General features: G+C 41.0%; 6 protein-coding genes across 10 annotated transcripts; 2 read left to right on the top strand and 4 right to left on the bottom strand.

Annotated features, from left to right (window-relative positions):
* Positions 1-29,159: 29,159 nt before the first annotated feature.
* On the bottom strand, positions 29,160-32,542 carry ankrd39 (ankyrin repeat domain 39). 4 transcript variants are annotated; one of them, XM_088908762.1, is made up of 5 exons: positions 32,463-32,542; positions 31,680-31,829; positions 31,142-31,245; positions 30,544-30,747; positions 29,160-30,125 (listed from the first exon to the last, which is right to left on the bottom strand). In XM_088908762.1, exons 2-5 carry the CDS (start codon positions 31,777-31,779, stop codon positions 29,967-29,969), a joined length of 567 nt encoding a protein of 188 aa, XP_088764888.1. In that variant the 5' UTR covers positions 31,780-31,829; positions 32,463-32,542; the 3' UTR covers positions 29,160-29,966. The 4 variants fall into 4 exon arrangements, with proteins under 4 accessions (XP_088764888.1, XP_088764890.1, XP_088764889.1 ...); XM_088908764.1 differs by having other exon boundaries at positions 32,370-32,508; XM_088908763.1 differs by having other exon boundaries at positions 31,680-32,508.
* Positions 32,543-34,744: 2,202 nt separating this feature from the next.
* Positions 34,745-35,497, bottom strand: LOC148839068 (progonadoliberin-1-like). The gene is made up of 2 exons (XM_088935468.1): positions 35,357-35,497; positions 34,745-34,897 (listed from the first exon to the last, which is right to left on the bottom strand). Exons 1-2 carry the CDS (start codon positions 35,495-35,497, stop codon positions 34,745-34,747), a joined length of 294 nt encoding a protein of 97 aa, XP_088791594.1.
* Positions 35,498-38,657: 3,160 nt separating this feature from the next.
* On the bottom strand, positions 38,658-48,285 carry kctd9a (potassium channel tetramerization domain containing 9a). 2 transcript variants are annotated; one of them, XM_088909202.1, is made up of 12 exons: positions 48,131-48,285; positions 47,180-47,301; positions 46,823-46,866; positions 46,036-46,132; positions 44,894-44,952; positions 44,418-44,546; positions 43,808-43,875; positions 43,128-43,223; positions 42,475-42,624; positions 41,913-42,018; positions 41,630-41,763; positions 38,658-41,348 (listed from the first exon to the last, which is right to left on the bottom strand). In XM_088909202.1, exons 1-12 carry the CDS (start codon positions 48,176-48,178, stop codon positions 41,232-41,234), a joined length of 1,170 nt encoding a protein of 389 aa, XP_088765328.1. In that variant the 5' UTR covers positions 48,179-48,285; the 3' UTR covers positions 38,658-41,231. The 2 variants fall into 2 exon arrangements, with proteins under 2 accessions (XP_088765328.1, XP_088765327.1); XM_088909201.1 differs by lacking the exon at positions 47,180-47,301 and having other exon boundaries at positions 41,123-41,348; positions 48,131-48,235.
* Positions 48,286-51,856: 3,571 nt separating this feature from the next.
* actr1b (actin related protein 1B) lies at positions 51,857-63,706 on the bottom strand. Its single transcript, XM_088909200.1, has 11 exons — positions 63,507-63,706; positions 59,741-59,805; positions 58,705-58,780; positions 57,920-58,045; positions 57,226-57,350; positions 56,499-56,715; positions 56,018-56,110; positions 55,184-55,358; positions 54,567-54,628; positions 53,404-53,444; positions 51,857-52,409 (listed from the first exon to the last, which is right to left on the bottom strand). Exons 1-11 carry the CDS (start codon positions 63,552-63,554, stop codon positions 52,307-52,309), a joined length of 1,131 nt encoding a protein of 376 aa, XP_088765326.1. The 5' UTR covers positions 63,555-63,706; the 3' UTR covers positions 51,857-52,306.
* Positions 63,707-66,508: 2,802 nt separating this feature from the next.
* Positions 66,509-70,451, top strand: LOC148839065 (beta-microseminoprotein-like). Its single transcript, XM_088908810.1, has 4 exons — positions 66,509-66,697; positions 67,773-67,860; positions 69,942-70,062; positions 70,230-70,451. The coding sequence occupies exons 1-4, from the start codon at positions 66,695-66,697 to the stop codon at positions 70,357-70,359; spliced, it is 342 nt and encodes a 113-aa protein (XP_088764936.1). The 5' UTR covers positions 66,509-66,694; the 3' UTR covers positions 70,360-70,451.
* A 1,950-nt stretch (positions 70,452-72,401) lies between these two features.
* antxr1a (ANTXR cell adhesion molecule 1a) lies at positions 72,402-131,315 on the top strand. Its single transcript, XM_088909311.1, has 18 exons — positions 72,402-72,892; positions 83,050-83,121; positions 83,903-83,974; positions 85,719-85,800; positions 86,457-86,490; positions 87,577-87,656; positions 90,516-90,584; positions 91,382-91,462; positions 93,782-93,842; positions 95,612-95,710; positions 99,327-99,396; positions 99,808-99,886; positions 100,780-100,875; positions 103,751-103,792; positions 108,802-108,897; positions 109,260-109,427; positions 113,539-113,619; positions 125,706-131,315. The coding sequence occupies exons 1-18, from the start codon at positions 72,744-72,746 to the stop codon at positions 126,117-126,119; spliced, it is 1,845 nt and encodes a 614-aa protein (XP_088765437.1). The 5' UTR covers positions 72,402-72,743; the 3' UTR covers positions 126,120-131,315.
* The last annotated feature ends 12,864 nt before the right edge of the window (positions 131,316-144,179 follow it).

Here is a 144,179-nt window from a genome sequence, read left to right as displayed (position 1 = left end):
CTGGAAATCAGCACGTCTTAACACACTGCAGCTGTGGTATTGGTTTAAAAAAAAACGTAGACCATATTTTTAAATTGCACCTGCATGCTAACAGCTAAAGCAGGTAAAATACAAAAGTTAACAGAGAACCCTCATAACAAGGATATGTAATCTGTGGCCCCTCTTATCTATTTAGAGTTTTGCCACAGCTAACATCATAATTATTTAATTGACAATTAAAGGGATCAGAATACTGTTGCAATTAAGGTGCAGTTGTCATCAAAGAACTGCAGTGGATTGGATTGGAGAATCTGGAAGTTGAGTAGCTTACAGAACTGAAATGTTGAAAAGAAGCAACAGTGTACATATATTGGAACATCATGCTTAATTGAATCCCAGCAATGCTTCCATGGGGACTTCCAGCATCTGCCATTAGATGAGTTGACAAACTGAATGCCAGAATCGCCAGGCTGTACAGCTCCTGTGTGCAAAGCCCTGCTGTTTATCTCATGAGCCTTAGTGCAGCTCATTCCTTGGTTTTCATGACACAGACACACACAGCCACTGGACCTCGGCACAGTTTCTAACTGGAGGTTATTTACTGAAACTTCCCAATGAATGATTCCGGAGATCCACACTCTCTGGGTTCTGGGTTCTGGCTCTCTCTGCCCCTGTGGTCTGGGGAGAGGAAGAACACTTTCCAAAAATAGTCAAGTCAGCTTTGATTTACTGTATGCCTGGTCTAGACAGGATGTGACAACATAAAAAAAAAACACAGGCTGAGAGGGTGAGAGGGAGTCAAGCTGGGGAGCAGTTTTGAACAGGGAAAGGTGCCAAAGAACCGGAACAGACACACCGGCAGAGTACCGGACACTGCCCTGGACTGTCGATGATGTCAGCCCTCCTCGCCACTCTGAGATCACCTGGGTCATTAACGAGTTCAGAGGTGCCAGAGCTGAGCATTCTGGGTGCCCTGTTAGCACCTGACTGCTCTGACTGCAAGGTCTAGGGACTAAAGGGCAACGGGTTTGAAGAACAGCATTTATAAATAAATCCCAACTCGCACACAAACCCCTGTTCACATTGACACCTCCCAAAAACAGTTTTTGGTTTAATTTTGGTTGTCACTGAAAAAAATGAGCAAACTGGGAGTGAGTTTGACATCCCAACGAAAGGATTCGAAAACATTTCAGTCTTTTGAAGTGAAAACCGAACACTGGTGAAAATAATTCAGAACTAATAACACACTTTGGGAATTTGTACAATTGGGTGTGAGTCCTCTGGTTCTATTCATTGTGAGTAAACTTGCCACATTAAAATGAATTAAATGGCAATTTGTCTTAAGTTTAAAACAGTGAAACCTGTTACTGCGACAGATTCTTCTTACATTATTCAATTCTGGCTAACTGACTTCTTCTCAGAAGAAAAAACATGATCAACTGGTACATGACCAATGTCAAAGTTCTAAAGTGACCCACACCTTTCTTACTGGAGACTGCATGTCACTTCCCCAGGCTTTCAAATATAATAGTGTGTTGTATGTCAAAGTACTGTAATCAATCAAAATAAAGTGATCAATAATCGGTAACACTTACATGAGGCTACTGTTATAACTCCATCATAAATGCTATACAATATAATAGAGGAATATGTATAAAGAAGAGGTACATCTGCAGCAAGTCTTTGTGAGCAAGTTCTGCAGTTCTGCTCTCATCTTTTGGCTGTCGTTATGAACCATTCCAAGTAATCGCCTGCCTGGATTATTATTTGCACAAATGGCTGTAAATAATTCCTGTTGTGTTATGTTAATAGATATCATTCCTGTCGTGTCGTGTGTTATTAGCCTTATACAAATACTACCCAATATTTTGCCTTTCTGACAACCTTGCACCTGTTTTCAGTGGTGGTATTTGTGATTGCTTAAAAGACTTTAATTGCAGCAAACTGGCCCTGCAGATAGCATAGGCATTCTAATGGTACATGTGCAGCAGTTACAGCCTGGCTCTCTCCTGGCAGAGTGGGTGGGGTTCAGTCTTCTGCACTTGGGAAGAGGTGGGAGAAGCAAATTCTATTTTGTGGGAAATTCAGTTACAATAAATACTGCCTCTGTTTTGTGATGAGGTACTGTACTTGTTTATCCATTATTCCAGTATTTTGTTTTTGGTCTATATGTATTTTTGTTGTGTTTATGTCTTGCTGTTAGCATACTTGGCATCACCCCTGCTTGTTGTTCTGTTTTGGGTTCAACGAAATAATGTCAAATAAAGATTGCCACAGAGAAATGTTAGTTTAAACCAAGCAGGTCATTACTGTCATTTCCATAACAATACGCAACACCCATCAAAACTCAACAGTTTTAGGCATAAGGAAACAGATCACTTTGAAATTCAATAAATACTAGCCTGCTTCACTGCTAACACAACCCAGGGATGTCTGTGTGTGTTCACTATTGATGGGAGAAAGACATTTGGTTTCACAAGAGCACAGTTTACACTAATACAAAAAGACAAAAATAATGTATATATTTTAAAGCGCCAACTCTTGAATTGATATGAGGCAATAGGGTTTTTGAGTGGGTATCAGAGTGTCAGAGTCAGTATGTGCCAGTCGGACAGCATGCCCATATACAATATTTCCTGTACAGTAAAGTGATGTTTTAGGAGCTGAACGGGTAGAGACAACGTTGAAGGTCTCCAGCCCCTAAGGAGTCCTTATTTTGGATACATACAACACCCTGAAGGACATAATTGCAATTAAATCCCAAGTCAAAGAGCCAGTGTTCTTGGAACTGTTTAAGGCTACAAGCATCTTAGGAATTTTTAAGCCATTGAGTACTTTCAGCCTTAATTCAGAATGTATTTAAATGAATTACAGGGGATTATAATTTCTTTCAATCCATTTATGAAAGGAAAATATTTGTAATGCTTTTTTCATGGAGAACAATAACAGTAATCAACAACAATAAAATCATTTTCAGCCTAAAATAGAACACTACCTACCAATTACACTGATGAGGTGCATTTTAGGCCTATGGTGGTGGGATAGCTGGGCCCTATCTTAGCTCAGATGACAACATTTCCTAAACAGTACCTTGTGTGAAAATAGTCCATGCAGGCCTGGTGGGCAGGTCAGGTAATACCAGGTCCAGTGAGAGTGGCACATGACCTCAGTCACTCTCTTTAGGCCCAAAGATTTGCACCTCCTAGCAGGTCTGCCCTGCTAATTACAGTCTGACTCTGTGGCACAGCTGGTTACCCTGCATTTAGCCTAGGCAAAGTAGGCATTAATGGAGACAGGTAATCGCAACTGTGCCACACAGTGTCTGGGCCTCTTAGTCTGTCTTCCCCTGCAAAACTAACCCCTTCCACGCCAGCCTTAATACACTTTCACCTTAGAGGGTGTCTCCTTGAAGCTGGCACGTGTAATTCATGCATCATGCCATCCAGCTCCTAAGACCCTAATCTAGTACATAACCTGCAAATCCTCAACTGCACTTTTACTGCTCACTATTTTACATGACTCATTGTACAGCTCACCACAAAAATGCATTCTTTTCAACTGTATTACAGCCGAGCTGGTCTGTGTTCATACATTGGTGTAGATGAACTCATGTCCGCTTATTTGCCAAGCATTTCATTTTGAGGTCGAGGCTGGCCGTGTGGAATCCACTCTCAAACAAAACGCAGCCTTTCAGGTCTCGAATCAGCAGTATCAATGGCCATTTCCTTGTTACTGCAGGCATTAGGAAGGGGTTTCCCCAAATCCCAAACCAAACACAGTCACCTGTTCTTCTCAGAGGAGATTGTGATGCCGTTTGGGGGCGTGTTGGTGTAAGTGATCAGAGCTGTTTATGAGAATGGAACACAGCGCAGATTCAAACGTCAGGAAAATGTACATAATGGCCTACGCAAGCTGCAAAAGGTTCAATGTTAGATGCATACAGATGCATGCAGCCGTTAAACAAAGTTAGCAGGTTTATCCGTCCCTGATTTTTTTAACCGCATTATTCAATACAGTATCACAGGGGGAGAAGGAGCCTATCCCAAAAAGCAACAGGCACAAGACAGGATACACTCTGGACGGGATGCCAGTCCATCACAGGACACACATACTGTATACACAGTCATGCACACGCTCAGACCAGGGCCAGTTTTTCCATATGCAAAATAATCCACCAGTATGTTTTTGGACTGCAGGAGGAAACTGGAGCGCCCATGGGGAGAACATGCAAACTCCACGCAGAAGGAATCCCAGGGCCAGCATAGTCAGCAATGCTAACCACTGCCCTACTGTGCTGCCCTAACCAATCTATATCATTCAGAACACTTCACTCTATAATGCTTGCTTTGATCAGTTGGTGTCAGAGCGTGTAGGTTCTGGCTTTTTCAATGTGCGCAACTTCAACGTCACTTCAAGCCCTTTTTTATTTTTGCCCTTTTGATTTCTTACAGTCAGGGGAGGGCCAATTGTAGACATGACTCATTCTGAAGTGGCCGTGTTCCATATCCCATTTTCGTCTGCATTCAATAATTTTGTGTGCTTCCAGTTTCCAGCAGATGGATGTTTGGTAATGGCTGGAGAGTGGACTTTCGTATTGAAATCCATAAACTAGAAATTAAGTTTGGCACTGCATGTAAACTGGACTGCTTTAAAGGAACATTAGCTGTATACAACCCGTACTACCCATTAATTGTAATTTTCATACCTATTACAAATACCTTGATTTGCTGTTGTTTGATTTGCTCGGTTGCTCAGCAGCAATTCAAGGCAAGAGACAAAACACCTTCTAACAAAATTGTTTTTGGTTGGAGGGGGCTGTAAAGAAACTTGATTTTACTCCAGATGTCTAATGACTTTGTAATGCCCATTTAAAGAGAAACAGTTGTACAGAAGTAGCATTGCTACCTTGTGGGCTGACCTCATCAGAGTTCAGCAAGGCCTGGTCAACACTTCCAAGGAAACTCAGGTTGCTGCTGCACGTTGTGCTGGTGGACCAGTAGGTGACACTATTCCCTTAGATGTAATGCACCCTTTGGGCTTTCAACTGCGGAGTAAACTAGTTGCTTATGTAGGCTTTGCCACCTAGGTGCTCAGAACTCTGTCTGAGAGGTAACTCTGACCTGCCTGTGGCACAATTACACCTCCGTCATTTCTAAACGTCTCCTTAGTCTGTGAACAAACTCTCACTGTGGAAAGAAGCCTATCTTCAGTCTAATGTCATCAAGACTATCCAAGCCAATGGAAAAAAACACAAGGTTTTAAAAATAGTGGTGAGACACAAATCCAGGATTGCACATCCATTTGAAAAGGAGGCCAGAGAGTTATACTTAACACTAGTAACTAGATCAGGTCAGACCTCAAAACTTTGTTAGTACCATTCAAGATTCTGTATTGTTTCTTTATATTAGCACTGAGTGCAAGACTCTTAAGACTAATTATGCCATATGAGAGACATCTATCTTGTTTTGTTTTTTCTGTTTTTGCTATTTTCAGCAAGCAGTGAAGATTGTAACAGAGATACAGAACTGGTCAATTTCTCTTGTTCAGGGAGATGGGAAAACAGGACACTGGTGTTAAAAACAGCAGAGTACAATAGTGATCTATCATGTTTCCTTGCTCTTCTCTGCTAGCTTGGGTAACTCTGACTGTTTTAATTATACCAGGTCTGCTTGATGAAAGATTATCTTAACTTACAACTGGCAGCCCACTGAAGCTAAGCAGATGTGAGCCTGGCCAGTACCTGGATATGAGACCTCCTGGGAAAAACTAAGGTTGTTGCTGGAAGAGGTGTTACAGGGACCAGTAAGGAGCGCTCACCCTGCGGTCTGTGTGGGTTTTAGCCTCCAGTATAGTGGTGGGGACACTATACTGTGAAAAGGTGCCATCCTTCAGATGAGATGTAAAACCGAGGTCCTGACTCTTCATGGTTATTAGAAATTCCAGGGGGTTTCTCGAAAAGAGTAGGGGTGTTACCCCTGGCCAAATTTCACCTTGACCTTTACTACAGTAAGCATGGCCTCCTGATACTCCCCATCTCTGAAATGGTTTCATCACTCTGTTCTCCTCCCCACTGATAGCTGATGTGTGGTGAGGGTACTGGCGCACTATGGTTACTGTCGCATCATCCAGGTGGGGTAATCGCAAATGGGATAATCGGATAATGGGGGCTACACATTGGTGGTGGCGGAGGGGAGTCCTCATTACCTGTGAAGCGCTTTGTGAGGAGTGTCCAAAAATGCGCTATATAAGTGTAAGGAATTATTATTATATTAATCCTTATCAAACACAATTGCAAAAAGGCAAAAATCTATTCACTTTGATGTGCTTTTACAATCTTACAGCTGGCTGAATTGTTCCACATTCATTCCAGCTGTTTGTATTCCACTTCAAATTAAAATGTCTACTGAAAACCCTCTTTGATGACAATTTTTGTGGTTGTTTGTACTTCTTTCTGAACAGAAAGCATGCAAACGAAAAGAAAATTCTATTGCATGGTTAAATGTGTCTGTGTCTTTCATTGATCTAAAAGTGCTTTGGATATTGTTGTAAGCAGGATGTTTTTTTTAAAAAGTAAAGAAAGGAAAAACCACACATCAGCATAAGGGCATGCACACGGCCAAGGTGGGGGAGAAGCTTTTCTGAATAAGAACAATGGGTAGCCCAGGTTGGTTTGCATGGCAATTTTCATACTGACCTCTCACACTCCACTACAGAAGTCCCCTGACGTTAAACCGCCTAGCTCTCTGTTTGCTGTCCCCCCAACACTGCTGAGCAATTACAAACATCCTTTAACAAGCACAACACAAAGCTCCCCCTATCCCATCACTCAGCACTGCGTCCATCAATGACACCCCTAACACAGGCTACTCTCCACCCCGAGCCCTCTCCCCACACACCGCTGTGCCTGTACAATCTTTTCATCCTTCTGTCTTGCTCTGCGCGGGAGACAGCTGGAAGACAACTCGAGGCCCTTTGTCTCAACTCCAGCTCCTGTGTGCCCTCACCAAGCCCACAGCTGAATAAGAGAAAAGAGACAGAAAATTATTTCGCTGAATAGAATTGAGTGTGTAGGTGCTTGTTGACAGAGATTGCGTGTGTTTATATGTGTGTACATCTCTCTGTCTGGATATTTCACTCTACAACTAAATACTGTTAAATGTTGTGTTAATTGTATTTGCTTTGGCAATCCTGTAATTCATCAGTCATATAAACCTTCTTTGAATGTGAATTGGAATACTGGCTCCATGTATATATAGTATATAGTATATAGTATATAGTATATAGTATATACATGTCCACATATGTAATAATTCCCATCTATGAATTGGCTTCATTACTCTATTCTCCTCCCCACTGAGAGCTGATGTGTGGTGAGTGTACTGGTACAATTTGGTTGCCATTGTATCATCCAGGTGGGGGCTACACATTGGTGGTGGTGGTGGAGAGTCTCCATTACCTGTAATGTAATAAGTTCATTTCATGCTGAAAAGGTAGAAAGAAAGAACAGGAATTTCTACTTCTTCTCTTAATGTATACTAATTTGTCAAAGTTACTTCCACTAGTTTTACTGAATACTCGTTAATTGGAGTACAGTTGGATGTCCAAGTGTATTAACTAATTTATGAGAACATAGTGCCATTTTAAGTCTTCAATTGCGTAGGCAACCTTAGATCTCCAACTATAGGTCCAGAGACAAGTAGTTTGGATAGTACTATACAGTACATTAAAACCTAGCAGCCTAACCACAGAAAAACGATGACAACACTTTTCATGAGCAAGTGTGATTGTCCCACATTATAGGACAGTATCCTTAGAATGGCTTCCAACAGTACAGGTTTCTTCTTTAACCAGAGTATCATTGTTTTAGTTATAGATCAGTTTGCAGAAAATATAAAAAAAATTGGAGCTCAGTTTTAAACTCTTTGACTGTGACTAACTCTTTGATCAAACTTTGGTTTTATCAAAACTTGAGGCCTTTGGTTTTCAGCCAGACATGACCAGAGCTCAGAAACACTAGTTACTCACACAGCTGTGACCAAATTTGCTGCAGGTAGCAAATCCAAAACTTCTAGACACAAATAGAGAGATTATACTCCAGGCTGCCGAGAAACAGAATCAGCCACCTTCTTTCTCAGCTTAAAGTGTTTCTTGGCTGGCAGACGAGTACTTGCGTATGACTTCGTGATGTTGCTTTTATTCTGGTACAGAGCTGTATTTTGTGCAGTGGCAGAACTTTTATCAGCAGTTCCTTCAGCTCTAATTATGTTGCTCAAATATTGCATCAAGCAATTGGCTTACTATTAAAGACATTGTGCATTGGACACCTCAACAATGTTAACACCTACTGGCAGTGCTTTGACATTTTTATTGCAGAATAATGCCCTTAAAAATGTGCAAATGTATAATGCTATATTAATCATTAAAGCTATATTAATAATTAATATTAACCCTTAAATGGTTTGCCTACATAGGAAGTCACTATTTGTTACTTAAAATAGATACACAATGAACTCAAGCCTCAGTGAGCAAGGAAATGATCAACCTAGAAACCATTCTTTTTTCTTCAAAACTGATGTGTCTGTATCATGCCTTGGCTGACATCAACTTATTGTAGAACAGCTTATTATAGCTTTACATTTCTTTCTTTTTTTCCTAAACGTCCACAATGCCTTCTGCAAGGAAGGCCCGTCCTTTCTCAATCTTGAATGTACTATTAAGCTTAGTTGACAAGTAGCTTACAAACAGTAACCTGTTTATAACCTCAGTAATGTTGAAGAGAGGTCTTCACTGCACAAATCTAAAGGGTAAGGTTCTGATACTAAATGAAATCAGGTTTTTGTTTCCATAAGAACAATTTATAAAGCATTTAAAGTTTAAAAAGTTTAGAAAATGAATTTTGTGTTTTTTCTCTTATTTCATCAAATCATGAATGTGTTTGTCTGCCAGCAAGCTCTAAAATGAGGAATGTGCATACTGCTTTCATCTTAGAAGATGAAAACTAGCACTTAAGTGTGGAACTTCATTCCTGAACAGCTACATGTTCCCACAGTCTGGTGAGATAAAACACACCAGTATTAGACATGTAGTGAGTTAATTCGGGCACAATGCTTTCTGTAAATTCCCAGGTCTGGAATTGTCCTAAAATGGCTCACGGTGCTGTCATCCCAGGACTGCCCAGCTAAATAAAACACACAATAAATAACAGACAAGTTTAATTCCCCCCCCTTCCCAGCATGCCATTCTTCATATGGTAACTGTGCCCCCACAAACAAATCCCCTTCCCAGCATGCCATTCTTCATCTGGTAGCTATTGATGTGTGAAGCTCAAAAGGACAAAAAGACAATATAAGTAGAATTAAAAGTTGAAGAGAGACTGCAGTCAAATGAAAGCCATCATACAGATCTACTTGGGAGGGTCTGTGCTGGGTATTACAGAACAATATGGTTCTGTGACTAGGGAACTGCAAGCAGTCAAAAAAGAACATCTTGTTTGCACATGTGCTCTTCTACTGTGGTTTTCTTCAGTCATGTCAGAAATATTTGAGCTGTTGAGTCGCTATATTTTATTTTCAAAGGCCAATAGTTACATTACATACATAGGTGTGTGAAGGGAAATGGGATTGAATAGAAATCTGAAATGAATAGAAATGCAAAGTCTGTCTGACAGAGCTCAGTGTCTGAACTGGAAGAGAGAGGGTGTGATACTGGTTTAAACTGGGACAGAGGGAGAGTGGTTTGGCATGGGCAGCAATGCTGGAACAGAGGGCGTGGGGGCCGAGTGGAATAGTGGTTTTAGCTAAGGAACTGGAAGGGAAGGTCGTTTATGCACGTATTGAGGAACGTTATGGAGCCCTCTGGGAATTTCCCAACCATGCCAAATCAAGCCAAATCCATATACATATTACAGGCTGAGAATCAGGTGCAGTCATACAGCAAACCACGAGAGAAATTATTGTCACATGCAATTGTACTGATGGCCCACAAGCACCCAGCTCATTTCCAAACAAAAACAAAACTCAGACATCTAGAAGAAGAGGGTGTATGAAAACAAATGAAAAGCCAATTCCTGATGGTAATAGGTTTATGAAAGTAAAAGGAATAAAAAGATTATTTTGAGTGTGCCCCTTTGTGCAGGGCTCTGATTGCTTATATTTAACAAGAAAATATGACTGAGGCTCATTTTTTTCTTTTTATTTTCAGCGCTTACTCACAAACCCGCGCATCATCTCCATGTGCTTTTCTATAGATTACATTTCCATAATCTATGACGCTTCATTTATCTTTTGCAGAATAAGCGACATTGTTTCTGTGCATCACACATTGATCAGAGTATTTATGAACCCCTCCCTTTCAAACTCTCCAGTATTTCAACACTTTTATGGATGACTGCATTTACGAGAGTGAAAGCAGTCCGTGTTTAGAGCGATCCAAAGAGAGAAGCATGGAACAAGCAGGCAGTTAAAGGAAAAGTTCCATCTGTTATCAGAGTTAAGCTGTGTTTCTCCTTTAGGTAGAAAGTATTTCTTAATAGAGCAGGGACTGTGTGTCTGGTAAACTACACTATAGCAGCTTCCAGAGGCTGATGCACTGGGATCTTCAGTGGTTTGTCTTGATGGGATTACAGCATCACCAAGTTAACATATAGCCAAATGACAGAGGTCACATGGACCCCTTCAATAAGCTTTCGGTGAATTAATGACAGCTCTGCATGGTGCTAATCACTCTGCTAGACCAATCAGCCAATACTTTTGCATCTCCCTCCACTGTGCATGGCTTTTAGTACTGCACACATTTGCTAGAGCATCTCATTGCTTTGGGGTTTGGCATTTACTGAGCGTAGGAACGCAAACCACTGGAAATGGAAAAAAAAGAGCAAAACTGTCAAAACAGGAAAATTGTGGATTTGTCTCATTTTATTGATGAGTTTAAAAATGCCACAGGTGCAATTACTTGAAAATATGGGGGACCTAGTCAAGAAACATGGTGGCTGTCATTTTAATCAAATTGACAGAACCACCGATGCGTTTAAGCACCCCAACACTACACTGCAATAGAGCAGAGTCTTAGTCCTTTCCACACTATTGCACATGGGAAGAGAGTTGATCAGAACATTGTTTTTTAAAAAGATGACGTAGTTTGCATGTTTTTTTTTTTAGTTTAGTGCTTACAAAATGGCTCACGGTGCTGTCATCTCAGGACTGCCCAGCTAAATAAAACACACAATAAATAACAGACAAGTTTAATTCCCCACCCTTCCCAGCATGCCATTCTTCATATGGTAACTGTGCCCCCACAAACAAATCCCCTTCCCAGCATGCCATTCTTCATCTGGTAGCTATTGATGTGTGAAGCTCATCTCCACAAATCCACTTTTTGTACACACACCATAATCCACATTTTCTTTCAAGCTCAGCAGAATTTCTTTGTGAATGTGCACTTTTAGTTTCAACGATTGATGAAATGGAAAAATTACCCTTTCATTTAAGACTCCAGAAGGAGATTTTTGAGAGATATTGGATGAGGTGGATTCTTTATATAACCCAAAGATAATGATTTGATGTTTTTGGATGTTTCATTTTTCTTCACCCTCCTTTCTCTTCCGCACTATACCCTCTGTAAAAATGCAAAAGAATGATAAATAACAGACTTTATACTCAATTACATTTGTAATACTTGAGGTTTTGAGATGACTGGCAACTTTTTTTTTTGTTTCTGATTACCTTTGATTACCTTCCTCGGGTGTTATTGTTTTTTAAACAAAAAACATAACTAACCAAATGTGCACTTTTAGAAACTAGAGGAAATGCAATGAGCTCCCTAATAAAGAGCTGAAGAATGAAGAGCTCTCCCGGCTGTCAATGTGACATCCTAGGAGTCTGTAGGCTCACAGACAGTAAAATGCATGCCCCTGTGACATCACTTAGTGGCTCTGTGGCTAAGGATCTGTGCCTGTGGCTGGAAGGTTGCCGGTTCAAATCCCGCAACCGGCAGAGGAATCCTACTCTGTTGAGCTCCTGAGCAAGGCCCTTAACCCCCACTGCTCCAGGGGTGCTGTTCAATGGCAGACCCTGCACTCTGACCCCAGGCCCTCTCCCTGTCTGTGTGTCTCATGGAGAGCGAGCTGGGGTATGTGAAAAGATAATTCCTATTGCAAACTGTAAAGGGTTAATAAAGTGATGTTACTTGTAGCTACACAGCAGGTGAGGATGTACAGTATAATGAAAAGAACTGGTGATTCTAAATCAAACAAGGTGGAGAGACAGAGGATGCAATTAACAATTAAAAGGGTAAATAATTAGAAATGTTCTTGGATTTTTAAGTGCTGTCCATGACATACACATCTTCCAACACAGCTGTCTGCTTCCCTATGTTTTCTCAAATTAATCCTCATTACGCAAGTGTGAAATGCTTGAGACTTTCAGAAAGCTGTTTCTGTGTAATGCCATATGTATGAAATGCTACATGTTATACCATATTTCTCTTTTCTTCCTCATTGACAGTCAGTACAGGACAGGAGTGAGCCTGCCCAGTACCTGGATGGGAGACTCCTGGGAAAGCTAAGGTTGCTGTTGGAAGAGGTGTTAGTGGGACCAGTACTCCCCTAATACTATTGTTCGATTTGTCCAGTTCCTCCCCAAGGAAATAATCCTTCTTGGGACCAGGTGACCGCACTCACCCTGCGGTCTGTGTGGGTCCTAATGCCCCAGTATAGTGATGGGGACACTATACTGTAAAAAAGGCGCCATCCTTCAGATGAGACCTTAAACCGAGGTTGTGACAAAAAGAAAACTGTTGAAAAGAGTAGTGTCATGGCCAAATTTCCCATTGGCCTTTACCAATCATGGCCTCCTAATAATCCCCATCTATGAATTGGCTTCATCACTCTGTTCTCCTCCCCACTGATAGCTGACGTGTGATGAGCGTACTGGCGCACTATGGCGGCCGTCATGTGATCCACGTGGGTGCTGCATATTGGTGGCCTGTAAAACACAAAAGTGCAATTCTTACTCTTACTCTTACTCTAGTAGTAGTGGAAGCAGAAGTAGAAGTAATAATCACGGCAGTGTCTTGCCAATGGGACCCGATCTTGTGGAATAGGTCACGGAATGTCTTCAGAGATTTCCATCTCTACAGGCTCCATCCGCTTACTTCACCATCACCCCACCCTCCCTCACCCTGCTAGTGTTTGCAGGCGAGTAATTGAGACAAGCTGGGGCTGTCTGGTTCATGAAGGAAGGAGGCACTCAGTCCCTGGCAAAGCCCCGGCAGCTTGGCAAATCTCAGATGGCCTTGTAAATCTGTTCCGACCACAACAAAGCCTGTAGCCACTTTTCTATACAGACTCTGAGACAACTACCCCACTCTGGCCTAACAACCTGGAGAAATCTCACCCCTGCTCAGAGGTACCAGAGCACCAGCCTCACACCACCTGCACCTGCACGATTCTGTTGTGAATCAGCGTCAATATGTCAACTTCTCGTGTGTATCAGTTGTGGAGAACAAGAAAACAATCAAATCTAAACATCTCTATATGAAAGGAGTTTAACAAGCTCAAGATCTGGAAGTATTTTTTAATACAACCTCAAACCATCACCCTGATGTAGCACTTCAAGGATTCAAGAAGACACAAGGACAGCCGTGCCGGAAAAACTGGGGGTTTCGTTTCCTCAGCTGCTTTGCTGCATCCCACTGTGTGTGCTGATTGCTTCATGTCTTGGCAAAATAAATCTCTGGTGCACTGCATTGGCAGTCTGTGCAGCTCTTCCTGTTTACTATTTTCAAATATTGTATTCAGAATATCCATCCAGGTGAGACTGAATGGAGATTGTGATTCATTATTTCACTCCATGATCTCTTGCTATTTCGGCCTATAAATAATCCATTTCTTGTCTTAGATCCTGGATGTGCTCTGGTTAATAACTGGATCTGGCCCAGAACAGGCTACGTGGAATATAATCATGTAACAACAGATGTCCAAACTGGAAAAACAATAAGCACTATGGGGGATTGTCTCAGTGTTTTCAGTTTACCATCGATTCTGCATGTTCCCTCATTACCAGGAGCCCTGCAGTGAGCCCAGAATGGCTCTGCTGTTCCTCAAGCCAATTACTGTGTGGAGCTTAACCTCCTCTGACAGCCAAATAAACCCATCACAAACCCCTCAGATACAGCAGGAAGGGCACAGTGTGGTGATTCAGAACTGGAAAGCAAGTCTTGAGTCTTGCCCTTTTCAAGGGAAAGGATGCTTAGCTCCATACTCAAGGGAGGGGTGGGGGGGATGGGGGGAAGCAAGGCATTGTGGGGTTTGTAGTTTGAAGTAAACAGATATGAGTGAATGCTCTTTCAAACTTCACATAACTTACCTAGATAATGAAGTAACACTGGTATACAGTGCATCTGAAGTCCACAGTGTTTAAGGTGATGTCACTTCAAACAATTTTAATTATTGTGTTGAAGTAAATTCCACTGGGACAAAACAATTCATCCACTGAGTGGTTGCAACCTGCATTATTCTGCTTGGAGTTTAGCCAAACCCACATCCACAACATGTGAGGGTACAAGGCAGGGTTTATGAGGATTGTGGAGACTCTGGCTTGGGCCTTAAATGATCAATTTATTAAAACTTGGACCATGCACATTTTGATCTAATTAGTAATAGTAATTGGCTGAGTAAACGTGTAGTGGCCTACTGCAGTTCATGAGGGTGTTGGTTTTTAAAACTTGTTTTTGAAACTACATAATTGAACAGATGGGCAGCTTGAGTCATCAATGTTCCAGTTGTTCAAAAACTGATGATTAAATCGTGACCTCCAAACCCTGCTGGATTGTGGCCCTCCAGGTTGGCCCCAGTTGTCCAACTCCGCTCCAGCTACTCAGCCCTGATTGCAGATCAAAACAAATCTGAGCTACTTGCTGTACATACAGCATGATTATAAAAATAGCTGTGAAACCCTGGACTTAGACACTAAAGAGAGATGTTTGGTTTACCTCACAGAAATACCCCTATGGAAAAAATGTCTAGCACAAAGTCAGTGCTTTTTGTAATTATTTCTGAGGAAGACTATTAAATTATTAGATTAAATGTCAGTCATGTACATATCTGCATCTGCATCTGCAAACCAGCTAAAATACCAACAACTGTCTAACAATATGAAGGTCCTGAAATTTCAAATATCCTGCTAATCACTCAGGTGGTCCAGAAATATAAAAAAGGACTTGTTACCTAAAGGTGCCTAGATAAAGCCTGGCTCTGCTATTAATTCACTGTGTGTTAGATTGCCCTCATTGTTAAACCTTGTTGTTTAGATCATACTGTGACAGCAGCAGCTGTAAATTCATATTGTCCACTACCTTAGTCTAAGTCTCTTTGCATAAAAGCACCTTCCAAATGACTAATTGCTAATCTATCCATTAATGTCAAACACTCAGCAAATGAAAAAAGTTGGAGAGTACTGGTCTGCAGGGTTTATGGTTTTGTAAAAACTGCATTGCTTGAAATATATTAGTGGAAATATTTTAAGAAATTGGACTCAAAAGATAAAAATGGGGACAATATCTGGAACTGTTTGAGAGATTATGAAGTATATTCAAATGTATATACCTTAATATAGCTAATACACTAGAATGACAAATAAGCAAACCTAGTTTCACCTTCCTATTAAGCTTTATGATACTCCTGCATGCTTACTCACAGATTAGGTAACTGTGTTATAGGCTATATATCAAAGTTAAAAAAGCTATACAGCATTGCGACTGACTGTTTGATTCCCAAAGCCTAAGGTACATTGAGAAATAAGTGCGGCAGATGACAACAAAATTGTATTTTATAGCTGTCCTCTAGGGATTAAATCATTAAAAACAATTCTATTAAAGAGAATTGTTTGTATTGCAGCGAGAAATCAAATCTTGGTATGAGTGATAGAATAGAGGGAAATGGACAAGCAGGGAACACATGTGACCAGAACGGAGAACAAAGTAGCAATAGGTATAAGCTTCTAATTCCAGCTTTATTCTAGTTCTAATTTTAACAGCTTGTGCAGAGCAGCATAGAACGGCTATAGTATTCAATTGGTTTCCTAGCAGAAGTTAAAGATGGGGAGAAAATGTAAATTAATTGACCTGTCCATTAGTTTAAAATATATTCAAATGATTCAAAAAAGGAAAAATAACTATTCGATTTAAATGGCACGACACAAAGTGAGTTAAACAATGTAGGTTTTAGAAACCGATCAATATTCACGTGTGTATAACACTAAAATGGAGTATCTGTCTCTATCAAGGGACTCATATATTATTATCTCTTGTTATTTGCTTGAAAGTTTGTCTTGAAATAGAATTATCCTAATAACTGTTTATTAGGGTGCTGCTAGTTTGTGACATCAGGGGATGAGAAGGAGGGGCCCCAAAAACATATCTGCACCAGGGCCCACGATCGTCAAGTTCTGCCACTGGTGTGTTCATCTCACTTGGTCGTTCTTTTGTTGATTTTTACACGGCTGGAACGTAAGTTAAATACTGTGGGAAGTCAAGGCTGCTCTGATTGGATGGGACTGTCCTAGGAGGAGCTATAGAGCTTAAGCATGTCAACAGATGAACGTCTTTAAAGGGGGGGCATGCCTGTCCAGCCTCATTCTCCACCTGCAGTATGAGATTTTTTGTTGAAAAATGCAATTAAGCATTTGGCAGAAGCAATTAATGAAACCACATTTGATAGATAAATAATGAAAACATTATCAGTGATACCCAGCTACAAATAACTATATTTTTTATTTTGTCTACAAATGTTGTTTAATTGATATTATGTGCATTCTATTTTTTTGCCATTAGTCCAACTTATTGATGTTAAATAAAAAGGGATGTGGTGGTGCATTGGTCAGTGTTGCTGCCTTGCAGTCCTTGGGCCCTGGGTTCAATTCTGGACCTGGGGTGCTATCTTTGTGGAGTTCCTTCATTCTCCCTGTATTCATGTGGGTTTCCTCTGGATGCTCTGGTTTCCTTCACAGTCCAAAGACATACTGGTAGTTAACTGGCTTCTGGAAAATTTGGCCCTGGTGTGAGTGTGTGCACTGGTGTCCCTCCCAGGGGTACCCTGCCTTGTGCCCATTGCTTGCTGGGATAGGCTCCGGCTCCCCTGTGACCCCGAATTAGAAGAAGCGGTACAAAAATGGATGGGGGAAAAAAGGGACATGTGAGATTTTGACATGTACTGTGTAAAATTCATACTGTACATCCTACATGCTGTCGCCTTTAAAACTGCAAAGATTCCCTCCCCCTAGCAGACTGCAAGGGTCATTTTCCTTTTCCATTCAGGCCAATGAAGCTTGACATTGCTTCAGTCATCAGCAGACATCATGCCAGCTTGGAACCACACAGCACGTTATTGAATTAAAGCCTCCACTGTCCAGTCTCCCCGGTGCTGCATCCCCTGATTAGATTACCTCTCTCAGTGGTCCAGTGTGGCCCATTAGATAATGTGGGGCGGTGCGCTTCTCGCTGGCTGTGCTGATTCCCTTTGAAGTGTGCTCCCATCTGCCACCCACTTACCTGATTACTTCAGCCTCAAAGGGGCCCAGGTCCTGATGTGCGAGTTAACTAGAGAGGGGGGTCTGGTTGCTGTGAAATTCTTGAAAGCAAAAGGTTTCTGATTGGTGCTGCCAGGCTGGATTTAAAACTCTGATTCCTTTTCGTCTAAGCCTGCACGACCACAAGCCGCCTACTGAGTGACAGTCTTCTATCAGGACAGTGCAGAGCTGTGACGCATTAAAACACACAGCTATCCCACAGCTCTTCTTCTGGGTCAGGAGCTTCTGAGTCAGGCCCTACACCACAAGCACGCACAAGGCCGCGCTACTGGAAACAGTCTGGTTTGTGTCTGCTCCATTTTGTGCTTGGAGTTGTGTTTGCGCAAATGTAATCTTTTTAAAGCATTTACCAAGTTGTATTTACTGTTGTTTGATTTTTGTATATCCAGGAGATCAAAATGACAGAAGCACGAGTGTTCTTACAGACTGTCACTCTGCAGTATATTAAACAGATGTACCGTACCAAGCCTGCCCTTATCCTGCCAATGGAAGTCAGCATTCTGTTGAAGTAGCAGCTACAGCCTGTCCTCAGTCTTCCAAACCTAGTGCTCCCAAAAACCACCATCTATTTTTGAAGAAAACAAAACATCCCGCTCTGGTGTAGCCAGGCTTCATTATTGAGGAAGTGGGTTTCTGGGACGAGGAACTTTCGTTCTGTCCAAATAAACCTCAGAAGCAGCAGTCAAATTCCTGGTGTGGTGGTGTGACTTTCAGAGGACTGCAGTCTCTTTTTCTTTCCCCTAGGAAGGACCACACCATGTATACATACTGTATATGCTAAATCAGGAAGCTGACTGATTTTACTCTTGGGCTGTTGTACATTCTGCAGAATTAGTACTATAGTACTTAACCCAGTTCACTACACCATTTAGAAAGGCGTTACTTGGGTAGAATTTTTATATCACAAAAAAGATCACCTTTTCCTGGAGATGTGTTTTACGTTTTGAGTTCGTTTCAGGTGAGTTTGCAACCCTTTATGTCTAATTCTGTGCCAAACAAATATGCGTTATTTTCAAGCCCGAACCAGCAGGAATTCTAAAGAGTTTGCATTCTAATGCGTCTGTCAAATACCAATTGGATTGCCATGAATGGATCATTTTTTTAAAGCCAGGAAAACAGGCTGGCAACAACAAATTAATTTAACATCTGCTTTGATTTCCAGGGCACTAAAAGTCTGGTACTCTGACCACATCAAGCCATTAGAGTACAGCAGTGTTTCTGTATGGGCAACTCAAATATAGAAAGTTAAATATAAGTCTTGTCTGCCTCAGCTGAATCTCAGTGGAAACAGTTATTCTGCTGACACACCTCGGGCCTGGTTTTTCCACATGTGCAACCATAAAAATGGTGGGGAATGCCGTGGAGCTCAAAGATGAAACTCCTAACATTGAATAACTTAAATTTGATACTGTACATTTTTTATTTTTGCTGACATTCTCAAATACAGGACTAAATGGTTTTCCTACTTATGGAATATTTGCATTTTCTGCAGGATGGTGATACAGCTATTTGTCCAAGGCTGTCCTTTATGGTTCCTTTTATACACCATCAGCTCTGTTACACATTGCACACTGTAGAGGCTAACGTTCTTGTAGCGCATATTAATAGACAACCAGACTGAAAGGACTGCTGTCAACAGACAATTCTACGTTTCTGTTCCTTCCAACTACTCCTGCTGGAATTCTACAGTGTTTTTTCAACCTGGCCAGGACAAACATGGTGGTTGAAGTCATCCCTAAACCTGGACTAAAACTAATAATAATAGATCACAGGGAACACTTTCCTCCCCAAATAACCATAGCTTGTAACTGAACAACTACAAAATGCGTGAAAGAAAACCTTGTTTTTACTGAAAAGGAGCATAACTGTTATTTACAGGGGGTTTACACCGTATAATGTACACAAAATGAAAAACGAAACAACTGACAGACCTAACAGCAGGTTGGTATTAAAGGAGCATGACTGAATTAAAAGGGATGGCAAAAGTGACCCTACAAGAGAAAATAAGTAGTTAGAGAAAGGCAATAAAAGGGAACATTTTGGAACTGCACTATTTGCTCTCTAAGCTGAGGCAATTGATGAAAGATATTAGTCTCGCTCCCTTATTATTACTGCATGTTTCTTACTGATTCAAAGGCGTCTTCGAAGACCATGTCCAGCGCTGTCTGGAGCTAGTTTGCAAAGAATGCACAGAATTTCAGCAGGATTAAAACGCCTCCAGCTGGAAGAGCACTTTAATTTGCTGATCTGCCACAACTGCTTTCGATGACTGACACCCCTACGTCTGTGAGCGCTCCTTCCAATACACTGGCTCACCCTGGCCCAGCTCTAATGACAGCATTTCAACACCTCCCAGAGAAGCTCACAGACAGCTTCCATTTTCATAACGCCTGCTGCTTCGGAGACCGCCGTGCTCGGCCCATAAATCTCCCTGATGCTCTCCTGGTAAACAGGTTTCCTCTCCAGATCTGTCTTGTGAAACTCTACACGGCCTGTCCAGGCAATGCTGTCTCAAGCTCAGTAACGTGAGCCAAGGCGCCTGCACTGTAAAGTCAGTGGCTCAGGGTGATTTATGACCCAATATCTGAAGGCTCAGTCCCAGTGATAAGAGACACCTGTCTCTCTCTGAACAGCCACAAGCTGCACTCTGTCTATGTTATTAACACTTTCTCATTCTTTTTTATTTTGCACTGACAAAGCACTTAATGTCTTTGATCAGGGAATTAGTTGGCTTTCCCGATGATTATTATCCAGATGCCACGTTATCACGGGACACTGCACAATACTTACGTTTTGATGCAACAAAAGTGCTTAATTCATGTCCTTCCAAATTATACTTCTAAACCTCACAAGTTTAATTTCTACAATGCACTGGCGTCCCATCTAGGACGTATCCTGCCTGGTGCCCTTGGCTTGCCAGGATAGACTCCAGCACTCCTGCGACCCTGTACTGGATAAAGCAGTTACAAGATGGATGGAGGGACAAATTCAATATTGATTGAAACTACAGCTTCCAGTCAGTAGTTTGGCATATTTTACTCGGCTTTAACCTAAAAGCATGTTCAGCTAAATGTCACATTCTAAAAATAAGAAGCACCGAGCTAAAATCTGGTGGAAGCCTGGACTTACCAATGTTCACCTTCAGTGGAAAGCTGACATCCAGCAGTCTGTGCCACTAACGTGGGTGATGAACCCAGGGCAGGAGGTTCACCTTGACCCCCAGAACCATCTTCCCTGAACATCCCAGGACAGTTTTTCAAAATGAACAGGAAAAACCTGGGCCCTACTAGCTAGGCTAAAAAGCTTACTTTCAGTGCCGACTGGAAAGCACCCTAAACCAGGAACACAAATACACTTTTTATTCACACATAGGGTGCGATCTGCACTCCAGAAGACAAAGAAAAGCAAAATGAGTTTTTGACAATAGAGCTGTATCACACAGCTTATCCAAAGATTTAATTATAATCTGTATTTGTAAAAAACATCAATATTTTTTTTGTTTGGCAAAACTTTCTTCTGTGTAGCATTGGAAACCACAAAAATATAATTGCTCTGTTTTTCTGTTCTCAGTTTTTATGGGTGACAGTAAATGGGTGAAAGCCATTCTTAAAACTGGGAGTGTTTTTTATTTTGTTCTGATCTGAAAAGCATCTACATATTATGGGATGGAGGTTAGAGTGATACATTTGGCTTGATTTAACTGCATGACATTCAGCTGGGTCACTGATGCTAAATGAGTCGTTCATTTTTTCTCCTCTTTCAATTCTTACTTGTACCGTGCTTTATTCTAGGAGTGGCAAGGAATGTGGCTCAGTATTTGCCGAGTCAGGGTTTCAGTATGTGCCTAAAAACCATTCAGGTCATAATAAAAGAAAATGACAGGTGGGTGCAGTTCACTGTCCAGTGCTTAATGTTTTACTGATGGACTTTTTTGGCATCAATTAGATTTTCTTGTGCCCTTCTTGGCCATTAGTTTTCACAAGCGATTTTTTAATGAAATGAACTTATAGGTGCTTCATAACTGGGTGATACAGAGATACGGCGGTCAGTGCTGTTGTGTCATAGTTCACAGGCCCTGGGGTCAATTCCAAACTATGGTGCCTTCTGTGTGGAGTTTGTATGTTTTGGGACGAGCTTGTTATCTTCATTAGCATCTCTGAATTATGTCCCGGTGCATGCGTACACTATGTTCTGGCGATAAAGAGGTGTCCAGTCCACGGTTTATACCTTCAGCCCTGTGCTTCCAGGACAGACTCCAGCCCTTCCCGGGAATAATCAGCTTTGCGCTATTGGATGGATGCTTCATAACTGATGCTCATTAAAGACATTCCTCCAAAATAGAAGTAGGGAGCTCAAAAGAGTCGGGGCATTCCAAAGTTTCAGGATTTTTACAATAATTTTAACAACTGACTCACTGAACCTGATGGAGGAGAGGGGCTGACTTGGCAATTTCAGTAGGTTAAAGACAAAGTAGGGAAGAAATCGAGGGTTACCACTTTAGTCATTCTGGAGGACGTTAAATGCATGCGGAAAAGGAAATGTGTGCAGAGAGCTTTACCCCCTCTTACTCGGACTGGCAGGCGCTTGGGGGAGGAAGTGAGGCCGGACGAACTCCTTGAACCCCATGCCCAAGAGGCACGCTTCACAAGGGCTTCTGCGGTCTCACCAACATAAACATTAACTTCAGAACAGTACACATCCGCATCAAATACACGCAGGGCTCCAATTATGGATCATTTCTACTCTAAGACAGGCAAAAAAAAAACATGGACCATCTTTCAAAAGGAATTAAGAAAAGCCACTAAAACAGATAAGGGTTTTAAAAGTTTTTTTTTTAACAGTTGACTTCAGATTGACTATAGCTACAGATGAAACTGTAGCTGACTTAAACCTGACTAAAGAATAGAAAAATTGGGGACTTTCTCACTCCACGCCTTGGGGGACTCCCTTTCAGCGGTGTAGAATTTTGATTTGTACCTAATCTTATATTTCTAACTCTAGCCTTCCAGGCATGGAACATCCATCATTTCGAACCGCTTCATCCAATTCAGGGTTGTGGAGGAGCCGGAGACTATCCCAGTAAGCAATGGGCACAAGGAAGGACACACCCTGGACAGGACGCCAGTCCATCAGTCCAGCCACATACATGCAACACACAGCATTCAAGTGATTGCATTTCTGGTTGCATGCAAAACCTGGATCATGTGTCTGCATCTGTAGGAGCTGCAGGGGGGCTGACTGGTTGGAGTTAAGAAATTCCTGTCCTGCAGCTGTCAAACCAGTGGGCGTGGCGCTCAATGGGCAACAAGGCAGACCAGCAGGCACCTGGAAGCAGATGGGGAGCACCCTCAATCAGCCATGTTTATCATTGGAGGAACTGTCTGGTCTGTGAGGGGGCTGCAGAGAAACAAACACAACAGCACTTGTGGATAAACACATCCCTCCACCAGCACCGCAATCGGCTTTCTTAAACAGGCTCAGGTTCCTGCGGTTTGCTTTGTAAGGGGGGGAGGAGGGTGAATGATCTATGTCATCAGCTGGGTATTATTCCCTTGGCTCTGCTGGTGGTGGCACGTTTTGGCACTCGCTCCGCAGTATGTGACGTGCTTTTTCAGGCAGGACGGACACTCGAGTGAGCCCCAGATCCAACTACTCCATATGCCCTCAGCAGATATTCTTCATTATGGTTTGAGAGAGAAATTCCACCTCAACTCATTCAGAAGACTACAGATGTTCACAAATTTCACGTGTTCTTCAGCACAGATCAGGGTATTGCTTTCTTGATTTTAAAGGGTATGCATAAAAACATTTTCATGACACCTAGTCTTTTACTATTGAAAACGTTAAGATGATGGTTCAGAGGTTTTTAAGGGGAAGACTTCCCAGTGAATCCACTAGAGGAATTGCAATGTCACCTGAAAAGCTCTGAGCAACTAATGTGTGGCATATGCTTCAGAGCTCTACCAAACACATAAAAATACTACTAATAAATCCTATCCTAAATCTGGACATTCTACTCAAAGCACTGTACAGGTAATGGGGGCTCCCCTCCACCACCACCAGTGTGTAGCCCCCACCTGGATGATGCGACAGCAGCCAAAGTGCGCCAGTATACTCCCCACACACCAGCCTTCAGTGGGGAGGAGAACAGAGTGATGAATTCATAGATGGGAATTATCAGGAGGTCATGATTGGTAAACTTTGGCCAAGACACCCTTATTCTTTTCAAGAAACACCCCAAGATTTTTAAAGCCCACACAGAGTCAGGGCCTCGGTGTTACGACTCATCCGAAGGACGGTGCCTCTTTTATAGCATGTTGTCCAAAATGCATTTTCCCAATATATTGCACTAGAGTTAACTGAGCACATCACAGCTTGTTTTAAGTAGTCTATTCTTCATTGGCATGGACATCTAATCTATGTATGATCTATACGTAGTCAATGGGCTCCTATCATCAAGAGTTAAAAGGTGGGTGACTACAGTACCTGCTGTGTTAACGCACTGAAGGCTGCAAACCTCCCCCTTGCCCTCTGTGGAGTCAGGCTGCAATGAGCTCCAGATGTGGCCTGGCCCCCCTCCAGTGCTGTACTGGATGTGGTTTAGTGCTGCAATGGAAACACCACCCACCAGATGGGCCCAATGAAAGTTCCCCAGACTCCTGTGTGTGGTTTCTGTCATAATCAGAGAGAGAGAGGAGGAAGGAGGGGAGGGGAGGGCAGAAAGAGAGCACGAGGCAGGGATGGAGAGAGAGGAGACAGAGAGACGGGGAGAACATGCAGAGAAAAGGCAGATTTGAGAAGAAACAGAGACAGAGGCTGGGGCTGCAGTCAAAAAAAGGGTGGAGAACAGGATAAAGGGCAGAGAAAAAGAGGTATGAGGGCGCAAGAAAGAGAGGGAGGAGGGCGATGAGACCCAGACATTGGGAAGAAAGACAGAGAGAGCAAACAAAAGAAGGAAGGAGAGGTGAAAGAGCAAGAAAAAGATCTTGAATGGGTGTGCCATGTCTTTCAACAGGGGTAAAGGGTGAGGGAGCTCTGACAGATTGCTGACTAAACAGAGGATGTTCAACATCAGTCAAACACACAATGCACTTGGGACTGAAGGCATTGCATCAGCTCCCAGCTTTCCGGTGCTTCCACCCTTCAGACCTCTGGCTTGCCAACAACAGCGCTGTCAGTCACACTGTGGGAATGACAGACACGGATCTGTCTGACAGCAGTAACTGCTCAGAGCAGAGCTCAGCATCCACAAGTGTGAATATGACATCCAGGTGCTGCTGTGATCTTGTATTCCACAGCAGGGAACAAATCTGCACAAAACAGCCATCTGTTTCTGTCATTTTGGTTTGTTTGCAAATCATAGCAAATGGCTTTATTACTTCAAGCCTGTTGAATGTCCTGCAAATGATGAAGGTGGAAACAAATACTGGCGTAGAAAAGCATAAAATTTAATGTAATTGCTATTGGGGATTCTGTGGTCAATCTTTGGGGTCAACATATGGTTCCTGGCACAGCTGGATGGCACAGCTCAGTGCCTCTTGTTATCTTCAGCAGCTGGGTGCTCCCGGGTCTGGGTGTAAAAAGCCAGAGCAGAAGATGTCAGGTAGAGGTGGACACTGAGGGTTTTGAGGGTGGAATTCCGAGCAGTGCAGAGAAACTAGAATAACAGAGATGGACAGAGGTGGAAATTGTTCTCCACTTCAGAGAGCAGGAAGGCTGCAGCCACCTGAGACGACTGAGGGATTGAAAAGGGTTGGGCAGCGGTACTGTACACACTTCACACGGGGTGCTGCTAACACAGTCTGCAGAGAGCCCCACTGACACAGCCTGACAGCTCTGAGCGCTGGGGCTCATCTGAGGGCCTGCTGACAGCACAGGCTAACAAAGAAACATCTTCCAGCAGGCTGCCACTGACCTGGCTTTCTAACTGGTCTCAGGAGGCATCGTCTGGTATGAGACAGACAGTACAATCCTTCGTACATGGCTGGGTCTCCCAGCAAGATTTGCTGGTATAATAAACTGTGATGCTCTTTTTAATGAAGGCCATTTTTTTATTTTATGAAAAGATCATGTTTTTCTCTCCTATAGGCAGATCCTCGAGAAAGTATCGCTCGGGAAAATTTTCAGCGCTCTTTTAATTTTTAGGCACATTTTTTAAAATAAAAATCCACTTTCACTCAGTCTTCTGGAAGCCTTTGGCTCTCTGCTGTTATTTCCAGGCACCACTTTTCTGGTGATTTTAGAGATGTCATAAAACAGTTGACAGGCTGCAATGTTTCTCTCAAGTATGTTATGTAATGGAAACTGTGCCTACTTAAGCACATACAGCAACGTATTGTTGCTTTGTTTTGTTTCCATGTCACAGTTTGCTTACCATCAATTTGGAGAACAACACTTCCCCCAGATTAAACCTAAAGTTCCATCTGGAGTTGTGACAGGAGGGCAGCTATATGTGAACTACAATAACCTTCTGAAGACAAGACCTTCAGCTTCATACTGGCGATGTACAAGAGGGCAGGAAGGGGGTTAAAAAGTTCCTTTATGGAGTAATAATTGCAAAGCACTTTGCATTTATTATATAAATGCTGTAGGAATTTAAGCCATACAATAGTACTTTATAGTTCCCTGCACATAAACTCGGCCATAGTTACCCCCTGTGGATTAAAGTAATGGAACATCCATAAAGAAACAGATAAGTACGCATTATTGTTAAGTCACTTAAGTATACAGAATTCAAACATTCTGATCTTAATTGGTTGCTTATTGACCATTCTAATTGTAGCATCCTACTAAGACAAGAAATCTGAATTACAATTAGTCAGAAAGATCTCTGCTTCAGCACTTGCCAGGAATCAAACTTAGCTGTTACTCTGTGTGCACCCAGTCCATCATGCCAGCTTGACGAGCTGGACATTTGAACAGGGGGCAGGCTAGACCCAGTATAACCATGAGGTATTAAAGATCATCTGTGCTTCTCAAATAATAATAATCCTTTCAATTTTAAAGTGCTTTTCTGGACACTCCACTCAAAGCGCTGTACAGGTAATGGGGGCTCCCCTCCACCACCACCAGTGTGTAGCCCTGGATGATGCAATGGCAGCCAAAGTGCACCAGTAAGCTCCCCACACACCAGCTATCAGTGGGGAAGAGAGCACAGTAATGAAGTCATAGATGGGATTATTAGGAGGCCATGATTGGTAAAGGTCAGTGGGAAATTTGGCCAGGACACTGGGGTTAACAACCCTAATTTCTTTTGAGAAATGCCCTCAATTTGTAATGACCACAGAGAGTTAGGACCTTGTAGTGTCCCAATCGCTACACTGGGACATTAGGACCCACACAGACCACAGGGTGAGTGCCGAATGCCAAGTCAATAGACCTGATCAGCTTCAAGGACACTAATGCACACTCAGACTCAGGATTTGTGGTTCCAAGCTCCAGCGCATCTTGCTGATGTGAGAAAAAGTAAACAAAAAGTCCGTCCAAGAAGTGACTGAGTGCACCGAAACCACAGGGCTATTGTCCCGTGAGAGTGACCGCAACACTTCATCTCTGCCGGACACAATCTCCCTCTGCAAATTTACCACAGCCCAAGATGTTCCTACTAACAAAGCACGTGGTGGCCCTATATGTACCACTGTAGATCCCCCTCAGCCATCTGAATCAATATCGGCCCTGTTCCTCTCACGTCTCAGTGCCTGGGGTCATCATTGTGGGTAAGTGAATTACATTGGTCGCATGAACACAGCTGCCCTGAGGGACAGTAGTTAATCATAACACAACCACGCAGTTTTATGTAAGCAGCCTGGCATGAGGCCCAGCTAGTGCCACAGGCCGAAGGAACAAGGAGAGTGAACACTCTAAACAATGCCCTGCTGAAAACAAGCCAGTACAGACTGGGTATAGGACACTTAAACCACTTTCCTGGTCTGCCCTGGCCACCGAAGTCCTGGAATCTGATAACAAGCAAAAACCACTTCATGGAGATTCAAAAACCTTTGACTAGTGTAGCAAGCAGCAAGATTGCACATTTTCTCACATGGCCTTCAGCTATTCAAATGAAAACAGAGAAAATGACTAGTAGCTACAGTGTGTTTGCAGTAAACACCAGTTCTTTCTGACTCTTTTGCAAATGCAGCATGAAATCGTACTCAAGATGTTTTCCAATAGGCAACATCCTACATGTATTGTTGCATTTTGCTTCCTGTCAAGTATACCAAGTAATGACTGCTGAGAGGTAGAATCCTTCAAGTTTGGCTTGAAGATCACACTGCCTTTTTTCCACACTTCAGCGTGAAGATGGCACTGCTGACTGTAACCCTCCTCTGAGGACCAGCAGGACAGCCAGCCAGAATTCTGCATTTCCTTTACTTTAGTAAATACAAAACTTGCACCACTGCCATCAGATGCATCTACTCACAAAGGCAGCCTGTGCCAGGCAGTGTCAGTCACATGAAAAACTGCGCTCCTCTGCAGAAGTGAGCTCACAAGACAGCAAGAGCACAAGAAGGAAGCAACAGGATTACAGCAAAGGGTGTAAGTACAGTTACAAGTTACAAGTGAAATTGCCTGCTTAAATGCACAAAACAAATCAGGGGGAAAAATGCAGTGGAATTAACTCTGTTAAAAACCAACTGAGCAGCAAAGGATTTCTCAGAAGAGCATGCTGGCAGGAACAACAGTTATTCAAAGCAGAACTGAACAACCCGTAAATTATGCTGTCCCGCTGCACTGTTATTGTATCCATAAAAACAACCTGCTAAATTGTTATGTTGTTCTCTGAACCGAAGCTACAAACTGAGCTTCATGCAGTATGGAGAAATCTGCCCCTCTCTGCTGGGACAGTAACTGCATTCAGCACAGCCCTGCTGCCCCCTTGTGGTTTCCCAGCGTCATGACCTGTGTAAAGGCTCTGCACCTGTCCACCCGTGTGACTATGCAATAAGAAAGGAACAGTAAGGATTTGGACCATAGTGTCTCTGGGAACCCTCTGAGAAACGTCAGGCACTGGTCCACCTGTGAAAACTACTACAAAGCCCTTTTAGATGTTGGCACTGCAGTGAGAAAAAAAAATTGACATTTCCACAAAGATAAAAATCATTGTTCTCCTCTTGCTCTATATTTTTAGCTTAAAATAAAAGCAAAAAACAATCATACAGTTTCTCACTCATTAACAGTAGCAACTATTGGTGTATTAAAACTGCTTTTGCTTTCAGAATTCATGGATTTCTTTCTTCATTTAATATTGAAATCAGTTTTACCATGAGCCTTCCCAGTGTCTCACAGTGTGTCCCTCTCCCTGGTAAATCTGTGAGCCAAGCAGGCGACTGTTCAACTACAGCCCTGTACAAGACACAAAGCCGCACTAACAGGTATGGGATGTGTTTTTTTCTGTCAGTGATTAGTGCTGTGTTGCAGCTGAATACTTAAGTACTGTGTGTGTCTCTGAGACAGGTTGTTTGCTTTAAGGGCAAGGACACTGAAGTATTTTAATCCACATTCGGAAAGTGCACTCTTATGTAGCACGTGATACCTTAAAAAACTCGGTATTTACTTATGGTTGGTGTGTAACATTATAAAGGGAACAGACAAGGACGTGACTGTGACTTTTTTATTGCTGATTGATTCAAACAGGTAAACAAAAATACACAGAGGCTTGGTTCTACCCTGCTGATCTTTCAAAACTTCAAGGCAGGAAGTCGAAACCTTCAAAAAACAGATGACCCAAAAACTAGATAGTACCATACATTTATACGTAACAGTGATATGATTATTATACTGAAAAACAATACCTGCACAGCTTATCAAACTCCACTTCTGAGAGAATGAGCAAAGCTGAGCCCTTTTCCAATCCTGGATTGAGTAGTCCAAAAAAATGAATCAACCAGAGTGAACGCTGCACTTACAGTCCTGTTTGGATCTTGATTTTTTGTTAAACCCAGACCCCGTGAACGCAAATTTGAATCTGGAACATTGCTCTAGTCAAGCCTGTGATGAAGTTGTGCCTGGGTGCAGCTGGTCGTCTCTCGTCTCATACTCATACTTCATTTATCTGACTCTGATTCCAAGGGCTAAATCCCACAAGGAAGGGGGCCACAGTCTATGCAGGGTCAAAAGATATACAGCATGTCGTAGCTCGGCCTAGGGTTCTTCAACTCATAAGAACTTAAGAAAACATGGTGAGAACACGCCGTTCAGCCAAGAAAACCTTAGACTGTCCCTGTACGTGAAGTACAAGTGTATCAACTACAGCCTCAAGTCTCTACATTACAGCTCTGGTCAACATAACTGGGCTGTTTGATTCTCTGTCCGTGCCAGTACTGTGTACAGCAGCTCCCAGCACACCCCTGTAAGAACCTGACTGTGATGTGTGCAGTTCTCAGCCCCTGCAGAAGCCGGTGGGTGTCAGTGAACGCTCTCAGGGGGTCTCAAGAGCTGCTTCAGACTGCTCCCCTCTTGGGCCAGGTGGTAGGCTGTACGGGACCTCTTATCTGCCAGGGTCTTGAGCGAGGGACAGCGCTGGAGCAGCAGTTCACACACCTCCTCACGGCCCTGCTCCGCGGCCTGCACACAACACAGGGTCAGGCCAGCATCAAGCACAGGGTCACAACCATCCCCAACGCACTCATGTATTCGGCCAGTATCGGGCCTAATCTCTGTCTGGGCCAGGGCAAAACATTGGCAAAGCCATCCAAAATGCAGGCATGGCCAGATGCCCAGTCACTGTCATTAGCCTCAGTACAATCAAGGAGAACAAAAATGAAGCTCTAACAAACCACACCTTGTTTAATTCACCCTCATTTCGTTAAGAAAATAGGGAGAAGGTAGATCCTTAACTGTTTTGTTAAAAATCAACAGATCTTTTAAAGATGATCTGCTGCAAAAATATCCATACAAAGCAATTAAGTTTTGATCTCTGGGATGTGCCCATTTAGCCTGTACTTTAAACGGCAGTGTCACATGATGCAGAGCTGTTTCCTACCTTGTGCAAGGGGGAGGAGCCTTCGTCGTCACAGAGCAGAGGGTCCGCCCCCCGGGCCAGCAGCAGGCTGACCACGCCCACGTGGCCGCAGTAGGCGGCGCGGTGCAGAGGGGTGGCCCCGCCCCTGGTCTGAGGACTGGCGCACGCTCCACGCTCCAGCAGGAGGGCGCACACGGACAAGCACCCGCTGCGACTGGCATAGTGCTGTAAACACAATGTACCCTTCGTTACCAAATAGCCAATGCATCCTGCCCTCAACTAATACGACTAGGCAAAATCAAACTACACATAACTCGAGTAACATTTCTCAATACTGCATTGCCTGTAGGCATGAGATCACTTGCACAGTACCGTCAAGGTGCATTTACTGTCTATATACTGTATAAGTCAACTGGGACTGCTACTATAAATTTAGGAAATTAGGGCAAAACGAAAACAGGAACAATACCAAGGCTTCTGAGCTCCACAAACTTTTCTTTAACTCTACAAATGTTTTTTTTTAAACAATGAAATCATTGATCTTAAAGGTTATATTGAAGTACTGTTCATGGACCGATGGTGCCAGGGTGTTACAAGAAGTGTGCTGTTAGTCCCTCACCAGCGCAGTGTAACCAGCCTGGTCCCTCACATTGGGATCTGTCCCCTTGTGCAGCAAGGCTCGGACCCTCTCCGAGTCCCCCGAAAGAGCTGCCCACCAGATACCTGAATGGACACACACATCCAGCATTACCACAACACCAAAGAGAAAATACTGCGATGGAAGTCACACTTTCCATAGTGTAGAGAGGCCTGTTTCAGGCATTGCGAGTCTACATTCTATTAAAGGAACAGAAAAGTAAATGTTTACAAGATATTATTTTAGTAACACACCTGTACAAATACCGTATGGTATAAAGCGGTTTGGCAAATGACCTGACATGACCTGTACAAATATACTCAAAAACATGTTGAAGTAGGTAGCTGCCTTCAGCATGCGTAGACTGCAAAGGAACAGGTGAAGGTTTATTCCACGCTGAAAGGAAAAAGAAAAGAGACATAGTGTTTCGGCTGTGGAGCCTTTTTCAGGTGTTGCAGCCAAAACATTCTGTCTCTTTTTTTTTCGACCTCTTTCAAAGTCCATGAAAGTCCAAACTGACCTCTTTCAAAATCCATCTCGTCCAGAGTCTGGTGGGCACTGGGAGATGCCAGGCTGGTGTGTGCGCAGCTGGCACAGTGTGCCTCGCCCACTGATGCCATGCTTGTGCGACCAGATGGACAGAGATGCCTGCTTCTTCAGTGAAGGAGACCTAGCAACAAGCCAGGAAGCAAAATGTATTCGTTTCATATTCCTGAAAGAAAGCCCTGCTATATCTCCAGGCTATATCTACAAAGAACTGATGCAGGAATCCGTGTATAGAAAAGACTTTAACCCACCCAGTGGATTTAAAATTCATCACAAAGTGATGGCTTTAGATGACGGCAATGATGGTGGATATTTCAATGTTAGCGATTTATTCGAAGTTAGTCTGTACTGACAATACCGTGGAGCTAAAACAGTATTATATTTTGTCTACATCACTTGTCAATAGAGAATCTGTATATTTATTTAAATCTCAACGACCGAAACTACGACACGAGCCATCTTTTATTTTTAACGAATCCTAATTCAAAAATATAATTTTGCGTCGTGCTCCACACTGTCACTGACAAATCTATTTAGTTAATATCATGTGGTAACTCCATCCACAGCCAAGAATACGCTACACTTTGAATACCACCATTACAGCAAGGATAGTGACTGAACTATTCTAAGACCTTAGAAAAGAGAGGAAAAAAAACGAGCTTACATCATTTTCGCAAACTATTTTGTTACTTAATGTGATGCATATCAACACTGATTAAGATAAAAGCGAACATTCCTTTACATTAATCGTACATACTCTAATCCAGACCAACTCTGCTCGTACTGTACTGCGGAAGACAGTCGCGCACTCCTTCCTTTGCGTAGAGGTCACGTGGTATGTCAACACCCCATAGCGCGCGCCCTCTCCGGTTCCAGCTGATGCAAGTTGCTCGACCAATCAGAGGCGCGGAGCGGCTTCTGTGACCTTGCAGATGCGTCGGTATCCTGCTGTTGAAGTGTTGGAAAGGATGCGGTAATTCCCTTCTTTACAGTAATAATTATATCTGAAAACGAGACGCCCTTATCTATTAAGACGCTTTATGGAATATTAAAATCCCGCGTGTTAAATTGTCAGTAACTTGTCATGTGACTAAAATCTTAATAATTATTATAATAATTATTATTATTATTAAAATGGTGTTACATAACACTTTTAAAACTTGGTAAATTCACTTAAATCCGGCGACAGACTAATAATTAAACACCACTTCCTTCCTTTTTCTTCAGTGTGCCTCAAACTCCCTCGATTACAAAGCAGTCAGTTAACAAACTACAAAACAATGACATATTAATGAATCTATGCACAGGAAATAGCCACGAGAAAATTTTGTTTTTAAATGAGTTTCATAGCATTTTAGATAATGGTACTTTAAGGTTCTCTTTCGTTCTGCAGTTTTCCAGATAAAATACCTACAGTAGGTGTCTGTTGACCATTAACATTTTCTAAATAAAATATATTTTGTTTTCTTCCCTCTTTTTAACGTAGAGCAATAAAACCATATGTAATGATCTATGCAATAGTGGTAACTATTACATATTTCGTAAATATATGCATTTTTGTTAAACGTTGTTCTGAATTTAAGCTATCGATCAGGGCTAAAAGTTTCGTAACGGTCACATTTTTATTCCTAGTATAAACAATTTGGGATATTAGCCAAAGGAATGATTAGGAAGATGAGAGTAATTTTACGCTAAAAAAAATTGAATGAAAAAAAAACACAATTTCGACTGCGTTAACAGCCGAAACATCGATTTTTCTTTTTTTTTAAGTGCAGTGATATACACTCTCCTTACTCTGCCTATCTGACTAATGAAGCGCACGCTTCCTAGTGTCTGTGTGCAGCTGGGGGCCAGTTGTTAAAGGAGCAGTAAGTAAGCACGAAGCACAGCTGATATCAATGCCATGTTTTATTGGAGGTGCACAGCTTCAATGCCTATATATTTTTACGTCCTCTTTCTTCTTCAGCCAGGCTCGCCTACAATAAAAGAGAAAACAGAACGTTCTGTGAGTGGACAAAATAATATATTTGCAAATAGATTTTAAAAAATTACCTCTTTTCTCAAATTCCAATTTCAAATCAGAAACAGAAACATTTGATAACTTATGGGAGGTCACATACAGTAAGAAGGCAGGTGCGACTTTTCCTGTTTGTAATTTCATTCTGCAACGACATGTCCAGGATGTTCTAATGAATGCTTCACAAGCTTGGCGAGTCTGTAGTGCTTAAGACAATTGTGAACACAAGGCCTCCCCTGGGTGGGAAACTGATGCAAGAATACAGCAGTGTCTACACGGGGTAGTCAAGATGTGTAACTCCAGAGCAAAGAGCCCTATTATTCCACACAACCACAGCGTGAGCACTCTCTTTTAAAGCAGGGACTGTAACTGGAGAGCCTGTATCTTCTGGTGTGTAGTGATAACCAGGCTCCAAGGGGGGTTTATAGGTAACTCTCCTCTAAATTAAACTTTTTGACTAGTCAGCTGAATAAAAAAGACCTTAAGAAAAATACTATCCATGTGTAACTAAGAAAATAATGAGGTTAATTGTTTAATTGACTACCGCCAACCAGGAGACTCGTGGGCCACCAGGAGCCGAGTTAAACTCTATGCTCTCAAGCCCCTTTATCAATAGAAACAACAGGTCCCCTCACAGACCACTTTTGTGTAAATAAGTTTCATCTATAAGCACGTTTGTCTTTTGACACGGTTCCTGTAACAGAGCCTCCTTGTTTAGAGATATAACTGCTGTTTAAGCCCTCATCCTAAAATAATCCTACTTATTTCACTTTAAACAACTCAGTTCCAAAGGATTCCCAATATGTATATCTCAAAAAGGGTAGGGGTGTTAACCCTGGTGTCCTGGTCAAATTTCTGCTGGCCTTTACCAATCATGGCCTTCTAATAATCCCTTTATTATTATTAATTTAACGTTCCTCAGAAGCAGTAAAAATCAAATGACTGATGTCCATTTTTATTTATTTGACACCATTTCTCCATTTGACTGGACCACTTTGGAAAGGAAGACCGTTGACCGAGGTCTACCACTGTGACAGTTCTGAGACGATGAACAGCATGCGGTTCAACTGCTCTCCTACCAGCAACTCTCTCAGGCTGGAGAGCCTGCTCTGTGGAGAGACATCAGCACAGCCAGGCTGGTGGATCGCATCCAGTTTCCTCACCTCCTCCGCAATCTGCACACAAATATGAAAGAAGAGCTTGAGATAATTAAGAAAATGTTTTTACATGTCATAAGGTTTTTTTACCGCACTTTGCCAGAAGGCAGCTATGTCACCCTGTAACTCACCGCTGGCAGCCTACTGAAGCTCAGCAGGTGTGAGCCTGGTCAGTACCTGGATTGCAGACCTCCTAGGAAAGGCTAAGGTTGCTGTTGGAAGAGGTGTTAGTGGGGCCAGTAGGGGGTGCTCACTCCGTGGTCTGTGTGTGTCCTAAAGCCCCACTATAGTGACAGGAACACTATACTGTAAAAGGGCACCACCCTTTGGATGAGATGTAAAACCGAGGTCCTGACTCTCTGTGTTTATTAAAAATCCCAGGGCAAAACGACAAAGGCCTCTGCAATTCAGTAATTCGCGTGACAGAGTGTGATCTCACATGAGGACGGTGATTCAGGATCAGAGAGGAGCGCTTACGTCTTGCAGCGTGTCCTGCAGGCTCTCCACCTCCCGCTTTCCACCAGGTCTCAAGCCGTATGACCAGTGCTGACTGCACGCCTGCGTCACCAATGTCATGGCCACGACTAGCCAGAAGAGGGAGCTCTTTTGCGCTTTCATTCTGAAACGGCAAACAGCTCTGTGTGTCGCTTTTACGAGAAAGACTTCCTAACAGACATCGAATATACATTACTCGGACGACCCTGAGACAAACTCGGAGGATGCCTTCACCAGTGTAATTATTTGATAATTTAGGAAGTAAACATTTCTTACTACTTTACTTCTGGTACTAGACTTGTCAGTTTGGAACCGTTTTAAAGTGAGGCATATACTCAAGAAAATGTCAGATATTGTCAAAAAAGTTTCTGATTCCTTTTTTAAAAATAAAACACTCCCTTTTAATTCTCTCTTACCAGTCACTAGCAATTTTACTTAAACGTAGGGATGGATATCTGTGTTAATCACAGCAATGGCAGTCCTTACAGGTAAACTTCATGATACTTTTACAGTTCTAGATGGCATTTCTGGAGACATCTGCCACACACTAGAAGATAACGGTACACGCTACAATCAAAAGTGTACAACTCCACCTCTCAATGCTTGTTGTGTGCCAGGTTTTCTAAAACTCTTTCAAGCAAACTGTATCTACGTATCATATTAGGGTATTAATTGTTGCAAAGAGGTGACCAGCAAGTCAGGGCCTAATACCCACCCAATAATTAAACAGTAAACGAGAGTTTAGAAGGCTTGAACAACAGCTATGAACCTGAACTTCCTTAAATGTAGTATAATATAAAACATGATTTCATCTTACCTTGCTGGGATAGGTATGGTGTTCTGTGCTCTCGTAGGTGCTGTGTGCTTGCAGCTTCTCCAGCTTTTATACCCTGTATGTATGGTTGCCCCTCCATGCGGGAGTCCAGTGCTCACTGCGGGGGTCCAGTCCAGGGATTATGTGCTAACCTGGACACCTGCACAGCATTCACGCTCACAAAGCACTCAGCCGAAGCAATTAGGTGCCCCACAGAGCTTTTTAAGAGCTTACCACTAAATCCTCTCCGATTAAGTGTTAAAAGCTCTGAAGAATTAAACATTACTAAACAACACACACGGCAATGCAAACAGCAGCTCCAGACCAAAGCCAATCCACCATTTCATGACAATTAGCAGCCTTCACTACCTTCGCTTGGCTTCAATGCTAGAGAAATAGGTGCAGAAATGGCCATCTTCCAGAGGAAACTTCTAAGCAAAGCGTCCTTCACTGCAGCTACGTCTCTATCATTCCAAGACCAAACATGTTTGAACTTTTCAGGATTTTAAAAAGGGGGAAATAAAGCCCTTTGAATTTAATTACTTCCTTTTATAGTCCCAGATGGGAAACTTGTTTTACCTGCTGGCAGGTGAAAGACACAACACAATTCATTTAACACAACACAAACCCATTAGCACATAAGAGACGAATATTTGTACAATGACAAAAATAGATATAAAGTAACATACACAATCAATTGTCCAGATTAAGCAGGTTAAAATAGCTGTAGGAATAAAAAAATACCTTAGTGCTACTGCATTTGAATCTAGCTAGTCAAAATCCATGCCCTCATGGAAGGAGCTCCAATTCACTGTGCAAAGGGTGGTCATGACAGTAATTATATTGACCTTCCACGCTATTCATTTGAGATCTGACAGCTGTAGCTGTTGTTCATCAAAAATTTTACTGGCTGCCTTCACTATCCTGCTCAGTCTGTTTTAATTGTGTGTATTAAGGTTACCAAACAGGTGACTGCATGAATGTCAAGACAGGTTCAATGAAGGTTCTGCAGAATTAAGTCATTGCTGTAGTACACACATTAATAAGAGTGGAGTTTTCTCAGGAACAACAGTTGCTGTTGGCTCTTCTTACATATCTGCGCTTTTCCCCAAGGTTAGCTTGTGATCTAGGGCCAAGATACCTATAACTGGACAATTTCAATGTCTTGCTCCTGAGCGACTTTTCAGCTGGTTTGGCAAGTAGTGGTCATGTCCTTGATTTTTGACACATTAAGCTGAAGAAAGGAGTTGGTACACCCTTCAACAAAATAATCCACCACAGGCCCTGATCAGTGTCTACACCTTGGAAGAGACTGACAATGTATAAATACCATTTACATTTTTAAGAGAATAATTCACATTGCCATTGAACTAACTTAAAACACTGTTAATGCCAGCTTTCCGTACTGTTTCATGTAGATAAATGAACAGAGCAATACAAAATAAATCTCAAAAAACAAGATTACATTACAGCTTAAGACCCAGTTTTCAATAAGTAAAACCCAATACATTTTACATTACCATTAACGTATACAGTAGAAGCATTCAGTTCACAAAGCTTTTCTGAGGACAGCAATACCCTTTTTTAAATAAACGTATACATTATTTAAATGGACATAGCTTGTCATCACATTTACTTACAGAGCTCCAGATGAATCGTTTTGTGATAAAAAACCGGTGATGACATTCATTTATCTATTTGAAAGGCACTTAAGGAGATTAGCCAGAAAATAAGGGAAACTATACAAGCATAGAAGAGCTACCCTAATCCAATCCAGCAGAGACTTGGAAGCAAATCTGCGACAAGTCATCTTTCACTTCACAATGAGTTACCTTGTAAACCCTGGTTGGCCCAGGATGCTATAAACAGCAATAATATGTGATACCATAACCGGAACTTGAAAAAGTTAAATCTTGTATATAATCTTTCCAAATCTCCCATCTTAATACACAGTACTTTTATTACATTAGTACCAGATTTGGACTGAAGACAATGCTGGTGTGTATTAAAATAGAGGTGCTCGATGTCTTCATGGAGATATGGGCAGTTTTGAGGACAAATATTTGTCGTCAGTTCACAAAACATCAGTGCACCTGCTGCAAAGAAATGTCATATTCCTGAAAACTGTGTAAATCTGCCCCAGTATTTGGGCAATTTCATCTGCCAGTATTTGTATCTCTGTGAGTAAATGCGTTAGAAATCTTAAATCCAACTGTCTAAGATAACTGAAGAAATATAACAATCAAAGGAGTATAATATTATTAATAATTTTCACTACACTTATAAGTAATTCCAACCCTTAGGTCTGTGAAGTATTCAGAGGTGCAGATAATACAATAAAACACATTTTATTGTATGCCAAGTGTTTGTATGATAAAGTTGTGATCTATTGTATAAACATAATTAAAACAAAAGTAAAGCATTATTATCTAGAGTGAAATAAAGACACATAACAACATCTTATTTCCATATATATAACTTTATGAAACAGTCCATTTCAGAATAATACAATTCTGTGGCTGAGTGCAAAAGTGACAGAACTGGGCGAGACATCGTGGAGGTATCTAGTCACCCAGACTTCATAAAAGCAATTTCCATCCACCCTGTAATACTTAAATATATAGTCCGATATATTAAAATAAATAACCTTCACCCTTTACTCGCAGGGCTTTGATATACTGACAATACAGACCTTTGCTCTAAAAATAATGCTCTAAATTCTATTATGATTGCCTTCATTACAAACCCAGGAACCTTGGGAAATGACTGACTCTGCCCTAAAAAGTATATAGTCAGCTACTGAGTCTGAAACATGACCTTGTTTTGCAAGAAAAAGAAAATTCCCAGTCTCTTTAATTAAACTATTTTAATCAATGAGAGGGTTTTGAATATGCGCTGTTTTTAAAGAAGAAGAGAAATGGGCAGCAAAGGAAATTTTGAACCCGCTCTGACTGAGATGTTTTCATTCTATTTGAGTGAACAAAGGAAATAACTGTTTTGGATATTTTATGTTAGAAATGACTACTATTGCATACTTGTAAAATATACATTACCCTCAAAAATATGAACTCAATTTTCCTTTAACAATTAAGATCATGGATTGGGTAACATTGTACTGGGCTACTTTTAAATCTGAAATTCTAAAAACTGCAGAATGAGTTTTTGCTAGTCTCTGTCAGAGCATCTGCTGTACAGGACATCACTGGGCACCGGGTGCGAAACAGAGCAGCAGTGAATGACAGCACCAGGAGACTGTTCAAGAACTGCCTGCACTATTTGGGAAGCACTTGATCTGAACACAACACAAAGACGGATATGCACCATAATAAATAAGGAGCTCCCAGCTTTTTAAAATGAGTTAATGTTACAGGATAACATTATGAGAAAATAATGGTTTAGATTTACCTTCAATTATAAATAAAAGATGAAAATCACATCTTCGTGACAACTTTGGAAAAAAAAGTCTAACCAAGAAACTAATTTTTCTACTGTTCCAGGGAGTACTGTTTTCACAATTATCCACCTTGAATTTGGTTAAGAACATACTTATTATATTAACAGTCAGAATATTTGGTTCCCTTTTTTTTTGTACCACTTTTGTCTCCAGGTTTTACTAGTTATCACACCTGTATCTCCAGTACTCCCAATGCATGTCATTTGCCATTCTCACCCTCAGTTTTGAATTCCATGTCACCTTTTTTTTCTGCTGGGTATAATTCAGTTGCATAAACAAAAAGGATGAACTGGACATAGAGACGCAAACACTGCTTCCATCCTTTTGAACCAACTTCCATGTTTCTTCCCTAACAGTTGCTCACTTTTGACTGGGAGCAGTGACATTCAGATGATCAGGAACTAATACAGACCATGGAAAAACAATCATAACTCGACACCACGCAGTCTATAATAAGACCATGCAAAAAAGACCACCCTGAAATGAACACCTGAAACTCCAAACCTATGTAATTCATATGAAGTACCTCTTTATTACGCACAACGTAACAAGAGAATAGAGCACTGAGGTCCAACAAAAGGTAAATGAAACTCCCGCGCTAGGCACTGAAGTTACCATTTCCTCAGTGTGGCCTATGTCCCAAGGTCCCCTGAATGCTCTACATAGCCTACACCTCTTTAACACATGAAACACAACTTCATTTCATACCTGCAAACTATCCAATCTCAAAGACTGCAGAGAAAACAGCTTTCAAAACTTTTGGTGCTTATGCATTAGAAACCCCTGCATTTCTAATTAAACCGGCAATCCTTAATTTATTAAATAAGATTATTTCTTGTTTGTCTTCAGTCTATAGAAGGTATCAAAAAGTGGCTGTTGCATTTCATCGATGAACTCTTAAAGAGTTTTATGGTGGCTTAAAAGAAAGACCTGGCACATTAATGTACATTTAAGTGCAATTAACAGCTGTGTCCTAAGATGCATCTATGCCTACAAGAAATTATAAACGAGCTGTCTACATAATTACACTGCCACATCATGCTTGCTTTTAATATGGTGTTTTAACTGTAGTCTATAATGTAATATTTAGAGCTGTGGGACCGACAGCTAACTTCTGTCCAGATGTTCTTGTGCAGGAATATTAGAATATGCACCAAACTAGTATCTATCATCATAGATCTATCAACTAAAGACTACAAACAGCCTGAAAAGACTTCTGCATTTAATACCCCAAGCATCTACAGCACTATATATAGGGCACTGTGGTTTTTAAATAAGAATAACAGCACCACCTATCAAAGCTCTTAAACACTGATGTGAAAGAGTGAAGAGTGCACTAGATCTGATTACATGTCCTAGGGTGAGGACGTAAAGCTAATACATTGGCTGAACTGCCAAAGCTGCATATAAAGTTGAGTGAGTACATGTCTAGGGTGTACGTTGGAAGGGACATTAGGACTGACTGCCTTATTGATAGGAGAGGCATGTGAGAAGGGGGGCCAAGATTGGTTGTCTAGCATTGAGGCATGTCAGAAGAGACTCTCCCTTCGGCCAGCTTGCCCTTATGGAATATGCAAGTGCAAGAGAGGTTATCTGACACTCTGCGACATATGCAATGGAGTTAACATCTCCTCAAAGATAGCACCCTTCACATTGGACCCTCTCAAGTTGGCTTCTTGAAGGTCACAGCCAGACAGGTCACAGTTCTGGAGGAGGAAAAGCACACAAAAAGATGAAGATGAACACTCTGGGAAATACACTTTTAATTGCAACAATTAAAGAAACCAGTGTGGTGTGATAATAAAATCTTGGCTACTTGATTCAGGTCCAATGCCAGTAGTCACTACAACAGCTTTATCTACATCTATGCTAAAAAGGATGACACAGCTCATAAAGAATGAACAAAGGTAGTTTACTTCTGGTGCAAGCTGATCTCTTGCATGTATCAAGCAGTGCACTGAAGGATTTGCCACCCTCTCTCCCTCACCTCCAGATCCGTGCCTGCCAGCGTGGCACCGCGCAGGTTGCAGTTCTTGAGCTTGGCATTCTTCAGCGTGGCGACTCGCAGGTTGATACCCGTCATCTGACTGCCCTCCATGTCCACCCCTTTCAGATTGGCGCCTGACAGCACAAATGGACAGCTGAGCAGTGCTGGGTTCTATGGGTATTGCTAGCCTACTGAATATACTAACTTTTTATGCCACTGAATCCCACTTTTGAAAATCGGATTCATTAAGGCAGGTGAGATCGATAATTCATAAAGCACTCACCTTCCAGATTAGCCTTCAAGCCTGAGGGGTCTTCAAAATTGCAGCCCTTGAGAGACGCCCCTTCAGCATTGGAGCACAGCATCTTCACACCTTGAAGGTTTGCGCCCTGAAGAGACAGATGAACAGGTGAAGTGCATAAGAGCATTGATAAAGGAAAAAATCACAAAGCTACTGCAGGACAATGTCTATAAAACAAGGTTACCTTACTCTTTTTTTCAACAGCAGGAGCACCACCAGATTGCTGGCAGCACAACTAGAGTAGCAGAGAACTTTATTCACTGAGCCAGGGGGCAATAAAAGTTTCTGCCTATTGTCTGCTGCTTTGATTGAAGAGCTCTTGAAAGGACTTGCAGGTAGTAAACACACAGAAAGCCCAGAGGTCAGCACATTTTAGATGCAGAGAGGAGCAGGGCAGGGGATCCACCTCAACACAAAGAGTATGAGAGAAGGAGGCTGCAAAGATGGTGTGAAAAAGGGAAAGCGCCCGTGTCAACAGTGACACAAGCAACTGATATGGAAACAGTCTGTGTAACCTGCGAGGGAGAAATGCCCCTGCACTCACATCCAGGTTAGCTCCAGACAGGTCCGCTCTCTCCAGGTTGGCACAGCACAAGTTGGCGTGAGTGAGGTTGCAGCGACTCAGGTTAGCCATCTTGAAATTGATGTAACGCAAGTCAAGACGGGAAAAGTCAGCGCCACTGAAGTTTAAACCCTGGAAGGCACAACAAGAGGCACAGTTAAAGGAGGTTTGACACCAGTGAATCCATCACCTCAATGTCTGTGCAGATCCTGTTTCTGTTTGATATTTCTCATTTATGATCATGTCAGGTATTCAAAGCAAATATATTTACATGTCAACTCAATGTAAGCATTTGATTTGCAAAGGATATCTGTTGCACTGCATAGGTGTAATTTTGCTTTGTGCAATTTTACACATCAAATCAGATTAATCAAAATATGAATAAATGTGTGCATCTCTCTCACACAAATAATTCTGTCCCTTCATCCATACTGTATTCAGTATAATGCAAATTATGTGTCTTAATTCCTGATAATTCACAACTAATGAACTTGTAACTAAACAATTTCTTAACAGCTAGTCATAGGTTACTATCAGTGGCACCCAGACATTACAAAATTACAGCCATCCACAGAACTGAGGCAAGTAAAAATGCACTGAATCCAGAATAAGAACACCCTGATCTGGCTCTTTACCTGGCAGCGCAGCTCTGACTTGGTGGGTGTGGCCAGCAGGAAGCGTACAAACTCCTTGCGCGAGATGGGAGAGTGATCTTCTGGTGGCTGGGAATTCTGGGAAAAGCAAAAGTCAGTCAGATTCACAAGGTATCAAAAACAGTATTACAAAATCCAGTCCTTGAGGGCAAAAATCCATTAGGGCTTGTCATATTGAAAGATTATGACATTTAAACAGTTTAATTGATTAAATATTAAGCTACAAATAAGTATAATTACTGTACGTAAACAGGAGCCTAGGTATAATGAACCCCTGAAGACCCATGGTTGGACACCACTGCAGTTAAACAATCATGCAGGAAAAGGAACCCTGTGATAAGTGCACTGCACCTGCAGATTATAACAGAGCTGTAGGTTATTACTTCCCTCTCACTTTACACTGAAATGAGGAAAAACCATATCTTCATGGCATGTCTCTCAGGCTGGTATAGAGAAGGATGGGATGAATAATAATCTCTACTAAACTGCACACGTCAAACACTGGAAAATAACCAGAATTTGTTCTACATAACTTCTAATAGCAGATGGATAAACTGACACCTAGCCAACAGCTAAGAGTTAAAGGCAGAACATGTCAAGATAAAAAAACAAAGTTGTTCCACTCAGTCTCGGCAGCAGACTAAATGAACCGGTTCTCCTACCTTTATGACTACCTCCAGCTGCTCAGCAAGCTGTTCAATTCCAAAGAACCGGGCCTCTTCCAGCACACCTAAAGGGAAATCGCAGTCAGAACCAGGCTACAGCTATACTCTCCACAATACAGAGGAATCTCAACTGAATGTGCCAGAAAATAATGTGTCAAAATATCAAGTGTCATATCTGAGAATCCCACAAGCTTTTTGTATACCTTTTGAGAAAGGGGGTGTATTTCTCATGATAATATGTGCAATTTTTGGGGAGTAAATATGAAGCATAAAAGGCACCCTCTGTTTTTTTCTTTCTTCCTCACTGTCTGAGAAATTTGTATTGCAAAATTTAAACAAGCGGTTTAAGCAGATCTTTCTATACCAGTGCGTTACACCTGAGCTGTGTCATTATCCCTCTCGCGTGCTGCAGCAGGGGTGCTCAAATCCAGCCCTGTGGCTTTTAAATGCAAATCAGGATTTGTTCCAGACGTTCAGTGTTTGCTGTCCTTGAGTCCTGGAGGGTATTGGCTTTACTAAAAAAAAAGGTGTCCCTCCGCCCTGGACCACAGCGTCCGGGAGACTGTGAGATAAGTGGTCAGCTGTGCCAACACCATGCCCTGCTCACCCAGCAGGTTGATGCCCTCATTGACGATGAGCTGGCCGTGCCGCAGGTAATTGAGGATGGGCTCAAAATACTCCGGGCTGCGGTCTATCAGGTATGCCCCCCTCTCGTCCTGTTTATTACCCCACACGTCTGGGGAAAAGAGACAGAAATCATGGAATATGAAAGAGAAAACGTTTGAAGCAGGAACACATTTATTTTTACAAGAAAAAATATAGCTATTTAGCAGATCAGCTAGTTCAACGGTAAATTCAAAGCCTTATTGAGATTTATGCACAAGTATCAATTTTTTCTGAGTCATTCTGCTTTTTGGTGGACATCTGCCAATTCATGCTTAATTCAGTCACAAACATAAATGACCAAAAGCATTTGTTTAAAAGTTCAAAGTGGATTACCACTTTGCACAAAAGGAAAAATATGGAACCCCCACTCCAGCTAGTGCAATTATCAACCTTGGCGTGACTGACCCAGAGACTCACCTTTGTCTTTGAACATGTGTGCCAGCATGCTCTCAGGCTCCTTGCTAACCAGGGTGCTCCTGAGAAACAGAGAAAGCCATTTCAAACTTGTCTTTCAAATCCCAGGTCAAATCACCCTGCATCAGTACCGCAAAGACTCAGCACTGCACTCAACCACTTCAGAATCGCATCGTTCTACAAAAAGCAGGTTGAGATTTGTCCCAGATTCAAATACCATGAGTTCAAACTACTTCTTAAACCACACTTTAAACAGAACTGGAAACAGTGGCAGAACTAACAGGGCAGGGTACCAATATCCAACAGGATTGTGCAGCATGTCATTAAATCTGTATGTTTCGTTGTGTGCACTTACTGTATGCTTTTCTTGAGAAGGAAAGGTTGTCTTCTCCAAGGAGCAGCAGCATGTGTTTCACGCTATATGTAACTGTTTGAGGTTACTTGGCACGAATGCATGACATTTGGTATGATGGGGATGGTGGCTATATAGACAAGGTGATCTACAGTATGTTTCGTACAAACAAAAGTGATCACTGTGGGCAATGAAACAATGATCGTTTCAACAGAGCAATGAAGACACGAGAACAAGTGAGGGAATAACTGCTGAATTTCTTTTTGTTGCTCCCAGTTGCTACTGTGTAATTTAATTTGAAAATATATTCAGTCTCAAAGAAGGATTTTTTCCCTTCGTTTTTTTTGTGGTCAAATGTAATGCATGTTTCCTGCCTGGGCCAGGAGTATCCCTGTTGTGTGCAAGCCTGCAGGGGTGAGACCTGGGTTTTTGACCTCTGCCCAGAGTTGAAAATGGCAATGCGAACATACTGCCTTTTCATCTTAGCCAAAGGGCCTAACACAAGTGGGGATTACACAATAAACAGCTTGCACAGCTTATACCCACACAGATTACTGATTGAGAGATTTCCTAATTGCTGTTGTCAATTATGTATCTCATAGTTATATCTGTAAAAATAATATTTCTGAAAAGACTCCTTAAAGGTCTGCAGAAACATCAAGTACTGCAAAAACAAAACTCGATTTACTCCACATTCATATTTTTCCTTTATTTTCAATTTCTTTTTTTTTCCCCATTTCAGAAGTGTGGAAAGATCAGTCACAGCCTGCAACGTACTTAAAAGGCACATTACCGTGTAGTTGTGAAACACCGTCCCCCAATGTTTAGCGTTAACCAGTCGGTGTGGGCACCTGAGAGCTCATCTGAACTTCTCTCTTCATTCTGGGGGTCTGGCAAAGCATGAAATTAGACCACTGCACAATACACGAACAACAAGAAAAACACAGATTTAAAATATACCGCTGCTGAAGAGAGAAGTCTGGTGCCAGACTAAGTGACAAACCCACTCGGCTTCATTACCACATCACAGCCTGATCTCATGAAATCTCAAACAAGGACGAAAGTGGTCAGTGGCGTTCTTCCATCCTAGTACTGAAAACCAGATTGCTGCTACAGTATAAGCAGTGCTCGTGGACCTGTAGGGGGCGCTTTTTCCTGTGGACCAGAATGTTCATTATTCTAATGTCCCAGCATGGTGACCAGGGGCACTGCGTGGCACGGGACCATCTTTCAAACGAGAAGTTAAGCCAAGCTCCTGGATACCTAGCTATTAAAAGATCCCTCAGCTCCATTCAGTAGCGCAGGAGTGTAAACTCAAGCATCCTGCCTAAAGGGTATATTCAGTCTGGCCTACCAAAAGTTTCCCTTTAATTCAATAGGTAAAGCAAATTTATTCTTCTCCACCTAGAACAGCAGTTTTCAGGTATTTCCACAGACAGCAGCGCAGTGAAGCTTCTGACCTATAACAGCTATAGCACCCAGTTGAGTCCTACAATTCCTTAGTAGATGATGACACTTAATGAACCTATATCTCTTTTGGGGTGAAAGGCACACTATAAACTGCAGGACTTATAACTCACCTACAAAAGAGTCTCCTTCAGAAACATACAACACATCATCGTCCCTGCAGGATGAACAAAAATAACTCAATCACACTGCAATATAACAACAGCGCTGCCTAACAGAGGTCACAGCATACAACTAGCAAATAACAAGCATGTGTCATTATCGCCAAATGGACTTAGCACCCCCGTCTTATCTGAATATCTGTATTATATGAAAACCCAAATGGAGCATTAAAACCCACATGAAGTCAAAATACGGAATACCGTTTAAGCATTCAGGTCTACAACATTGGAAAAGTTCATTTAAAAAGTCACCATACATATGGGCCTTGAATGAATTCTTCAGATTTTTTATATCCACCTCCTCCTTACCTGATGAGAGCAATGTCATCAATGAGCCCCCCTTTCCCATTGTAGAGACAGGAAGCTTTGATTCCCAGCTTGTTGCTCGCCACAGACAGCAAGTCTGCCAAAGTTCCATACACTGCTACTACCTGAGACACATGCAGGGAAAGACCTTTTATCTCTCTAAGGAAACTATGACTTCAACTGTATTAGGGATGTCAATATTATTTACAGAAGAACCCACCCATTTTAATCTTTAGATTATATTGAGCAGGCTAAAAAATGAATCTCTATTCATACTTCACGTATGTAGTATGACTTTGACTGCAGTGTCTCTTCCAATAATGAAAAGTGACAGGTCTAGGTGTACTTTATCATCTGCCACGCTATTTCATTGATAATACTGATACTTCTTTCAACAAAACAGTAGAAACACACAACACATATACTGTACATAAAAAACCTTTTGAATGATATTTCAATTATTCTTCATTGCACCAAACTGTCATATACAACAATTGCAATATATAAGCAAACACAGTATATATAATATATAAGGCAAATATATAAGATTGAGGAGGAAAAAAAATGGAGCAAAGTAAAGGCAAATCTCAAGAGAAAATCTTCACTCTGTTAAGGCCCTAAAACTTGGACAAAAATTCACGTTTCACCAGCAATGTTCAAAAGTATTGAATATGAATTCCACTCAAATAACTAAGCTAAACCATTGCTTGAACGGTTACGAGCAGATAACTACAATCTTTTACCCAGTTAAGATTGTTTTAGCTCATCAAAACTGTCGATTTTGCAAAAGTTAAGGGACTGAGTAGCACGACACGTTGGTAAGTACAAACAATAACTGTTACAAAGCTATGCTAATTAATGCTCGGTACCAGTGAGGTGACTTTTCATTTCATGATTGAATAAATTAGATCTTATAAGCAAGCTATTACAGCTATAATAGTTCATATTTCTTACCTTGCCGTTTTTGGAAGTTCCATTTACAAAGAGAGTTACTCTCCTCATTCTTTGTATGTAGCTTAAGATATTAGTTACAAAACTATAATAAATATTTACACAAAACACAACTTTATAAAAAAACTGCTTATGAAAGAAGTGGAAATTTTCACAGAAGACAGACTACCATGCTTGAAGCTCATCACTCCGCCATCGCCCAATCACGAAACGGAGATACACCTGGTGAACAGTCGCGACCAACCAAATACAAGAAAATGTAAACCAGGAACACAATGAAACCAATAAGAATAACCACAGAAAGCAGCAAGTTCGGTTGCCCTGAAGTTTATGACTCATGTATTTTAAAGTTAAAATCATTCTGTCAACGTCACGGAAACTGCACTTCTCTGAATGAGATTAAAATTAGTTACCATAATTACCAGCCTGCCTCAAAAAAGCCAAGTTCATTCACGCTTAAGTTCTAGTTGAAAAGTATTAAAACATTTTCCAGTTTAATATTAAATGCGTGCACGTACCGTATTACATCGGAGGTGATATTTATGCGTTGAGCCTCATAAATTGTCCTACTTAATGCTCAATAATTATGTTCAAATCTGAAAATCTCTGATGTTATGTAGAAAAGAAACCGACGTATATTTTCTCCACATTTTCTTGGATGCTGAGGACAGCACCGTTAAGCGGTCCAGTTTGCACAACTTAAAGCATATCTAACTTCTCATCACACCAAAAATTATTATAATAGAAATTATCAGCCTGAGGGGTGAAACGATTAATTCCGCGGCATAAAATAAAAGATAATCAAAAAAGACGGAATCAGCAACCATTAATTTATTATTTAGATTTACAAAATTAAAAGCAACACTTCCAATATATCTTACATTTCAGTTTTCGGTTTCTGGGCATGTGTTTATTTTACAATACTATCCGCTGTATACAAGGCTGATGAATTCACCTGCTTTAAAACATCAAAGCAAATTAGCTTCCCCAATACAGACGCAGAGGCTTTTGGGCCGAGAAGGCAGGAGGGGACGTGGCTGGGATCGCGGAGGACGGACTCGGACATAAACGCTGCACCAAGCAAAACACTTCAAAGATTAAGCCAATTCCGTTCGTCATCCAGAGCTGCAAGTTCTCCGTGTTTCTGTTCTGCTTGGGATCCATCACCTCACTGCATAGATTGCTGTGTTTGTTTGGATGTGGTCATTGCTTAAGGTTTTAATCAACCTCTCCAATTTTACAGTAATTGACAGCCATATTTCCAAACGCTTTCAATAGAACTGCAAGTTTTCTACTGCAAATTAAACAAACAAACAAACATGGTGCATGGAATGCAAGTACAGACAATATAATTACAGTTTAAGTAACTAAGGATCATTTAAGAGTCTTGACAGCTGAGTCATGATTTAATTTTACTTTCCTAACCATTATTTCCTCTCATTAACTGATGGACAATTTAATTCAAAAGAGGGGGAAATTATTATTGTCGTGACTTTAAGGAGACAGGAGAAACAACTCAAATATTTAAGGCAGCTTAAAATGAATTTGTTCAGAACCTCAGTGTCAGAACTCATCATTTATGTGTAATGGAGGGCATTGTCTCTAGAGACAGACTTTCCCCCTAAATCTAAAGGATCACTGGGCTTGGACTCTGTTACTCAAGATCAGAAGCATAAGTCCATTTGGTTGTTAAGCTATACAGTGTGCCTCCTGGACAAAAGGTTTACAGCACACCTACAATTCCACTATCTGTACTCCACTTTGACGTTTATGAAGATATGAAGATTGTGCACAAATATTTGAAGGAAAACAGTGTTGATGGTGAATATTTACAAGTGTAATAGGTGACCACCCACAGAGACTGTTTTGGAGCTGACTGAAGGTCTTCAAAGTCCAAGGTAACCTGCAGATTTAAACTGACAGCTGAAAATATTTTTGCAAGCCAAGTTCATCTGTTTTGGAATGGCCATTCACATCTTACCATGATAAACACCCCACACTTCTTCAGACACTGAATTTATCATTTAAATCTTTGCATTAAATGGTAGAGTAGTAACAGGCTGCAGATGTGCAATCTGCCTTCCCTAAGGCGTATTAAAAATACTGCAAATATCTCCCACAATATAAAACATGTAAGATTTTCAGACCTTTTCCATTTATTGTGACTATTTAGCCTCTTTGAAAATGCTGTTGGACATTTTTTAATGCTGCTTGAAAGATAGTCAAGAATTTCTGAAACCCATTCACATGATCTTGCTCCTGGACTTCATTATCTGGAAGGAGGCAGTCAATGAATAATTCAATTTAACTCCTAAATTCCAATACCATTTCAATCCACATATTTGATTCCCTACTTTAACCTACATATTCTTTAATTATTTGAGTTTAACCAGACAATCTGAAGGACAGAATTGTGATTTCTGAGTTCTCTCTACCCCACAAAAGTAATTTACGGTTAGGGATTGGATATAGCTCAAAACAGAACATGCCTTGCTAAGTTGCCATTATCTGTGCCCTAATAATGAAACACCTAAAGCATTAATCACAGCAACAGATGCACGCACAGGCAGTTGAGAATTAACTCACAATGAAAAGGACCACTCATTCTCAGCATCCTATAGAAAGTGTACAAGTTTCAGAAAGGCATAAAAACAACAACAGCTAGGTGAACTTGTCTTCAGGTGTTCAAGGGGATTCAAGGGGAATGTTTATATTTTAATATTATGGTAATATCACGTCTAATAAAGGAGACATGTTTTTCAATTGATTTTATACCTGTAAGAGGTAATAATGATCATACTGATTGTTGATCGTTCCCACATCCAATAATGAGAATTGGAGAGAAGCAGATTGCATTCTCCGACACATCTACTAATGGCTGGAAATGAATATTCATGGATAATTAAACTGACATACAAATCTCAAATTATAGCCTGGCCACAAATTCAAGTTTTAAATTGTTTACACAGACACAAAGATACAAACGGAGAACTTCAAACAGTATCATGGTCAAAGGGGTAATAAGCTATAATAAGTTATTAATAAGATCGTTTTGCAATTATAGCAGAGCATTGCACAACTACTGATGAACACGTAAGCCACACACTATTTCCATAGCTCACTTTTTCCTCTAACCGTATAAAATGGGAAAACCAAATCAAAGCGTGTAAAACGTGGAATGTAAGCAAGGAAAAAAGTCAAAACTAAACCACATCTTGAAAAGCCAACTAAAAAAAAGCAAAAGCTGCACTATACACCACAAACTACATCTGCATGCTTTATGAGGTAACAAAATCCCATGAGAATCTGTGACGGTTTTCAGAGATGCTGACAGCACTGAACCTGGGTTCTAGAGGAAATCCTTCAGTGGATGTTGCTTTGAATTGCTGCTTATGTAGCAGGGCAGTATTGGGGCTCCAATGCTATCTACTGAAAAACATGTGTTTAATGTTTTGTGCTTGGACTCTACAGTACTCTACTGTATTAAAACTGTATGGGAGGTTCCTACCCAGCTGCATGACCCCATTACCATTACCACACATAGACTGGTCCTGATTAGTGTAGCTGTACAGTGCTCTTCTGTGTATTATTTATCAACATAGTCACACTGACGAACAACTATTAAAAATGAAGATTTTTTTTTTTAAATGGGCTAGCAACCCATTTCTTTCAACATTCACCAACGCTGCAGAACTGTAAAGACTGGAACATGGAAAAGAAAACGAGAACGTGATCAAAGTAGAACTGAATTTATCCAGTTAACAAGAACATTAACTTCCATTAATGGCAAAAACAACTCATTAGAAAGAGCAATGATATCACATGGGCTTAGATTAACATCTTTATAAATACTTCATGCTTTCGTTTAGGAATGCAGCCATCAGTTTCGCCCAAATGTACAAATATAAGAGTCCACTACAGAGGGAGCTGTGTCTGAAAGCCTGCTGTGTTTGACAGATCTGGGGTGGGTGGATGGGAAATTGACCAAGACTGTCTGCCCGAACCTTCTGCCAGTCCTGGCTGATATGCCCCACGAGTGTGTGTGTAGAGGGGCATCAGCTGGCATGCCGGGCTCAAGGATCCTGGCTTCTCCCTGTAAAATGTGGGAAAGGGGCCTTGGGAAGGTGGAGGGGCTGGATTTGAACCAGAACGATTGGGGCTGGGGGGGCCTGTCTTTTATTAGAAGGTCTTCCTATGGATGGCGCGAGCTCCATCCTCTTCATATTCCTTCTTGGAGACCCACATCTTCTTGAAGGTGTCTAGAGAAGCCAGGATTGAGCCCCTGCACAGAATGAGAGAGAATATGGGCGTGTGACAGGCTGCAGGAAGTGCTTAGAAGTGGCTGGGGTTGTGGCAGAATAATCATAACAGATAATCATACTGCATGCACCTGGACTGAGTTTGATATTGTCACCAACGTGAGCAACACTGCACTCACTGCAGAAAGGTTTTATTTTTAAGTCCAAATGTCAGAGATGTCTATCCTAAGACTGCCCTTACTACAGCACAGTTCCCCCATATTATCACCATGCCGGTGAACTGGAGATACAAAACAACCAAGCGCCACCTACTAACCCACCAAAATCCTTTGCTGATTGCCTGCTCCCTGGCTAGCACTGCTAGGCTTCAGAGTTGAGGCTGGGGTGATGACTGTTTATGTGTTATTGACACACTGTTGTCCATAAACACAGTAGTAACACACTCAGTGTAATGAAAAAAAAAAGAAACAGAAAAATGTGAAAGAAAAAGGAACATATAGCCACTGTATATAGTAACCTATGAAGATGATTAATACCAGCATGCTATTTTGTATAGGACAACTTTACAAATTTGAGATGTTAAATTGTACATATTACACTGTGAAACAATTATTTAATAATTAAAAATTGTCAGCTGTGTTTTCCATGGTGGACTGCGGGCATTGTTAAGTTCAACAGTCTTCAGCTGATGGAACTTGTAGATTTTGCATCTCTGTCTTGTTTGATGCCATTGTTCTGACACACAAAGCAATGCTGCTTGTGCATTGGTCCGGGACGCCTCTGCGATCGACAGGACTCAGCTGTTAACCACATGCAGCTTAAGTGATGCCAGGAAGCAGAAAAAAGTTCCGAGCTCTGCTAAACCATCAATTGTGAGGAGAACTCCTCCTGCACAATCCTGACTATTAATGGTCAAAATATTGCCACAGCCTTATACCAGTTTTCTCACCAGATTTCTACTCTATCTCTTAGTCTAAAACTGGAAATCACAAAAAGGATTTTGCAGTGAGTTCTTACCCAATCCACGTGGAGTACAATCTCTCCTGGGGTGCAGAGATCTACAGAGGAGAGACAAGGGAGAAACACATCAGTTTTTTTTATTGAATGACTGGAAAAGACCCACTCAGATCACATTCACCCTGTTCAGAAGAAAGACATTTCTGTGCATTTGGTAGTATTTCTACCTGCGTCAGGGATGCCTTCTTATAGATCATATAAAATAGTAATAATCACTGCAAATGTTCTTGGGAAATAAATCAGTGCTACACTGTAATACTGCATCACTGCTGAAAAAAGACATGGATGTTATATCATTTATAGGTTTTTCATGCACTTCACAGAGCACATACTGTATCTTTGACAATCTGTCTTAGAAGTAACTATAGCCTTCCTCCACCAACTGCAGGGGTGACATTCTTGCTTCTGTCCACAAGCAGTGCGATTGGCGAACACATTTGGCCATGTCCCTCGGACCACACCTACACCATCTACCTCATCGTGATTTTTTATTTATCGCACATCTGCAGTCATTGTTTACATTCAAACTGTTTACGTGTACATTGTCTACTGTTTGTTTGTATATTGTCTTGATGCACTGTCTGCACTTTGTGTTTTTACACTTTTTTAACAATCGAGAGAATTCTGTCAGTAAGAATTCCATTTTACCAGTACATGTACCAGTTACATATGGCAATAAAGTTCAAGGGTTGACAAAACTGCGGTTGGTAAATACTGAGAACAGTGGCGGAAGAGAGGATTAGGGTCCCACAGTCCATGTTACACTCATTACTGACGCAGACTGCTCCCCGTACATATTACAGAAATCATATGTGCACAATAATGTGAAAAACACGCACTGAGCACGGAGACGTGTGGTGTCCAAGGGAGATGCGCGAGAGAGACAAGTTGACAAGAGTCACGAGTCTGTGGAGAATATTTGCACTTATCAAATATTTAACCGTGTAGGAGCAAGGGTTTGCCTGCGGCTGGGAAGACGGGTACACGGCATGGCAATCATGAATGAGTGGGTTCTGTGGTTGGCAAGAGAAGGCTACACTCATTAAAAACACAGTGTGTAAAATCCCTTCGCACTCAATCAATGAAGGACTGTGCTGTAAGGATTTTTTTGAGAGCACTGACTCTGATGAAAACATCTCCACACTTTAGGAAAAGAAATGTACCTTTATTTTAACATCTTTGGGTGCCAACTTCTTCACTTCACTTAACAACCGGTCCCCAAAACCTGGCAAAGACACAGAGAGAGCAAACATGTAAGAAGTGCATTTCTGCAGTAGCAAGGCAAACTTCTCCCACTTACTCAGAACAACACGTTTGAGGTTCCATCACAGAAGAGGGAACTAACAAGGGCAAGGGATGATTATAGTTAAAGATGGAACAAAAAACATTCTTAAGCAATAAGGTAAGCGATTGTTCGATTTTTTTGTTAAATTAGAGTCTCGAATAGTTTTTTTCTGGTTCCCCTCATATCACCTATGGTTTTCCCTTGTATCAGAAAAGTTATTTTACATCAAAATGGCAGAAAACGGCCCCCCCACACCCATCATCACTGAGATCACAAACTTGTTTGCAGCGAATAAAGACTCTGTAACATCTGTGTTGATCCAAATAAAAGTGGGCTGGAATTTGAGAGATAAAAAGGGATTCTCCTGTCTGGTGAAAAGGGAACAGACAGACTGAGCAAGAAAGACGTACTGAGAGAGAGAAGTGGTGAAGGATAAAGTCTCACAAAGTGGTAGAGAACAGGAGGAGACCGAGAGAGAGGAAAGAGGGCGGTCACCTTTAAACAGCGTGGATCCTCCTGACAGTACAATGTTTGAGAAGAGCGTGCGTCGTAGGTCCATGTCTGACTTCTGGATGGCGAAGGCCAGCACCTCATGAATGCCCTCACTCTCGTCTCCAATCAAGTCCGGCCGGAACAGCAGCTCAGGGGCCCGGAACCGGGCCGGCCCGATCTGAAGGACGCAGAGTAAAGGTCAAAGCAAAAAAGAGCAGGATAAAAACAGACCAAGCTTATCACTCAACAGCAATCTGTTTACTTTAAAAAAACCTTCAAACACTCATGTGGAAACAAGAACAGGGAAATACCGGGACAGTACTAAAGGTATTCTTTTGTGATATAAATATTCAGCACAGTTGAAGCTATTCTTTAAATGTAAATTTCTATGGACTACAGAAGTACTTAAAATTCCAATGCAGTAACATAGAATGGGGGCTAGAGGGGAATATTGAACTATAACCTTTAGATTTGGTGTTTTTCTTACTTGAACCTGTGCTGAGAACAGTATGCAGTGCAGTCGAACCTTTCTTATGGCTGCTTTGCTATGTAAAGACCTTACTAAAACAGAAGTTGTTGATTGAGATGGGTAAGCCATTTACAGGAGCCCAAAAACGAGACTTGTACAGGACAAAACATTTTTTCCTTCTCTGAAATAATATACGGATTAACACAGCCTTAGTAAAACCCTTGTCACACATGAAAAGATCACCACACTACAACTGCGTAACACACACAGTACAACCCATCAGGCAGATGCTGAGTAACTACAGTGGTGGCCAGTTCAGCAGACAGGCCCCACTTGGAAGAAAAAAAGTTGTGAAAGGGGATTCTTACATCCAGAGTGCTGCCATCAGGTAGTGTGTATTGGGCTTTCTCCGTCTCCAGGGTCTCATCCTTCTGAGGGTTCAAGGACAGGTAGCATGCTCTCTGTAGGGAGACGAGGAACACAAGGTTCATACACAACCTCTCTGTTATACGGTTTTAATCCCTATAATGATTACAAGGGAACACAGTGCATGATTCTCTGCTGAAACTGCCCAGTTTTACAGCAATTATTATTGCCTAAAAAGTCAAATGCTTGTCTTAGAAATTGTTTATAAGAGGGCACAAGGGATTTGATAAAAAATGAATAACCTATTAGGTTTATACCTCAAAAAACTCAAAAATGAAATTGGAAACAGCGTTCTTGTTTTCCTCTGATCAGTCTAAAAACACTCCAGATGAGGATGCTGTGCAATGCCATCCTCACTACATGAAGAGAGAGCTCCCAGCCCCGAACCCCAGACAGTGATGCCCGCCCTGGAGCCTGCCTTACCTCCTTGATGGTGCGCACCACCTCGAACTCGGCGGACGTGTGGAAGTCGTAGCCTTCCTTGCGCAGCAGCAGGCGGAGGTAGCGAGACACGTCCCGCCCGGCGATGTCGACCCGCATGATGGAGTGCGGCATGGCGAATCCCTCGTAGATGGGCACGGCGTGGGTCACCCCGTCTCCCGCGTCCAGGACCACGCCGGTCGTCCTCCCTGTGGCGTACCTGTCCGGCCAAGAACAGGTTCAGCCCCAACCACATCCACTCTACCCAGAATGGGCGGGTCTGAACCCACCGGCAATCTTTTGTTTTAGATTATTTATTGGTTTCCTTTCCGTGTAAAACACTCCGTTCCTCCAGATCTGGATTGGGGAACAACCGATCTGATCAGCCAACAGCCTCCACTTAATCATTAATCTACATACAAAACTCAGCGATACAAAACAAAATCAGTGATAAGCAAGTATCCCTGCTTTAATTTCAGATGATCAAAACCATCATTCAGCATGGCTGTAACCCTACATTGTCTCAAGTATTCACAACTCAGTTGTGGACATGAATCAAAAGAAAATTGATCTAACTAATCCCACGATACATTAGCAGTATGAAGTCAGTGTGAATGTAGAGTTTTCAGTTCAGTTTTCGTGACGGTGGCAGTATAAAGGAAAATGCTGTGCTCCAGTGAAGGAGTGTGCGAGCAGTGATGCAAGAGTCTACAGTGACGAAGGAGCTCACAGGCTAAGGACAGCTTGCATGGAGATGAAGAGGGCAGGCACGTTGAAGGTCTCGAAGAACACTTCGGCCGCTCGCTCGCGGTTCTTGCTGGGGTTCAGTGGTGCCTCAGTCAGCAGCACAGGATGCTGGGGAGGCAAAAAAGTGGGGAAATGCAGGAAAATCACTAGTGGAAGTAGGACGAATGCCTGTGATGACCACAAAATGTCAAATTAAAAAATGTGTACATTCCTGCTCATAATATACTAACACATACATACAAGTATACTAAAACATATCTGTACACATGCTGACAATAACAAAATAATAAAATGTGGTTAATTCCATTATTTGTAACTGGAAAATCTCCCCCCGATTAAACATTTTCATATAAAATGCATCAGTAACACAACAATGGTGTTCTGGGAAGAATTACTGTATTCAAAATTCTCAACGGCACTGACTAAGTCAACAATGTGAACTTCTTTGGAAAAAACAGGGTAACACAAACCAGACGACACAAGTGGAAACTACGCAGAAGTGCTTTTAAAATTGAGGGTTGCGGGAGGGTGGAACATTCTGCCCAGCCATGTCTCTGAAGCCGACACCCTGGTTTCCTTCAAGGAAGGGCTGGATGAGATCCTGGAATCAGTTAGCTGCACAGAATGGGATAGATGAGCCAAAAAGTTTGCATTGTTTCTAATGTTCTTCTACCTACCTCTTCAGAGAAAGTCTGCAGTTGGTCTTTGGAGTAGACATACTGCCAAATGCGCTCCATGTCATTCCAGTCTTTCACGATCCCGTGCTCCATGGGATACCGCACTGACAGAAGTCCCCGGTGCTCCTGCATAGTACAGGCAAAGAGAGAGCACGAGAGAGAATGGATTTCTCTTCTCAGCAGGTCACAGAGATGATCAGATCGATAATTCGGATATAATTCATTTGCTTCTGCAGGAAACACATATGATTAAGAGGAACAGGGTTTCTGTACACTGCCAGTTCATCTTGAAAGAACAGCACTGCAGAGTGGAGTTCAAACATTAATTAATAAAAGGACCATGACAATTTTAAAAACTACCTTTTATAAAACAGATCTAACAAGGAGTCAGATCTCTGTCCATCTATAACAATGTTAAGCCCCCTCATGTTGATGATATAGCACAATATTAAGATGTGCATTATTTACCAGTTTAGAAAAGCAGTCCACTTATATAGTATGTGATAAATATTTTTTAAAACACCCTGAAAAGACTGTGTTTTGAATTCCAATTTAAGGATAATTTGAAAGGTTCACTATTGGTCAGGTGTGAATAACAAATGTGTGCTGTCTTTTTGTAATACAATCATCCTTGAAAAAGGCCAGTTTCAACAAAATGTTGTCTTTTGTTGTTAATTTTGTGCCGACGAGTAAAAGTCCGTGTGTGACTACTTTTGTGGTTTACTCGAGATTGCTAAGCCATCCTGATTAAAATGATGATATCGGGGCACAGAAAATAGAGTTACCTCTGCTTTAGGGCCAATGAAGAGATCCCCTTCCAGGGCACCTGCCATCACCCGCACGTGCTTGGGACGTCCCACACTGGAATTGAGACACAGGTCATGTGTAAGCCAAACCCTGGCACGTCAAAGCAGCACGGATACTTACAGGCAATATTCCCTCCAGTTCCTCCAGTTAATCTAACACACATACAAGGAGGCTTCCTACTTTTTTAAGGTCCCTAATATTCCAACTGTGTTGATTTATTTTTTTATGAAAGCGCATAATGTGAACTTAATATGCTTCCTGTGCCATAATTTGTCCACCTCCTTCCACCTTGTAAAATCTGAAAAAGAGTAACCTGCTCCACAATGAGAGTGTTATTTTCATCTCTAAAAATAGAAAAACCGTGAAACAGCAGACAAAAGGAAAGAATGCGCGTCAAACTCGAACCAAAAGGACTTGTTTTTAGTCACTTGCCGTTCTTCATCTGTGTTATTTTGGACGGAAACACCTCTATACAACATCCTAAAGCACAGCCCTATACGGCAACAAGCAGAGTTTAATTCCACAGTGAAAAGTAAAATGAAGAAAATCATTTCGGCTGTGGAGCCTTCTCCAGATCTTTACTGTTTAAACGTGGTAGATAATGGAACTGGGGAAGGGACGATAAAGCATGTCATAAACAGATGTAAAGTTTTTTTATTTCAAATGGGAGAATGGAAGATCAAAGCGAAGGTATTTATGTTACAGAAAACCAAAACTAAGCTGTATGGAAGATAGGAATTCTGTTAGTGGAACCTAATTATACGGCTGCTTTTTTATCATTTTATATTTTTGAGTTTTAGTAACAGAATAAACAGTCATGGAAACAATCATGTTGCTGGATACCTATTACATATTTGTGTCTATTCATGCACTGTAAAATACTGCTTATGAAGAGATATACACAGTCATCACTGTGCTTGAGTTACCTGGAGAACTTCAAAACAAAGGAAAGTTTGTGGAATACAATGGCTAAAGAAATATCTATTTTTACATCAAAACCAAAAAATGACTTACTAGTTGGGAAAACAGTATTTGGGAATCTGATCTCCAGCAAAGCCAGCTTTAACAGCACCTGATCCCTAAAAAAAGAGAAAAAAAGATAAGAGTGTAAATAATGATCACTTCTGAAGAAGAATCAAGTTTCACTGACAAACACAAACCTCTGGATGTATACAAACTAACAGAGTCTGCTTTTGGAAATAAATCATTCCTGAAAGTTAAACATGTAACATGAACATTTGAATAAATTTTTCTCTCCTCTTGTTTAGAATCAAGTCTGGATTATACAAACCTTTGTTTTCAATGAAGAAGATGTACACCTTAGTTATACTATGAAACTATGATGCTATAAAACAGAATAAACTGCAGACAGAAATCTTAATAAAAATGTCACCCACAACTCCAGTCCGTCACTGATGCCACCAAAAACAGCAAAGCCTAAAATTCTGAGGATATTTACCAATCTGCCTCGGTGCAAAGCTCTCTTAACAACTATGAAGACGACAAGAGTGAAAATGGTTGCTTTTGAACATATAAAGAAAGTAAGTGAGAAAGATTACAAATGAGAAGAGGCTGTTCAGCCCATCTAACCTGTTTGGCAGTTATTAACGAATTGATTCAAGGATCCCACCCAGCCATGACCTTAAAGAAGCCAGGGTTTCAGCTTCAACAACATGGCTAGGTACCTGTTCCAGACGCCCACAACCCTTTGGGTAAAGAAGAGCCTCCTGCTCTTGGTTTTAAATGCACATTCTGAAGACGTCCACTGTATTGACTTTGTCGATGCCTTTGAGGATTCTGAATACTTGTGTCAGGTCCCCGTGCAATCTTCTCAGTTCAATAATAAAAATCATCAGTTCCTTCAGACTGTCAGTGTAGGCCATTGCCTTAAGCCTGGGAATGCATCTGGTATTTTGTATTTGTATAATGTATTTTGGTATTCTCCTACCGCCACAGGTATAGACTGATCTCTCTTTCAGACATCATTGTTTCCCTTCATAGACACACAGCATGTCAAAGCCTCTGTAGCTATTTCACTGAAGTAACTGAAGTAGACCAAACTTCAACTAATTCATCTATACTGTATGGGTCATTAAGGAACACAAAGATCTGCCATGGGTCCAATAACTCTTCCAAAACATTATACATAAAACAAGCACAATCTTAGTGCTCTCCATCTTAAGACACTGTTATCACAGTTATTTCACTTACTTCCTCCTGAACTGGCTTTGCTAAAACTGTTTAAGGAACTGGAAAAACGGCATTTTCATTTTAATAAGGTAAACATCAGAGCAATTTTAACTCAACTCAGTGGCTGCTGATCAGAAAACATTCAGTATACTTTTAATCCAAATCTTTCTAAGCGCACATTTGAAGAAGAAAAAACACAACTTCCAAAAATACCCAGATTGTCTGCGATTCTAACATCAAGTCAGCTGATCTTAAAAATGATGCTTACGATAGGAATATTGTATTGTTGTGGTGCTGCTGGTGTCACTATTTTTGGAAGAATGATAATGATATTCAAACGATAATTTTCAACATAGAAATGGTAAAACAAATGGTGAACGGATATGCTTTTGAACTCTAAAATTTCAAAAATAAATACCGCCGATTGTTATGGGTATTTGACATTCTAGCATTTCAAAAGAGCTTGAACAAAGAAGCCCGTATCAGGATCTTTAACACAACAAACAGGCTTTATTAGCTTGTTTTTTTCATATTCTGTTATTTTTTTGGGTTTTACCTCAGGCAATCACATTGTGACTAATGGACGTTTGCGATACTAAGATCAATTAGTAATAGCCCTTGCTGCAGTTCAACACATCTTAATAAAGAGACCTATTTAAGTCACTAACTCTCTGCTCCTGTCCCACAAACTGAACAAGTGCTTTCAGTCCAAGCAAAGCATTACTGATCAAAACACTGCCCATTCCAGACGCAACTGCAAATCAGGAAGAGACTAGATATACCTGAGATTCAGTTTTGAAAAAATTTAAGAAACAAAAACATTAAATTAAAATAAAAGTGCCTCCAATTTTGATAACTGTCCAATTGGACCTCAATTACAATAAGGTGACTGCAGTTTCTACTAGCTTCGCAATGTGTTCAAAGAGAGCAATGAAGGTTTTCCTTTGTCCTAAAATTTAGAGCAACTGGGAAAGAACATCCAACACAAGAGCCTTCAGACAGCAGAGGAGCATGTCCCTGAGGAACTGGTTTCATAATTACTGTTAGATCCAGAATGTTTTTAAGAGGATTTCTGTATATAAGGGCATCCCACTGTGAAAACCTACCGGAAAGGCACATCAGCACCGTTGAAATATTTGGAAAGCCTTGAGGACAAAACAATCCTATGTTGTGTGTTCCACTTTCAAAAACACTGATGTATGACTCACATGACAGAGAGTTTACTGAATGGATTTTCACTCCAAATCAAGGAACACAGACAGAAAAAATATTCTTATTCATGGTATCAGATATGAAAGCATTATTTCTTTTTTTTTCAGGATCATAATAAGACTGTCAAACGTTGGCTGAAACGGGATGAAGACAATCACAGGTGCCATTATTCCAAAAGATGATCGCGATAATGCTCTGTAATGAAAATAACATCCAATAATTCTGGACCCAGACTGACTGCCTGCGGATTCATCACAGACTCATGCTTACAGAGTCCTCTAGCAAGATAGCTATGCAGTAGCACAGGATGCTTTTGTGTGGCTCACCTGCACATTAAAGAACTTTGATAATTCATTCCAATCTGACACTTTTTTAGTCAGTTTGTACGTTTGAAAGTCTGAAATGTGGAATGCCTGATTCATTAATCCAAGAGTGCATGTGCGCTTGTTACACAGCATACAATGAGTTTAGTCCAGGTTTTACAATGGAAATACGTGTACTGTTCTGCCTTTTAAAATGACAATCGTACCGTTGCAATCCAAGAATTTACTGTAAACCACTTAAACAGAATGACTGAGATTAAGTGCGCACTATTTTGCCCTCCGGTAGAATAATATTATAATATTCTTACAACCGTTTTTACCCCTACTGCCTTGTACATGACAGAAATGATTATTTTTAATTTTAAACGTGTGCTATTGCAGTGCAGAACAGAGTGAACAGCAGGATCTGACGCCGGGTTGTCTTCTGTGCAGCACCAGAGACACACAACATCCGCGCACATGACCAGATTTCCATTCCGGGTGGAGACGTCGAAGCGAAGGAAAACATAAGTTCACAAAAACACAGGGCGCTAGAAGTGGCACCGGCAATGTCTGCAATCGGCTACTGTAATGTCTCCATCACTGCTGGTTTCTGATTCATGAAGCCTTGCAAACGTTATGATAGGCGGAGTCGTGGTACCTCCACAGTGACTTGGCTCCAGTACATCACGATAGCAAAATGGCAATACATACTGTACATACAGCGCTGTTGATTTTTAATTCCTTTCGCATAACAGCGGCGCAAGTAAAAAAGGGAATCAGTGCGGCAGTGCTAAGCTTATATGATGTGAAAAAAATAATGACAATAGCTGAAGCTCTCTGATGACACACCAAGATCTCTAATCGCTAAGCGTTATATTAAAACTGGCTGTGTCGATCTGTATCCCCAGCGATTTTAATGAAGGGGGGTTTAAAGCGCAGCAGTATTCCTAAAGTTTACGAATGAAGCAATTTTAAAACACAAACAGTTGCAGCTGAGCCATAAAAACAATAAACCCATCGCTGTCTAGCGAATGTTTAGGGTGTGGGTAGTTCCACGTAAAACCTGTACTTACATTATCAATCACCACAGGCTGGTTAGCTATTATGTCATAAGACTCCATGACGAGCTGTTTTACTGTTAATCGCTGTAATGTATCTGTTCTCTTTTTCTCAAAATTAAATACATATAAAAAAGCCCTGTCACTTTCCTCTCACACAGCAGTTCGCTGAGCCTCAACCTAACCGGCTACACCTCGGGTAGAAAGGAGAGGGCGGAACAACGCGCTTTGACAGACAAGGCCATTGGCCAATCGATGAGGAAGCAATGCACAACACCGGACCGGCACAAGGGCAAACCGGATGTGTCGCAGAGCCAATCGGAGAGCGAAGAAGGCGGGCAAGAACTGTTCGAGGTTGGTTGCAGGGAAGGCTATGATGTCATCCCCTGATGACTACCCGTTGAACGCACCGAAACAGCGCCCATACAGTATGTCAGAGTAAGCTGATGGGTGTTGGTACGGACAACGCGGCGCATCCTGAAATAGAAGAACCAATGCCCTCAGGGTACCAGAATGTATTAATAGAATTAACCAGAAAATACAAACAAGTATATTTTATTATTTTGTTTTGGTGAACAAATCTCTTGCAAAATAATTTTTTTCTAATTATTTGGTGGCCACACTCTTTTGGGTCCTAGGACAGTAGTGCAGTGTATGTAGGGTTACATGCTACCGGTCACGGCTGGGAGTGGGACAGTGATGGGTCATTTAATACTGCTGCCTCACAGCATTTGGGTCCTAGGTTTATTTCTGGACTGATGTACCTTCCCTGTGGAGTTTGCATCCTTCAGGATGTACTATGCTTCTAAGATGATCACAAATGCTCCCGGGTGTAAGTAAGTGGCTTTCTAATAATGGGTGGATGGTCTAGACTTGCAGTTTCCAATCCTGCTCCAGAGGGAACACTGTCATCTTCTTACCCACAGCATTACAGGCAAATTTCAGTTTTCTAAATGGGGTGTGTTTCCACTCTTCCCTACAAGCCAGATTTATGACGTGTACATGCTATTGCTATCTCATGCACAGTTTCTCCCATCTCCGTCATGGAGGCCTAACTCCTTTAGAGTTGCCGTAGGCCTCTTGGTGGCCTCCCTTACTATGGCTCTTCTTGCCCGGACACTCAGTTTTGGAGGACGGCCAGTTCTGGGCAGATTCACAGTTGTTCCATATTTTCTCACCTTTTTAATGATGCACTTGACTGTGCTTCAAGGTATATTCAAGGCCTTGGAAATGTTCTTATCTCCTTGCCCCAGCTGGTATTTTTCAAGAACCTTGTCTCGGATCTGCTTGGAATGTTCCTTGGTCTTCATAGTGCAGTGTTTCCTTGGAAAAAGTGGGGCAGTTCCCAGACACAGGTGAATTTATTCTGAAATCATATGAACCACCTCAACTGCACACAGGTGGGCTCCAGTCAAGTAATTGTGTGACATGGAGAAGAGAGAATTACTTCAGAGGTAATTTAGGTGTGTCAAAGCAAGGGGTGAATACTTATGCATTTAATTGTTTTCTGTTTTTTATGTTGAATTAATTAAGTAAAATGTCAAGACTTTTAATGTTAATGTTTTTACTTTGACATTATAGAGTACTTTGTGTTGATGAGTGGCAAAAATTCTCAGTTAAATACATCATGGTTCCATGCTGTAACACAATAAAATATGAAAAAGTCCAAGAGGGGTGTAGACTTTCTATAGGCACTGTGTATCTTCCTTTTCTGTACATTGTTTTGTTCTCCTTGTGCTATGTGTTTTAATTATCCCTATACAGTGTTTGCGTCTCCATATTCAGCATTTTATTGTGCTTTTCTGTGTTGCATTTTTATTAGTGCTAAATTGAATACTTAAGAAAATTATGTGGCTGGAAGCTTTGGTAGAAAAATCAACAGAAGACACTAGCCCTTCCAGGAGTCTTATACTGTATCTGTAAATGTTCACCAAATTGAAGACTTTTTTTGAGTGCTCCTCATTCTCAGAGTGGAGATTCATTTTAAGAAAGCCTGCTAGTGTAAAAAAATTATAATGTCTCTGTTTTTGAGGTTGGTGAAGTAGCCACATTGTTTTATTATTCAGATATCAGTGTTGAAAGTTGCAGCTGCACAATGTTGTCTCAGTCTTGCCAAAACTCTTGGTTTTTAATGGTTTAATGGTACCTGATCTTAGGTACAAATCAATTGTCATTGTACGATTGCAATATTTAGGAAGTGGTGCTGCACAGAGGAAGTTCCATGAACTGTTTCACATCAGTGTGGTGCAAATCAATGTTCTTTTTGCTAAGGAACCTCCCTGCAGTTTACCAAAGAGCACAAGCAAGGAGAAAAGTTAATATATAACACTACTGTTTGCACTGTTATCAAAACTGTAAGACTAGATGTCAACACAAATTACACTAACAGTTCAAAGGAAAGTTTTTTTTGTTTTTTAAAGGGTATGAACTTAGTCATCTGGTTTTGACTGAGTAGTGGTTTATTAGCTGAACTTTTCTTTGGGTGAATTAACAGTTGATTGGGTTACAATGACTCTCCTCAAGGTGCGTTTTTTTGCTGTTTCACCCCAATATTGAAAATCCAAATGTAAAGACAGAGCAAAAATGTGAAAAAAACTGAAAACCTGCTGAAAGATAAACCACTTCATTGTTTTCCAAATGCAAGTACTAATTTTCACAGTGCCGTGGATGGAGTTGGAAATACCTGTTTCTCATCTTCTCAGACAGTCAAGAGGTTCCTCTCAATATGGTCCAAGGCAAACAAGTCCAAAGGGAGTCTGTAGGAAAATCCAGGGAATGCAAATGTGGAGCCAGGTGGTCCATCCATGACAGGCATGACAAAGTTAAAAGCCGGAGCGGGATCCGGCGAAGGATCGGGGGAATAAAAGGGTGTAACGGAGCCAGGCGCTCCCAGCCCGTTGTGAAGCCTACAGTATGCCTTCGAGCCTCTCCTGCTCCCCTCCCCCCCACACAAAACAAACAATCAGGCTTCAGGATAACATGATCCCAGTGCTCACCAGATAAAGGTAAACATCCATAAGGATAGAGAGAGGTTCTTAACTGGAAACACATTCCCTAAAAAACAGTATTCCCCTCTCTTAAAACTTAAAACTAATATTTACTTTTGGGGTTAAGAGCCCTGTGGTCTTTGTGATAGCCAGTATAAATTCAGTTGTCATTTCAACAGACCAGACATACAGCTCAGACCCGAAGGAATTGAAACAATGGTAAGACTCTGCTTTACATTCTTTTATTCATAAAAAATAGGTCCAAAAAATATTTTGAAGTGGAAGTTATATTAGTCTTTAAAACCAGCAGGATGCCTGTACTGTAACATTGTCTCGATGGTGTTTAATTATTGTAATTAAACATTAATTTTTAAGGTTTAAAAATTACACAGATTTTAGATTTTTAGATTCTGTAGCCTTTTTTTAACTGTGTTAAGTAAGGCCATTTGAATTTCAGTTCTGTTTTTAGGCTATGTACTGTACATGTAAAAACCTTTTCTCAGAATTTTGCTTACCAGACACAAAACTCTAGGCACTTTTCTGTTTTCCAACAATTTCACTCTGCTATTATTATGTTATTATTGCCAGGAGATGTAAACAATTTACAGAAGCTTTATAGCTCTCAGTCATACTTAATTAAAATTATCCCTTTCAGGTAGTAACCTCTGTAATTTTATGGTGAAGATTACATACTGCACATAATTTATATAAATACCTCTTTGTATATATTGATATTTAATTGTAAACAGATAAAGAAGTCAAATACTTGTTCAATACAAATTGTTGTGTTTTCAAAGCTTATTTGTGTATTTTATGTGGCTTAATAATTACAGATGCTATACAATACTTTTTCATCTTACTGAAAACTACAGGTGCTGAGAAGTGTTTTCAAATTATACACTGAGAACACATCCTGTCTTATCAATATGTTTAGAGTGAATGAAAACGTGAGCACTGGAACGACAGGACAAAGAGAGAAAGCAGAGTTTTGTACCCGCCTGCATGCCAGTACATGATGGCGCCTGTGTTTTTGTGGCGTGGGCTGTGTGTGCGCCACTGTGTTTGTTCTATTCTTCTCCCTCAATCAGGTGTGTCTTCTGGTTGCAGAAGTCCCTGATCTGATTGCTGTCTCTTTGTGCATTAGTACTTGATCTGCCTGTTCGCTGTGTTGTATTATAAACTACGCCTGGTATTTGTGCTGTGTATCTTCATGCTTTCTCTCTCTGAGTGCTGAGTGGTTCTGGAGAAGTTCCAGATATGTGCCTTCTGTATCTGATGCTGCTCCTTTCTGCAGAAGTCCTTGGCTGTTGCCCTGCTACTTTGCGCTGTGCTTCACCTCAGCCAGCCTGGCTGCTACCACAGGGAACTGACAGTGAAACCAGGTATGAGACTCCCTTCCAGCCCTAGATATTGCAGAGTATTTACCCTATACTTAAAACCTTCCAGCTGCCTATATTTTAAAAAAAAAGTTCATTTTCACTCAGTGTACTCCTAGGTTAGTATGGCCTGTTATGAATGATTTATAAATATTCTAATTGTTTTTCCAGATATCAGCTGGAACATATTGTGCCAAGCAAGCAGCATTCAGATTCATGTTATGTCAAATTTCAGCTTCAGGATATCCACTGGATTGAAGCTAGCATAAATTCAGAGGGTTGAAGTGATGTGTACACACCCAGAGACTGTGGAGAAAATCTCCTGTGTGTTCATCAATTGCATTGTGTAATGTAAGCAAAAGGCAGGTCTCTGAAACATCAGGTGGGTAGCTGCGTCAACATGCATAGGCTGCAAAGGAACAAGTAATAGGTGTATTCCATGCTGAAAAAAAGAAGAAAGAAAACACAACGTTTCGGCTGTGGAGCCTTCTTCAGGTGTGAGAAAGACAAGGCAATAAGCAAAGGTAATGTAGCGGGAGATATTACCTTTGAATCTCTGAAACATGTTCTCTGGCCAGTCTTGGGGCTCTTCATTGTACCCAGCAAATCAGAAAATAGCAAAGCCAGCTGGAGGTCAGAAACAGACTGCGAAATACCCAGTCTTACAGACACCAAGCTACACATGGTATTTTGGGGTGTGGGGGTGATGAGGTAGTGTTGAACAGCTAAGCTGTGAGTCTCCCACCCAAATCCAATAATAGTATATTAACTTTGTGCCACCCGCTCTGACTTCAGTCTGGATTCAAACCAGCAACTTCCTTGCTGTTGGAGTTTCCCTGTATTCAAGGCATTAGAGTTTAAACCAAGCATGTTTTCTTGTTTTTCCTCGTCTTGGGAGGTGAATGGAAACTTATGCAGTAAGGAATTTTCAGAGGCTGTGGGTGAAAAGACAACACAATTTGCTTAATCGATGACTTTTGGTGCAATACCGGGTTTATTTCTGGCAAAGATAAAAAACATCCTGAAAAGCATGTTGCATGTACAGTACAGGGGTTTTAAAATGAGCTTCCTTATATACAAGGTCAAGATGGAGAGACGAGGACGCTGAATAGAAGTAGGTGACCCTACTTATAGAAAGCATTCATCCCATTCCTGCTGCAGGGCAAAAGAAAGAATTAAGACAGAAAGGGCAGAAGTCAGTCATTTTGAATGGAGAGTTGGAAGGATTGGCTGGGTATATACACAAGAAGTATTACCAAGCAAATTCGAGTTAATGTATGCAAACCTAAAGTATTACATGCAAGTAGAAAAGAACATGTTTTTTTGTAGAACACAAAATAAGTGGCACTGAACTGGCAGATTTTATAAAAGCATTTAGTTGTTTTTGTGGTACTTGTCCTCCACCAAACATTTTATGAAGCTGTTAAAAGGCCAACAGAATTCTGAGATACATTGTGAAAAGTGTAGAATTCAAGTCAAGGGAAATAACGTTTACATGTACAAAGCATTAGCAAAAAATCTTTTAGACCAAGGCACAATTGTCGTGCATTTTATTCCAATGAAGGACAATGAGGTGAGTCCTGAACATAAAAGATTGCCTTACACAGATAGGTTAAAGGGGCTGAAATGCATATTCGAAAACACAAGTGGAAACGAAGGGTAAATGCATTTAAAAACAGCAGCTGGATGCACCTGTTTGAGTGTTGTGGGAGTCTGCAAAACGCCACTCAGCCACATTGTTGGAGCTAATGCACCCAGCTTTCTTCAAGAAACAGCAGGATGAGATCCTTGAATGAATTGCCTGCTAGTAACCTAATGAATATGAGAGGCTAAATGACCTGCACACCTTTTTACTATTTCTTATCTGAACAAAAAGACATTGCAGGTCTAGCAGCTCAAGGTAAACTGGGAATATTCTCAGTGAACTATGATGTAGTGAATTTGTTTTTTCTTTTCCAGTGTTTGGTATGTTTAGTTGAAGTCAGAACAAAGAAAGTTCACTGATATACAGGGGTAACAGAGAAAGACATGTGGGCTCCTCCTGTATCTCCCTAAAAGGGAACACCGCACCTTGTGTATCTGTCTAGGCATGAATCCCAAGCTGCTGACTCATTGTGAGGACCCCGTGGATAAGACTCTCCACGAGATGGGCTCAAGCTGGAGGAACTCCAAGTGCCAAGACTGCACGTGTGGCAGATGTTGTGATGCGTAAGTGCAGTAGGCATGTGCCTATCCAACAAATAACTACTTGCCTCTAGCATGCAAAATGTACGTCGTACTCTGTTCATGGTCTCAGGTTCCTCATTATCATATAACCTCACGCGATTGGTTGAAACAAAATGCACTTTGACTCCAGGCTGCCATATTGATTGCAGGTACGCCACACCGGTCAGGTTCCCTGATGACTGCATGAAGGAGTTTGACTGGGAGAACTGTGAATACAAGGTGTTTAAGAAGAACGACCACACCCAGCCTTGCCCTTTCTTCGGCGCAGTGGGGAAGTGAGGCTCCTTTGAGAATTTGGTTTAATGACTACACAACATAAACCAGGGCAATAAAAGATTACCCCAAATAAAATAGTTTTTGCTCATTTTCAACTTGAATTTTTCAGTCTTGTATGTTTTTAGTGCACATATTCTAAAATAAGATCCACATAGTTCAGGGTTCTTAAAGAGAGTGTTTTGTGAATTGAGAAACTACCACATGCTGAAATCCTTAATGTTTTTTAAAGATGCGCATTAGTTGTAACTAATTGTTGTATCCAGCATAAGTGACTACATCTAAATCTGAGATGTATACATTTACATCTACTTTTAAAACTGTGTGTCTACAAAGTATGAAGACGATGTTTACAGGTACTGGCAACTGGTTGAGTAATTTCAACTGCCACTACAAGACCATCACCACAGGGTGGCAGCATGACATTACAAACTATGCTTTTCTTTCTTTTATTATTTGCACCACAATGGCACAGTGGGTAGAGGTGTGGCTTCACAGCTCCAAGGTCCTGGGTTTGATTGTATCTCTGTGTGTATGGAATTTGCCTGCTCACCCCATATTCACCTGGCTTTTCTCCAGAAACTCCAATTTCCTCCCACGGTCCAAAGACCTGCTGTACGTGATGGCAGCTGTGTCTAAATTGTCTCTCGTGTGTGTGCTGTCATGGATTTAGCAGTTGTATGAAAGGATTCTGTGTTGGTTCAATGGCAGCCCGTCTCTCTAGTAAGTTCATTATTCAGTGAATTATTCTGATCTGTTGGAAACTATGCCTTAAGCTTTCAGACACAATGTAACTGCTCTCTATTAGCCAGATGTAAAGAGTGTGTTAGGTGTTGTGAATGCTTGCACTGTTGGTTGGCTTTGTTTATCGATCAGTTCCTGAAAACCACCACAGGTAGAGTTGCATGAGATAATTTATCCTGACAATGAAAAAGAAAAGAGATACATTTAGGGTAAAGGATGGTCTTGTTTACATCTCTCTTTAACAATGCACAAAATTGTGGTAATGCACAATTACCTCAGAAATATTTAACCTTTATACAAATAATGATATTAGACCACTACAGAGTCCAAGTGAAGAATTGCAACCATTAGTCACTGAGAAAGCTCTGGTTCTATACTACTGATTTAATTATCTATCTGATTGTTCTGATTAGAAAGGTGGATACAGACTGCCAGTCTTTCAATTACCTCACTCCAGTTTGGACTGATAACAACTAGAAAAGTCAAACCAAAACCAAAATCAAAATTTTAAAAGGTACTCTGACAGCTTTAGTTCAGCAGGCCTTGTCCATGGCAGGTGAAAGGAGGAGGAGACCGTTTGCAGGAAACTGATTTGCCATGCTGGAAGGTGAAAACTCGCCCGTCTACTCTGTCTCTCAGGGGTCAACAGCCTTAGGGTCTCACTGATAATGAAGAAAGCATTATTCAATATCCGAGTCCCAGCAGTCCAGACAAACAGGCAGACATGAAGGAACTGAAAGGATTGCAATGAACTGTTTGAATTTTCATTTAGAGTTCAACCTCAAGATACTCAGTTTAATTACTCTATACAGTATATTTTACACCTTTTTATTTTACAGTATACATTTACAGTATACTTTTACATTTTACAGTATGTTTCATACCTGAAGAAGGCTCCATGGCTGAAACATTGTGTTTAATTTCTTCTTTTTTTCAGCATGGAATAAACATATTACTTGTTCCTTTGCAGCCTACGCATGCTGACGTAGCTACCCACCTGAACTACTGCAGTCTATTTTAGTCTACTGTAAAATACCTACACAGGGCACAAGTGGAAGCTATACTTTTGAGATTTGACTGGATTTTTAGCCCTGCAGAGATTTATCACCACAAGGTGGCGGTGCAGTGACACAAAAAAACACAGCTTGTCAGCTTTTTATTATCGAGGGGGCACTCTGCCTTTCCTCAGATCTCTTCTTGAAAGAGAGCGAAAAAGTTCAGGAATCTGTTTCAAGCTCGTAGACACAATGACATCGCTCGCCGTGGCGTCGACTGGGTGAAAGCTAGCCCTGCCGTCTCACCGCATTGCAATCTCTCCCCAAAAAGAGAAAGCAAGCGTGTCTGTTCCTTTGTGTGAGCCTGTGAGCGATGGTACTTTGATCTGGGGGTTCCTAGCTATTCCAGACAGCCTGCGCACACAGCATCTCTGCTGTTCCCTTTGGACCACTGCTGAAAATCCCAGGACGTCTAAGGATAGCATTTCTTTTGTGACTCTGGATGGCCCGGACTGGGGGCTGAGAAGACAGTGAAGCAAGGAGAAGAGCATTTACAAAGAAGAAGAGGAGGAGAAGAAGTCTTGAAGTCTTGTCATTTACTGGAGATTCTGCTTTTTCTACTGTTTTTTTTTGTGTGCCTCAATTGGAATAATGTCTATTTGGAGAAGAAAGGAGTTTCCCTTTGTTGTGAAGAGCCTTGTGCTGATGGTCTGTGCTCTGGGCTACGCAGGGCAGAGCGAGAATGGGGAGGCTGGACAATCCTGTTATGGGGGCTTCGATCTTTACTTCGTCCTGGACAAGTGAGTGTCCCCCCTCACCTCCACTCCACTGTTCCAATTCCACATCCACACTAGCTGTGAACAGGCTGTAGGTGCATTTTCAGAGTAGATCACTACACCACTGGCACAAGTCAATTAAAGAGTGAGATGGTTGGCTTTATTAATTTTCAGAGCCACTCTCAACATATATTCAAGAGATGAACGTGTTCTGAAACCCACACGACAACATCTGTCTTCATCAATGCTAATAAATTGAAAGCCATTATGGCCATTGTTTATTGGTTAATTGCTTTACGTATGAGGTCACTGCATGCATAACTCATAATACACCAATAATACAGCTTGGTATGTTTTTCTGTAGTAACTTGAGTGCTATTTTGACATCCTAAAAGATGGGCTGGATTATTATTAATTAGGCTGTTGGTGAAATATTGAACTCACAGTTGCTAGGGGATTTTTGTTTCACAGGAGGTTTGAATGAGTTTAGTTCTTTCTGTGCACAGAATATTAGTTATCTTTTACCCTGAAGATTTCAGACTTGAGTTTGCTCATCAGCAGATGATTGAGATGAAGTGTCATCTCTGGCTATTTTCTGCACTCTGCATTGCACTGAGTTATCTAAGACTAGCAGGGGATGTGTGCTGCAATCTGGAGTGGCTTATTGAAAAATGTTTGGTGCAGGTTGGAGAGTTGTCTATTCTGAAAGGGGGATAGGCTTGTTGACTGTGTCTAATGTTCTTTATTTGTTTTGTGATCTGAAGCAGAGATCACCTGGGATGACCTCTGTCAAGCGGCACTTAACTGCTCAGCAATCGATTCGATCCTTCAGATGAAGAAGGAGATTTGGCTGGGCAGAGAAATCATCCACTTTGCCTTCAGTCGTACTCACTGTGGGTCCCACGAGTAAGGGGAAACTAGTCTTAGAAATGGGAACTGGAGGGATGCAAAGGAAGAGAAATGAAATCTGATCTTATTGAAAAGAAAAGCTACAGGGGAATCAAGTTAATTTAGTGAATAAAAGATTGCAGTTTGTATTAGAAACTCTTTTTAATCACCAAGACAGTAGATTGCTTCTGGGCATTCTCTAAAGACAGAAGACATGGAGCTACTGTGTTGCAATGACTATTTACTGGGCTGATGTATTTATGCAAAGCAACTTACATGAGCACTCATTGATATAGCTGGGTATTTTACTGGAGCAATTCAGGAGAAGTACTGTACCTTGCTCAGGGGTTAAGCAGCAGTTTTACAGATGGGATTCCAACCCAGAACCTTCTAGTTGCAAGTCCAGAGCCCTAACAGCTGTTTCACAATGCTGCCTTTGTTGTATTTTGAACAACATAGAAAAACTAACAGAAAATCTAACATTAAATGCACTGTTATTTATGCGGTGAACACGAAGCATTTACAGAGCCAGGCAACCCACCACCAGGGACATGATGTTGTTTATTTTCAATTGCTTTAAAAGGCTAAATCAAGAAGCAGAACTGAGCGAACAGACACAATGGCTCCAACAGCTACTTGTACACCAGATGTGCAATTGCTTATCTGATATCTGTACACTGTACTTCCCTTTTCAGAAGTTATAAAATGGTGCAAAAAATCTACATTTTTCAGCAGTTTGTTTTTTTAAAATAATGTCATTTACAGTTTGGACCAACTCCCAGAGACTTGCAAACTTTTGTTAAGACATCAAATTCACTGTTTATGCATTAGAGAACGGAGCTCCGAGCATGTGTTGGTGTTGAAGGGAGACAAAGGACCTGTATGAAAGTTGCGTGATAAGTGAAGCTCAACCAGTTCAGGCAAATCACAAGGTGCACTGATGAATTGTTCTGCAACACCAGATGGAATCTTCTGCATGGAGTGCGTGGCTGGAAGTTGCTAAACAGTGCACTCTTGCTGAAGTATGATTTGGCTTAGGTACAGGAATGTGATGCAATTGAAAAATAACACCAAAAATACTATCAACAACTGAATTAATTTTCTGGGAATGTGCAGTGTTGAATTTCGGCTTGATATTGTGGCAGCTTAACGAACGCAAGCTCATACCCACACCCCCCCCCCCCTCTGTTTTTGAAGTATGTTATGCAGAGATTGAAATGGTTTTTCCAGTCACCGAGCCTCTTCGCGAGCGTTCCAAACAGACATTTCTGCGGCAGCTCATCATGCAACAAAGTGGAAATTAAACCAGAGATTCGAGATCCAGATGCAAAGGATGAGAAAAAAAAATACCCTTCGAACTGGCAGATAAAAAAAACACAGCTTTTGTTATGTCAGTGGTCATTCCTTGCTTAACCCCTGAAAGGAAAGGATTCCTGTGTTCCACCTGGTTCTCTCCTCCTTTGGTTTCGTGCCGGATCTCATACTTGCGTGTGCTCTTTGTGCTTGGATTGTGCTGCCGCTGTTCTTAAAAACCACAACTGTGGCTCCAGTTTTGCAGGAGGCTTTTCAAAGGTGAAGCAAGGGAGGCGCTCTTGTGCAACATGGGTTTCAATGAGCAGTGGTGCTGGATCAGGGAAGGATGACTCTTGATTAGTGCCCTGCTCTGGCTGTGTGTCACTATGCAGGAGCATGTCATAGTGACACACAGCCAGAGCAGGTCTTTTTCTTGCAGTTGCTCCCTGAGACTGCTCCATGGAGAAGGCACAGTGCAGGCATGTGCAGCTTTGTCATGATCGGTGCCTGTCAGCGCTGATGTGCCTCTCTTAAAAGGAGATAAAGTGTGGGAGGCTGGAGGTGATTCTTCACTGGTTCTTTATGAGCACTTGGTCGAGCCAATTGCTTTCCACACTGTGTGTCTTTTACTTTAATTACAGAAAAAAATTGTTTTTGGTGGAATAGTAAGTGAGTAGTGCAGCTTGTTCTGGCAAAAAAGCAGGGAATTGTCACTTGGAGCGGCGGTTTTTATATTTTTTGGCTGGAGGTGTCCCTTTTCAAAACATGACTCGCATTAGGGGCCCCTAATTTAAACAGAAGACAATTTTTTTATTATGAATGCACATAATGCTACTATTAATTGTAAAATATTAAAAGCAGGACACAGTTCAGCAAGGTGTGAAACCGAAGATTTTACACACTGCTGGACTGTGTTTTCCTTTGTTTTGGGGTACCCCTGGATACTTTGAAGACTCCCAGTAGACCTCAGTCTCTTCATTGAAAACCACTGATCTCAAGCACAGGAGTATGTGCAAGGCATTAAAAAAGAGGACTTCATTTAAAGCCTTATTTATTTTCACAATTAAAAAAAACAAAGAGTAATGATCTTGTCCCTCTTGAGTTGTCTCAGTTACAGCAACATTCCTAAAAATGGGATGTCCCTTCTTTTTAAACACTAAATCAAAGATAAAATAGCAGAACTTAGCATGCATTCTTCAGGGCAAACATTTAACCAGGAACCCAAATCAATCACAGAGAAACCCACTCCCTGTTTCTATGCAGAAATCCCATCAGACTGTTAACATCTTATGTGACACTTCTCCTTCGCCAATCACGTAGCATTAAAAGCTTTTACCAAAAGAAGAAAAAACCTGTCAAAGAAAGGAAGATAGCTGAAGACCATCATCATGACAGTATTCTAAACAATGTAATGCTGATTAGCAACTGAGCTGTGTTTTTACAAAATATCGCACACAAAAACCACAGCACAGTCACTGGAAGATAACAATTTGGGCCCACTGCAGTGAAACAGTTATCACATGTGAGGACAAAATACAAACCTCCAGTACAGACCAAGAGAAGAAAGGGAAATAAATCGCAAGCGTTCATTGTCATTTCCGGTGTTTTGTTTCTGTTGTTTCTCTTTTTTCCAATGTGAAACTCCATTTCTCTTTCCCCCCACACATTGTCTCTTAGATCTGTTTCCTTAAGCTTTTAAAAAGGGCTGAGAACTTTTTGCTCACAGATTCAACTGCAAACATCAAAACTGTTGTCAAGACTGCCATCTGAAGAAAAGCAAACTTTGAGCAAGCCTACAGATGTGTCCTACACCTATAATTTGGAAGGTCATAAGAAAAGTTACAAGCTAGTGGAGGTCATTTGGCCCATCTAGCCTTTGTGTTAGTTAGTAATTAATTGATCCAAGGATTTGATCTAGCTAATGCTTGAAAGAAGGTATTGGCTTTAACAACAAGGCTGGTAGCTTGCTCCATACTCCTACAACACTTTGAGTAAAGAAGTATCTCCTGTTCTTGGTTTTAAATGCACTTCCATGAAGCTTTTGAGCTATTATGTAAAACAGTAGTTTTAAATGGTATCCTGTTGTAGTTATTATATTTTCTCTCCTGCATGGAGGGGAGGCACGTAGTTGCCCTACCTGACTGCTGCAGTATTTCAGTGCACTGGTTGTTGTCTAAATAGTAGCTCAATGTATCTGCAAGGCATTTTCAAATATGGGGTGATAGTGAAGTTAGAAGGTCTAACTATATTATGAAGGCTGTGCACTATGAAGAAATCATTTGCAGTGTTATTAACAGTATGCACCAGAGGGCAGTACCACTGTCCAGCACAGGCTGCATGTGACATGGACACAAATTGTAGTCACACTGAGTCACTATAGCGCCCTCTGGTGTCCACCACCTGGTGATCCCATTTGTATGTGTACTGTACCACATGAATGTTGTGAATGCGAATGTTACACAGCACCTTTCCGTGGCACAAGTGCTTGTACTGTAACCCAACCAACTTTAATGCGCTCCCTGTATATTGCATGGCCAGACTGGTAAAGGATTTTTTTTTCTCAAGCTCATCTCTTTGGTTCTGGCACATGTGTTTTTGGAAATATCTAGATTTAATAATACCATACCTGCAAAAGCAATTACCATTAAAATGTTGGCTAGGGGTCTCTCCTAAAGCCTGTTGGTAAGATTAGTGAGGTAGCAAGGAGAATGAGCCTCACAGAGCAGTGTAGGATGTATATGAAGCACTGTATTCGGCTGCAGCTTTCCAGGGATGATGTGAAAGAATATGTAACACCATAAAAGTGAAGCAATGATTTATTTTGGAAAGGGGTCCTTCCTGAATTAGATGCATAGTAATATAGATATATAAGGAGCCTTTTGGGGCACACATGACAGTTGTTTGGGAGCTGTTCTGTGTCAGTACTTGTACCTAATATAAACTAACAGTCAACTGAAACACAGGAGCAATTTACTCCCTTTATTGTCCCACTGCAGGTAAAAGACATAATACAATACACTACATTTAACACAACATGAACCCATTAACAAATAAGAAACATACATGCATAAGATGAGAGCACGTTAGAGGTCATTTCACAATTTAGAAAGACGAAGAAGTTGGGTCATCAATGTGTGAGAGTTATAAAATATGTGCATGATGAGAAAATATAGCACTCAGTTGTCCTGATTAAGCAGGTTAATCACTGCGGGAATAAAAGAAAACTTAGTTCTGTTGCTTTTGAATATAGGTGGTCTAAATCAAGTGCAATGGGGTGGTCATGGCTGTCATGGCTATATTGACCTTGAGCACTACTTGTTTGGTATAGATGTCTGCCAGCTGTAGCTGTTGTGCACCCATGACATTGCTGGTTTTATCGCATGGAGTCAGGTTGCCAAACCAGGCTACTACAGTAAACAGGAGCCTGCAGAAGTCACAGCTCCCTCGTTCTTCTCCTCATCCAGCACAAGCAGTATGCTGCCTTGTCCTCCTCTCTCTCTTGCCCCTCGGTCATTTGTCCACTCTTTAATTTCCCCTCTCTTTCCTGGGTTCCTTGTTTGATTCTCCTTCCTCTCCTACTCATCCCGGATTTCTTTTCCCTGCAACTGTTTTTCTTTGCCTCTCTGCTCCTCTCTCTCCCCTTCTTCGTCCAGCCTTTTTCCCCATGAGGGCCCTGAGCTGCTGGATTTGTTAACACAATGCGTGTTAACAATTAGGATTGTTTTGTGAAGTCACATCAAATTCCAAACATCTCTGCTAAGTATGTGAAAACAAAATTGAAACAGAGGAGCAAAAATTTTAAAAAAACATATCCTTAGCCAAAAAATCATCTCTCTCCTTGCCAATCCACATCCATCTGTACACTGTGAATGAACTACAGATAGAGAGTAGTATAAAGAGAGTGGTAATGTCATCCCTTTTGTGAAGTGACTCATTTAAGATGGTTGACTGATGCTGTAGAGTAAAAGTTTTCTTTCTAATAAATTTGTATCCATTACATGCAAACTATTTTACAAATCTTGTGAATGTATCAGAGTTAGGTTCCTGTCAAATGCTGGCTGTACATATAGAAGCAGCTGTTGCTACACACTGCCTGTTGTAGCTTAGCACTTTGTACTGGGATTTTGTACTGGGATCTAAGCAGCTCAAGGAAAGAAAAGCAAGAAAAATCATTTCAGTTTGATGCAATATAGCCATCCCTAACAATAAAAGTTCTCCGGGGCTCAACAGCTGGGGGAAAAGGTTCTCTCTAGAACACCCATCACCCTTTAGTCCTGATCTCTCACGTACAGTAGGGTGTGCTCAGGTGAGCTGGACCTGGTGAGTTATGACGAAGACCCAGAGGCAATTTGGTTGTCAATACAATCACAAGTATAGACTGATTCTATTCTTTAATTCACAGTGATAGTGAATAGTAAGTTAGGGCATAATAACACACACGTACTAAAGATATTTTCTATTAACTCATATTGAAAACTAAAGGGAAGTCTGTAAATAGTAACATACTGTAAAGTCACAAGGAAAAGAAAAAAAACATTCTGCTCTGCACACACAGAAAAGACCAATACTACTATACTGTACAATAACAACAGAAAACAACATCCTGTCAACTAGGATTGTGGACCAATGATTATATTCCACTTGGACAGCATATTATAAAAACATGTGTATAAACAGCACATTCACGGAGGCACGTCAATATTATTAGTCACACAGAAGATCACGGAAGGCAAACAACAAAACAGAGTAAAGAAATGATTAGCAATAAGGATTATTAAATCAGTGTTGCAAGGTCAGGCTGCACAGGCTGCGAAGGATTAAGTTTTGTCTGCGTGTTGCATTTTCAGCGAACGTCCTTGCTTTAAATGTTCTTTCCTTGTCAGCGGAAATCTCCCTGCATCGTAGACCTCCAGCTGAGAATCTCTGAGATTCCTCTCCACCACAGAGAAACAGCAGAGTAGATTTATCACAATGTTTAACGTCACTCTCTGGGGTTTACTGATGATTTAGCTGGCCTTTATTCTATTTTACTGTGCTTTTACTGCAATATAACACAGTATGCCTTTAGACTTGTAGAGCCAGTAGCTTTACTGTATGAAATCCCTATGGGCAGTTAAAGGTGTCTGAGAGATCTGCTGTTCACTCACTGGGATTCGATCACTGGTGATGGTGGACTCTGTCTGGGTCAGACTGGGTCAGAGGTCCACGGTGTCTAGGTTTTAAGGAGATGATGTAATTTCTGCAACTTGTTCAATGAGCTGATCCCTGTTACACATCCAGTATGTCAGAATTTCACTCTTTGACTTCTTGTGGACAGCAAAACCACAGATCGGAGTTTGTTAAACTTTGGATAGTTGGCAGCAAGCTGCTGTTCCAGTCTTTATTCGTTGGGATTTTTTAAAAGATATTGTTCTGTTAAAGACCCTTGAGATCACAGTGACAAAAGTACTCATGATTTGTTATTTAAGAGATGGCTAGGGTTAAACTACAGCAGCAAGAACTGTTCAATGAACAGATTCATTTCCATCAGCCCTTCGGTTTTACACAGACAAATCTTCAGCTATGTGTTTTAAAATAAACGTGCAAGTAAAATTATATTTTCCCACAGAAGAAAAGCATGCCTGGTGAAATAGGAATAAAAACAAAAAAAAACATTCCTGACAGATCGTAGAGGGAGCTGTGGAAATTGACACTTTCAGTGAAATTCTAATACAAAATCCATTGAGACAGCTGAGTCTTTGCAGCCCCACACAGCTCCACATGCGATAAGTCTTGTAAAAAAAAACAAATTCACTGCACGAGAAACCATACGGAGGGAGGTAATTTCTGCAGTGCCCTGACAGAAATGTTCTGACTGTTTCTTCGGAAGAACAGATCAGAAACCCTTATTGTGATCCACGTCTGTGCAGATTGTTCCAGACGTCTGCAAATGCAGTTTTATGAATTCAAGAAGTCACAGCTCAGTACAGTGTAGATTTGAAATAGGTTTATTAGGAGAGGTCTTCCAGAGAGCTGAGCAGAGAGACCCTATGGCTCTCTCATTCCTCAGCTCTAAAGCCCAGGTATGTCTAGGTGCTTTTTATACCCCAGAGACCATCACAAACAGCCTCTTATGTTACCATAAGTGTTGTGTTAGGAAACAATCGGTATGAAAATATATTGAAACACTAACAAGAATGTGAAAGGACATACTTGATATGAACATATGCATACATTTTAACGGAAGGGAAATTCTGACATCCAGCAGCTCAGAAATGTCACTCTACAGGGGCCTAGTCAGTGAAATTAAGATCCAATGTTGCAGCAGCTGGTTTGTCTTTTAAACTTGAAGGAAGTCTGACAAAATTTCACACTGTTCAATTTCAAAGTGACTCAAAACATATAAGATCAGAAATAGCTTCACATGCTGCTGACACTGATTTTTCAGACATGACTCATACCCGTTTAGCTCAGCTAGAGGAGCCTGGTTTTAGCTCTGGGGTTGAGCCAAAAAAACCGGAACAAAACATACTGTGGGAAACAAAGAAATGACACTGGAAATGTAAAAAGTCATAGGAGACAAAGGCATTCCTACATTTCATTAATATCCATCTGACTGAGGAGAAACTCGCTCCAGTTATTTCTACAGCTACAGAGGTCTGGAATGACTCCAGGCAGATCTCCCTAAATGTTTATCTTTTTCAATTAAATATGAAACTGAAAGCATGCTGAAAAATGGGTAATATAAATGTTTGCTATAAAAGCCCTGCATGATTCTTACATTCGTCGGTGGTGCTGATAAAACCTAATCTAAAACGGTTTCCAAAATACTTCAATACTGTACCTCAATGTGCTTCAGATTTCCTGACATGTGCTTGTCTGTGCTTTGCAAGGCCTCCATCTGGCCACTCTTAACTCACACAGACACACACTCAAAAAGCACAAAGGAAGGCTGAAATCGCCAAGCTGCTTTTAATTAGTTCTTTTACAGTATATGAGGAGGAGTCCACCGAGGCACACAGATTTCAGACCACATTGAAATCTATCCATTGTGATGTTCCCAGGTGAATCAGACATGAAGTCTGCATCACAGTCTAAGGCTGCCAAAATGTCTTTTGACTATGTTCGGTTTGACCCTCTAGTTCTTAACCCTCACAGTACAGTAACGATGTTACCTAACGATGAAAATAGGTAGGTTCCCTATTCAAACCACAGCAGCCCATCAGTCCAGAGTTTAACCTGGTTTACATGGAAAACGTGAAAGCTCCTCTTTTGGGTGCTAAAGGGGACTGATAAACCGAACTAGGCTAACATGACGTTACTTTAGGAACTGCTCTGCAGTTATCACTTTACAAACTGCTCCAAGTGAAGGACAGTGCAAATAAAAAGATCATACTGACTAACAGCACCAAACAAGCTCTCTGTAAACTCAAGGTCTGTGTTATTTAAAAGTCTAGCTGTGCATTGGCCGCCAATGTCGGAGAGAAGGCTGGTTGTAGGGTCTAGCCTGGAAAGACAGTCATTAAATAATTAGTGTGCACTCTAAGGGTGACTTCTCTTGTGATGCCCTAGAGCTCTGGAATTGTATTCCCCAATTCCAGGATAGCAGAGAGTCACAGTCCTTGAGCGCTTTCAAATCCAGACTCAAAACATTCTTCTTCAGAAGGGCTTTCACTTGATTGGCTCTCTATCTGCGCCTCGCATCTTCTTCTGTGTTCTAAACCCTTGTTTTTTAATCATGCTAATTCTGTTACCCCTTCTCCTTGTTAAGTTTTTTTCTGTTTCTGTAAAATGCTTTGAGAAGTTACTTTAAAAGGCAATATATAAAATAAAGCTTTTGCCATAGTAAGAGCACTGTGCAATATGAATTTACTTCTTTTGAAAAGCAGCTTTAGTTTTCTTCTTTTGGGAGGGTCTAAAGACCCTCAGCTTCTCCAGCAGATCTTCACCTCTTTTTTATGTCTACCACCTCTCTACGTCCTCTAAAATTAAGTCTCTGACTGTACAAATTGTCTTTTCAGATCTGGAAGTGTGCAGCACCACTGGAACGAAATCTATTTCTTTGTCGAACATCTGGCTCACAAATTTATAAGGTAAATCCTGCCACTGCCAAACTCTGACATGAAAATGACGCAAGATAAGACAGGAGCATTTTCTGTTGTTTTGTTACTTTTGTCTTTTTTTAATTCCAAGCATGTGTTATACTATACTGAACACTTTCTCCACCCTAAATTAGAAACTGTAAAGTGCAGAGCTCTAATCCTAGAACACAATCCTAGAACAATTTGCCAGTGGGCTTTGGGATATAAAAATTGCCAACCCCCATCCCAGTCTCTTCCACTCCTACTTCTTTTGGCCAACATCTACTTGCAATCAAAGTTGACTGCATATTGTGCCATTTTCATAATGGACATAGTGGAGAGGCATGTACAGAGCACTGCAGATTGAAGGTGCATTTAAGTTGTAACGTATAACAAAAAAAAACATCGCCCTTATCCAAAAGAGCAGAAAAAGTGAGCCACAGTTCGCTGTTGTTTTTAATTTAGGAATATTTAAGTTCTCATCTATGGATGTTAAATTAACCTTTTTGTGCTACATTTTTCTCGCTTAGGAGCACATCCAATCATGTGGTCAGTTAAATGCAGTTTGTTTGTACTCTTCAACAATTACCTCTTGATTAGTGAAGTACGTGTGTCCCCCTGGCAATCTGTCATCTCAGACTCTGGTGCCAGCCAGTCTCCTGTGGTTCACACATTCTGACAGATGTTGAGAAGCAGGGTACAAGTGTTTTGTGTAGTTTCTACTGCAGCAGGCTTGCTGTGAGCAGGTCGCACTGATCCGAAACTGACCTGAAGATCCGATCTTCTCTCTCAGTCCCCAGCTGCGGATGTCTTTCATCGTGTTCTCCACTGAAGGCCGGATCCTGATGCGGCTGACTGAAGACAGGTGAGCGACTTCTTCATCAGCAGGCTAATCTTCAATCCAGACGTCACAGCTTGCTGCATTTGCTGTAGTGAAAAATGGGGAAAACCCACAGGATGAAGATCTTAGATGCATCCAGAGTGAGCAATTTTGTCAGGGTTTTTAACAGACAGGATGGCAGGACCTGACTCTCCATCCATTCCACTTCAGGTAATCAACAAATTGTAACTCAACACCCAGGGTACATTTAGGAAAGAGAACCAGACCCACAAACAACCGACATTTCAGACATATTGGCCCACATGCCCTGTTTATGCCTAATTTATGACAAGTCGGAGTTAGTCCTAGAAATGTAGTTATGACCAGCACTTATACATAGATGAGTTCTCCTCACTCATTGTACAGTTCATTTCCCTATTTTTGCTTAGCATGTATCATCCAAAGTGCTGAAATACTAAAACTCACATACAGTATATACTGGAAGTGTCCAGTTCTTCCTAATGCTCCTTTGTATAAAAATAATAATTAAAATTAGTAATAATAAGCTTTAGATAGCACCCCTCATACATGAATACTGAAAGTTAAGAACATTAACAAATTAAACAGACTTTAGTTTGGTTTGTAGAGCCATCATTGAAAGAATGGAAGACTGTGAAATATTTGCCGTCAAATGAGTATTCCAAGGAGATGCCATGTCTCACTTTATTTTTTTACTTATCAATAATATCAATCACCATGCTAAACATACCATTTATTTATCATTAATACTACCAACATGCTAAACAAGCTAAAGTCAAGATAGTCTTTGCAAAAGATAAAGATTACTACATCAGCCATTTTCTTTGGCTGATCTCAAGTTTTTCTGACAAAACTGGCTCACAGATTGTCTACATCAGGCTCTGAATACAGTATGTTAGAACACTGAAGACGTCAAAATGGACTTTGGACTTCATACAGTAAGTACACTATCATTTCATTTAGAGCTAAAAACGCCAGTTGAGAGTTTGTAAAATGTCAAAATATCCAGCTGGATGATAAAACAAGATGAGATATACAGGTATTTTGGCATTGATGAAAGCAATGGTAATCAACTTTCTAGCATGAAAGACATTATCAAACGGTAGAATCACCACGTCAACCACGTACTTGCTGAAACAAAGATCAAGATAGCATCTATTCTAGTCTCTATGTGCAGCTTTGGAATAATAATAATAATAAATCACAAACTTATTTGTCTGAAACATGAATTCTCCACTATATCTGATGCAGTGTTATTGCTAAGAGATTTTATTGTACTAATTAAAATCTGGGGCACTACCATTCCTTTGAATATGTGCATGACGCATCTGGCATCATCAAGTATTGGGTGTGAAAACAGAACATTCAGTCCTTTGGAACATCTTCTGTTATTATTTTTATAATTTTTTATAATTCCTCATCTAAAGCTACAGATAATCCTTTACAACAGTGTAAAAAGTGTAGCACTCTTTAAAAAACCTTATTCCCCTTCTCAAAACTCCTCTTGTTTCAAATTGTGATAAAAGAGAAAGGCATTTTCCATCTAAACAAGTCTACCTCAAGCCATTCGACGCAGTTGGGCCACAACATCTAAACAAGTTCACCACAACCCTGGGCTGTCAGAGGTATAGCTCAGGCCCAGCTGAGTCACAGTGGAAATGGCCTCCAGCTATACATGGCCCATAACATCAGTTATTTCTGGGAAAAGAGAATGCAAATAAGACATCTCTCCCTGTCTCTGTCTATCCAGGGATCAGATCCGGGAGGGGCTGGAGGAGCTGCAGAAAGTGCTCCCAGGAGGAGACACATACATGCATGAGGGCTTTCAAAGGGTGAGTGAGTGAGTGAGCTTCAGGTGAGGGGTATCAAACTCAGGAGTCGACAGGGTCATTCTATGATATTGTTTGGTAGAGTTGGACTGAGAGTCCCACGTTGATATAACAGAACTCTATAGATACTGTATATAAACATGTGGCAGGCAACCTTCTATAAGAACTTCAATCTAAACAGTTGTTTATTCTCTGAATTATGAGACAAGTGCTTTTATGAGGAATAACGACATCCAAGAATCAGATATTTTGTGGATGTTGGAGCATACAAATAGGATCAATTTTGACCTAAACTGCTTGGTTAAGAGTTAGACCCCCTTTTCAGAGAGAGGAGTTAACCAAGGGGTAGCTGCAAAGTGGAGAAAGTGTGCAGGTGTGATGAATGCAAATAAATGCAAGACGAGATGCAGGCAAGAGTTATATGTGTAACGAAGTTGGCAATTATTGAGATATAAAAGACCCGGATGAGACTGGCTTGTCTGTCATTATCCCTTTTGAACTTAAGGACTTTTATTTACTGACCATGGTGCTTGAATTTTACCCAATAATTCCAAATTAGCTGGATCACCAGAGTTGATTAGCTTTAACACAGTCTTACTTTGTTTGACTTCCTGGTTGAAATTCCCTGTTGTCCCTTAAACCTCTTTCTTCTCCTGCAGGCCAGTGAGCAGATCTACTATGGGAATACAGAAGGTAAGTTGATGGTAGAGAAATATCACTGCGGTTTCTCTGGCTGTTTCTGTTTTCTTTATATGTTTTTCACACCGTTTATAGAGGTTTTTGTAGGATTCGCTGGTGGTTTTGTTAAAAAATGTGCCCTGGCAAGAAAGGCCTCCACATGAAAATATTTCAAGCAGGTAGCTGTATCAGCATGCGTAGGCAGCAAAGGAACAAGTAGAGGTTCATTCCATGCTGGAAAGAGAAGAAAGGAAACACAACGTTTCAGCTGTGGGGCCTTCTTCAGGTGACACACTCGCAGAAGGCTCCACAGCCGAAACGTTGTGTTTCCTTTCTTCTCTTTTCAGCATGGAATAAACCTTGTTCCTTCACATGAAAATATTCCTGACTTTGGTTTTGTGAAAACAGCAGTTTAAAGGAAAAACCAGAGAGGACAGATGGTTAAAACAGAAAAAATACATTTCAGATTTAAACAAGGATACCTCTTTAACATGTCAACAGCAGCCTTACCCTGTTCTAACTTGATCGCTTCTGATCTCAGCTAAGCAAGGCTGGGCCTGGTCAGTTCTATGATGTGACACCTCTAAAGAAAATCAGATTGCTGCAGTCAGTAGTGTTGATGGACCTGTACTGTAGGTGGTGCCCTTCTGCTTAGACCACAATTTCAAAACCAATTTTCCACTATGCTGACAGTATGTAGAAGGTGCAGACATCAAAACAGGATCTTGACTACTTGGTCCTTACAAATCCCTTGGCTCTGTTTGTCACAATATAGTGTCCTGGCTAAATTCCACTCTGGGTTTCTACATTCTGACCTGTGTACAGTTTCCCCTTAATTCAGCTGGTGAAATGTCTTACTTTTTTACCCGACCTGCTGTGTTGTGGGGCTGCTGGTCACCCAGGTGGGGACTGCACTTTATCACACAAGTAGATGAAATATAAAGCACTTTGGCATCCTCTGGGATGAAAATAAATGTAAATGTTATTAATGAATGGAGTCATGGAGCTCTAGGCTGAGGCAAAAAACATTCTGTACTTGAAGAACCAAGTTTTCCATATCCATCTCCCGGCTGGGTCTCACAGCTCTGTTTCTGGGGACAGGGTATCGCACAGCCAGTGTGATCATCGCACTCACGGATGGAGAGCTGCATGAGAACCTCTTCTTCTACGCCGAGAGAGAGGTAAGCCCAGGGATTCCCAAGAGCACTTTCCTTTGGACTGACTTTGACAAACAGCTCCTATAATTACAGGTAATCGGTTGGACAAGTATTGAGACCACTTAGGATATGGGTTGAAGCTCTAGCCTGGATCAGAGCATCATTGTTTTAATTCCTAGTTACAGATAATGCACTTGTATACCTTTCGACAGCTACATTACCCCTTTCTCTCTCACAAACCCAACTGTATAGATGGGTATTAGAATTTGCGGGGGGGAATGGGCAGATACATATCGTTAAACTTTCTCAAGTCAAAATCTAAATGCAATAATCATATTACACTTAACCACTAATTGTAAACACAACTGCGACAGTGGTTATGTCTGGGGTGCAGCAGAACAGAAGGCGTTTTGTGCTTGTATACCGCATCACACAAAAGGGTAGACCAGAAAATGAACTTTTATCCCAGTTCTGAAGAGATCATTCTCTGCCTTCCACAGTACAGTGCCATCCTGTATATGCCGGTTTTAGCATCATGCCAAGTTTGGGATTAAATGGAGTTTTATCAATCTAGGGGTTGTAGACCAGCGGTTGTACCCAATACCATGATGCCTTGCCTTCCAGAAATAACAAATCAGACATAATCCTGGTTGGTCTATGAACTCTGAGAAGATCAGGCTCCAACGTGTTACAGCCTAAACAATATATTCTACTACCAACACTTTGATCACCCTCTCCTTAACTGTGATCTGTCAAAAGGAAAGCATCAATGAATCGCTGGACTGATGGATCCCAGCTGTGCCAGAAAAACAAGTCAGCTATTTGCTCCACAGGAAAAGCCATAATTTATGCCCCAGAAAAATTGTCTGAGTACGTAGAAACATCTGCACTACATTGAGGAATACAAATCAGAACCCCCCCCCCCCCCACCCCCCCACACACACACAGATGAGAAATGGATCAGGGAAAAAGGAGCCAATTTTGTATTATGATCAGTGGAGTGATTGGCAAACAATCATTTAACATTTTGAAACTCACAATAACAGGCATCATGTTTGTTGTTAGCTCCTGCTCCTGCTAATGTTTTCTAACTTACACTGAAAGCAATTGAAACTCAGCCACTTACTGTATGAGGTGAATTTCTCTTTGATATGGATTAGTAAAAAGGTGTTTTAAAGTAGTGCTGAAAGTACCACGCTCGGTCCTAACCTTAAAGGGGATAATTTATGATCAAGATATTTTCTCTTGCACGTGTTATTTTATTATTCATTATCACTTGTTCTCTGTTTTTCATTATTGGGGACATGTGTGGATACTTTGTAAAAGCAGATTCAGCACTTCCTCACACAAATGAAACATCTTTCAAAGCTTGATTTAGTTTTAGCTATACACAGTTGTCTCCTCTTCACTACCAATCAAATATCCTCAAGGTAACTTTCTCAGTAATGTGCTAGTTTGGGTAAAATTAACTTGAGGTGATTATTAACTATATAAACAACTATAAAATGTCCATCTTTCGGATGAGACCTTAAACTGATGTCCTGAAACTCAGTAGTCATTAAAGATCCCCGGGCATTAAAAGTAGAGAGTTATCCCGGTGTCCAGGCCAAATTAACCCCTCTCTGCCTTTACTGTGGCCTCCAAATTGTCCCCATGTATGATTGGCTTGCACTTGCCCTGTGATAGACTGGCGCCCTGTCCAGGGTGTACCCTGCATTGTGCTCGTTGCTTGCCAGGTAGGCTCCAGCTTCCCGTGACACTGTATGGTATAAAGTGGTTTGCCAAATTACAGGACATGACTATGAAATTCTATTTTATTGTGGTTTAGGCTGTGGTCAGGATAAGCAATGAACAAATAATCTGCAGGAGAGGCTGGTTGTCATCATATATCTGTAACGGGAGCCGGTCCAGGCTCCTGTGAAGCATAGTTCAGAACCCTATGCAGACGGTATAATCTGGAAGTAAGTGGAGGACATCAGGAAAAGGTACAATAGGATTAGGATGGGTTGACAGACAGGCGGGCATGACAAAGGCAAACGAGTCCAAACAGTCCTAGGGGGAATCTGGGGCGCAGTCCAGGGCACAGGAACCGGGAGATCCATCCGAGACTAGACAAACAAGGTTAAAATCCGGAACGGGATCTGGAACAGGGACAGGGAATAAAACCAGGGTAACGAGGCCAGGCGCTCTGAGCCCCGGACTCAGATGGTCAGGTCTCTCCCGGACTCGGTAGGCTGGCTTCCGGGCGTCCATCTTCCAATGATAAGCGACGTATAGCGGGTGCGCTCGCCTTACATAATGACGGACAAACAGGGGACAGGTGCACGTAATGAACTAAAATATGAAAGGGTTAGAGCACCCTTAAGAGGAGGGATGACGATCGTGACAATATCTCTTAATAACTTATTAAAGATACGAAATCTCTGGAATATGAAAATATTTGTTACTTCACACACTTAAAATTGTTGAACTTTTTTTCCAAACTCTATAGGTTGATTTTGAAGAAGTGCAGTAGGGAAGCAAATTGTCACTGATATACAGTAACTCCAGTTGGCACTTCCTCTGATCAGTGGCACAGCATTAAAATGTAAAGTAACAGCAAAGTAGGAACTGAACAGATTGTGAAGAAAAGACATTTTTCATTAATAAATCCTGTGTTAATTTACTCATTAGATTAAACTGAAAATAAACTATACATGAACAATTCTTTGTTATATTTCTCGAATAGTTATACAAAGCCTATCAAGATGATTACATGTTACTCTTCAATATAGAACATGTGCTTTAAATTATGCAGATTGTGCGTTAAAAGTAGCTTCATCGTAATGAATTTCATGTGCTGAAGTATGCCCTATTTTGTGTTTGCTTTTGAATATCTGACAGGCAAATCGCTCACGGAGCCTGGGTGCCTCGGTGTACTGCGTTGGTGTGAAGGACTTCAATGAAACACAAGTAAGTCTAAACAATGGAAAGTTTCTCATGCAAGAAATCAGAAGTTTTGCTAGCGTTAAGACACTCAGTGCGGAAGACATCTACTATGTCTAAGGGAAGCTAAAGAAATTTTTTTAAGAGACTTTAAAGAAAAGTCAGCATTTCCCTGCAGTATGTTAGGTTTTTCTTAGATTCCACTGTAACCACTGGTATTTGGAGATCTGAGTGGATTTTCCATCCCTAACATTGCCCTTGATACAATGTGGCATGTAGCTCAGTTGTCTGCTTAGTAAAAAGTCAGCTGGTGGAATGACTTTCTTGCTTTAACCCTTTTGAGATGCACTGAAGTTAGAAAACACTTTTATATACACACATTAAAGTGTAGATGCGAGGTCCTTTTTAAAAAGTAAAGAATGGGTGTTTTGTTTCTCTTTTGCCATCCCCAATAAGTTTAGTTTTTATTATAAAGAATTCAGGAATGTGACCCATCTACCAGACCAGGAGGAATTTGAACAAAGCACGCATACACCAAGACACTCACTGTCAATGTCACTGTGTCCACAACAGAGTGAGAAGGAAACCCTAATGACAGAACTCAGACATCAGCTGGTGATTTCTGAATTTTGGGGTTCAGCCTCCATTCTGACCCAGCACCTGTGGGATCACCCAGGAGCCCCTGTCCCCCTGGACTGACACATAAAACCTCACACATAAAACTAGGTTCAGGCCCTCATGCTTTACAATGACTTCATCCCAGAATCATGTCCTTGTCAAAACTGAAGGGATAGCTCCTCAAATTGCTGTCTTATGTCTCTCAGCTGGCTAAGATCGCAGACAGCAAGGACCACGTCTTCCCGGTCAACGATGGCTTTGAAGCCCTGCAAGGAGTCATCAACTCGGTGAGAACTGTGTGCGGACTTGTGTGTGACGCATACATTTAACATAATCTCAGCCTGGTCGAATTTATATTTCATATAAGTATCAATTTATATTTCCGAACTAGAGTCTCTAAATCTACATCGAGAGAGCTACAGGATACGCTTGTTTTCATCATAACTGGGGATTAAATTATTTAACTGAACTAGCCACTGGGTTAGCCAGTTAAGATTAATATGGCCTTTAGGCACTAATTGCAGACATCTATCAAGTTTAAAGGATTCGGTTCTCCAAAGTTCTTCAGGACTGGAACTGGAGATCACTGCCTTAGAGGTCAATATGAATGAGAAAAAGAGTTTGTTTGTTGCCAGCTCTTTCATGCTATTTCATTGCTTACTATGTGTATATCCTTTACTCCTCTATCTGATTCTTTGTTGCCAGTTAGTGAGTACAGCACCTAAGCCCATTAGCCAGGCTGTCATACTCACTGACTATTCCAGCAAAAACAGCTTCAGACAAGATGTCTCAAAGCAAATCTAATGACACCCAGTCTTCAAGTCTTTAAAGAATATATATTTTTCCCTGGATGTGTACAGTAGCTCAAAAGCCAAACAGGAAATTTAAGCAGAAGAATGATAAAATAGCATATGACTCATAACATAGCACTGTATAGGCAACATGCAAAAAAATAAATTCTTATACCGGGAAAATACAGACAATGTGGAATACCCCAAAATGTCCAAGTAGGTAATGATGTCAATTAGAAATAATAAGTTCCATTGCACAATTGAGCAAACTTTTACAACAAAGCCCATAAGTCCTGGAGCCCCATGGGATCTGCAGTTTAACAGTTTTGTCTTTGGATCCAGACAGCCAATTTTAAGCCGATTCCAGAATGGATGGTACACATTTCAATAAGTTCATTTACTTAAACAGTCAGTGAAGGTGCTGATTTACAGTAACCCCAAACTCAAGCAAAATGAAACAAAACTTCCATCAAAAAGGCATTTCTTTACTGCACTAAGGTTCCTTTAGCTGTCTTGAAGTGAGACCATCTGGTATCCATTACACCAGAACTGAAAGCTTTTGGCTCCAGAGCAGCAAGGAAGCTGAGAGGCATTAAATGTCTTGGATATCATCACACTGCGTATGGTTTACTGGTACCATAGCAGAGGTCTTTTAAAGAGTCTCCGAATAGTCAGAGGCAATACATACTGTATGGTAGAGAGAGAGAAATAAGGAGACAGGGAGAAAGCTCATCTCATGAAAGTGATAATTTGTAAGAGCACATTCTGAGTTCACAGAAATCAATTTCAAGGCATGTCTTTCTTCTAGGACAGTTTCTTTTAGACATGGTTCTGAAACTGTAGGATAATCCAATATCACCCTTCATGGATGGAGAGTGTTTAAAATGTCTTTATTACTTTAGCCCATTCTGCCCACCTCTCTCTCCTCATCAACAGTAATGATATAACAAACCTGGGAGTAAAAGCTGACAGGCAAATGACCAAGTGGGGTTTAGCTATTTTAACACCTACACATACGAACAATGCCATGGAATCTTTCATTACTAAGCTGTCAGGACCTCAATTTGACATCTCGTTTGAAGGACAGGAACTAATATAGCACAGTGTCCCTGGTTTCTATACAGAGTTTGGAAATTCTCTGTCAGATCATTAAAGAAGTCACAGAGGAATTCCCCTCCAACCACACAAAGTAAAGTGGTGACTGAGTAATGCTGTGCACTGGGACACAAACAGCACCTTAGAGGTCTTCTATTCCAGTACTGACCAGGGCTAGGCTTGCTTAGCACCAGTGATCTAATGAGATCAATCAACAAGGTGGCGATGCTCTATGTCTCTATATCTGTCCTCCAGATCAGTTCATTGTTATACAAACAGGTTATTGAATGAAAGAAGAAGAGAACAAGAAAGAACATCCTAACTGCACATCCTAACTGAGCCGTGTCAAAGATCAAACAGTGACTGACAGAGAAAACAAACTGCATGTGACAACAAAATAAGGCTGTGTATTTCTCATACACAGAGGTAAATCAACCTGCAGAAAAAGGTGTTCAAAACTGTAGAAGATGAAGTGTAACGTTTAAAAAAAGTGTGATTGGACCATCTCACCATAATATTTACAGAACAGTGCAACAAACTGATTCTCACCCAGTGCCATCTCATTCTCAAAGGGAGTTAAACAGTCTTTAGTTCAGTTTCAGTTTGTTAATTCAATAAATTGATCAGATTATTGATTTCGGCTGGAAATGATTTCTATGTAACAGAAAACCTTGGTGACGCCTGCCAGTCTGACTGATTTTCCCCTCTTCCTCCCTTCAGATCCTAAAGAAGTCCTGTATAGAGATCCTGGCTGCAGAGCCCTCTAGCATCTGTGCAGGAGGTATGTGAAGTTGCTGCCTCAGTGACTCCTTCACTGCAATTACCGCAGTCTTGATTCATTAGATCCTCATCATTCTCTCTGTTTTATTTTCTTGCTTGTGAATGTGACCATTTCAAAGAGCAATCTGCATTTTTTCAATAATCGCGTGTGTCAATAAGAATGTATTCAGAAGAAAAATGCTCAGTAGAACAAGCAACATTAGAAAGAGCATCGGAATCTGGGGGTAACAGCAAGTTCAGACCGACCAGATACCACAGCAGCACCATAATCAATCGCGTTGATGCAAGTGGTCAACAATACGACTGATTGTTTCCATTTTGTTTCTTATCGACACTCAGCTCTCTTTAAAGCCGATATATAAGTTGATCATATCTGTTAGTTTAGTTCTTACATCAGTTAATTCAATATCAATTGATCATATATTGATCATATCAGTTAGTTGAGTTAATGATCTTCCCTGATTAATTAGGGTTAGCAGAGAGTTGTGTGCCCTCCAACAAAACCAGCACAGCAGCAAAAGGCAGAGTTTTCAGTTTCACAGCTCCACAGCACAAGGAACTGAAGGACATTTTAGTCTTGTATTAGGAGAGCCCTGATACAAGTATTCATAATCCTGAAAGGCTAAGTTAACCCAGCAGGTTTCTTCAGATTGAACAGTGAAAAATGAACTAGAGGACACAAGTCAAACACTACATGGGCGTACATTTCAAATGAAGAACGGGAGGCACATCTTTACTCAAAGGGTTGAGGAAGCTATGTTGCTGAACCTCAGCTTCTTTCAGGAAATAGCCGGATGAGATCCTTGGATTAATTACTAACGACCTAACGACTTCAGGCTGGAAGGGCTGAATGGCCAGTTCTCTTTTGTTACCGTTTTGTGTTCTTCTGTGTGTGTAAGTTTGCTACAGTAAGACGTTCTACTATGTAAAGTCAAACCACATTGTCTCACCCAAATTCAGCTGTGTCAGCTAAACGATGACTGGCAGTTTGGGAAGCTTGAAGATCACTGGATAAAGCTTCTATCAATGGCTTTCAATCTCAGAAGCTTCCCACTGCGGCCCGGATGTTTATGTTACACATCCGGATTTGTCTCCAGCGATCTCTGTATTGTATGTTTTGGATGATGGAATAAATGCTTGGCGTCCCGACAGTAACTGCAGCAGCACAATACAGTACAGTACGTGAATCAAGATGGTTTCTGTCAGAGCCGGGGCATGGAGATGTCTCACTCTCTTAAAGCTTTGAGACAGTCTAGCAAGGGGATGGGAGTTGAGTATTCTCAAAAAGAAACCCGAACTGGCACTAAAGCAGCACGAAGGCTGAGCTGCTGAAACCAAAGTTTATTATCTCCATCACTTCTAATTCGTGGTACAACTATCGTGTGGGTTCTCCTTTGTGGCGGCTGCTCAGAAGATACTGTTCACATTTACAATACTAAACAACTCATTCAAGTGTCTGAAAGGCAGTGCATCTGGGGAAAAAAAATTAGCATTGATGCTAATTTCGATGCATTTAACACTGATGCCCAGCTGCAATGGAAATGCAGCTCTTTTCCTCACGTTCAGCCTTGCAGAATGTTTTTTTTAAACAAATGCACCTTTCAAAGCATAAAGCTTTTCTAAAAACATGGGACACTCCTGCTCCACAACAGTCAATACCAATACAGTACATGCAATTTTGCAATCTTTCCCTACTTCCTCAAGCACTGTCTCCCCCTGCGGCCGTCTCATCACCCTGTTCTTATTCCTCGTCTTATCTCTCTCTCTCAGAATCCTTCCAGGTGGTGGTCAAGGGCAATGGCTTCCTTCATGCCCGCAATGTTGAGAAGGTGCTCTGCAGCTTCAGGATCAATGACACTGTCACTCTGAGTAAGTGCTGCAGTCTTAAATAATGCAAGAGATTTTTTAGTAGAATGTGTTTTTACTGAGAAGATACAACTTTAACAAATGCAACTATCAAATGTATTAATCAGCTGATTAGAGAGCTTAGATAAAGTGAGAAGATTTTGCAATTTAAATGTTAATTAATTAAATTCTCAGTCCTTATATAAACGTGTTACTATTATATACAATAGATGAATGACTGAGCTCAAGTGAGCCATACCTATCCCACCAGCATCCTGGAAAAACTCTTTAGATGTTGTTTTACAAACAGGCTGATGAAAGGAGTCAAGCAAGCTCTAATTCTAAGAGCGTTTTGCATGCGTGCTTGTGCTTGTGGTTAGGCACATTTGAACTGACTTCTAAATGAATTGCAGGTTATCACCTCAGTCCTGCCTGCCTAAATCTGTGTTGTCTGAAAATGAGTTGGTGGAGAACTCCACAGATGTAACACAGACTGAAAGCCGATGCTCTCATGCAGGAGACAGTGACAAATCCCTCAAACATTCCCATGTTTTTACAAACTTCTGATGGGCTTTTAAGAATCTCCTGACCGGATGCACGCCAACAGATAGTTGCACTAATTATATACAACAAAAACTTGAGACAACTGAGATTTTGTTCCACAAGGCCTTGTGCCACAAGGCAAGGAGAATGTTTAGCAATATTGTAAGACTTACGGGATCACTTCAGCAGGCTTGCAAAAAGAGGGTTGAGGCAGTTCTTAAGTGCAAAAGGGAATATGCGCAGCTAGGTTTGTGAATGAGATACAGCAGCCATTGTTTCTCAATCCACTTTTTAGCTGATTTTATTATGGTGGGTTTTGACAGAATAAATTAGAAGATGCTTCTGTGTTTGCACATTTTAAGTTGGAATGGGAAAGTAGAGGGTTACACATTGACTAATCTGTTAATTTGGAGAAGGCAACTGCATTTATTATATTTCTGCTTTCAAAACAGTTACATCTCAGTGCATCACCTTCTCTTCTAATATAGACAAATGCAGTGTTTGGTTTGTCTTGAAAGGGGCATGAAGCTGAAAAATGAGCATGGCAAAAAATTCTGATTCCCTTCTCTCTGTGACTTTTGGTAGCTTGAACTTAAGCATGCTGGAGCTATTTTAAGTATGGACTTTTTTACTTCATTGGTTCTTTTGTACAATTATAAAGAGGATCTAGCTTTTGGGGGGGTGAGATGAAAGGCCATCTGTTTCCTACCTCCTGCGCTCACTTTAGTCCCACAGTGCCAAGGAATAACTAGAGGTAGCAATTCATAATTGAGGGAGAAAGCAATAATACAGAGATCTCTGGACAGCTCACACTGTATGAAAAGGAAATCTTTAGGTAGTATTTGTCATTTGTGCACCCAGGGGTCAAAGAGCAGAATGATTAAATAATTCTGAGAGGCATGGAACCAATTTGGAAAGGAAATAATGAAATATCCCACCCCCAACTCCCCCTAAGCTCATTCCAAACCACACAGCAGTGCTGTGTCAGCGCAGGCTCCACAACATGTTTGTTTCTAAACAGTTCTTCCTTTTAAACACAGCCTGGACCTTTTCTAAATAACGCACAGTTATTTACTCGTTGTGCGCGCGAGTGTGCGTGCCTACAATCTCAAACAATAGCATTCTTTGGTTTGATTCAGACAGCAAAACCCAACCTACTCCTTAAACACCTTAAAACAGTTTCTTAAATGATAAAAGAAAATCTAGATCTTTCAGCGCTTCACTGATAACGGTAAACTGAAGTATTATCACTGTACAGTGACTCCAGTATTATACAGTGAGATTTAGGTCCTATTAATAGTGGCTTCTGTGTACAGTGTATGAATACATAGTTTTTTGATCCCCTTATACAATACAGGTGTAGGCATTCGCACATTTATAAAAGTTCTATACAGAAAGATACATTACAAAAAGCTACAGTTCTATACAGAAAGATGTATATGCAGCATGGATTCACAGGTACAGGCTCACATAATTTATCTAATAAGAGACCACAAAACAAAGGGAATGGTGGGTGTCTTTCCTGGGACAAATCTTTGAGGCTCGATGTCACAGAACTTGTCTGATTTTCAATGCGGATACAATGTAGATCCCCCACAAAGAATTGTGTCAATCCACAAATCTCTGTCTGTCTCTCCAGCCTGCAACCGCTCTTGCTTGCTATTCTGCAAACGCGTCTGAAGCTGGGGATGAACTCTCGATAGGAAAGAGGACTGGGTTTGTCTTGGCAGTGTCTTTAAACAGTCCTGGCACCTCGCTGATCTCTCAGTGCAGGCTCAGCGTCCCCCGGCGGTTTTTTACTTAAGAAATATCAGTTGGAGCAACAATGTCCAGAGTCAGCCAGAATAAACAGGGTGCAGGGAGAAGACTTTAGGCTGTTCTGTTTTCCGCTGTGAGACACAGAAGGAATTTGCATTCCTCACTGCCATGCAGCAAAAGAAAGGAGGACTTTTGGGCAGCAACAACCAAGAAATTCGTTTGTGCATTTATATACACAAATATTTTTTGCTTTTTGAGGGGATGTGACAGCTGCAGTATACTGTCTCCAATCACTGAATGTCAAATATGATTTGGACAATTGTTGTGTTATCTACACATCAATCCTGTGTGTAGGGATCCATTTTAATGCAGCCGTGCAATGAAGGGTGTGAACGTTGATGTGGCGTTGAGTGATTCTGTGCCACAGCTCCAGGGTCATAGGTCTGATTCCAGTCTCAGGTGCCTGCATGTGTGGAGTTTGCATGTTCTCCTCTGGCAGGCAGCAGTTTTCTCCACGTCCTCTGGTTTCCTTCCACCTGGCATGCAGGCATGCAGGACAGGATAGATTAGACTACTTAATGAATTAAATTAATTCTTAATCCCCATGAGGAATGGAGCAGCAGATCCCAACTACTGATGCTGCACTGTCAAGAATGAAGAAAATTCATCTCCGCCTTATGGATTGAGCTGTATTGAAAGACAATTCAGTGAAATGAATAAGAGTTCAGGAGCAAAGTGACCAAACAATGCTCAATCACAGCCTTCCTCTGAAGATGTCTCTTACATTGGCCATAAAGCAAGGATGTCTCGGTCCTTAAAAATCAATGGGGCTCTGCTTACATCCTAGTCATCTTCTAATGCACCCTAATTTGCAAGACATAAACAGTTTACACATCCATTTATGTAAGCTCTGACCCCAAGAGGGCAGTGGGTCACTTTGAAAGATTTCAGCAGACAGAAAGTGCTGAAGTGACAGATGAAAAGAGTGCAGATTAGTGGTATTCTTTGCTAGCTAGCAGGTCAGAAAATAACCAAACGCGCAGCACGTGCAACACATTTGAGTACAATCCACAAGACCGTAGTCTTAGCAATCCTGGGCCTTTCCATTCCAAGTCTTTTCTTATCCCAATCTCTAGTTTTTTTTTAAATTGCAGACTAAAATACTGGTCGAATCTAAGTATTGGAACAGAATGGTAACACCAGCTGCCCGGCTTGGTTTTGTAGGCTCTTACAGACTGGAGGTAAGCTCCCTAGGAGGAATTCACAAAGTTCTACAGACAGCTAGCTATGCCAGAGTGTTTACCACCCCTTTACCCCCTCTCTCCTTGTCTCCCTCTAGTGGAAAAGCCTCTGGTGGTGGAGGACACGTACCTGCTCTGTCCCGCTCCAGTCCTACAGGAAGTGGGAACGTAAGTCAAGACCCTTGCCTCCTGAACTCTTGTACTCCTCAGCACGGTGGCATGATTGGCTGTCACTGGCGGAGTCTATACAGCTATGGAGTGACACTTAATAGGCCATTTGGTCTTTGCATAATTCCAAGCAATTCATAGTCATCTGATTTTACTTTCATATCTCTGAATCTCCCCTTGTGTCTCTGCTCTGTCTGCTTCTCTCTCCTTCCTGGGACGAGTCCCAAGGAACATTTACTACCGTGTCAAGTAGACTTCCTTCTCTGTTTGAGAAAACAATACAATGAAGCTGTATAATGAAAACATTTACGAGGCTTATTCGAGATTTCCTGCATAAATGTTTCTTCTAGACTCTGTAGCCTAAGTTTTTTGGGGGTTGAATGTGTCCCATCACATTGCTCTCTGTCACAGGCAAGCCTCCCTTCACGTCAGTATGAATGAAGGCTTGAGCTTCATCTCCAGCTCTGTCACCATCACCACTGTGAGCTGTGTGAGTACAGTACTGCATGTCATCTCTGCTACCTTAATTTATTTTTTTTGCTTTTCCTGGTAAAGTGAATTCTGAAACTTCCACACTTCCCAGAAGAAAACCTGAATAAAAACACCCCTACAGTAGTCCAGATAATTCCTACTGGAAACAGAGAGGAACCATGCACATCTGTGATGATGAAATAAAAAGACAAATGTTGGGGAAATAACATCAAAACTTTCACAGGACTCTTTTTCTTGTTTTGTCAACAGTCTTTTACATAAAAAATACCACATCAGAAAGTTCCAGTTGCCACATCAGACAGTTTTTCAGTTCCAGATTGTCTGGTGACCTTTCTGCCAGAGACAGAAACTTCTATGAAGAGATCAAAGTGAAGGCAACACCTACCATCTAATTTCAGAGCACTTTGCTTTGACTTTCATTCTGTTTTTACTTACTATCCCATTCACCTCTGAAAATAATCTTGACATGGGGTTGCAGCGGCCTACAACTAACAGTTTTATATTAAAAAAAGGTTTATGAAAAAGTTCACTAGGAACAAAAACATCCAAGAATTGAATGCTTTGTGAGAGATGTTTGGCTTAACCCACTTGATAAATGGGATACCTCCTGGCCACAGGACGAGGAGGCTTGAAGCCCATTCAGACTGAGTAAGCCAAGGAGCAGTTGCAAGGTGAAGATGGCATGGAGGAGGCATGCTTGAAAAGAATGCAAAGGGGGGCGTTTGAGTTCAGTATATGTAGCATATGTAGTCATTGTGTAAGGAAATACTGTCTTTGTAGGGATATTTTGACATTGACTGTAATTAATAGATACAATCAGCCAGGCCTGAGAATATCTTCCCAGCAGTACTTCCTCTAAAATTCGGACGTCTCTGTTCCTGCATGTTGCAGTCCGACGGTACGATCCTGGCCATCGCTCTGCTGATCCTCCTCCTTCTCCTGGCCCTGGCCCTGCTGTGGTGGTTCTGGCCACTCTGCTGCACTGTGGTGAGTGTGCAGTCTGGTGCCAAGTTCCCTCCCACATTCCCACGATCTCCACCAGGACCGTCACAGTTGCCTTTACAGACCATGCTTTATTATCTGGTTCTTTCAGTGTTCAGGTGATCCAGTATCTCAGCTGAACTGACCTTAAGCATATTATGTTCCATCCACAGCTATACAATGATGCACAGAAGCAGCTTGATTGATGTGTTAAAGCGCTTGCAACTGATCTGAAGCCCTTATTGCAATTCCGCTCCAAGAACCCCACCGCCTCTAAATTTTTTATTTCTGTTTAATGCCCAAGGGATCTCTGGAGGAAAGTTTTATTTTTACAGGATGTTATTTATACAAAAAGCCAGAAGAATGTCCTTTAGTCATGTATCAAATACTTAAAAGTACATTTCTCCAAACCAGTTTGTTGAACAATGATACAATTGACATTGACTTTGACTTAATTTCCACAGCATTGACACACTGGCAAGAAAGATAGACAGAGAAAGCATAGCAATAGATCAACATAATCAAACTGGCCTAAACCCTTTAAAAAGAGATAGCCACAGCGGGATTTTAGCACAGTTAGCTTTAAAGAACTCTGAGCATGCAGAGCCAAATAGCACAGTGCAAGTCTTGAAAAACAGTAACAACAATTGAGAGTCTTTGTATCACAATCATTGGCTTCAGCTGCAGAGACCTACAGTATGCAGCACATTGAGTTAATTTCATTAACATTCATCACAGAGGCTTTTAAAGCCAGCCTGCTGGTGTCCAATTAGAATTCAAAGGTTTCCAAAAAAATCCATCATTTCACCAAATCCACTTCTCGAAAAGGCTCCAGAAAAACACCTACAATTTTGATGTTTGAGAATTTTGAGGATTAGCAAATGTGCAAATGAAACTTTGTGCTGTGGGAGAAATGGAGCCCATTCTTAGAAGTTGAGGTAGCACAGTCACAGACGTTACTAGATATTGCATTCAGGGAAGGAGTGCACTGGTAGTTCATGGGATTGTGCGGAATTCTGGCAGGATGAAGTGTTGCGCAGCAACCGAAAAATCCAAAACCGGTTTATAAACAAAAGGGAAAATCGTTCTCATAACACAATTAAAACATAAATCCAGGCACTGTTCCCTCTTTCCCAACTCTCTCTCATCTTGGAACAGAAAACGCTGGAAATGCTGGAGAACAATCTGGATTCAGAGCTGGAAAGGCTCTTGGAAGAGAGGAATGAGGTGGGGGTGGGGGGCAACGTTTTACCCCAGTGAGCCTTGGGCAGGTTCTGCAAGCCTGCGTGTCTGCTGTCAGTGTCTGTGTGTCAGGCCTGCGCTGCTTCTCCCAGTGGAACAGCAGTGAGATCAGTGTCTTTAGAGAGAAAATACGGGAGAGAGCAGGGTCACTGCCTGAAACGGTACAGCAGGAGGGCTGAGCTCAAATACCATTGCCATTATCAACACTGACGAGATGTTTTCTTCTGTTACAATGGCCAAGAGTTTTGACTTAAAAAATTAAAATGCATTTATTTGAAGAGTATGTAATCTTTGCTGAACCAGGCCAAACTGCTGTTAACAGCCCTAGAGAGTATTCATTCCTATGGCATACTGCAAATAGTAGAGTATCATTTTGTGTCTTTTAAAACTGGTAAGCCAAGAATATCTAGGGCAACATCAGGAAAATTGGGTTCATTTTTAAATCTTAGCTTTGGTTTTCCACTGACACATCTTCAGATCCAAAATCTTTTATTATTGTGTTTATTTCCAAGGGACACCTTAAGTGGTGTTGTTTCGGAAAAGTATCCCATGTTACCATAGGAAATGGGACAACCTTGTTTTAATGGAAAACACCTCAAGGATATCACAGGAAAAAGTCCATTTCCATATCCGTGCTTCAGCAACATCTGCTCATAGACCGAAAATGATCCAGCTGATCTTCAGTATAGAAATGTGGAATGGAAGTTAATTTCTGTGTCATTTCAGAGGTGCCATAGTTCATTTTATTGACGTATGGTGGCCAATATCCACATTGCTAGTTATTATAGGTTCACCTGGCGAATAGTATCAGTTAATTGACAATAAAAGGGAATCTCAAAGTCATGCTGTGACATTTTCTTTCCATTAGTTTTCACAAGTTCCAGTGTTCTCTAGAAAAGTAAGAAACGTGTTTGAACATACTGTAATGGTTTTGCATGAAGGCGTGGGTCTCTCGTATCCAAATTTAATTTGACCGAATTTTAGCTGATTGAGAACCAATGCAAACAATCAAAACCCCAACGAATACTGTACCACTGTTCACTGTTTGTGGTTAGAAATAGCATTTAAGAGTATTCTAGGTTCAAACAGAAAGACTATTTTTAGCTATTTAAATATTTTAAACTATTATCATTTATCAAACAGCAAATAAATTAAATCAGATTGAAACATATTCATTCTTACATTGCAGAAATTACCAGAGTTTTTGCCTCTTTTTCAGTCTTAATTTTTGTGGTTTACAACTCAAAATAATTCACCTACTACACAGACACCCCAGTTAATCAGGTTTCATGACAGGTTGTCAAAGAAGAAAGAGATGAACCAGAGCTAAACTCATAATATCCAGCTCTCTTTAAAAAACAGAGTGGCAGCAGAGACCCCTTGTTTTCTCCCACTATGTCTTACGAAAGGCACACATGGCTTGCACATTGTTGGGCCATAACAGTTTCCTTGTAAATAACATAAAAAAAACGTTTTTAGTCATGTGTTTTCATGCAGCCCAGCTTCTTGGAACACATTAAACAAATTATTCCAGCTGTAGTGCACTAATCAAAGCAATGTAGGTCAAATTCCTGGGCTGATGGGAGCATGTGTTTTTATGTTTTTATTGTTTTTTTTCTTTTTTCTTTTCCTCTCACAGATTATTCGAGAGCCGCCACCCCCTGTCCCAGAAGACAGTGAGGTAAGACCCATTGCAATTGTGCGTGTGTTGTTATTCGATGCGTTTTTGACCAATCTATACAGGCCAGGCTCCCAGATGGCTAAGCTTGAAGACGGTGCCATATTTCCATTTCGTCCGTGGCCAGGAGTCTCTTAGCATCACTGGGAATGGGCTGATATTCTCAGTTTGCTGTCCACCAGCACCACTTGTCTTCCAGGCCAGCTGCCTGCAGGCTTTAGTGACACTATCAACCCACATTAACTTTGATCTTCAGTGCAGTATCTCATAATTGCTTTGATGTATACAGTCCATTAAGACATGCAGATATGTCTGCCTCAAGAACTACATAATGACCAGTGCTATTAGAACGATTCATCACGATTCACTCAGAGCAGAAGTGACTAAAGGATGTCCCTCACTGGCGACACAAACCTGTTTGCACAGAGTTCAAAAACTAGAAAAACCAACAAACGACTGGAGGCCATTTGGCCCATGATATCCATTGGGTTGCTGGGAATGTCTTGATCCAGGAATCTAGTCATTTCTTGAAAAAACATGAGGGGGCCACTTGACCCTTCTATCTCGTTTGGTAGTTAGTAGCTAACTGATTCAAGGATCTCATCCAGCTGTTCCTTGAAAGAAGCCGTCAGCTTCAACATTGTATACAGTCAGTACCGTGAACTCCTGTGGCTTTTGAGTTTAAAATCATTCTTGTGTGAGGGACTTTTACCAGAAGCTTTCTGGAAATGTAAATAAATTATGTCACATGCTTTCGTGTTATCTAATGTACTTGTCACTCGTTGATACAAGACTCTCAACCAGCTGTTTCTTGAAAAAAGCCATTACATCGGCTTCAACAACATGGCTGGGCATTTTGTTTCATTTTCCCACAAGGCTTTGGATATATAAGTGCCTCCTGTTCTCAATTATAAATGCACTTCCTCTTGTGCCCTCTGGTTTGTGTTTCGCTGTTTAAGCTGAAGAAATCCCTTGTGTTGGCATTGTCAATGCTCTGGAGGATTTTGAATACTTGTATCAGATCCCCTGTAGTCTTCTGTGTTCAAGACTAAACACGTTCAGTTCCTTCATCCTATCTGTGTAAGACTCTCCCTTAAGTCTACTCTCTGGATGAATATCTTATCTATAACATGGATACTTTTCCATTTAACAGTATAGTTTCTGTATATTGTTCAGTAATGTAGTGTTATAGAAGGTAGCAGTAAGATACCCAAGTCTTGGGCAAGCTTTATAGCCGAAGCACCCTAACTCTGATAGGAGCAACCTACTGTACCTTCATTTAAAATTAGTCTTTGAAAGAATGAGTCACTCGGGAGCTAGTCCTGGTTCATCCCCAAGAATTCGGAGTCTTAAACCAGGGGCAGGAACATATGGAAACAGTCCCAGACCTTCTCTTGTGCCTCGTCTGTTTCCTCTTGCTTTGATTTACCCACACATTATTTCTTTTGGTCTCTGTCTCACCCCTATCACATTCATTTTAAATTTAAGGTCTTCCCTGCCTGTGCCACTCCAGATTTTACACACCTGCTCCCAGTGAGTGATTAGTGTGCTAACCATGATAGAGTAACATGGCATATCACTGAAAAAAAATGCCGACACAGCCGATTTTGAATTTGTTACAGTGTCTCTATAACAAAATCAACTACTGCACATTTCTTTCTTCTCTGTAGCCTATTTTTGTGTTCTACCAAGAGAATGCAAGAATCAAAAGACAGGGCCTTCTCCAGTTTTGGGGCATTTATTACATTTTTTAACAGTGTTCCACTTAATTATCAGGATATTTTTGTCTAGTTGTTAAATAATTTGAAGAACCAAGTCGAATTAAACAAAAACAGACATAGAGGACTTGAATGTGAAATAATCTGAAATGTGAGTATGAAAAAAGGGAAATCAGACAGCTGCTCTGTAACAACAGAAAAACAAAAATAGCTCATTAATCAAGACTAAATGTTAAAAATATTTTTTTCAGAAAACCAAAAACAGAAGTCCTGTGCTCACAAAGCCCCTAAATAAACAGGGCTTTGCGAAATGTTGCCCGAAGCCTCTTCTTGTCTTATGCAAACCTCTGCTTTGCCTTTCTCTGTCTCCTTCCCTCTCTTTGTTCTGCTTCTCCTGTAGCCTGATCCTGAAAACAGGAAATGCCAGGACTTAAGGAATGTCTCACAAGATCCCCAGTCCTTGACAGTCGAAATCTGCCTGGAAATACACAGGCTGAGCTTTGAGATTGAATGGTTGTGCCTGCACACAAACATCCCCCCCCCCCCCCCCACACACACACAAACTCTTCCTTGCAGGGTGTTTACACTCATACTCATGTGCTTCATGGAAGGGGCTGATCTTTGACTTTTGGCTGCCTGACAAACTAACAAAAAGTAACACTGAATGCTTCAGCAGCCTGGTGCTGGCAGTTATGAATGTATTTATTGGTACACTGAGTGTTGAAATCAACTACATTTCACTGCCCCATTTAGACAATGCCATTTCACACTCGGCAAGAGAGCTTAAAAGCCCCACTGCTGCTTGCTTCTGGCAACAAGTTACAGCAAAACTCACCCAGAGGGTCAGAGTATCAGGACAGAAAGATCAGTCAATACTATAATAACGCAGACAAAAGATTGTTCGAGGAAGAGCAGGGTTAATGTATAGTGCTGAGGGGGTTTGTGTTTGATTGGCATTTGAATATATGACAGCTATAAGGTTGAGCATGTTGAATAGCCCTTACTGGTGTACAGTATATACAAGCCCTTTCATAAACTCCTTCAAATTGACACCCACCTTCTCAACTTAATTTAATACAAAATTTCTGCTGGAGGAGCCTGTTGTGACAATCTATAGGGATGCGGATGTCAGCCAAAGACCGAACCTACCTTAAAATAACTCGGCCAGTGGTGGCCCGAAATTGAGACGGGTCATTGGAGCTGAGTAGGGTGCAGTCTGCTGATGTGAGAGGGAACTGGGATGCACAACAACCCCTCTGCCTCTAGCTAGGGATGTGGGGAAGTAGGCACTAATCTGTTAAGCCTGTCATTAGGATCGGGGGCTGGTGGATGGGGCTGCTGGGGTCAGACTGGAGGAAGTGGCATTCTGAATGCGAGAAACACAGAATCAAATTGCGTAATCAAAATTGATTAAAATCAGTCCCGACTGCTGCTAAACGTCCTCCTCTTGAACAGTCGGCCTTTTCAAAGCAAAGTACTGGATTGATCGTACAGTCCCAGAAATGGGTCTCAGGAGCGGTCCTGATATTGTTTGTTGGCTGGTTTTGGAGAGATTAAATAGCATCAGGATGGTTTGGAGAATGCACTGGCCAGACTCCAAAACTTCAAATCTTGAGGAGCTGATCATAAAGGAACGAAACTGTTCAAATGACAAGCAGGGTCCTATAACTATAGCAAGTCCTATAAGATATGCAATGAGATCAATCTCTCTTTGATTAAAAAATCAGAGATGAACTAAAAAAACAAAATTAAGAGCCAGGTTCCTCTCATGTATTTAAGGACTAAACATGACAAAAATAAATGATCTATTCCAACAGCAATACATAGCATTGACAAAGCATACCAGGGCTGAAGAAGAGTTTTTAATTTGCTTTAAAGTGGTTCTAATTAAGACCACTTGCAAAACCATCTGTTTCTGGGTGCAATCCAAGTCCCTTTCAAAATACATTACACCACTGCAACACAATAGTCAATCCAACATGAGAAGAGGATTAGCAGAAGTGCTCATGACTCACAATGAGGAATGCTAGATGATAATGCTGATATTAATATCAACAACAACAGCTTAAGCTAACTCAAAGAATTTAAGAAAACTCAGGGAGGCCAGATTGTACAAGCCAAGAGTCGAGTATATGCAGGGTGCTGGGATAAGCATCACCATGAACAATGCCTTCCGACCATTCATGATTACATGGATCAGGACTTTAATTAACAGTACAGGGGAACTGGTTCACAATTCTGGTCCAGAGGTAAGAGTGCCCCCTATGGGTCTGCCAATGCTCCGTCCACTTGCATCCTGGTTTTCCTCGAAGGTCCCTCAACCCAGCTACTGATCAGGTTAAGCTTGCTTTGCTTAACCAATTGAGTATGTGATTTCTACAGTTTCGAGTTTCAAAATAAATGGCTCATACTGCTGGCTGTCTCACCTGCTCATACCCGATGAAGGGTCCACAGCCGAAACGCTCTGTTTCCTTTCTTCTCTTTTCAGCATGGAATAAACCTATTCATCTGAAACATACTGTTTTTCCTGAACAAAAGTGTCTCTGCCAGTTGTGCAACAACATAAACACTGTTGAAATACAGCACAGTGTAGCTTAACAGCGTCTAGGTCTATATTTCACCCATGAAATATATTGAGTGTTGCTGCATCACAATAAATTCCATTTCCATGCTGGGCTTTCAAAACATGTTTATGAGTGAGTTTGGGTAGCAAATAAAAACGAAGAGACTCAAATCTCTGCAGCCCTTCTCAGGTTCATAGAAAAGGGGGAATTGCATCAGCCTCCTAAGTGAATGCCCCAGCCTCTACTGGGCCAGAGTCTATTAGATAGCTCCAGGAAAGCAACACTGCACAATTAAATGCTGAAATTTGATGAGGGGGCTGATGGTGGATTTGGAAGGGCAGCGCTGGCTTCTGTCATTTCCTGAGATCTGACGCAAACAGTCCAGGGAAAGAGTGGAATGAGGAGGTGTGGAGGGGGGGTGGAGGGTGGTAGGTCATTTGCTTTGCATTAAGATATTAAGATGGAAAAATGAAGTCATGCCCAGATTTGGCATCTCGCAATGTGTTAAAAGAAAAAGAAAACTAGGGGTTTACAATTTGGCACGCAGGATGGGTAAAATACGAGGCTGTTCTGCGTTATATGTAATGTTCCACTGAAACTGGTGCAAGTCCCAGTCACACTGTTGTACGAATATGATTGGTAAATATGAGAGCAGACAGCGTGTGGAAAGGACAGTGCATTGCTCCTCTCTAGTGCTGTATCACCACCTGCCCTGTGTGTCTCATTCCAGGACGAAGAGGATGACGGGGCGCCCAAGAAGAAGTGGCCAACCGTAGACGCTTCCTATTATGGAGGCAGAGGAGTTGGAGGCATCAAAAGAATGGAGGTGAGTTACTTAGGGAGAGCTGAGGAGGAAAGAGGCAGGCCGTGAAATGAGCACATTATTAATCATTTATTTGCGTTTGTACTCATTTGTCCAGCTGGTCATTTTACTGGAGCAGTCTGAGTAACGTTTCTTGCTCAAGAGTAGAACAGCAGTGCCCCAGGGAGCTGAACCCCTAACCATCGGTTTGCTGGGAAACGTGTCACTCCAGCTTTGATATGGTATTTTGCTGAGTGGTCTGATGGCAGATCTCTATAGCAGATTTCCATGTCTTCACTTGGACGGTACACCTAACTCATTTCATACCACTGGCAGATTCGTGAGATGGAGGGGGCTGCCTAACGGATATGGTGCTGATGTTGCAGGTGCGCTGGGGAGAAAAGGGCTCCACAGAGGAAGGCGCCAAGCTGGAGAAGGCCAAGAACGCTCGAGTGAAGATGCCGGAGCAGGAGTTCGAGTTGCCTCCTACCCGCACACTAAACAATGGCATGCGCAAGCCGCCGGGGCCCAGAAAGTGGTACTCCCCCATCAAGGTACGAGCAAAATGAACGCCTTTAAAATACACTATCCTCCTGCTTGTGCCATCAGATCTGAAACACTGTCTAAACACCATTCCTGAATTCTGTCTAAATTGTTCAAGTGTAGAACTGCCTACCACCATTAACTTACAACCTAAACAACACCAACAGTGAACCACTTTACCAGATTCACCTAGAGCTTCCTGTCACCAATTCTGTCCCCAGTCTACCTCTAAAGTACAGGTACAGTGGTGGCTAGGTACCAGACATGAGAAATATTCAGAATTCATAATTAAGTGAATCTTTGGCCGCAGCAATTTGCAATATGCCATTCAGCCAGGTGAGTTAAGGTACTGATCCCTCAAAGTGGGCCAAGGGTGGTGTGAAATGGTTAGATAAATGGGATTATAAAAACACTGCTTTTCCTGCCCCTTGCAGTCCATGATGAGTAAACTCAAGGAAAACCCAAACTTCTGATTACAGTGTTTGCCATCGTCAACATACTACAGATGTGGGAGTTTTTTTAAAAATATGCATCCATTATGGTTCACACCAGGGGTTTCTAACTCCAGTTCATGGAATCTGAAATCCAGCAGCTTTTCTGTCTTTCCTAAAGTGGTAAACAGCTTGTCACCCAGGAAAGTTGTTCCACTGATCCAGGAAGCGGTTACTCTCCAATCCAGGTACCAGCAGAGTGAAAGATTTAAGTGGACCAGCTTATCCCTTCCATCACAGCCTTAGACTGTTGAAGATTCAAAGAGACCGACTGGATTCCATACCTCAAGGATTCACGTGCTGATCTACGTGCTAAAGACAAAGCAAGAAAAAGGAACAAAAGTGCACAAGAAGTCTTGCGGATTGGTTGTCTGAACCTGTCCAGTATGAACCTTTGGGCTGTTTCCTTCCCTCAGGGGGAGGCTAGGACAGTGGGCATGCTGGAAGCGTTCATGCACAAGATCTCACGCTCCTCATAGTGATTCAGAGAGGGTGGCCAAATTCACTAACGAAATGGCGATTCCAAATTGAGAATGGATGCAGGCACCGAAAAGAAAATGACTGGCTCTTCCATAAATAAATGCCGAATAGAGACTGAGGCTCATCCCACCCTTCTCTGTGCCCCCGCTGAGGGCCTGCCCTATCTGAGAAGAGCTAACCCTGATCGGTGCTGGCTGGTTGGAGTGTGTCTGGACGCTGCCTTGAGGTCTGTGGCGCTGCTGGAATGGCTACCGAGGCGGGATCGAGACTAAACCATAATTTGCAGTATGTGGTTGGGACGCAGAAAAAGGGGTGCAAACCAGCCCTGAGGAACTGAGCCAGCGGAACGGGAACAGCAACTTTGTTCGCACTGACATTTTCAGCTAAAGCCTTAACATTTCATCATTGGGTACTCAGCTTCAGCTCTACCCAAGTGCCTTGCTCACTGTGGAGTTTTATCTGATGATCCCTAGGTCACCTGAGTGCAGGCGGACAGTGAGTGATGTAGTGTTTGCGGACCAGTAAGCGGCAGTTCTATCACTGCCATCAAGAACCAGGTCTCCCGTGTTGTAATAATATTCTTCAGGGAGGGCTACTGTTTTGCTTTTGATAATACCTCGTACTGACCCATTGTGAGTCCCGAGTCCCGCAGTTGTAGGCTAAAGTTCTAAAGGTTTTTATAAGGGCAGAGGGACTTACGTAGTGCACATGTTACGCCTGTTAAAAATACTATGATCTCCACTCCACCACGAGATCAGAAAATCTGTCCAGAAATGCACCAAATTGTGTGCAGTGTTTTCTCTTTTCCTGCTTTTTTACCAGTTTTCTCCAGGCCCATCTAAGATTGTTTCCTGCTTAAGAAGTTTAAAAAAACTTTGAGTGAGTCACAAAGGGAAAGCCACAAAGGGATAGCTCCGGACTCAGTACTAAGGCACTGAGATTTTACACAGTGAAAATATTAAGGCTGTGCATATTTATAACTTTAACACCAATCCTGATTTCACTCCTTCAATCCAAATACTGTACATGTAAGGATAAAGGATGTATCCTTCCATTTTCTAGCAATTACATTTATGCAGCTGTTGTGTTTACAGTACACTCTGGTGAACACATAAACAGTACCTTCCCATCAGTATACTGTAGATGTGGCATTGTTTTAGGTACTCTTCTGCTCCTATGATTTTATTAAACTGTACTCTGTCTCTTCATCTACCAACAGAGATCTATAGTCTTTCCTAAATTTCTTGGCTTCTTGATTAGAAAAACTAAAAGTACAACTAAATTACTGATCCCTTTCTTCACCTTAAGAGCTGAATTTATGCTGTTAATAAAAGGGAAAATGAGATCAGTCCAATCCAAGTTGCTGCTCCCATATCTGCAAGGACAGTCTATCATGTTGTAATTGTCTCGTGGCTTGCATTATTGCAAAAAATTAAAAAAACAAAAAACAGATCTCATTTTGAGATTGCAACAATATTTTGAGTGGTAATATCTGATACCCAGAGCAATAAATAAAGCTGGTTTGTTACCAGGGCTACTCCCATTCATTTCCCTGCTAAAAACCCTGTCTTCTGTCCATGGCTATTAGGTTGGATATGAATGGTCCTAAACTAAATTTAAAACATAGATAGCAAGCCAGATACAAAGTAACAGTTGGGTAACAAATTCACTGTGTTTCTCAGAGAAAAGTGAACAGACATTTCACTTACAGCACGGGTTCTTGAAATGCTGAAATACAGTCGCTGGAATCTGAGTGCTGTTAAAATTCAGCGGGCTGGCCAGCAAACCATGTCTGACACCTTGTTTTTACGGTTATCCCTGCAGTTATGCAGGATAGTTTATTCCAATTTCCAATGACATTTAACATAACGTTATTCAAAAACAGTAGCTGTGCTCAATTCACATCCCCTTCATTTCAAAATTATTTTAAAAAGCTGATTTCTTAATTACAATGTAATTTTCTGTGCACCAAAAGTCTAATGGTTCAAGCTTTCTGAAGATGATTTATGAGCTTGTTTGTGTGCTTGTGTGGCAATGCCTTGGAAATGCAGACAGGGAATCATAATTAGTGATTTAATGAACTGCACAAAGTTAATTGGCGTGGATGTAATCCAATGTTATTGCAGCACAAGACGACTTTCAATTGGATGTACACCCACAGCATGCCCTGTCTGCCTAAGGTGATCACGAGACTGGTCACGAACACTGTTCCTGTGTGGAAAACTTCCTCTGAAGAGCCTAGCTCAGTCCGGGAGAAGAGCGAGTTAATCTATTGTTTCATAAATAAAGATCTGCTAGGGGATCAGTAATGGGAACCAGACATGAACTGAAATGACCTCAGAAAACTGAAGCTGCAGAGCTAGCGGTTTTCAGCAGAAAAACAGATTCCATTCTCTCTTTTTACTGCCTTTTTCTTTTCGCTAGCAGTGACTGGAACCTCAGAATTCTGAATGAGCAGAAGAGGATTGAAAAACTAAACTTTTTCATGCAGATTTTTGAGAACAAAGCAAAGCAGGGGCTATAGTCAAAGAGTTAAACAAACAGCAAATGCAGTCAGGTCAGCATCGTGAAAAGCACAAGTAAGAAAACACATTCGAACAGATTTCTCTAATATCAAAGCATGTGACTGACCGGATAAGAGTGAGGACCCACAGACCTCACCTCAGTCCCACCAGAGCTTGCTTTTTTGTCTCTATTAATCTTTAGCTTTAATTCTTTAGCTGATCCCTTAAACCAAGGTGAATTTACAATTCAAAGCCAAATTTGCCAAGTACATTCAGGAGTCAGAAAACAAGTTTAGAAATCAACAAAACATAAAAACAATCATACACTGGGCTGCAACATTTGCTATCCTATAGGCTGAAATTATTTTAAAATTATTATTCATCAAAATTATTCATCAAATTCAATCAAAAACAATTTCAAGTTAATTGGTCTGTTTATTCTATTAATTGTATATAGGCAAATCAGAATAATATTTTAATCTGTAAAAACTACTGTACCTTTAAAACTAAACCTTTAAAACTACCTGTACCTACTGTACCTTGAGAAAAAAAAGGTGTTTGATAGGTAACTGAGCAGCACAGTAACCAGGAAGATCTCTCTTGTGGAGCTTTGGTGCTAATGGAGGTCACTGTGTTGTCTGCTGCAGGGCAAGCTGGATGCTCTGTGGGTTCTGCTCAGGAAAGGCTATGACCGTGTGTCAGTGATGAGACCTCAGCCTGGTGACAAGGTAAGAGTGCAAGCCTCGATTTTTTATCCCTGCATCCAGTGAGCGAGCGCCTTCAAAAAGTCATCAATTAGCCTTCATCTCTGTGATCTCCTTGCAGCAAATGTTATTTCTCCTCCTTGTATCAGGACTCCTTTATAGTGTCACCCATCTCTCAAATCTAAAAAGTGTAGAAATCTGTCATGGCAAAGAATGTGTCTCTGTTGGAGACCACAATCAGCCAGGATTGAATCTCAGCAGGAGCAGAGGAGAGATGCGCTCATCACACTTCCTTACTAGTACTGTCCATTGTTTCTGAGATCTTAAGTGAGCCTTGTTTCAGGAACCAGGGTTTTGATCTGTGCAGCACCACACCACTTCTCAAAGATGACAATGTGTAGGACAGAAACCAACTTCTGCAGCACTGCTTAGCAAATACAAGCAGAAAGGAAATGATTTTGTGGTAGGTCATCCTTTTGAAGGGCTTGCTCGTTAATACATCTGTGTGTCTATTTGAGTTTCACATCAGTTGAAAAGATAACTGTACGCTGTTTCCCGATGATCTCTTATTTGTAACCTATGTATGCGCAGGTGTAAGGGCAGGCCTGTTGCATATTGATGCATGCACATCTGTGTGCACAGCATCATTCCTGACACATACAGTATATCCTGAACCTCCTACCACCGCCTTTTTGTTCCCCTTGGACTTGTGGAACCATGTCACATGCAACCTCCTTTACTTTTTCAGAAGCTCAACATTCAGGCAAAGTCCCTAGTTGGCAACAGATCTAGGATTTCAAAAGCCCTGTTTGTATGTTTGTGCAATAGTATTGGGATCACTGTTCAGATGGAGTGAAGTATTGGGGTGCCTCCTAAAGAAACACTGTGAAAGACTCCTCTGGAAGCACCCCGGGATTTAAGAAGAGGGAACCGGAGTGTGCGGTTCAAGCAGTGAGATTGTCTTGAATTGTGCAGAGCCTGCTTTATGGCAACAAACTGCTTTTCTGGGCTGTGTCATGCTTTCCACAGCCTAACGGAGCATTTTAGATCATTAGACATTTCGTGCTCTGGCATTGCTCTCTGGTGGCATAGTTTAATCAAGCATGATTTCTGCAAGAATCTCTGCCGTTTCTTTTCCTTCGATTCCAAAACTCTTCTCAGTGCAAAACAAAAAGAAAGGATGTGCGGTTGTGTATATCAGAGGCACTGAACTAAATGAACACAGACAAGGCCTTTCACCCCACTAGGTCCTGTCATTTTCCTGTCTCCAGCCTTGCAGACCTCCAGTCATTAAGTTTCATAGTTGGTTTCAATCAGTGGCTAAAGATCACCACAGTCTAAAGACAGCAAATAAATTCAGTGAAGTAACTGACAGCTGGGACTGAGGGGAAATCACACAGTTGCAGACTTTTATGTGATTCTGTCACAACATCAAGCTGCATTTTGAAAGCTCCCGGCATGTTTTGGCTAAGTAATAATAGCCCGGTACTAGCTGAGAGTGCATGAAACTGTTACCTAGTGTCTGCCCTTTTTACAGCCTGTCAACAGCTCTTCATGTGAGAAACCTGTTCAGATTAATAGATATTCAGTGGGATAAAACTTTGGAAACGCGTATGATCCTCTGGTGAAGGATACATGTTCAGATTTTAAGTCTAGGTTTCAAAATACATGCTGTTAAAATACGAAAGAGCACTGCCAAAGCCAAACTCTTGAGTACTAAAATGTGTGAAAACCAGCAGCAGTTTCAGGGGTAAGCAGAATTCCAGGCCTCGCCTGATGTGACATGGCAGTACACGCACCATCATGTAGCCTCTCAAACGTCAGACACAAATGTTTTTCAAATTAAAGAGTTAGGCCATCCTCAAGATACAACAAAGACTTTAGGTTTATTTGAAAAAAAACAACAACAAAAAGGATTCTGTCAACAGTAAAGCTTTCATTTTCTAACCTCCCCAGATTTTGTAGGCAATTTAACTAAAAAAAGAAGTGCAACCACAAGCTTTTGGTCCTGTGAGCGAGCTTGGGGCTTTGGCTTCTGCATATGAGTGAAGAGAGGGCAAGGCCTGGCATTAATGAATACTGTAAATAAAACACAATATTAGAACTTCAGCTTCCCCTTTTTTTCTTGATAATGGTAGCACCCATCCCAAACTCTCTGACGTTAAACAGGAGCTCAGATGTTAGGAAAAGAGTGGGATGGGAGGTTGGATCTACTTAAAACCTTGAGCACAGCTGTTTGCAATAACGTGCATGCAGAGAAGAGGCTGATGGGAAGTTATGAGCTGGCATTCAAACCTCGCTGTTGAGCTGTAGGTCTGCTTGCATTGCGCCTGACTCCAGGAATTTGCTCAGTGTGTTTAAGTCATTAGCAGCACTCAGTTAGGTTCTTTCCCTATTCCAGCTACTACACAATGCAAGGGCTTCACAACCACGCTGGGGGAATATCATGGGGATGTGGCAGGGATCCTGTTGACAGCTCTTGGTGGGGGGTGGGGGGGGGGACTGCCCCTTGTGCTCTTTTTCAGATGTATACAAGATTGGTTTTGGTAAATCTCAGATTGTCCATATGTTCTTTTCACTTTTAAACTTGCATTAACAAACAGGACTGGCCACCACCTCCATTGAAGCTAGACACGTTACAGCACATCCCTAGCCTAAATAAAGGTTCATGCTGAGCTCGTTGAGAGCTGAAGGTCCATGTGTACCACCATGCCTTAGCAATCCAGTCTAATGTGTCTCAATACCTTTCGTTAGTCGAAGGGGAAATTATAAGTAGCCAGGGAGTCTCATCTGAAACTCCTTCTAAGCAGCAGGTAACAGGGTGTTGGCCACATGAAAGGATGTCCTGGGTTAATTAGGTCTGGGTTAATGAAGCTGTGCTCTGTTCTTTGGTGCCTGAGATTCACATGTTGTGTATCTGATTGGGGAATGTCTTTAATGTGGGCTCTGTAGTACAGAGACCATAAATGTGGCAGAGAGAGGAAGAGAGGCAGAATACGGAGAGGGTGGGGGAGAAAATTCATGGCAGCAGGAGAGGGAAATGGGGGAGTGAAAGAGATGTGAGAGAGAGAAGAAAGGGGTCTGAGAGATGGAGACACAATGAAAGTGGGCAGGGAGACATGGGAGGAGAGAGGAAAGGGACAATAAGAAAACAAGGAGGAAGGAAAATAGGAGATGGAAACAGCAAAGGAAATGAGAAAATGAAAGGTCTGTCGATGGGAGAAGAAAGGAATAAGGAGAGAGTGGGAATGGAGAGAAGGAGACATCAAGATAGGAAAAAGGAACAGGAGAAAATCTGTCATCATGAGCAAGACCAAGAGCCAGCTTTAATACCACAAGAAAGGAGCCTTTAAACAAAGTGTCTTTAGATGGCAGGGGGGATCAGAGGCCATGAAGTCATTCATTAGTCTTTCACTGGCAAAGTCTACAGCAGAGTCTCAAAACCGCCGTGATTCCTAACCAGCCCTGAACCTTGACTCGCCATGCTTTTGTCAACTTAGTGTAAGTGTTCTGAGATCGGACAGCCTAGCAGAGCTGTGCTGCAACTGCAATCAGTGTGCCTCACCCTGTCATTTGCTTTATTTGCTGTCTGTTGTGGCTGCGGGTAAAAACCAAGGAATTCTTTATTTTCCATTCAATTAATTTCTTGTGCTATACTCTGTTGTATAGTACATGAACTTGTAATCTTAATTGCCTTTAGGTTTTTTCATTTAAGTCCTATTCCACTGAAAAATAACCATTCAGTGGAGTAATTGGGTATCTTGTGTGTTTGTGTGGAGGGGGAAGAAAGTGCTACTTACTGTATATCTTCTACACCCATTGCTGCAGCCCTGATATGGATCTCTAGAATGGTCCATTAGCATGGAAAACAAAAATCTGGGCAGTATCAACAACCCTGACTCATGAAATTTCATTCAGGCAAGTCTGGAAAGACACAGCATCCTAAATATGAACAGCAGAGGAAGCAATTTGAATGTGTAAGCAGAGTTTGCTGAGCCTCTGTTGTTTTAAACCCCAGTGTGGGACTGCAAAGCAAGTCTGGCCAAAGGAAAGATGCAGCCCTCTGACTGGGGTCTTTCCATAGGCTTTGCAGCATCTGTTTTCAGGATGTTAAATGGAACCCCCCCCCCCCCCCATCTCCAGTGCCGATGGCACTCACCCCATGAGTTTTTCAGCTGTAAAACAGGTATTTCCTGGAGCTGAGAGCTCCATAAAGAGAGAATGAGCACTCACTTGCTGGGATAGGCTCTCCCATGTGCCTGTAATGGATAATGCAGTTAGAAAATGGATGAATGGTAATGGAAGGGTAAGATATTGTAGATTTGAGGATTGAGAGGTACTGTATGGTCACATGGGAGACCATGGCAAAGCAAGCTCAATGCATGGGAATACTGCAACAATACTTCACAGTTTAGTTGTGATAAATTTTCAAAATGAGCAGTTTTGCTTCTGCTGAGAATCAGAAGAACAAAATCCTTTAATTATGCAGAAAGGTGTGTAGCTCAATGGTCTTTCCCTTCTGCAATTCGACTAGCTGCACATTTTACTGCAATTAACCAAGACTGGGCTGAATCTCAGAATTTTCTATGAAGAAATTCAGAAACAGGGACAATCTGGTGACTGAACGCATTCCACGACCTTAAAAAAAACCCTACAGTTCTGTACTTGTGAAGGTTGACTATCACAATACTGTCTGTCCTGAGCTTACCTTTCACCATGCGTTGCTTTGAAGTGAATGGTGCCTGTTTGTGATACAGAAGATAATGCGATAACTCATAATAAACAGAGAACGGTGAGACCAGAAAACAGAGAAGGCCTGTACAATGTCACACTTTCAGGGAATGAAGATGAAGTCACAAAGCAAGCATGACAGTTTGTAGTGATGCCAACATACACAAGGTAGACAGGCCATAACAGAGTTTGATACATGCTTTAGTGTCTGGATCACAGATTAAGCTTGCTGAAAAACTTGGCAAACTCTGTTATTGCACAATAGACTTCCAACCTTTTAAACCCTGATGCAACGCACAAGATCAAGAATCAAAAACAAACGCAAACAGTTAACCTCACTGATGTGACATGGACATTGGAGGGTTTACCATGCTGTTTTGATTTTTTGAAGCATATTTCCTAACAGGTCTTTGGCATAGCTGTACTATCTAACTTTCAGAAAAAAATCTCTTTTCTTCACAGCCAGATAATGACCAATCTGTTTCCGAAGGTTTCAGAGTTTGCCTTCTTTAGATCTCAAGAAAATAGTGAATGGTTGTTTTCTAAAAATATGGCTTTTAAGTGTCTTTACAGGATCTGAAGTCATGGATTGGTCAGATTAAGAAAAATGAAGAGCATACAAAACACATTGATTTCTTAAACTATCTTGCTTGTTATTTTCCTTGTACATTATTTGGCAAGCTCTTCATAAGGATATAATGACAGAAGGACTGTAATAATGTAATGTGAGGATTTTGTGAAGATTTTTTTTTTGGTTTATCTAGCTTGTTTCATGGCTGGTGGCTACATTATCTGATCTCTTCTAGTTATTTTTTTTTAAAGCCAAGATATCAACTTTAACAACATGGCTGGCAGACACCCATGATCACCTTGAGTAAAGTATGACTTTTTTCTGTCTTTATGGTACTTCTTTGTAGTTACTACTTTAGACCTTTGGTTCAATTTCATTGTTGTTTCTGAGGAACTCCACTAGAGTCACTTTTTCAATACCAAAGATGATGAATCCTTGATTTAGTCCACTCATAGTCTTCTCTGCCCATGAAAGCATCTGTTTTCTTTGTAGGACATACAGTACATTTAGACCTGACAATATACCTACAGTAGTCACTCTTCTTTGGACAGAGTTGTGATACACCCAGAGTTATGATACTTTTTGTACTTTGTTTTTTTGTGAATTATGCACCATACTGTATTTTAAATTAGGTCTTACTAGTTTGAATTCCAGCTTTTACATGTTCTAAAATTGTCCTACTTTTGTTTCCTAACATAGACATGAAGATATACAGTACTGTAAAGGGTGTCAATATAAACACCTGAGTCTTTTTATTTAGATTTGGTGTTATCCATTATATTTATGGTTTATGTAATACTCTGTACTTCTCTACATGACACATAATCTACACTGCGTTTTTTTTATAAATGGATGGTACATTAGCCATTTTCCAGTAAATGGGTATTACTGTTCTCTTGAGTGACAGTTGGAAGAGTTATGTTAAGAACGTTTCCCATTTCCTTAGGTACAACTGCTAGCATACCTTCTGGTCCTGGAGTTTTGCTTATCTTAAACGCTTATTGTACTTGTAACACTTCTGCTTTTTCTGAGGCAATATTATTTAATGCAGATTTGTTTGGGGAGCTGTGTCAGTGTGTGTTGGCTGCAATGGAACAAGTAAAGGTTCATTCCATGCTGAAAAGTAGAATGCACAGACACAGCGTTTCTGGTGTTGAGTTTTCTTCAGGTGTGAGTGAGAGAGATGTTGTTGATACCACATATAAAAATAATTGAATACATCAGCCAAGCCCATGAATTCATCTATGACTTATTGAGATTGCATCATCCCATTCTCTTCCACTAACAGTGAATTGGCATTAAGATAAAACTGCTAGCTAACAGCTACCACTGGTTAGAGAAGTGATGTGCTTATCACATCTATCCTACCTGCAGTTTCTGCAGTGCCTGTTGACAAGTAGGGCCTGAATGCTGGACAGGCATTAGCTGACCCATTGGAAGTTCACGAGGGATAATAACAAACAAGCCAATCTCACCCAGTGAACTGTAATCATTCCTGATGTTAGCTTTATATATGACACACTAACATCTCATTTTTGCATTTTGTCTCGTGCAACCCTCCTCCACCCCACCTCCACCTTTCCAGCTCACTGTGCTATGACCAGGAGGCTGTTCCTTAACAAAGTGAGCTAAGCCAAACCTTATTATGCTTAATTTCTCAATAAGCATCCATAAGGCATTTGATTCCTGGATGTTGTTTTATCTTGTGAACTTCTTTTGGAAAGTATTCACTTTGAAGCCCTCCTCATTTCCCCCTCAGACCACTTTTGTGTCTTGTGTCCATCACCGGGACATGTGGTTTATTTCTGTTGGCACAGCACCATACTGGAAAGCCTGTCTTTCATACAGACGGGCCACTGGAGACTGCAAGAGTGCAGGCCCTGCAGAGACAAATGTAAGCTTGCTGTACATGGTTTGGGTATGAAATTACATTGTGTTGTAACACAGCTGCAAAAATAGAGACCATATTTTACAAAGCTACCACTACTTAGTATTAGTAATGGCTCCCAAGCCATACCTCTTAATCCCTTTCAGACGGAGCTCTGAGGTAACATTCGTTTTGGGGGCTGATTTTCCTCTCAGGATGAACTATGGGCAAGTTTCCCATATTATTCCTCGTCTATGGAGTGAGATGTTAACCAGCAGTAGATTGGGCTTTTACTGGCAGAACTTCTGTAATTCCTCTGCTGAAATACAATCATTTACCTTGATCACATCACGGAGCCCCTGGTTCCATCATGATACTAAACCCTCCATTCTGCAAGTCAGCTGTAACAGGAAGTTTATCATGGAAGCTCTTTTTTCCTGTTATTTCAATTATCGTATGTGCTACACTACATCTTGTTTCATGTGTGTCTCTGCAGGCCATCCTGGATAGATGCTTATTTGGAGTGGAAGCTAATCTTAAGAACAAGCTGACTTTATCAGCACTCTTCTCATACAGTAAATGTCTTTGGGGAAAAGTCTTTGGGGAGCAACATATTCATTTATATAACTGTTGTTTTACAACAGTCTGAAAAGCAGCCATTTAGTTTTTGCTTTATCATAAAACTACTGAAAAAAAAACAGTTCCAGCCGTAAGTTTCAGACATATACAGTACAGCGGACTTTCAAGGTTTCTCACTTTTACACAAAGCTTATAGAATCACGTGCAGCTACAGCACAAATGTCCTAGACAGAAAATAGTAATGCTTTAGTTTAGGGGTTTCAAATTCACATGAGAAATTCTTTATGGCCTTCAATATCTGAAGTGAACATTATCTGAATGTAAGTAATTTGAAAGAAACATACTGTACTTTTTATTAAATCAATTGCAGGAATATGAACAAAAGGTTTGATTGCTCTCATACATAAATGACAGTGTGCATAGCACTGTTCTACATTAATAAAGAATCGTTCGAAGCCTGGGGCTCTGTGAGAAGCAAGCATGGATTAAACAGTGTGGCATGTACTGTATCCCACCAGACTCTACCTTTGTTGCTCAGTGTCATCCCCGTCTTCTCACGGGAGGTAGCGATGAGAGCAAGAGTGTGTTTTTGGGAAATGAACTGCACATTCTGCCAGTTTCACCAGTTTCCAAAAGCACTGGGAGCTGGGGAGAGTTCATGCCTTGGAACAAGATAGCTTTTCATCAGGAAATCCTAACATTGTGCCCATTGAGTGTACATTAATTACCAGCAGCAGCAGGGCACTGTGTATGAGCACCTCACCATTAAGAAAAAATGTGAACGGCTCACTGTCAGGGAAGTGTATTGTCGGCACATCCCAGCACATGGTATTCTGTCGACACTCCTGCACTGGCAGAATGTCATGAACAGTCTCAGTCTCAGTACATTACAACAGGCTTAGTGCAAAATTGTGTAAACAGCTTTTTCTCAACTTAAGAAAGTCATGAAAAACCTACAGTACAGTGTGGTTAGAGTGTGTTTCCATATTTTCTGAAGTGGGTCATTTTTCGGCAGAATCCACTTATTATACACTTTTCAAAAATCCATGTTTATCTTCTTGGTAGTATCTTTTAGGTGGCGAAGGCAAACAATTCCAGTAAACCATTTAACTGCGCCAGACAATGCATTAGAATGCAGTGTTTTGACAAAGTGTAATTGCCTATGTACATTCCTGCTACACCAGTTAGTTCTCAGATAAGACTTCCCCCACTCCACTCCTGTGGGCCGTGTGATTTATCAGATAAAAGCCTCAGAGAGGAGGATCAGCTCCAAAGGCATCAGATCGCTTGTGGGGTGTTTCCCAGACTGTGGATGAGATTATGTGAGTGGTGGGGGGCCAAGCTGGATGGAGATCAACAGGAGGATCTCTACTTTTTTGTCCTGCAACAACCTTTTAGACAAAGCAGGCACCATCATAAATATGCAAAATTCGTGAAGACAGACCTATTGATCGTTCTTCTGGGTGACACCGAAGCTCTGTTGATACCGATTCTGATCAGTGTGGAAAGAGTGCAATCATCTTTGCAAGTACCTGTCTGACAGCACATGCATGTGTGCTATGTAATAAGTTCAAATTTCTTCCACTCTTTCACAGCTCTGCGGTTTGTTACCCTGGTACTGGTTTCCAAGACCACTATTATTATTTTAGTGATTTTGTTTTTGCACATTTCTTTGTTGAGCTTCATGGACAGACTTTTGGGATGATGACAGTTGAAGTGCAATTCCTATGAACTGCTGGAAACGTTGCTGTGCATTGGTAGCAAAGGAACATCACTCACTGGAGTTCTTATAAAACGTACCCAAAACATCAGACAGCTTTATATTTCCCAAATGAAATGTTTTGTGTTTCTCTTCAGGATCTACAAGGAGCAATAAAGGAGAGTGATTGGAATTAATGTTGCTTAAATAAACCTCAAAACAATTCCCCAAGGCTCTGCTATAAACTGATAATACACAAAGGTTAACAATGTGGCAGAAGTAGTTCTTTTGTAAAATTGTCTTTACTCACTGTTTCAATGTGTTTATCACAATTGAACTGACTTTATATACTTATTTATTTAGTTACTGTATGCAACCTCTTTTGATAAAAAAAAACACTTATTTTGCAGTTTTAATGAAGCATACATATGGAGGTTGTATGCAGATTCTGTTCTGGAATTTAGAAAAGTACTGTGCAGCATGTTCTTCACTACTCCAGTGACCAGCAGACTAAAAACAGATCACTGCTCTTATCTGTATCTGGAACAGTTTAAACATACCATATAAGCAAATAATAAATTAAAGACAAATATTTCCTGTGGAGATGTTCTGATGATCTTGCATCTGGGTACCAAGGGACAAAAAGCAAAATTAATGGACAAAAGAGGCAGAAGCTCACTTAAATTCACACTGTTATAAAAGCAGTACTATCAAACTAAAATGAAAGATGTGTAAGATTCACCCTGCCCAGACTTAAGCCAACAGATACGATTTGTCTAAGGGAGAGGAAACAGTTTGTTACGTCCACTTAATTTTCATTAGTCTAGCCGACAATATTAAATAGGTCATTTACTTTATTCCCATGCTGTGTTTACTGCAGTATTTGCTATGTTTGAGTCTCTATACTTTTTCTCTAGTTATTTTTTTCATTACAGTACTAATTATCTATTCCAGCAAAAAAAAAACTTCAAGAAAGTTTACAGGGGCCAACATATGCATGCCACCCTGAAAATTCCCTGTCCACTGATTAGACATTATATAAAATCTCTATACTGTATAAATAAGAAGGAAATACAGGCAATATGCACTGCTGCCACTTTAAGTACCTTAAATGCTGCTCAAAAGATTTTATAAGGACATCTGGCAAAGCTATAATGTGTAATAAGTTCTCCCTGACAGGCAGGAAACTGATTGTTTCAACCATCTGGCTAACTTTCAGGAGTCAAGTCCAGCTGACAGTGTTAAAAAAAAAGCTGCGCTTTAAGTATAAATCCCCCACCAACCTCTACCATCTCCAAAAAAGGATCCGCAGATTCAGTTGAACAGAAGGAGTAGGCAGCAGTTTGTTTCATGCATTCTTGCTCTCAGGGAAGGTATCAGCTGGACATCGGCCCTGGAGGAAGAGAAAGACTCTCTCTGCAGAGGGGTCTAGGCTGGTTCTTACTTACTGTATGCTTCTGTCAGCCACTGCACGCTTTGAGAGCTCCACATATTACGACACACAGAAAGACATCACTGTCACATTGTTAAAAACCACGCAGCTTCTCACAGCCAGGCTGGGCTGTCTTCAAGCTGGTGTCCCCGTATCACCCCGACACATTCCCTTTCTGGCAGGGTTAGTGCTGAGAACAACAGACAGCTGCAATCTCACTGGACTTAGCAGAGACTGACATGGCTCCAGCAAGTCCCAGTCCTTCTGTAAAACGTTGTGCTCCTACAGTATTTCCACCTTGTAAAATGAGATCAGTAAGGAGTGGGTGACCCTTGCTTCTGAGTATCAAAAACAAAGGTCAGGATCTGCCCAAACGTCTTGAATTGCAACTAATTAATCCAAAATCTTAGAATGTGCAATACGTACAATAGTTTTTATCTGACTCTGCATCTACATGCAGGCGAGGTGTGAGCAATGACAATGTACTGAATGGTTTAGAAATCTGAAGTATACACCTTAAACTAAAAAAATTTTTACACTGTCAGCATTTTGCTAGAATCGTTGTACTGTCCAGGAAAATTCTTTGTTTCTGTTTATGCTTTGCTTTTGGTAACCATATTGCAAAAAAAGACCTCAGAATGTTCAAGTTCTTATCTGCAGCTACTTATGTATCAGGAAGAGAGATGTGTTTCAGAGCTGTAATCATGGAATCTGAAATACTGTTTGTGAAGATAAACTACAGAGCCTCAGCACAGATTTTTTTGGCATCTTGTCTCTTATCCTCTGTTTTCATGAACTCACTGCCCCAGTTCAGCCCAGTCTATGTGGACTTTCTGTACAGCTACGCCAGGCTTCAATCTGGAGCTGGAATTATAAACATATCACACCATGTAATTTCCAAATGCTCGGGGCTCTTTTGAATTGTTCTTGCCTGGAGGAATTATATCTGTGTCTTTGGGTGGATCAGCAATTTGAGAAGATAATTTTTTTTACAGTCAATTAATCAGCTATACTTTTTGGTAGAGTGCATTAATAATTGTTGCTATATTTTTGTCATACTTCTTTATCAGGGTCCTTATAGACAATTAAAAAAAATACTTGGCAAAACTGTATCTGGTTCAGTTCCTGCAGTTCCATTTACTGATATTTAAGGATTTTTTTAAACTTGATGGTAAGAAAAAAAGCTGATACATTGTCTACACTCATGTTTCTGCCTCTTTTGTCATTGCAGGGTCGATGCATCAACTTCACCCGAGTGAAATCCAGCTCTCCTCCCCGTTACCCCATTTACAACAACCACTCCTCCCCTATTTACACCCCTCCAAGAGGCAGCACCCCTCCTCCGCCCCAGGGTATGCTGCCTCCCCCTCCACACAGCCCTCCAGCCTCCCCTACCCCTTCCCCTACCTCTACTCTCCCTCCCTTGCCCCTCACCTCCCAAACACCTCCCCCTCCCCCCTACACTCCTCCCCCAACCCGAGCCCTGCCTCCAACCTCCTTGCATCTACCATCTTCCCCAGACCTGCCCACCTCCACACCCTCCACTCCCCATTCACCTACTGCTGCCCTGCCCCCTCCCCCTCAAGCCCCTCCCCCGTGTCGGGCTCCTCCCCCTGCCCGCCCACCACCACGCCCCTCTCTCTAGGCTCCAGAGCCACACTTTCAGCAAGAGGTGAAGGAACTCTGCTTCCCCAGAACTGTCAAGTGGAAACAACACAGTTGCAACAGGAAGCCCATTTTCCCAGACTGCTTTCTTCACCTTTCCTGTCAAACCACTATAAGCGAGACTGCTCGCTACCTGCTCTTTAGACACTATCACATTACAGCTGAGGCACTTCCACCTTTTTTTGATTGTTTTCCAGCTTATATCAATGTATTTCATTTTTATTTCAATACTCCCTGGAACAAAATATCAACCAGTGGCCAAAGCCCCCCAGTTTTGCACGGAAGAGGTGTGAAATGATGACAGCTCTGACGTCTCCCAGAATCCTCTTCTCCAAAACAACACCAAGGAAGTACACACCACCAGCTACCAGTGGCACAGTCCTTGCACAACCTATCTTTCACCAGCAGGGAGCACTGCTGCTGTGTGGGCCCCTACAAAACAAGTAAACTGTAATCATCTTATACCTCTTTGCCTTGCTGTAGCCAAGCTGTGGAATACCAAATTCTACCAGATTCTGGGTCTGCTCTGCAAAATGAAAATGGCTACCAACAACCATGCTGGAGAAGGATTTCACTGTGATGAAAATAAGAGCCCCTATTAATCTAATTATGGTTTACCGATTATTAATGGTCTTGTGTCTTTAAAGATTTGGTGCATCATAAATGTAACTTATACTTATCAGAAAATGAAATATTCTACGGCAACTGGATTGCTAGACAGGATAATCAGAGTACAGTATGTGCCTGAAAAGGTTGTAAGGGCATTATAATTTAGTTCTGAAAAAGGAGACAGAGGAATCTTTAAAGAAGGAACTTAAGGTTTTGGTGTTTTAGATGGTACATTTTGAATGTGTAACTCATTGAGGAAATGCCTCAAGATGAGATTCTTATGTTGTATAATTGTTCTTTAATTCACTCTTCAGATTGGCACCCGGATCTGTGCCACTTCAGGTAATCCTGATTCTAAGATATGTGCGGAATTTGAATTTCCTTGTTCAAATTCCCTCTTTAACTTCCTACCTGATGCCTACCCAATTTTTTTTACTTCTCCATGGTTCTGTGTTGAAAGCCAGGAAGAAAATTAGCAGTGCACAAAGCCACAGTGAAGAATCCAACAGACATGAGCAACACCAAGTTGTTTCCCCTTGTACCTTTCAACCATTCAGCACTTGTTTGACTTCAAGTTGCCTAACATGGCAAAGCGCCTTGGCACAAACTTCAACACAGAATGCTGAAGTATAGTTACAAGAGGGCATGCAACAGGAAAAGTGCAGGACTCTTGGTTCCAAACCCGGGAGAGTAGAAGTGCAGATTCTTATGGTGATGCGAGAGCTGATGTTTTGCTGGAAAGGTGTCTTATACAATGCAAAGGTTTGGGTACAATAGCAGTCCGTTTAAAAATGCACTAATGAAAGAAAAGGGAGAGGCAGTAGACATGAACTGGGATTGAGATGCATGGTCAAGCAAATAAATGCATATGCAAGCCTTCAAGTCTTGAGCTGTCAAAACACAGCACAGCTGTAAAGGAACTAACTTGAAAATTGTTGAGTTGTGAAATCTTTTTACACATCCTTTATCACACTCCCAGCTTTAAGAATTCTTTTCTTAAGCTTTTTTTTGATTATGATGGTCTGGATCTAGAACACATTCTAGAGGGCATGGATAAAAGAGCAGTCAGAGCAGGGACACAATTTCCTGTGCAAGACATAGGGATAAGACACACGTCGCATGAACTGGAAATGCGCTGCTGATCCCAGCCACGCCTTTGAGTTGCCAAAATTTCTTTAATAGAAACTGCCGAAGTGTAGAAGGAAGGGCTGTTTGCATCCGTGATGGTAAAAGGGAGGGGACAGTGATGAAAATGAAGATCAGAGAAAAAGCCAAATGTTTTTCAAAAGGCTGAGCACGTGCAGAATCAGAATGTGTTTTTTTGTATGTATGTGGTATTTCTCTTCTTTGTGTGTGTTCAAGTTATAGCATTTAATGAACCCTTTTATATATTATATATACTGTACCTTATCATTCCTCTACGTTTTCCTTTAAATCACTAATCACTTTGTTGATTAGTGTTAATCATGATCAAAGCAGGGGGTCACCCTTATTTGTGTTCCAATCACAAACTCCCAAGAGCGTTCGTTTCAACTCGCTCCGTATTTAAAGATTGATTGCAATAAATGGTAACAGCCAGGAGTTCGAGTGATCTGTTGTGAAGGGTGTATAGCTGTATATATTTTACCACATGCTAACCACAGAATCGATCCACTCTGCCAGGTTCAGTAGGGCTGGGGTCTGTCATCTTGATTGTCTTCAATGTTATAAATTATTATAAAGCCAATGGTATCACATGGCAATTTTTATTGTTGTATCAAGCTGTGCTTGTTTAAAACACGTCTTTTGTTGTTGTTATTGTTATTGTTGTTTTGGTTTTCCATTACTTTCTTTAGTCAGTTTTTTTAAAACACGTACGGTACAACTATCTGGGAGTTGGTGGTGACGAAAGTTTGGTTTACACAGCTTACATACCCCATGATGTTATATGAACGAAACCTTAAGAAAACCAGCAGCTAGGATTTCGGCATTTCTGCAGGGTGACTGAAACCTGAGGGTGTTAAACCTCGTTAGATGCCAAAGAGGTGCTTGTCATTATACTGCATAAGACAGAACCTTTGAGGGGTTAAGAAAACTTGACTTCTCCAATCATGCAGATGTTTTATACTGTGGATATGGTAGTTTGTTTAAAAAAACAAGCAAGAAACGAATCTGCAGAATCATAAAGAGAAACCAGTTAGGAATGTTAAAAAAAGGGAAGGATTAAAAGGCATTTTATACAAATATCCATTTTCCTTTCCTCTCTTCTTGGTGCATGTTTATTTCTATCTTGCATTTCTCTCTTTGCTGTCAGCGGTGCTTTGTATTGTGTGTGCAAATCTGCTTTGGCTGCATTAGTTAAATAACTTGTCTTGTAATAAATCACTAAAATAAGATATGTGCAACAAACAACACTTTAGAAAATGCTTGCTGTGAACTAGTGAGCCTCCTCTATACTCCTAGCGGTGCTATAAAACCGGGAGCCCATCTACTCCATTACAGAGCTTTTACACCACCAACACCTTAATTGATCTATTGATCCTGCTAATTATCAAAGACGAGCCGGTTGCTCTAAAATACTGCAATGGAGTAGGCTGGAATAGCTTTGGGCTGAGTGGCAAGATCCCTCCAAGTAACCAGAAGTCATTGCAGAAACAGATCTTCGTTCCGAGTTCAAACCCGATGTGCTGGTACTGGAATGTTTGTGTCTCTTGCCCCTTTCTGGATAGCAGGCATTTTCTGTATCAGCCCTGACAGCAATGTGCTGAGCAGTCAGCGTGGGTTAGAGGTTTGTAAAACAAGGGAGTCAAACAGCGTTGGATAATCACAGAGTCTCCCACAGCACTATAAAAGTTAAAATCACACAGAAATCGCCCCGAGAAAATTAAGGGGGAAAAAATACAGTTCTTTGATTTTTTTTTGTATTTAATCATACCTAACCCCTGGGCATTCCTATCCCTAAAGCAGCCATTATAAAGCAACATTTAATTGTATATCAAGCAGCAGGACTAACCAGCGTTTCCTCTCATGGCTGCACACACACACTCACATTTCCGCCTGTGTCGTTCGGCAGTCTTGACTTTGATCATTTCCAAATGACATCTTTCTCATTTCACCCTGCTGGGACAGCCAGATTTTAATGTCTCACGATGAAGCTTAATTCAAACCAGAAAGGCTTGTTGTTTTGCCCCCCCCCCCCCTTAAAGGGAAGTGGGATACCACAATAAAGTTGTGCAAAAATGCTTTTTTTTAAAAAAAAAACAACATAAAAAATCATAGTCTATTGTGAACTCTTTACTGCATGGCTGTTTACACCTGTGCTGGTCTCAGCTTTGGTAAGTCACGGCTTATGTCATATTCTTCTGTCTGAACTTGACAATAGCTCTCAACAGTAAATATGTGCTAAATTAGTGTCACTGTACAGTGACAGACTAGATATCTTCATTTTCAGGCTGGTGTGCGTTCATCACATTTTGTTCCTATTGTATATCACCCTGTCTCTTTCAGTATCGGAAGCACTTTCACTTTTTCTCTTTACTGGAAAATCCCAAACTACTTACAAAATTAGGAGGCTCGAATCTGTTTATTCTAATATTCTAAGTTCCAAAGTTTGCTCTGTAACTTTTGCCTGAATGTAACATTCACCCTGCTTTCTGTAAAAAAAAGATTCAAATTTTAAAAACCTTTCACAAGAAACATCTTTACCTCTAGCAACTACAGCACATATGAGTCGTCATATTTCCAGGAGAACAGAACAGCATTCTGCTCTACTGAAAGTGTAACCATAGAGCCTTCCCAGTCATTAAATATTTCAAATTAAAGACTCAAAGACTATATAACAAAATAAATATTTTCAAATTTTTTAATGCTTAAAAGTACTCCAATTATAATTAAGACAGATGTCCTATATTTTAAAATTTAGGCTCTCCATTTCCATAATTTGAAATAACAAGTAACTTCTGTATATGACCTGTAGGAAATAATGCTGAATGCATTCTTTCCTGTTGTTATATATCTTGATCATCTTGAGAACTGTGGTAGGACATCAGGAAGGATGGATGTTATCTGAAACACTGCCCTGAATTTCCTTCTTTGCCTTACAGTTAAAATATTGTAAATGTTGGTAATTCACTGGAAGCCAGTGTAGCACAACTAGAACAGGAGTAATATACAGTATACACTTTCCAGAACTTCGAAATGTATATGGTAACTCTTAAAGAGACAACACTGATCAATCCAGTGTATCTTGCCACTGAGTGTTGCTCTGTATTACAGAAAAGGGCTGGAAAGAACAACATAAAAGTAATTAGTTTTTTTTTTCAAATTATTTAAATCTATATCAAATACTGAAGGTTTGAGTTAATTTCATCGATTCGCTGTATTGCTCCCAAACAGTTTTTTTCCCCATTTCGGTGTTGAAGTATGTTTTTGGAAAAAATAAAAAAAGTACTGTTTCAGACTGCCAGGGCCCAGAAAGAGCTGTGTAAACCAAGCTGAACCTCTTTCTGTACTATATCACGATGTATAGTACCCCCTCACTTCCTATGTAACCATTGCTTTATATTAAAGATTCTATAAGTAAACCCTGAACCTGTTTACTGATCCTTGCGGATTCTCTTTTTCACTGTATGTGTGTATTCTGAAGGATCAGAAGGGGGTTGTATGAATTTATATATTCTAATTTTTCCTGGTGAAAAACAAACAATGTATCAGTGTGGGAAAACCATCTGACAGACTAATGCTATAAAAAAGGGTCTAGTCAGTGTGTGTATTTCATGTCCTTATCAGACATCCAGTCAAGATAAAGGTACTAAATCTTTTCAGCCTGTCACAAAGCATAACAAAGAACAAACACATTAGAGGAAATTTAATGAGCTGATACAAAATCATGAATGAGCCTAAGGAAGTCAGCCCAAAGTGTGACGTTAAGACCAGCACTAGACTATAGATTCTCCAGTAATCCTCCGCAAGTTTCAAGCAGAAGGGCAGTTCTGCAGATGAAAGGAACCTGTTCTAAACATTTTGCAGCACAATCATCTCAATCTCCATCTTTTGTCAATTCAGAATCAAAAGTTTTCTCTGTATCAGTTATCGCCTCCAGCAAATTTTTAATAGGCTGATTGTTACAAGGTCCTAACAGGATTCTTCTCAAAATATTAAAAACAAATCACCAGGAAAAATCCAAAACCATATTGTGGTCTCTGGCTCCTTGACAGCAGCTGCAGAAAAGCTCAAAGCTACCAAATAGGTAAGACACAATTTTTTCACGTGGTTAAAATCTCAACTCTCAAAACCTGTGAATCCAGTGCAGGTCTGCTTCCCACCCCCAGGCCATGGGACAGGAGGGGAAAGAAAAGAACAACCCAAAAATTCAACCCCCAAAATTGTTTCTTCAACTCCAGTTACCTCTAAGGCTGTATGTACTTTGCCATTCACTTTATAGAGGTTTAGGTCTTCTTCTCAGGAAACTTTCAGATTCTCCGATGTACAGTAAGGTAGTCCAGGAAAACAATGTTTTCAAAAGAGAATTTTTATTGCACAGCTGTAAGATAATGCACTGCAGGAAATCATGTACAAAATCTTATTGATAAATTGCTCCATTTTGCAATACAAAACTACACAGCTGGCAGATAAATTACATGATAAGAACTTACCAGTATGCTTTGGGATTGTGGGAGGAAATCGTGTTTATGTGGGTTTCCTCTGGGTGCTCCAGATTCCTCCCACAGTCCAAAGTTATACTGGTAGGTTAATTGGCTCCTGGGAAAAATTGGTCGTGTTGCGAGTGTGTACGAGACTGTGTGTGCCCTGTAATAGACTGGCGTCACGTCCAGGGTGTACCCTGCCTTGCGCCCATCACCCTTTGCCTGTCTCTTCTGTGACCCTGAATTGGATTGGAGCCTTCCTCAGGTGTGTCGAGTTGTCTTCAGGTTGAAGAAGGCTCCACGGCCAAAACGTTGTGTCTCTATTCTTTGGCTTTCAGCATGGAATAAACCTGTTCCTTTGCAGTCATAAATACTCTCTTGAAACATATAATGTCTATAAAACTGTGCATAGTGTAAAGTCATTTGCGATGTAAAGACAGCACTTTGTGGAAGAGCATTAAATTGAAGTGCAAAATCCATATGGACAGTAAAAATGTGGCTACATACAGTATAGCAGATCTGTTGTAGTTCTATTGATAATATTTCTCTTTCAACCAGATGCCTTCATACTGAAGGATTACAGTTTTCTTCCTGTATTAGGATAGCTAAGCTTTAACGTGGGATTTAAACATTCCAGGGAGAGATTAATGAAAGCAGACAAATGGAGACCAGTTTCTGAGACAGAAAAAGATAGCAAAGAGAAAGAAAAGAAGAGGCTTGCAGAGAGACCAGACAGTCAGCAGATTCCGCAGGATAAACCTGGCGCACGATTAACAGCTGTGAGCTGAGAGTCTGGTGCACAGCGTTCGCCTGAACCAACTCCTGTTGGGTTCTTTTCTTCTGTTCTTTTATTGCTGGTTGCTCCTCGTTGAATCCTGAACCCTGAATCATGTGGACACAGTTCTCAGTGATATTGCCCTTGGGTATCAGCCAATGCCCTCCTTTTTACAATTAACCCTTCATAATAAAATTACACAGTTGGCATAATATTATTATTAAAGCTTTATTTTATTTTAATTTTATTAATGTATCAAATAATTAATTGTTAAAAAATACAATACAATTAAATGTTAATTTAATTATGAACACCACCTGTGTAATTTTCATTCGACAATGCTTCTACAACCACTAGAAAATAATGAGCAGCCCTCCACTCCACCTAGGTCTGAAATAGAAAAGGTTTTTCAAGACCAGGAGTTCTCAGCTCTGGTCCTGAAGTAACACTGTATCTTTTATTTTTCATACCAGCTGATCTCTAATTTTCCAGTGCTGACTGATGATTTAATTAACCTGCTTGTTTGTTTAGACTTTTATTTAATTTTCTTTCTTTTATTCCTGTATGTCAGACATGCTCTAATTCAAGGATCACTTGTATACAGAATTGTATGCAGCCTCTCCTCAAGATGCAATTATTTCAGACTATACAGCTCTTACTAGTGTATCAGCTGATGACTGACACAGGTGGGAATGACTCTGTATTGGGAATGACCCTGTACCAAACATGCCCATAGTGAGAATGACCCTGTACTGGACATGCCCTCAGTGGAGAAGACCCTGTACTGGACACTCCCACAGTGGGGAAGACCCTGTAACAGACCTGCCCACAGTGGGAATGACCCTATATCAGACACGCCCACACGAGGCATGGTTCTGTACCAGACATGCCCATAGTGCAAATAACTCTGAATCAGGCACACTCACAGTAGGAATGGCCATGTATCAGATACACCCACAGTTTGTTGGTAGTATAACGAGTGAAGGTGTTTTTTGTGGTGTTTACCCACTTTGCAGATGGATTATTAAATAATATATCTGAAGATATATGAAAAGCAAGTGAAAATAACAGTTACTTAGATGGATCAAGGCTTCACAACTGAAAACAATCCCATATGTTATCGGCGCAAAATTACTCTCCTTATTGTGATTGACAGGCTCCTAAAAACCTGCTTCAAGATGTCTTTTTAGAAGGTATGTTTGCTGGAGATGTCATTCAGGGCTAATCAGAGACAACTCCACCAAAACAGACAGCAAATGCAGGATGTGTCATTTCGCAAAGAAACTGAAAATATAATGCAGGTCAGACCACAGGCATTTTTTTCTTTGAAATGTTACATACTACAACATAACAAGGTGAAGAAGCCTTTGCCAAGAACTTTACAGTTCAGTAGTGGCTTGTAAATGGGAACTAATGGGAAGGAAAGAGCATATGGGCAATAGTCAAATAGCCAAGATACCGAAAAACTGTTCTTAAGCTTATTTTCAAATCACTTAATCTTTGAAGAGGTAGTTTTGAAAAAAAACCAAAATGTTTCATTGTTCATTTTTTCCAAACTTTTCCATTTTCAATTTCAATCCCTGCAAGGATTGAAATATATTGCACTCTTCAATACAGGTGCTCCTCATTTTGCTAACCTTTGCTATTTTCCAGAAAGATTTTAGAAACGTGTCAGTGCACATTCTCAGGGGAGTCAGACTGGGACAGAAATTGGTGTGGCCACACGCTGAAATGTGCCCCTTGAAATACTTGAGGAGTGCAATACTGAGATGTGTCCATTTCTCACAGAGTGGCATTGATCTTGGAGCAACTGTTTCAGCTTTCGTGAAGTGATCCATCCATTTTCTAACTGCTTGATCCAATCCTGGGTTGCAGAGGAGATGGAGACTCTCCTGGCAAGCAATGCATTCAAGGCGGGGCTATAAAATTATTATGATGACTATTATAAGACAAGTAAGAAATAATGTTAAAAGCAAATACGAGTACTAGAAATGAACCCTTTTATTTTGTATGAAGGGACAGTTTTATAGCCAAGCTCAAGGGAGTGACAAAAAGGAGCATAGACTGCTGGAGAACATCGACTTGTGCAGAAAAAAGCCGGATAATTCACAATTTGCATGCTCCCTCCAAGCCAGTGTGGCTCACAATAAGTGCCTCCAGATGGCTATACATTGAATTATGTCAAATACAAGTGGAGTGAGGTATCATGGAAAATATTAGTGATCTTCTAATCCTCAGGAAATCTGGGCTGGCAGTCATGACCATGCGCCAGTATTAATTGTATATGACATAATCTGAGGCTTTCAGTTAATTGCTGGTGGACTGTAAAAGTGGGGCAACAAATGTTTCAAGGACAGCTCGCAGCTAATGTTTCTCTTCGAAGGCTTACGCTCTTTGGAATGGGCTGTTTCGTAAAAGGTCCAGGGTTAAAGTCGGTCAGAAGCCAAAATATTATGACCTCAACCGTAGAATATTTCACTTTCCATCTTCTATTACACTCTTTAAACTACTCAGCACAGGTTTAAGGTTAAAAAATAACCATCTAATGTTGCACATTGAGCACGATTGCTTGCAATACTGTGGAAAGAACCGCAGACACTGCTGCTGATTTTTCTGAAAATTCTGCGATCATTTTTAGGGCTCTTATCTCAATCCACAAGCCTATTTCTGATGTCATTTAAAAACCAAATCTTGAACTGTGCAAAGAATTTATTTGCAATTCTGCCAGCAATTCAGGACCTGCTGGATGTCGGGCTGAAGGTCAACAGAAAGAAAGCACATATCACGGTTGCTGGAGAGTGCGGGGCAGGCATTAGCCAGCACCAGGAGAAGATGAGTGCTGTACTTACAGTATCTTGGGCGAGGAGTCAGCCAGGACAGACCTGGGGAAGCCAGGATTCAGATTAGAAAGGAAAAGATGTGAACTGCTTTCAGCAACCTGAATTAAGCATTGGACTAAGGAGACCAGCAGTTCTGTATTATAAGAGGCACACTTTACTTTAATAAGTCATACTGTTATATTGTTAATTGCTCAAAATTAAGTAAAGTACATTTTTACATACCCTAGATTTAATATTTCATTTGTTGATAAATTCTGCATTATATTACAATAGCATACTTATTGGATTAATTTACTGCTTTTAAATAGGTTATTTTGAATGTAAATTGTGTTGTATAAAAGTGTCTGCTAAATCTAATAATAAAATAATAATAATCACAATAATAATATTTGTACTTTCCTGCTGTAGAAAAATAGCTGTAGAAGCCAGTGGAAGAAAAGTTTAATAATGCAAAACTGGCCAGTGAAGGTTTATGTAAAGTGATCTGAAGTTTTTGCCGATGTGAATTCTCTACCAGGCATGGGGCTAGAATAGACTTTTTTCAAGAAACAGCAGGATGAAATCCATTAGAGGCAAAAAAAACAACAGGCTGGATGGGCCAAATGGCCATCTAACATTTGTAAGCATTCTTACATTCTTATGTTTTTTTTTACTTCCAAACTAAACAATTTACTACCAGACCAAAGTGCAGTATGACTTTCCTGTACTTCTGCATATTGAGTTGTCTTGTGGTTCCATTCCTTTCCTGATAATGTGAAGCTGGAACCCACTGGCCTTCCTAAGAAAGAGAGACCTGTTTCTCCAGCCTTTAAAACGTGACAGAATCTATAAGTGTAGGAAATCCTAAATACGAATCAGCTCTGTGAAGAGTTCCCTACAGGTCAAGATGCAGCTGAAGCATCAAAAGTGACCCTTTCTTAATATGCAAATGAAAAGTGAATGCAGATCTTTCAGAAGCAGGAAAAAGACATGAAAAAACTGATCCCCATTTGTGCTGCTCATATTTAGCATACCAGGATATGACACCTTCGTAGAGCAATATTTACTTAGTGTGAGGAATATATAGTCTGATGCATGATATTGATCCAGACAGTGTTCAACATGGCTTTACATAGGCTTAAAAATGAGTTGTAAATATGTCTTTAGTGTCCTACTACAACATAAGAAGTGAAAACCAGAAGGATACATCATTGCTACGCTTAGGTGAAGGCTGCTTAATAAAGAGAATTACTTCCATTATCTTACTTCCAATAACAGCAATGTTGGATATTAGGAACACGTAAAGGTTTATTCCATGCTGAAAAGAAAAGAAACAACGTTTTAGCTGTGGAGCCTTCTTCAGGTGTGTTAAATGTTATATGTTAGATATTATTCTATTAAAGTGTGTTTATTATAATAGGGCCACTATGTGTGTGAGAGAGTCCGGGGAGGAAGGGTTACAACACCTCTCACATGTTTTTGAAGTACAAATTTGGAAATCACAGAATCTTGGAAGACCATGAAGAACAGAGGGAAAAGACCTGGGTTGGACAAGGCAAAACTAACAAAGACTTGTTAGAGCCATTTGGCTTTTGTCACACTTGTGGTTGCACAGTGCCTTGGAATAGAGTTAGTACTGACTGGAAGAGCAGGTGCCAAGCGCGTCCCGAGAGTTACTGTTGTGCAACAAGTACATAGAAAGCTGGGCTGACCCCTCTAAGGACACCCCTCTTGTGACGCTTGCTCAATTGTGCACCACTTCTTGGGGAATCCCCATTATAAATCGCTCCAGTGACACAAGTTGGCTTGAACAAGCGACTGGGTTTAACAGACCTAACATGTGCTCCAAGCAAGCATCTCTCCCGATTGCGGTGCATGACTGCAGCAGGGGAGAATTCACAGCAAAGTACAGGTTAAGATAAGCACAGCCATAAAAGCAGCGCATGCATTGACCATGCTTCCACATCCCTCAATATACCGTTTCCCTCGCCTGATGCCTTTCTTGTACAATCCTTCACTGCTGCAGAAATCCCAGAATTCCAGTTCAGAGTCCTACAGGTACTGTAGGAGTACCAATGACAGTTACAAAAACTAAACCAAAAACGTTGCAGAAGCACAGCGATCTCTCTCTCCTGTGCCTATCTGTAAACTCCACACACATAGGGCTGTTCTTGCTTTTGTTAATGTTATGACATTTCTAGTCACAATTGTGTCATTTTGGGGGGTATCTGCAGGGCAGAATAATCTCTCATTGGGCAGTGGAGTCTGTGTGGGATATGGATATTGTGATGAGAAATGCTTAGGGATATTTGCGCACTGTGAAAATAAATAACAATAAAGCTACTCTTACAGGGATCCAGCCCACATTTCTGAGGTCTAAAAGTGCAACTGCACAGCCACTACCTCTAAGAGTGAAAAAACAACAGCATCAGCCAAGAGAGTCCAAAAGAGAAAATGTAAGATATGAGCTGGCAGATTTGATGCCTTTTTCCCATCCTGTCACCAAGACAGGAATGCCTTAATCTCTCAAACAGTGCTAAGCAGCTGCTTAGATACAAAGTATTCAGTCTGTTCCAATCACAGGTAGCCCTCGTTGATATATTATTCTTCAGATGACATGTAAAACTAAGGTTCTGTGAGTTGAAAAACCAGACTTTTATCATCATGTATCACAAGCCAATTAGTTTTCAATTTAATTAGTTTATAATGATAATGATGACCAGTTTCATTCACCTTTAAGTGAGTGATGGTATTTGAGCTGGAATGTCCTAATGCAAATTTTATAGGTAATCATTAAATAACCATTTTTTTAATTATATGGAACAATGTGATTGTGATCGATTAAACAAGTATTTAAGGAATTTGGAAAAACATTTAAGTACTCTTCTGCCCTCAAGAACCAGTTTTCTTAATAGAACAAATTATATGCTCGATTAATCAATACTGTATCTTACAGGTGTTGCCAATCTTCAGAAACAGGTGACTTATGAAATTAACGAGACTTGGGGTTGGAGACCTACGGCATGGAATCATGCTGTGCATAAGAATTTGTGCAATAGCCCCTTTCTCGGCAGTAACGTTTTTGCACCTGGAATAAAAATCCAAATACTGTATGGACACAGGCATACAGAACCCAGACAAATCAAAGTTCCAACAGTGATACATGTGCACACAAAAAAAACACACACATACACGTGCAGAATGAGGCCTAGGCAGAGAATTTTAGGCAGATTAGTTTTGTTTTGTTGATTTACTGTATGAGTTACTCCCAGCTGGGCCCTCTCGCTTTCTTGCCCCCTAGTTATACACTGTTCACCTTACACAGGTGAAACATCAGGAAGGTCAGTACAAAAAACAGCATGTAATAATTAAAGAAAATAGTGATCCCTATCCCTCAGTGCATATTAAAGTGCATAGAACTACTCTGAAAGTGAATCCATATTTTAAAACCTTGAAGAAGCCTTTGTCTCAGAGTGCAGGATGAGTAGTATAGCCCAGAGACAACAGGGTCCAATCAGTGCCAGTGACTGACCTCATCCAAGAAGTCACTTCAGCAGTACAAAACCATGTAAATTTTATAGGATCTCTCTGGGTCACAGTCAATAATAATAAGTGTTCGTATCAAGCGTAATGCTAACTGGAAGGCTTAATGAAATGAAGTGTAAATTTGGTTTTTGAAATCTCATATTGCACAATGTCTCTGTGCCCGAGGTTGTGCATATCTAGGACAAAAACACAGCACACAACTCAGGCTAATCAGCTTCCGACAGTTCCAAATCAGTTCAAGAGCAGAAAATCCTGCAGGTTCTATGCTTTAAAAATGCAGTTTACAGAAGAACAGGCTTGTTCATACAATTGTCCTATAAGAGACGGGAAACCAAAAGCATTTCCTTTGCAAAAAAATCTGTTCTCTTTCAAATCTGAGCAGAGACTGAATTTATTATAGCTAAGAAAACTAAAAAGTATTCCGTAACAAATGCAATCCTCGGACAAAGAAAGAAACTGAAATGTTTTTAGCAGACCATCACACATAACACATACAGCCAAAACACAACAGTAAAATCCTTGCAGCTTGCTACTAATTTAAAGACCATAGCTGGGTTATTTTCCACAGGAAAATTGATCTGATCCTATTGTTTTTTTTTATTTAATTTCTTATTCAATACATGCACATTTTGACAGTCCCCTGTTGTCATTTTGGATTTGCTAGCCAGATTTTCCAAAAAAAATGACTTTCCAAACATACAAAGGTTGCTGATTTATTTCCCCCCTGCACTGTCCCTGCTAATATGTATTGTAAAATAAGCAAAATGAGCAATCAAACTATGAATTCTGATTTTTCTGGAAAGCAGGATAACGGGAATTAAAGCATAAGAAACAACTCACAGGAAACAAAGGATGCAACATATTTCAATACCTGCTTCCATCTTCTCTACTTGCCTCCAGTTACATTAAAAATAGAAACTTTATGCCAGAAGCCTTAAACACAGTAATAAAAGGCATATAGTGGTGAATTCTAATACAGGTGGTGGAGAATTGGTAAGGCACAGGGTTTGCTTAAGATTCCCAGCTTAGTCCAGCTCTCAACATGTGTTGTACTGAGCAGCTTTTAATTAGTTCTCTTTGCATTTGATCCTTTCTGGATGAGATGCAAAAAGATTTGTCACCAACCCTGCAATAGCAGTATTTGATGCTCCTTCATCCTCTCCAATCATCATTAGTTGCTTTCAGTTAAAGCATCTCCTCAGCGAATAAGACTGAAATGGCAGCACACCTGCAGGGGCTGGATGTCAAATGTGTGCACATGGCGTGAACAGCAGAAGGACAGTGTGTGGATTTTGTGCTTAAACCCTAGAAGGTGCAGCAGATGGCTGTGATGTCATTTGTAGACAAGGGACACTGCCACAGCACAGCAATCACCGAGGCTGATGTTAATGACAAGCACGCCCAGGAATTGTCAAGGACATCTGCATTAATTCCTAAGTGGCTATCATTAACAAAACATAAGTGGACATGCCCAGTCAGGGCAAAAGTAATGTCAAAGTCCTAACCACTATTTGACTTGTCGGGAGCAAAAGAGTCAAAACTAGTCAACCTAGTCAAAGGTGAGCAAACTCAAAGTGAACTTCAGCACCTGGATTAAGTAACTAATCAGGATCAATTCATGAATTATTATGAGATTCAAAGTCCTATAAGTCCTGCGATGGCGTGGACTGCTAGTCCTGAGGTTTACTACTGCTATTTCAGAAACCTTGTTTGCCTTTAACAGAATTGGGGCCATTTACTAACATAAAGTTAGACACTCTTGACTTTATTTTCACTTTCACCTACCATGTTGCATTTGAGACATTTTGCTTTGTCCCTTGCATGCTTTATAATTATGCAAACTGTGTCCCTATTAAAGAATGACACTGAGAATCACACTTGATGCCTGTCTCACTCTGAACACTTGCCTTAAAGACTTTTCTTCTCTTGCTGTCAAAGGAGCCCAGAGTCAAACACTATGACTGCACTTCAAAGTTATGAGCTGTGTGAAAACTAAACCAACAAGGACTTTGAACTAGCCGATAATTGGTTATTGTATTCTCCTGAACAGGAGCTCAGAGCTCTGAGGTGTCCCCAGTGGAGCCCCCTGCTGCATGTTCTATGGATTGGTAGAAGAAAAGGGAAATGCAGAGACAAATGCAGCACAGAAAGCCACATAAAGGATCCACAGACTTGGTGAGGGAAGCTGGCGCTCAGCCACTTCATAGTCAAAGCCATTATTTCAGACACTTGGCTGCTGGTCTTCAGAAAAACCTCCAGGAACCCCGCTAGACTCATATTTCCACAGGCAGGCTTGACATTTTCCAAATTTTTGAATAGTTTGTCCTGAGGCATCGTACAAATTACACTGGCATGCATCACTTTCCTAAGTACTTGGTAAATCTGTTGGTCTAAGTGATGTTTTTTGTATGCTAAAGAAAAAAACACTATCAACTGCATCATCCAGATGGCAATAACATGGCAGGCAATATCTTTAACTGGTTAAACCTGAAACATGGAATGCAAGGGAACAGTGGGGGCCTCCTCTTTGCTGCAGGACCATGCCTTGGAGTTCACAGTACAGTAAAGAGTAATGTGTGTGTTTACAGGTAGTGACTGCTCAGAAATTCCTGTCTTTATTGCTGCTCTTGAAGAATGTGGACTTTTATAGATCTCCAAGGTCTACTTGTTACAGGCCTTTAAAACCTCTCCAAATAGAGGAGGTGCCTTTGCCCAATGTACATATACTGTATGCTGCAAATAAAGATTTCATGATAACTTTAACATTGTGACAGCTGGGATAGTGCCCATATAGAATGAGCACAGTCTACATCATCCTGGTGGCGTCCCTCGGAAAACAAGGGGTATATTCCCAAAGCCCTTGTGGCATGAGGGGTAAATCACAGACTGGGGACTATAAGTTGAGCAGGTATGAAAAAGGAAATCTAAAACAGGTCATTATTGCTCATGAAACAGCAGACAATCTTCACACCTGTGCCATACTTACTGCTGACTTCATTTCCACTCCTTCACTATGAACACAGCTCAAGCAGGGGGCAGCATACAGCCCACCAGTGCTGCCCTGGCAAGCTTCAAATCAAAAGAAACAAAAAAAACAGACACCATCTGACTTGCAGCCACCTTGAACTTCCTTTCAGAGAGCTTTTCAGAATTTAGCGAATTCTAGCGAATTTTAATGAATTCAATTTTAGTGAATTAAAATAACAGCAATCAGATCATTTTGGCCTTGTATCACACCAGCCACAGCACTGTCAGCAAGGACACAAGGAGGGAGGGATTTTTATAAATAACTGGATGAAGCAACACACCACCTTCAATTGAAACACAAACAGAAAAAACAGAAACTAATAATGTTTTTGTAAGTAAAAAAGAATGAAATCTCCTTTCTTCATGTGTGAACATCTGCAATTGCTATTTTTTTTTTAATAAGAGTTTGAGCATCCTTCAGAGAAAAGTCATTCTCGCACACAGCTTTCAGTGCTGTCATTGTTGGACAGTAACAGATACTTGGACTCCAACTGCAATAAAGCTTCATGATCCAGACCTCTGGGATGGCAGCTCTCATGAACACACCCTGCTTGCAGAAATGCTGGCGTTCAGCAAGAAAACAGACTTTCTCCTTTTCTCTCCAGCACAAGCAAATCGAAATTAATAGATACGTGATCAACAACCGGAACATTCCTTGTCAAAGAGAAACAGGTTATTGGCTTGCTACAGTATACATACGTGATCACCCTAGAATCCAACAGACAGGGTAAATTCTAGACAAGACATGAATTCACAAATGCTCAGATTTTATTCCTTATCTGAAATAAAAGAGGTACTATGCCCTTAAAAATAATAAACACAGTACCAGATACTAATGTGTCCATTTTCACTACAATGTACAGCACTTAAAGGGATAATCACATATTTTAATTAACTTGGGCAAGACAATAGTACATCTGTCTGTATCAGGAAACCCACACAGATTGCTTAGTAAAAGGAGGACACAATGGTGGCTCCGTATCACATTACATTTTCCTATGAACAGGAGGAAGGTGAACAAGATACCGTACAACTGCTTCCTTGCTTCCATGTTGTTTTTTTTTATAACAAATCCATGTTTTAGTTTCTTAAAAGCTTATTTTAAAAATCCCATTCTAATCCTATGAACAGGGGTGGACACTAAATGTTCAACTGTAAGAAAAGTGTTTTTGAATTGACTGGAATTTATTTAGGAGGACTGTAGTTGCAGGGGCTTCCTCCACTACTACTGTCAGAGCTGAACCTGCTGAGCAGCACATTTCACCAAGTTGTGAACACCAAGCAGTCCAGGGCTCGGCTACAGCGATCTCATCCTCACCTCACACGGCCCCAGAAACGAACCCAGTCAAGTGTTAAAAGTCTGTCTCTCTTTGAATCAGAAAAAAACATGTTTTATGCATTAAGAAAAAAAAATGAAAAATGTCCTTTTATGTTACGAAGAGCTGCATTTCTGTGTTTACATTGTAAAAAAATCTCAAAATTAAATTACCAAGCTATGTTAGGTTTCTGAAGAGATTCGAGTATCATTAAGCTGTGGTCAGAAGGGTAACATTTTTAATTCTTTATAGATTTTTTTTCCCTTCAGCCGTACAGTATTTTGAAGACCTGTGTGTGCTCACGAGCTTGTGATTACTCGATTT

Source organism: Atractosteus spatula, chromosome 2, assembly GCF_055471065.1.
Source record: "Atractosteus spatula isolate fAtrSpa1 chromosome 2, fAtrSpa1.hap1, whole genome shotgun sequence".
NCBI lineage: Eukaryota > Metazoa > Chordata > Actinopteri > Semionotiformes > Lepisosteidae > Atractosteus > Atractosteus spatula.
Note: the sequence above shows the minus strand (reverse complement) of the source record. Positions and strands in the feature narration are given on the sequence as shown.

What these genes read in the sequence shown, in the direction of transcription:
- ankrd39 (XM_088908761.1), bottom strand. Translation starts at nt 31,516, where the DNA reads ATGCTGAAGGCAGCTACCTACTTCAACATGTTTTTGAGTATATTTGTA. An exon ending in AGGCTGGTTACACTGCGCTG is followed by an intron (nt 30,748 to 31,141) that starts GTGAGGGACTAA and finishes TTGTGTTTACAG; the next exon opens with CACTATGCCAGTCGCAGCGG. An exon ending in GCTCCTCCCCCTTGCACAAG is followed by an intron (nt 30,126 to 30,543) that starts GTAGGAAACAGC and finishes TGTTGTGTGCAG; the next exon opens with GCCGCGGAGCAGGGCCGTGA.
- LOC148839068 (XM_088935468.1), bottom strand. Translation starts at nt 35,497, where the DNA reads ATGAAAGCGCAAAAGAGCTCCCTCTTCTGGCTAGTCGTGGCCATGACA. An exon ending in TGCAGGACACGCTGCAAGAC is followed by an intron (nt 34,898 to 35,356) that starts GTAAGCGCTCCT and finishes ATTTGTGTGCAG; the next exon opens with ATTGCGGAGGAGGTGAGGAA.
- kctd9a (XM_088909202.1), bottom strand. Translation starts at nt 48,178, where the DNA reads ATGAGGAGAGTAACTCTCTTTGTAAATGGAACTTCCAAAAACGGCAAG. An exon ending in TGAAGGAGACTCTTTTGTAG is followed by an intron (nt 46,133 to 46,822) that starts GTGAGTTATAAG and finishes ATGCTTTGCCAG; the next exon opens with ACCCCCAGAATGAAGAGAGA. An exon ending in TGGCAGGCACGGATCTGGAG is followed by an intron (nt 41,349 to 41,629) that starts GTGAGGGAGAGA and finishes TTCCTCCTCCAG; the next exon opens with AACTGTGACCTGTCTGGCTG.
- actr1b (XM_088909200.1), bottom strand. Translation starts at nt 63,554, where the DNA reads ATGGAGTCTTATGACATAATAGCTAACCAGCCTGTGGTGATTGATAAT. An exon ending in CTGATGGCAGCACTCTGGAT is followed by an intron (nt 55,359 to 56,017) that starts GTAAGAATCCCC and finishes TGCGTCCTTCAG; the next exon opens with ATCGGGCCGGCCCGGTTCCG. An exon ending in CCAAAGATGTTAAAATAAAG is followed by an intron (nt 53,445 to 54,566) that starts GTACATTTCTTT and finishes TCTCCTCTGTAG; the next exon opens with ATCTCTGCACCCCAGGAGAG.
- LOC148839065 (XM_088908810.1), top strand. An exon ending in GGAACTGACAGTGAAACCAG is followed by an intron (nt 67,861 to 69,941) that starts GTATGAGACTCC and finishes GTATCTGTCTAG; the next exon opens with GCATGAATCCCAAGCTGCTG. An exon ending in TGTGGCAGATGTTGTGATGC is followed by an intron (nt 70,063 to 70,229) that starts GTAAGTGCAGTA and finishes TATTGATTGCAG; the next exon opens with GTACGCCACACCGGTCAGGT.
- antxr1a (XM_088909311.1), top strand. Translation starts at nt 72,744, where the DNA reads ATGTCTATTTGGAGAAGAAAGGAGTTTCCCTTTGTTGTGAAGAGCCTT. An exon ending in CTGGCTCACAAATTTATAAG is followed by an intron (nt 83,122 to 83,902) that starts GTAAATCCTGCC and finishes CTTCTCTCTCAG; the next exon opens with TCCCCAGCTGCGGATGTCTT. An exon ending in CTGTCCCAGAAGACAGTGAG is followed by an intron (nt 103,793 to 108,801) that starts GTAAGACCCATT and finishes GTCTCATTCCAG; the next exon opens with GACGAAGAGGATGACGGGGC.